Source organism: Ochotona curzoniae, unplaced genomic scaffold, assembly GCF_017591425.1.
Source record: "Ochotona curzoniae isolate NIBS_2020 unplaced genomic scaffold, NIBS_Ocur_1.0 contig_2688, whole genome shotgun sequence".
NCBI lineage: Eukaryota > Metazoa > Chordata > Mammalia > Lagomorpha > Ochotonidae > Ochotona > Ochotona curzoniae.
Window position 1 is genome coordinate 4,973,511 of NW_024465553.1, and position 121,896 is coordinate 5,095,406.

General features: G+C 54.9%; 3 protein-coding genes and 1 non-coding gene across 6 annotated transcripts; 3 read left to right on the forward strand and 1 right to left on the reverse strand.

The window, feature by feature from the left end:
* Window positions 1-4,194: 4,194 nt before the first annotated feature.
* Window positions 4,195-7,497, forward strand: LOC121153206 (T-cell leukemia/lymphoma protein 1A-like). Its single transcript, XM_040975686.1, has 4 exons — window positions 4,195-4,284; window positions 6,850-7,020; window positions 7,292-7,344; window positions 7,455-7,497. The coding sequence occupies exons 1-4, from the start codon at window positions 4,195-4,197 to the stop codon at window positions 7,495-7,497; spliced, it is 357 nt and encodes a 118-aa protein (XP_040831620.1).
* A 39,500-nt stretch (window positions 7,498-46,997) lies between these two features.
* Window positions 46,998-54,680, reverse strand: GLRX5 (glutaredoxin 5). The gene is made up of 2 exons (XM_040975106.1): window positions 54,356-54,680; window positions 46,998-47,578 (listed from the first exon to the last, which is right to left on the reverse strand). Exons 1-2 carry the CDS (start codon window positions 54,648-54,650, stop codon window positions 47,400-47,402), a joined length of 474 nt encoding a protein of 157 aa, XP_040831040.1. The 5' UTR covers window positions 54,651-54,680; the 3' UTR covers window positions 46,998-47,399.
* Window positions 54,681-55,403: 723 nt separating this feature from the next.
* LOC121153288 lies at window positions 55,404-55,676 on the forward strand. The gene has a single exon (XR_005883373.1).
* Window positions 55,677-66,632: 10,956 nt separating this feature from the next.
* Window positions 66,633-120,956, forward strand: SYNE3 (spectrin repeat containing nuclear envelope family member 3). Of its 3 annotated transcripts, XM_040975107.1 has the most exons (18): window positions 66,633-66,709; window positions 92,328-92,476; window positions 94,192-94,364; window positions 95,301-95,610; window positions 100,930-101,091; window positions 101,838-102,191; window positions 103,905-104,041; window positions 104,171-104,345; window positions 104,991-105,173; window positions 106,175-106,318; window positions 107,232-107,366; window positions 108,056-108,202; window positions 108,528-108,700; window positions 109,072-109,201; window positions 109,614-109,775; window positions 112,243-112,392; window positions 113,173-113,214; window positions 116,804-120,956. In XM_040975107.1, exons 2-18 carry the CDS (start codon window positions 92,342-92,344, stop codon window positions 117,002-117,004), a joined length of 2,913 nt encoding a protein of 970 aa, XP_040831041.1. In that variant the 5' UTR covers window positions 66,633-66,709; window positions 92,328-92,341; the 3' UTR covers window positions 117,005-120,956. The 3 variants fall into 3 exon arrangements, with proteins under 3 accessions (XP_040831041.1, XP_040831042.1, XP_040831043.1); XM_040975108.1 differs by lacking the exon at window positions 66,633-66,709 and having other exon boundaries at window positions 92,257-92,476; window positions 113,176-113,214; XM_040975109.1 differs by lacking the exons at window positions 66,633-66,709; window positions 94,192-94,364 and having other exon boundaries at window positions 92,421-92,476; window positions 113,176-113,214.
* Window positions 120,957-121,896: the final 940 nt, after the last annotated feature.

Sequence of the window (121,896 nt, forward strand, 5' to 3'; positions counted from 1 at the left end):
AAGGCCAACACAAAGCTCCAACAGCATCCCTTTATGCCAGAAAGCACCATTTAAAAATACATGATGCACAGCAGGGCAGTTAAAGGCCTTAGATGCCCACATCCCCAGTCAGAGCAGGACCCAGCTCCAGGTGTGTGATACCACCCAGGCAAGACCTAGACAGCGCTCCCAGCTCCTGGCAACAGCTTGGTGCAGCTCCAGCTGGTGGAAGCATTTGCAGTGAATGAGGGTCTCCCCTCTCTCTCTCTCTCTCTGCCTTTCAGATACAGTAAATAATTTTTTTAAAAAAAATTACCACTCACAAAGCATTAAAACTATATTTAGAAATGCCCTAAATAAAATGTGTAATGCTTTCATGATACTATAAAATGTTATAAAAAAAAATATGAGATTTCCTCCAAGTATATAAATTCAATGAAATGAAGGGAAAAAAAATCCCAAACGAACCGGGAAGAATTCCAGGGATGCCAAAGTTCAGGAACAGCTAAAATAATTGTGAAAAAAGAACAAAAAGGGAACCTATCCACTAAGTACTTCAAATTCTTCATTTTATTTTTAAAGTGTGGTTTTACCAAAGGAACAGACAAGTGAACCAGAATAGAGCCCGGATCGCTTCTACATAATCATCCGTTACGTAATAGTAATGGTATGAGAACTCTGGTACAGAAAGGCAGACAATCAACAGTGGGAGACTGACATTTAACAAAATTAACATACAGCCAGACTGCTACCAAATATATAGGTAGCACATTCATGCACATTACATAGTACACGTTTATTAGCTGGAATTCCATATTTAAAAGCCCTTAAAATTGAAAAGCTAGGTCAAGAGAGATTTTTAAGTGGTACGAAGGCCTATGGAAAGCCTTATCTGCTTATGCTACAGTGTGCTGATTATGAAAATAAAAAGATCTAAGAAACATCTGGAGGGGGTGTCAGAAATGAATGCAACGACATGAAAAATCAGACCTGAGGACGAACAAGAAGAGCCACGCTCAACCACAGCACCAGGGAACACTGCAGGGCCCGGGTGGCCAGTCGTCCCAGGGCATGTCGCAGGCCGGCCAGGGCCACTCCAACCTGGCTCACGGCGACGTTCTCCGCACAGGTGTGCCGCCTGCAGCTCGCTCCGCAGCCTGCCAACCACCCGGTACACACTGCGTACCCGTCAGACTGCCTTGTTTTCGCACTCAGGTTTGCGGGGTAGGCTAAGGGCCTTTGCCACTCAGAACCAAAGTTCACAGACCGTCAGCACTGCCTTAACCCCACAGCTTGTGCAGAGTGCTTCACCCCAGCCCTGCAAGCCACAATCTGCATCTTAGCGAGATCCCGCTGTGTGCCCCGAGAAGCAGTAAAACTAAGAGGAAGCTCCGGCCAGCCTCAAGAGTGATGTGGCAGCTCTACAGTGGGCAAAGCTGCGATTCTGGATTCTATTTGGATTATCCTGGTCCCAGGTTCTCCGCTAACACAGAGCTGCCATTCCATCCCCTATGAGTAAAACCTGTAACACCCTTTTTTACCCTGAGTTCATCTGATCAGCAGTCCTAATTATCCGAAATATATCCCAGACCTAGAAATTAGAAAAAGATAAAATGAAAATAAAACAAAACACAACAAAACACTCCAGGCTCGAGCACAGATGTCGGAGTAGCTGAGGATCAGGGCTTCAGAGTGTTAGAATCCTAATAAATGTGGCGTTACGGTCCCATGCCCACGCAAGACTGGACTCAGCAAACGCAACGAAGGCCAAAGGGAAAGAAAGACAACACAGAGTTGGGGTCGAGCTTACAACGAGGATTGATGGTAGAAGGAACAGTTTTGACATTTTCATGGTTATTTAGTTTTGCACATCTGTTGACACCTCAAAACCAGTCATTCCAATCTTAGAGACGTGATAGTCAACCTTATTAGACTCCCACCTGGGGAGTCCATTTGGCAACGGAAAAAAAACAACTCAGAAGCCCTCGCCTGATTGTTTTGGGATGGGATCCAGGTTCGGCAGTAGATTAAAGCTTACCAGGAGATGGTTAGTGGTTTGGGGGTGTCAGTGGAGGGCCCAGAGGCCCGGGTACCGGGAGAACCCCAATTATGAAAACAAAAAGATCTAAGAAATATCTAGGTGGGCAGAAACTAACACAACATGAAAAATGCAAACACCTGAGAGTGAACAGGAGCCCGCCAGCCACAGCACCGCGAACATCGCGAGGCCCAGGCTGAAGCAATTACTGCATCATTAGCAAGAGTTCCTTGGGGTGCCTTTGGTCACTAGGACTTCTTGCAAAGAAAAAAACCACTTTGTACATTTGAAGCCATTTTGACAGAAAGTATAGCCACCCAGACTGTCCAAACAAAAGACTCAGAAAAGGACAGAAAATCCTCAGGTCGGGCTGGCTGGCGTCAGAGCTCCCAGGATGGGCCTGTCCCACGCTGGGGAGGCCGGCCTGTGTCTAAGGCCACACAATAGCTGTCGTTCCCCTGTCCTGAAGCTTCAGTGAAGAAAGTGCAAGCCCTCCCGGCAACACTGCCCAAAGAGGCACTTGGGTATCCTTAACTCATTTTCATTTGTTGGAACTCCCTTCCCAAATAATTCTCTAATGCCGCAGAATGGCGTGCATTCTCTTGCTCAATCCCAAGAAGCCCTCATGCAAAATCCATCCTGTCAAAAGCACCAAAGTGCTAACAGGAGCTCTGTTCCCAAAACATTTAAACTTACCAGCAACGGAGACCCGTGCATGGTTTGTTTCTTCCTGCTTACAAGAGCAGAGGGAGCACAGACGCAACTGGCAAACTCCACAGTGGCCATTCTGGGACCTGAAGTCATCACCGCGGCTGGGTCCCTGGCGACACTGGCTCCTGGGTGCCCCCTCTCCCTTGCCCCAAGAGCCATGCCCACAGCAGTGTTCAAGTGGGACTTATTCATCACGTCTGACCTCAAAGCTTTGGCGCAGCCAGAGACTTTCCCAACAGGGCTTATTACCAAGGTTTTCATCTTGCTGTGGGGGCTGCTCGGGTTGTCAAAATCAGCCTGAAGGCCTCAAGTTTGGATATTAAAGAGCAACACACTGGGGACTGCGCTAGAGTTTGCTGGGCTCGTGCCCACTCTGCCATCTACGTCACCGCCAGGAGAAACAGAACCGCTGCCTTCCACCTGCCCACGGATCCGGTAGCATCACCCTCACCGGTCACTCATGACACTCTAAAGACGTGATACTGGTCGTCTTAACGCTCAGCCAGGAGAGGGGATAAAAAGTGGGGCACCGAGTACCAGGGATGGTTGGCAGGGTTGAGCAACAAACCCGGAGCTAGTTCCATATGTTTTCTTTCTGCTTTAATTGCCTTAATGGGCATTCGTTACCAGCAAATACAGTCGAACTGTTCTCCTTGTTTGCTGTAATTTACAGAGCGCCCGTTTGGATGGTATCAGCTGAGGCCTGTGATGCGGGGGTGGAGGCAGGGGCTGGTTTTCAAGAACTCATTTTAAATGATGCTTTTACTGATGAGGCCAAGGCAAAAGGGGGTAAGACACCCATGTTTCTTCATCACGTTTCGCAACAGCTATTAGATGACCACAGCTCCATGCCAGCCATGGAAAATCGAGTCTTCCATGTGTGACGTCCATGGCGCGCTCTCCACGCTGAAGCCGCTGCTGAAGGCCTGGGGCACCCAAGGCCGGGCTCGTGGGGTGGGTTTCTTCAGACCGGGAGCAGGGGTGCCTGGCGTCCACCGTGAGCTCCCAGCAAAGGCCCGGGGCCCAGCCCTGGACTCACAGGCTGCACCCACACAGGACAGCTGAATTCAGAGGCCAAGGGCGAAGAGGAGGCCAGCACGACCCAACAGGGGGCCAAGGTACCTCTCCACCACCAAGCACCAGGCAGGACGACCTGGCGCGGCCTTCCAGGTGCTCCTGAACACTGCCGGATGCCCAGGCCGAGGAGCACCCTAGGGCCCTCTGCGCTCCGCCCCTTCCGGCCTCAAGCCCGCCTCAGCCTACCGCACGCCCCGCCCCGCCTCTCTCTCCGCCCCTTCCTGCCCCACACCCCGCCCCGTCCTGCCCTGTCGCTAGGGGGCGCCACGCCCCGCCTAGATATAAAGCCTCGGCGCTCTGCGCGTCAGCAAGTGTCCTGGTGCAGCGTCCAGGAGCTCCTTAGCTTGTACGGAGGTGCAATGGCCCAAAGCCAGGCCTCAGGGATTAAGATGTCCGTGCACCCCGACCGCCTGTGGATCTGGGACAACCACACGTACTTGGACGAGAACAGGCGCACCTGGATACCCATCATCATTAAGGTACGGCAGCAGCGTATCGCCCTCTCGGGGTTGGGGAGGCCCGTTAGGGTGAGGCTGAGGCTTCCCCATTCCCCAGGACAACCCGAGATGAAACGGCTCCGGGCTGGGCTGTCGGGGTGCACAGGTGTCCTCCAGGCCAGGAAGAGGGTGGGTGAAGGCGCTGGGTGTTCCTCAGGCACCAGATGCCGGTCCAGGGGCCAGTAGCCTCCTGGGCTCCGTAAGACCCTGGAACCGGCATGTTAAGAGGAACCCCAGGCGGTTTATGATGTTTTGTAGGCGGAACCCATTGCCCTGCATGTGGGGCATGTCACACCCGATCTATTGGTCTGTTCATCACTTGGTGAGGTGTAGCCAGCAGTGCCTTCTGACCTCCTGAGTTTACTCAAATCAAGGACAAAAAACAAAGTTGTAACTTTCTATCCATAATCTGATTCAAGTATCCAAGGGAAGTTTAACAGAGCTATGTTAGAACAATTAATAGCACACAGCCCGGCATCTCCTTTAAATACGAAGTGCGTGGAGAATCTCAGGGTTGGAATTTTAGACTTCGAATTACCATCTCAACTTGCATTTTTTCCTTTGACATTTAAATGTTTCCAATCCATAAGTCAGTTATTTGGAGGAAATGTAGGTGAATATTTCTTTTTTGTCTCTAGTTGTGAAATACCCTCTCAGTAAAAACCCAAAAGAGGTTTTTTTGTTTTTGTTTTTTTTACAGAATTGGTGTGATAAATGCTGCTCACAAAATAACTGGCACATATGTGAGCGCATCCCTCCTATACACGACAGCACTGCAGCTCTTAACACAGATTCATTTAGAAAAGGAGGTCCAGAGGAGCCCAAGGTGGTGACAGGAAACGGAAGACTACTCTGATAACACGGTCGCTTCCGTGCCCACTCCTGGCGATTTCCACGGAGTTCTTGTGAGATAGTGAGTCCCCACTGACTGTGTAGAGTATTTGGACAAGCTGCTTCCTCTGTGGAGAAATATGCACAGGACAAACACGAATGTCCATGCTTAGTGTGTAATGCCAAGTGTGGTCCTAGGCCATGGCCATTTGCAGCCAAGGGATGGCACCCTCAGTGCCCGGGAGGTGGGTGATGAGGTCACATGCAGGTGCTGTCCTGCAGGAGGCAGGTAGAAGTGATGCTGGGGAGGGGGTGTGGGACAGGAACCTCGCCCCCCACACCCACCCCCAGCCTGGAGTGGGACAGGGGCCTCCCCCCACGCCCACCCCCAGCCTGGAGTGGGACAGGGGCCACCCCCATGCCCACCCCCAGCCTGGAGTGGGACAGGGGCCACCCCCCACGCCCACCCCCAGCCTGGAGTGGGACAAGGGCCTCCCCCCATGCCCACCCCCAGCCTGGAGTGGCCTATCCACTTTGCTCTTTGTTCCCCTTGTATTTTGTGGATCTCTTTGCTTAGGGCAGAGCAGCGACTATCACAGGGTTAGATTTCCTTGAATTTGTGAATGGAGGTTCTTTTCAGTGCTTGATGTAATTGGTGTGTTCCAGCTCTGTCTTAATGGATGTAGGGAGCACACCCGTTTGATGTGCCGCTTTATAGAGCTGGCGGGGGAGGGGGCTGGCAGGCAGAGGAGATAACAGGCCTCTGATGGTAGGCCCAGAAGTAGCGAGGAGCCTGAAGGGCTGGCCCCAGGCGGAGGGCGCTGGCCCTGAGGGGAGGATGCTGGCACAGCAGGGGGAACAGTGAAGCAGGGCCTAGCTCAGGCCTGTGTGAACTGCTGTAATCACTGCCTGTGGTCAGACAGCAGCTCCGGAGCCTGCTGCCGTGGCCCCACTGCCAGGTCACGTAGAACTATTCACAATGCCCTATCACCAGATTCAGGCCCAGAGACCATTTTGTGTGAAAGAGGAGATGTAGCAACATTCTTTTCCCTTAAAAATGCTTATTTTTATTGATAAGTCAGTTACAGAGAGAAGGAGAGACAGAGAGAATGATCTACCTGCTGATTTGCTCCCCAAGCAACTGTATTGGCCAGAGCTGAGCCGATCCGAAGCCAGGAGCCAAGAGCTTCTTTTGGTCTCCCAAATGGGTACAGGGTCACAAGACTTTGGGCTGTCCTCAACTGCTTTCCCAGGCCACAGCAGGGAGCTGGATGGGAAGTGAAGCATCCAGGACATGAACCAGCGCCGATATGGGATCCCATAGGAAGTGAGGCAAGGACTTTGGCCACTAGGCTATGGTGCCAGGCCTGGCAACATTTTCTAAAGCAAAGAAAAGCCTATGTCAGCTGGAGGCAACACCAGACCTCACTGTTGGCAAGTTCAAGGGCCCCAGGGCCCACCCCAGGACTTAGAAGCTTGGGGGAAGGGAGGGGAGGGAGAGGGTGCTTTTCCAGGCCCCATGGATGCTTAGACCTGAGCTGGCCCAGCCAGATTCCCGGAGAGCAGAGAGTGGGACCCAAGATCTGCACTTCAGGAGACAGTGGTCACTGGCATCTCACACCTGAGTGCCTGCCGGGCAGGGCTGGGCCTGTGGGCACCGGTGGAGGGGCCCTGGCCGGTGGACACAGTAGACATGCCCTGATCTTTTTTCTGCAGACAGAGGGCAAACGCCAGGTGGTCATGCGCCAGGAAGACATGGCCCTGGGGGAAGCCATGACACCGTCCCAGCTGACCAATTTTGAGCTGCCGCTCCTGTGGCAGCGCTACCCCAGGAACAGATACCGAACATCAGACACCAGTTTCTGGCGCATAGTGCATCATACCAAGGCAAGCAGAGCCCCTGCCCCACGCCATTGGGATATTGGGGTAACCTGCATTCCTCGCCCATCCCCACCCCACTCCATCTGGCTGCTCTCTCTACTCCCAGCTGCAAAGCAAGGGGAAAATTAAGGCCAGACGGGAATCCCTCTGGCGTGGGCAGTCATGAGCTGGTGGGAGGAGGGACAGCCTGCTGGGACCTCCCCTGCTGTTCCGGGCGAGCGGATGGAAGCAGCATCCGTGGGGCTGTGGTCTCAAGCTGCTCCCCTCTCTCCCTCAGATCTGTGACAGGGAGGACATGCTTCTTGAACAGTTGCCGGATCCGGACTCTTGGTAAGCTCCCTGACTGCCACCACCAGGGGGTCTGCAGGATGGGAGGGAGGCTGGCAGGCAGAGGAGACAACAGGGTCTCCCCTTGGCCATAGCTGCTGCCATCTGCGCAGTTCCTTGCAGGCCACCGTGGCACTGCCATTCACTGTCCCTTAAGCGGTCAGTGCTACTCCCTGGCAGTAGCTTCCGTGACTCAAGCACAAGTTGAGGAAGGATAATGATGTACCTGGACTTCAAATCCCCATCTTCTGCACGCCAGGCCCCAGCCTTGGGGGCCAGCGCTGACCTGCACCTGCACCCCACACTCCCGTGTCCTTACACACTCCCCACCCCATCCCCCGCCACCACCACCCTTTGACTGTCCCTCTTCCTTTCTGGCTGCCTGCCGTGTTTGCCTTCGTCCCTGTTTGCTATCCCTACGTGTCCTCCACCAGAAAGAGCCCACCCCAGGGCTGCCGGACCTGCCTGCAGCCTTTGGCGCCCCTCCGTCCTCAACACTGCCGCCTGCTGCGTGGTTTCCTCGGGATGCTGCAGCTCTCCCTGCGCCTTGGATTTTCTCCGCTAGTGGGTGGCTTTTGGCATCCCTCCCTCCGCCCCTCCAAGTGACTGGTGTTCATGCCACAGCTCCTGTCCCGGTCCCTTCATTCCGAGCACATCGGAGGACGGGGCCTAGCCATGAGCCTGGGCCAAGCCTCCGAGGCCCTGGGCCTGCTCTTACAAGGTGCTGAGGCTACCAGGACAGATGTGGCCTGCCCCCCCCCCACAATCCCTCAGGCTGCCCTTCCCTCCCCCGCCCCCATAGCAGGGACAGAGGTGGGGGTCTTTCCTCTGAGTGTTTATGCAATTGTATATATAATATGAGCATTTTGTAATATTGATTAAATTAAATGTAAGGCTATTCATTGAACCTTGTGCCAGTTCAGCTTCTTTCTCTGACCCACATTCCAGTGGAGAGGATTAAGAATAGGCAGACAACCAAACAAGAGTTGAAAAGGCATGGATATTTCTGGATTTAATGTATTTTGCTTGCTTTGAAGAGAAACTCAAATACATATAGCATATAATCAACACTCAAAACTGTTTCTTAAGACCTCATCTGAGGACCATTGTAGCAAGTGACCTTAAAAGGTCTTTGTCAGCCACTCTCAGTGCTAAAGGTGCCTTCGGTACAGCCTTGTGCCCCTCGCCTGCAGATGGCCCAGCCTCTGCCCCCTTGACCCCACAGAGGCCCAGCCTCTGCCCCCTCCACCCCACAGCGGCCCAGCCTCTGCCCCCTCCACCCCACAGCGGCCCAGCCTCTGCCCCCTCCAACCCACAGCGGCCCAGCCTCTCCACCCCACAGCAGCCCAGCCTCTGCCCTCTCCACCCCACAGCGGCCCAGCCTCTACCCCCTCCAACCCACAGAGGCACAGCCTCTGCCCCCTCCACCCCACAGCGGCCCAGCCTCTATGCTCACTGGTTTTGTCCATGCACTGGCAATTGCTTGCTTCATTCACATCGCAGCCCGAGTCCCACATGCCTTTCCCCAAAAAGCTGACCACTGAAGTCCACACAGCCTCCCTGCCCACCTCCTGGGATCTGCAGCCACAGCCAGCTCTGACCTGGATCCTGCCCCCTGCTTTGATTCTACCCAGGACCTTCAATATTGCCAGGGCATGCCTTGCAGAGCAGGGGCCGTGCTGGGATGAATCCTGGTCTTATGACTTGCACCTGACTGTGAGGAGTGAGGCTGCTTTGAGGGGTAAGTGCAGTGTTCCACGTAGCTCAGAGGACAGCTGTGTCCAAGCAATACTTCTCTCATGTGATGTCTGACCGCACACTTCTTCCCTGGCACTAGAGCTCTCAGAAGCAGGGGTACCACCCACACCAGGGTTTGGATCTCAGCATTTTAGCCCTGGCACTTTGCACAGTGCTTGGCGGAATATGAGTCTGGGCTGTAGGAGCAATTACTGCTACAAGTCACCTTGTCAGGAAGCAGGCGTTGGGCAGGACCAGAGACAGGAAGGCAACCTTGGCTGGGGAGTCAGAGACATTGGTTAAGAGCTAACAGAGCCTTGTAAAGTGTTGCCAGAAGGATCTGTAGGGTGGTGGGCGGGTGGGGGGCCTTCCAGGCAGGGCGTAGAAGGTTCCGTCCCCTCTCAGCTGTTTCGGAGGCTCCTCGCACTCAGGCACAAGTTGCAAGACCAGCGAGCATGGGAGCATGGACACTTGCGGTGCCTACGTTCAGTTCTGTTGGGTGACCATCCAGAAGTGAGATGGCTGCATCACATCAAGTTCTACTTTCTAGTTCTTGGAGGAATGGCCTGCTGACCTCCACAATGGTTGCCCCATTTTGTATTCCCATCAAAGGGGCCAATTCCTCCACATTCACCCTCTTGCTATCACTGAGGATATTAGCTTCATAAAGTATCTGCAATCAGGGAAGGAGGTTCCCTTTGATGCTCGGCTTGGTGTTTGTTGTGAAGGGAAGCTGGATTTTGCCACATGATAAAGCATTTGAGATACAGCTTAATGTGACTGAGAAAATGAATTTTAAATGTTATTTAAGGGCAATTAATGACTGGTGACCAACCTGCTGCGTGGCATACCTCTTTTGGTTTACTACTGCAGACAAAATTGAAATGACCCATATTTACTTCCTCGACCTCCCAGACAGCGCCGCACGGGCAGCCCCCAAGCTCGTCCCACATCCTCACACCCTCCTATTTTTGATAGCTAAATTACATCATCATGATCCCAGTTTACAATTAGCATTTTTTTACCCTTGTGTCTTTTATTTAATCTTTTTAAAATCATGTTTTGGTAGGGGAAGAGTGGTATTTTATCACATAGATTTTGTATATTCTTAGCCTCTCTTGCATATCCAGCACTTTTTCTTGAATCCACCACTTTTCCTCCTGATCCTTTTGTCTGCTTTTCCATTGTTCTACCTTACTCCATTTCTCTCTGCTATCCTACTTGCCCTGCTGAGTTCAATTATGAGCACTGAGGCTGGAAAACAAGGCCACCACATCTGGCCGGAACCTCATTGTGTATTTAATGTCTACTTTGTTATTGTCACCGTATTTTGCTTACAAGACAATTTACAGTGAGAAAATGCCTTTAGTTACATTAGTTCTAAAAGATCCTAGCCCATTTAACTTAAACCTCCAGCCATTGAGTGAATCCTAGGTCCAAAATAATTTAGAAATTTAAGTGGGAAATAGTCCATAAAAGTGCTCTCACCAGTACTTTATTATAATGACCACTTACTGTTTTGAATTGAAAAATGTCAACAATCTTTCAAACCATTTTTAAAATATGAGAGGGTTCTTTGAACTTCTTACACACTCCAACTTGGACGCTGAGCCAGTGATGATTTACCCAGATGTGCCGATCACTGGGGGCTCAGGACTTGGAGGCCCCAAAGGCTGAACTCCAGGGCACTTGGCAGGTGCTGGTCTGACCTGACACTGCTGTCCTCCAACATCGACCTCAGCAGCCCCCTACCTAGGACAGCAAGAGGCCACATTCCCTCTCCACCTACTGTCTCGGGTGTAGGAGTTAAGCCTTTGTGTGTTCGGTTTCCTCTGACCCTCCAACTCTAGAGTGAGTCATTTTAGGAGTACACACACACAGTCTTACATAAGGGCAATGGACTGTCATGAACTGTTGGTCCTTCACCTGCTGCACCTGTCTGCTGAACCATAACAGCCTTCTAGACGCAGCTGAGCACCCCACCCTCCCTCCGTGTCACCCTTCACATTCCTCTAAGGGTTTTAGTGGGGATCCGCAGCTAGGTCCTGATTAGTAGGGCTTATGATGAATTTTTCCTTGTTTCACATTCCTCCCCATGCCACACTAGGAGCCACAGGACCACAGATGGCAGGCGTCTAGGCACATCACGAGTCAGGTTGGAGGGTTTGGTGAGATCTGTGGGTTAGCATTCCAACCACAGCTTAAAGCGGAATAGAAGGCACTCTAGATAGACTCAAAGTTTAGTGTCCAGCATGTGGCATAACATGTACAACCACTGCCTGTGACCATGGAATCCCATACAAGTTTGAGTCCCAGCTGCTTCACTTCCGTCCATCTCCTGACTAACGGTCTGGGAAGGCCATGGAGAAACGGCCTGAGTGCTTGAGCCCCAGCACCCCATGTGAGACCCAGCTGAAGCTCCAAGCTCCTGGCTTCAGCCTGGCCAAGCCCTGGCTGTTGCAGTCATTCAGTCATTCAGGCAGTGATTCAAAAGAAGGAAGATCTCTTTCTCTAACTCTGCCTTTCAAATAAGTAAATCTTTTTTTTTTTAAAGGTTTATTTTTTATTAAAAAGTCAGATATACAGAGAGGAGGAGAGACAGAGGGGAAGATCTTCCATCCGATGACTCACTCCCCAAGTGAGCCGCAACGGCTGGTGCTATGCCGATCCGAAGCTGGGAACCAGGAACCTCTTCCAGGTCTCCCACGTGGGTGCAGGGTCCCAAAGCTTTGGGCCATCCTCGACTGCTTTCCCAGGTCACTAGCAGGGAGCTGATGGGAAGTGGAGCTGCCGGGATTAGAACCAGCATCCATATGGGATCCCAGCACGTTCAAGGCGAGAACTTTAGCTGCTAGGCCACACCGCCGGGCCCTCAAGTAAGTAAACCTTTCAAAAAGAAAGAAGGAAAGAAAGAAAAAGCCCCAGTCATGGTAACAGCATCACCCAGTAAAATCCTCAGCAGAATCTCTCCGGGCCCTTCTCTGCCTCACACAGCCAGTCCCTGCTTGGCACAGCATCTGGCTTCTCTGTCTGGGGTCTAGTTTTTAATTCAATACCACGTCAATGTGATAAATAAAAGACCATTCCCCAAATAATAAGTCATCTCTCCTAAGGAGGCAGAGCTGCTGCGGGCAGTTATGGGTTAGTTTTTCCTTCTCTTCCTGCCTCTTTCTCTCCTTTCTGCCTAGCATGCCTGCTGGGTGAGTGCTTGAGCTGAGAAGAAAGCGGGGAGGAAGGAGGAAGAGGTTTGTAGGAATCATACCTGCTCAGGGACACGTTCCAGAAAGGGCTGTGAATTGGGTCAGCTACGGAAAGGTCATTGATAACCTCCAGAAGTGGCCAAGTCCAGAGCACAGAGCTCTGCCTGGTGCGGACCTAGGGCAATGCTGCCAGGCAACAAGCAAGGGGCTCCCTAAGACCACAGCCCCCAGGAAGGCCTGATTATAAGGATGCTGCTTTTGCAGTGTCATGGAAGTGCTCCGTCTTGCACAGCTGGTTAGTAGCTGCACTCCAGGGCCTGCACTCAGGCACTTGCTGTGTTGTAGGGACCAAAACAGCATGTCATGCATGCGTGGAATCCGGCAAGAGGCTTCTTTGGAGCTGTGTGCAGAGGGTTCCACGTGGCACAGTCTCAGCTTCCTCACTTGTGATAAAACGGGTGTGTCACAACCGCTCTCAAAATGTTGCTTTGAATAGCAAGTCAACTCAGAGATGCAACATGCCAGTGCATGGTAGACGCAATTAATATTTTTCCTTCGTGATAATTGTATCATTAACAGCATTAAAAGGGGAAAAAAAACATTTCTATAATTATTTTACTTTGTAAGAAAAAGCTCATGGCAAAGCACTGACTGTCCAACTACTTTCAGTGTCCATGGTTTTAATAATGTGACTTAAGCAGGGGGAAAAGACGACTGTTGGCCTTCAGCTAAAGAGATCAAGAACAGGACAAGTTGTCATATTTTTTTAAAAAAATCAAACAATTGGCTTTAAATTTAAGGAGCTCACCTTAAAAAACATGGCATATAATCACAAATAATTAGGTCAATTTTCGCCCCAAGTTACAACTGCCTTTTTTCAGCCTTCTACTTTCACCAGAGACTGTTTCACAGGGGTGACAAGCACCCCAACCCACAGAGGCTTCAGGCTACCTATAAATGAGTTTTTCCAGGTGCTAATGCCACAGGAGGAAAGGCGAATCCTGAAGTCAGCAGAGTTGTAAGCCTTAGAGCCACTTAGCATTCAGACCTCCGAATATATGAGGGAAATAATAAAATGCACACGAGAGAGCTGCAGAACATTCACAGAAAAATAAAAGCCAAGCTGATTCTGGAGCGGATGATTTTGAAATCCATGCATAATTTTTGCATAATGCACCTTTTACGTGAACTTTTGAAGCCTCCTCATGCTGTGCATTTTTCGCCTCACGTTTCCAGATAATCCTTTCCCCGAAGTTGGAGATTTGTAAATACCATATCCTGGATTTCATTATTTCCAGTTCCTAGCATTTTAAAAATGTGCCCACAGACTTCCACTGCAGCAGTCAAGGTCTGCCTGCTGGTTGGCAGCAGCAGGTGGAAGGTGTGGTGCTGTAGGGGTTGCGGTGATGCTGGGGTCCCAGCCCTAACTACCCACCCATGAGTTGCAGAAGCCAGTCAAGCCAGCTTCCCTCTGCACCTCCACAGTGCCCTCTGTCAAGAAAGAGACTTGGTCTGCAAAGCAACTCGAGGGGACTGGTTGCAGCGATGGGTAATTAACACAGATCATCCGTAGTAAGTTCACAATGAGTGTTAAATAAAACATGTAGGACACCATTGGTAGGACTGAACTTCTGCACAAGGCCCAAGCCAAGTTCCCGAACATGTCAGTGTTAGCTGGCTGGATGAGAAAATCCTTTTTGCATGAGCTTTACCCAAAAAATAACTTGGAAAGACCGGCAGCTCCTTGTTCTCCATCTCTGCCCTGTCTCTCCTGCACAGTTCTTCGGAACACACACACTCTGTTTTATAAAACAAGATGTAGCTTGAATCTAGATCACAAACAAAAGACACTTTGGATCTTTGAACTCACTTGGTTGGAATTCTGGCTTTTGACAGGACTATTCTTGTCAGCCCCAGAAAGAAACACAAGAATTTACTTGCCCAGAGTTAGTAAATGATGTGGTCCAGACAGTGCCAAAACATCCTATTCTTTTTAATGTGTTTCTTATTCTGTTTTTCTACTTCCCAAACACCTGCAACAGCCACAACAGGGACAGGGTACAGACAGGACCAGGGACTTCCACCCCAGTCTCCCACATGGCAGCAAGGACCCAGCACTGGAGGCACCATCTGCTGCCTTCCGGAGTGGACATGCTAGGAGGCCGGGTCAGGAGCTGGAGCTTGGACCAGGCACTTTGACATGGGATGTGATGGAGTCACTGTGCCCAACACCCACCCCGGAATTGATCTTACTTCTGACCTCTAGTCATTTACTCAGCTTACTGTGGGGGCCCACGTGGACAGCCACACCCAAGGAGTGGGGAGCTATGTGAAGAAACAAGGACCAGTGAAGAGCAGAGGTCTCCGCCATCACACCAGCTCTACAGCTGCTCCTTGTGCTTAGTAGTCCTGAGGCCGCCACCTGAGAATCAGCTGCTCCGCGACGTCCTCCTATAGGAGAGGGTGCAGCCGTCAGCGGCTTCCGGAAACACTCAGCCCTCCAGGGCCAAGTGGCCGGTGGAACCCAGGCATCCGGCATCCACCACCTCACCCCGCATGTGCCCCCGGTGTTTGCCATCCCACACGTGCACAACCGCACCCACTAGAGATGGAGGTTCTAAGAACCCTGAGGAAGGATCGGAACAAGAGGAAGCTTAAGACGAAGACTCCGGGCACAGGACAGGCGCAGAAGGCGACCCTTGGCAGTCATTCACCCAGTCCACTCGCACCTGGAGCCCCCACACACTTGCCTGGCTATGGGTCACGATCTCCCAGAGCCTGGAATCCGTGGCTTGGTACCTTCTCCCTGGGCAGAGCTCCAACGTGGGGGGAAGGCAGAAGGAAGATGACTGGCTGAGGGACATGGCCTTGTGTGAATGCACTGACATCTGCCACAGGTGGATCAGGACGCTGTGCTCACGCTGCAGGGACCAGAGAGGAGAACACAACGGGGTCAAGGCCCCCCGGGCATCCTGGGGACCCCAGCTGAGATGCTGGGTCACAAGGGCCAGAGGTCAGCTTTCAGAACCCCTGCCCATGGGCCTTGAGGCCATCTCCTAGTGGGCTGGTGTGGCCCTGGAATAAAGGATGTCCCTCGCTCACTGCCTCCACCCCCACAGCAGACTACTCCACTCAGGCCTCCCCTTGAACTTGTGTCCTGCCCAAGCCCAGCAAACCCTCCCCCATGCTTCCAGCTGGTCATCAGCCACAGGTGGGCACTGCTTGCCCTTTGGGGCTCAATCTTCCCCATTTCCAGAGTTTTCTACACCTTCCTGCACCCAGGATCTGGGAGTGATGGCTTCCCTCCACAACACGTGGCAGTTTTTATTGTGACCTTCGCATAAACACAAGAAAATAAACACAATTTGTTCAAACCAAAACAGTAGAAAGGAGAAGGTGCCATGAAATTATTACCAAAGCTGCTTGTTCACACAGCCCAATGCCAAGTCCCCTACAGAGGTTCCTATCACCATGCATGTCTGGGGGCTGTGGTGCAGGGAGCTAAGCCACTGCCTGGGACACGGGTACCCATCTGAGCAGCAGTTCAAGTCCTGACTGCTCCCTGCTAATGCACCTGGGAGAGCAGCAGCCAGCCCACGTGCTTGCGCTCCTGCACCACCAGGGGAGGCTTAGGATGACGTCCCACGCTGCTGACCTCCTGCCGCCTCAGTCGCAGCCACTGCAGACATTGGTGCGTGTACACACACACATATTCATATATAAAGGCAAAATTACAAGGTGAGAAGGGCAGAGAAATTTTCTCACTCACCCAAAAGGCTGCGGATGGCTAGAGCTGGGCCGATCCAAACCTACAAGCGTCATCCAAGTATCCCACGTGGGTGCAGGGGTTCAAGCACTTGAGCCACCTTCTGCTGCCTCACCAGGCACATTATTCCGGAGCTGGATTGAAATGGATCAGCCAGGACCTGAACTGCCACCCACATGGGATGCTGGCGCTGCAGACATAGGGTTAACTTACTACGCCACAGCACTGGCTCCTTACAAAAATAGATCTTCCAAGAAAAAGTGTGCTTTTCTTGGAGATACAAATCTTCAGAAGTTAGAGGCCACTGCCCCTTTACCTGCCACACAGGTGTGTGTACTTCTTTTCAGGGTGTTTTCCGAAGTGTGCTGTGGACTTCTTTTGTAAGCGGGGAGGTTTTATGTTATAGGGCAACCATCTTGTCTCACCTTGGCTTTCTGACTTCAGATCAAGGATCAGCCAACCCAGGGTCACGGACCTATCCTGGCTCCCTTGTGGCTGTGAATAAACTTCCTGCTCACTCCCTAATCTGCCGTCTGCTCTTGGCCAAGTAACTGCAAGAGGCCCCGGCCCTTAAGGCGGCAGACGTCTGTGAGCGCCTTAACGGAAATGGTTTGCTGATCCCAGCAGATCATATGCATTCCCTCCCTGACACTGCAAGTGAAAATACTGATCTACTTGAAAATAAAAGAATTACTATAGGGGTCAGAGCGTAAGCAAAAGCCTTCACGTTCAATGCCAGCATCCCATATGGCATCGGTTTGAGTCCCAGCTGCTCCACTTCCCATCCAGCTCCCTGCTCATGTCCTGAGAAATCAATGGAGGACGGCCCAGAGCCTTGGGACCCGGCACCATGTGGGAGGCCTGGAAGAGGCTCCTGGCTCCTGAGCTCGGGTCTGCTCAGCTCCGGCCAACACAGCCAACTGAGCAATGAACCAGTAGATGGAAAATCTCTCTGTCTCTCCTCCTCTGTATAACCCTACCTTTCAAATAAACATAAATCTTAAAAAATAATAATAATCAATAACTGCTTTAAGTGGGGGATTGAGAATGAGGAGTCAGCATCCAGGTCCCCATCTGCCACACACGACTGTTACCTGAAGAATCCATTCCATTCCCATTTAATACTGTCCACATCCTTTTTAGCCTTGTAAGTCTGGTTCAGGGAATATTAAGTAGATTCACCTGTTAAGCCACCAGCGCGATTTAATCCCACAACTGCTTTCTCAAACTCTCCCAAACTTTTAAATTTGTACAGGCAGAGAGAGAGAGAATCTCCCACCCATTGGTTCTACCCCCAAATGCCCACAAGAACCACACTGGGCAGGTGGGAGCTAGGAGCTGAACTCTGAATCCGCTGGGAACTGGAAACACGTGAGCCATCGTCTCCTCCCCCAAGGGTCTGTGTTAGCAGGGAGTGGAGCGTGGACGCAGGACTCAACCAAGGCACTCCAGTAGGGAATGTGGGCGTCCCAACTGGCATCTCACGTACCAGGTCAAACGCCCGCCTTCTGCACCTGCCTTAACACAACTCCTGTCCCCTGCCCAGCCTCCGGCAGCCCCCATCAGTCCCATCGCAGGGAACTGGCTCTTCTGTCATGGGCATATCCCAGTATGAGGCTTCACCTTGTGTCAGAACCTGCTTCCCAAGGTGGGGTCCTGCTTGGCAGCTATCTGACCCCACCCAGCAGTGGACACTGGAGTTCCCTCCACTTTTGGTTATTGTGAATAACTGCTGCGAGCAGTTAAATTCTTCTGCAGTGAGATGGTTGGCTCACTTATAACTCCATCTTTCATCCTTATTGATTCCGCATCCCATACAGGCACCAGTTCTGGTCCCGGTTGTTCCACTTTCAATCCAGGTCCATGCTGGTGGCCTGGGAAAGCAGTAGAGGATGGCCCAAAGCCTTGGGATTTTGTGTCTACTTGGCAGACGCAGAAGAGGCTCTTGGCTTTGGAACAGTTTAGCTCTGGCTGTTGTGGCTATTTGGAGAGTGAACCAGTGGATGGAAAATCTGTCTCTCCTATGACTTTCAATTACAATAAACTTTAAAAAACATACACCAACCCGCCAAGGCAGGCTGTGAGCTAAGCCCTCAGCGCTCCCACCTGGGTGCTCATTGCTGTCAGCTGCAGGCCTTCTGCCCGTCCACGCCCCAGGGATCAGCTGGCGGAGGTGGGATGCCAGACTGGAAATCTGAGGCCCTTCACCTGGCCACCTGTGGCTCACAACCCAGCTCCTTCCCCAGCTGGAAAACTCCTCCTCATCCTGCAAGGCCCAGCCTAGCCGCTGTTCCTCCTGGGGAGCCTTCCCGGCTTGCAGCCGAGTGAGGCATGCACCTGAGCTCCCCCAGCCCGGCCTCACCACCTGGAGCATGGGTAAGCGTGTGCCCAGGTTCCTCGGGCGAGGGCCCGCCTGACCATGGACCGCACACACACCCTGCCCTGCCGTGCTCCACCCTCACACCCAGCCCTGGGTGAGGCGGTCATAGAGCAGCCCTCCCACGGCCTCCCCTGGCGCCGCAGGACTCACAGTGCTGACCCTGGGGTCTCTGCTCTGGGCTCGCTGGGAGGGGCTTAGCCGCACCCCCACGGTCACCCAGGTCCTCCCCTCCTGGTCCTCGTAAATGCCAGGGTACACGGACCTCAAGTAGGTGGGAGGTGGCCTGAGATACTGATCTGCTTCGGACGCCATCGCACCGGCACACTGTGTCATCCACTGGAGGCAAACACGGAAAATGGCGCCTCCCAGACCCACGTGGTCTAAAAAGAGCGGGAATGGGGCTGGACCAGCAGGGGGCGGAGCCTGAGGGGCTGGACCAGCAGGGGACGTAGTGTGGGGGCAAGCCTGAGGGGTGAGTCAGCAGGGGCGGGGTTGAGGGCGGAGCCTGATGGGTGAGTCAGCAAGGGGTGGAGTGTGTGGGTGGAGCCTGAGGGGCTGGGCCAGCATTAGTGTGGGAGCAGAGCCTGAGGGCCAGCCAGGGCAGAGTCGGTGAGAGGGACAGAGTCCATGGGAAGGGGCAGACCCCGGATGCATTTGGCCAAGTGGAATCCGGAGAAGATCCTAGGGGCTGAGGTAGGGGAGCTGGGGTCCCACTGCGGAGAGGGAGGCTCTAGACCAACTTTTTTGACAGCACAGGTTCTCAGGGTATAAGCTGTCCAGGTTTCACCCCAGAGCCCCTGCACTCACTGGGATGATGGTGATCCCAGGACCAACACTCAACCTCCCTTTCGCTTGTCCCTTCACAGTGTCGTCTTTGGGGACTCCTGCGTCTTTGCTGCAGGCCAGTTCACTTGCACACCCTTGCAGGTTTGCCAGAGGGTCTGCTTATACGGCCTGTTTTTGCTCTTGATTTTCAGGTAAGTGGCATTTTCTCTCAGGGTAATTGTTAAAGAAAATACCAAATATTGTGCACAAAAGCTTAATGAGGACCAGGAATGTCGTCTCCCCACCCCCACCCTTTAGAGTTAACTCTTTCCTGCTGTTAGGGAGGTAGAGTGAGGTGCTGAGACCCTTCATTCCAGCACAAACACAGTTAACATTAGGCTGCAGTTCTGAGAAGAATAAGCCTTTTCTATGCCTCTGATCTTCCCACCCAGCCAGGGCTCCGGGTCCTGCTCTGTGGAATGAAGAGTCTGGACCAGGTGCTCCTAGGCCCCCTGCCCTCCCAGTCTAGGTGCCTGTCTGACCAGCAGCTTCGCCAGCCAAAGTCCGCGGGGCTCTACCAGGGTGGGGACACAGCAGGTGCTGGAGTCCTCTGCCCTCGAGTGGGGATGGCTCTCCGACAAGAGCCCACTGGGAATGCTGTGTTGCTTGTTTGGAGGTTTGGGCTTCGCTAGTGAACAACCATCCCTGAACTGCCCTGGTGGAGGGAGGGCTGGCCACGTGTCTGCAATCCCTGAAGTCTCCACACGTGTGCAGAGAAGTCTCAGCTGTGTTCTCCGGAAAATGCAGCCCCAGGGAGCTGATGGTCATCCCCTGCCAGAGTGGTACCAGGGCGCCACCCCCTGTTGAGCAGCTGTCTGCTTACATGATCACAGAAAACGCCCCTCAGGTTCAAGGTCTTCTGTTGGCTGTTTGCAACGCTCAGAGTGCAGGGCTTCAGAATCCCTCACAGGTATCAGTGGACATCTGCTTCAGTGTCAGGTGTGACCCATGCCCAGAGTTATCTGATGTCCTGGTGGTGTGGGGTAGGGGAGGATGGCGACCCTGCCCCGCTCACCTCCCCGTAGCCTCTGCTCCCCAGAACTCAGCACCTTTGCTCCTCCTTGCTCCCGGAGCTCCCAGATACCTTGGAAAATATCTTGTTTCTTCCTATCCTGACGTTCCACAGCTTGCCAGTAGCACTGACCTGTTGCAAACTGCTCCATTGCACCCTGAGGGAGGGTAACTTTATGGTGAAGATGGTTTAACTTATTCTTTGTGTGTCAGGAAGTGACCCAATGTGTATAGGTGTGTGTGTGAGAGAGAGAGAGAGAGAGAAACAGAAAGAGAGCGAGGTAGCAGGCAGGTGTGACCTGGAGGAAGGCAGGTATGGCGATAAGGGTCCACGGGGATGGCTTGTGGGGACAGGGGGGCTGTTCTTCCAGCACCACTGACAGAAGGAGGGGTGCTGTGAGGGTTCATGATGGGGGAGAGACAGGAATAGAAGGTTCCTTTCCTCTGCCTTTGGCTACAAAAATAGCTTAGACCAAACCCTGGGAAGCAAATATAGAAAAATATTCAGAGATCGCAGAAAACAGATATGACCTGGGGCAGAGACAACCTTCCTAAAGCTGATGTATAATTTTTTGGTAACTTCTTGGGGCGATACATTAAGTAATTAATAACAGCAATAACTGGAGAGAGAAAATACAACCCGCACAGGGCAATGTGGGAGCTTCTAGAATATGCAGAGAACTCTCAAAAACCAGAAAGCCAAAAGAACAACTGTTTAGGAAATAGGGACAGGCCAGAGTCAATTAGCCACTCAGCTACTGCGCCAGGCCCTGATCTTGGACTGCTAAGGATGTGGCAAAGTATTTTCAGCTAAAATAATTCGCCTTGCACATGCTGGGATCCCATATGAACCCACCCTCTCCAACAGAGTCTGCTTTGAGCCTGGGCGAGCCCTCCTTGCTTCCCCCATGCCATCTCCACGTGTCCCCTGTTTGAAGCAGGTGCAGGCGTTAGTCAGGTGTGTCCTGCCATCTTACCAGTTCGGCTGAGAGTGGATCGGAGAGGTTAGAAGGATGGCATTCAGTCTCTTGGCCCAGGTGAACCTGACTGCTTCATGTCCTCGCTGGCAAGAACTGGCAGCCTGCCAGTTCTTTTATTAATAGATCTATAAGTTGGCATTTCTCCCAAGGACAGACAGTTCCCTCCAACAGAAGAAAGTAAAAACTCAGATGGAGGAAATAACACTTTGACTGTTAGCAGACGGCCCATCCTGCAGAGAGGCCAACAGGTGTCATGAGGTGTCCCCTAGACAGTGCCAACTTGGGTCTCCATTGTTTGGGGAGGGGCTTTGGTTTCTTCCCTGCTGTTCTGGAAAGGGGGCGAAGTGGGATGTGGGGGGAGAGCTGGGTTCATCCTTTGTGCTGGGCTTTGCTGGAGGATGACTCAGGGTTAAATTCATTTAGTCCAAACACTCATTCATGAGTCCCATCAAAATGGGGAGAGAAGATTCCTTCCTCCCGCACGATCATAGCACTCTCCACTCACAAAGGGGTTAGGAGACCAGGAACACACACTGACCGACAACGGCAGGGACTCTTGTCCCTCCTTCCATCAGAATAAGTATCTCTCCTTTTAACGTTTGCTTTAATTGAAAGGCAGACAGAGAGAGCAAGGGGGCAAAAGAGAGAGATCGTTCATTCACTGGTTCATTCCCCAAATGTCTACACCAGCAAGGGCTGGGCCAGGTCAAGGTCAGGAGAACAGAACTGAGTGCTTGAGCGCTCACCTTCCAGAATGTACACCAGCAGGAAGCCGAACTGAAAATGGAGCAGCCAGGTCGCAGACCGGAGACTGCAATATGAAATGTGGGCATCTCAAGCAATGGCTTAACCTGTTGAGCCACAACTCCTGTCCCATCTCCCACCTGTTTGTTCAGACTTCTGTTATAATGTTGGTCTCACTTGGACTTGACTTACGCATGTGGATTTATATTGTAGGTGCTGCTGAAGGCTTTTTATCTTTGTCTCCATTGAGCTCTGGTTTCTAGAAAACATAAAAAGCTTAAGGAATTTGATCTCAGACAGCCCTGAACCACCTAGTTCCAGCACTCACTCATGTTCTTGAGCTGCTTAGTCCTCCCCTGTAACATGAAGGTGGTATCGGCTCATCCGGTTTTTATAAACAACTGCGTTAACCTTTGCAATGCCCCAGCACATGGTACAACCTAAACCCAGAGTCACTTATTACCTTGGGACAGAGACCAGTTCTTAGTCACCCGTGTATCCACAGCATCAGACCTGCCCTAGAAACATCAGAAGGGCCCAGAGAATTCTTGTTGGATGCAAACATCCTTTAGTCTAATTGTTTCCTGGTTCTGAACATGAGCCCTAGAGGGTTTGTTGGAGACATGGTTCCCTCAGAAACTCCCTTCTTGCCAGCTCCACATTAAAAAATAAATAGATGAATCTCGGAAGTAAGCATGCGCCGCTGAGGGCCAGGCCGAGGATGTTGAAGGTACAGTTGGACGGAGAGGTCGGAGGGTCAGAGAGACAAGTTATCTTCCGGGGCAGCTGGTCTCCAGGGCCCTTGTAGTTACCATGTCTTCTTTGGAAGCTCTGCTTGGCTTTAGATAGCCACTTCCTGCCAGCGGCAGAGCCGCTGCTGAGGCCACCCTCGTGTACCTGGGGCTTTTCCTGCCTGTCCGGCCTTTCCCTTCGCATGTACTCACACATTGCTTTGCCTACGCTTCCCTCCTCTCTCTCTCTCTCTCTCTCTCTCTCCCTCTCTCCCTCTCTGGCTCTCTGGCTCTTTGGGCTGTGACTTTAAATGGCTCTTCATTGAGTCCAAAAGAAGAAAGCAATTGTCTTTAAGTGGGTCATTCCCTGGAGCATGGTGGCGATCTTGCCAGGATAAAGAATTAGGTCTTTGCAAAGGGCAAGGCGTGCAAGGCCAGGCTGCCGAGTGTCGTGAGCTTCCCCAGACAGCACTGTGGCTTTGGAGATGAAGACCCTGTGTTCTGAAAGCAGCCCAGGCTTAGCCAAGAGCATGGAGGGAGCTGGGGAGTGAGCCGGGATCGGAACTCCGATGTGTCTGATTCCCAAGCCCCCACTCCCTTCTGCCATGCCACAGGTCCCTGTGGATGCTGCGAGCCACTGGCTGCTTACTGAATGCAAGCTGGTAAGCATGAGCTGGGCACAGATGCCCCAGAAACTCAGCAAACCTCCCAAGTTACGTGATTATTTACTTAATCATATAATGCATGCAGGGCATGGGAGCTCAGCCCCAAGCTTCACTATCAAAAAGAGCATCTTATTTAGACTCAAACTCTGTAAAATTCACCATAAGAGATGCACTGGGGAATGAAACTCTGATGCCCCAAACTAAGGATAGGAGAGAATGCCCCAAACTCAAGGCTGTGGCATCTCAGGCCTCAGGGATGCCAGCTGACACACCTGGCTTTCTGGGAGAGGCCATCTCTCCCTCCCCTTGGTTCATTCAGCCCTTGGGAGAACCTTTGTCATGGTGAAGGTCAACAGAGCACTGGGTTAAGGACAGACTGTGGAGCCATATTCCTAGGTGCCTGGCCCAGGCGCATAAAGTTCAGCCATCGCAGCCTCCCTGCGGCATGCCGCCCAGCCAGACCTTCCAGCCTTCTCACCTCTTATCAGCTTTCCTTTGCGTCGCACAGCTCGACTCGGGGGGCTCACCTTTCAGCATGAGAAGGTTGGAGATGTTGGGTGGACTGAAGCTAACCATCAGTCATCTCCTGAGAAGTTTTCCTCCGAGACGTGCGACAACCAGGGTGTACTCCTCCCCCGCAGCCCAGCACCATTTACCTTCGGTATCAGGAAGCCGGAGCAGCCAATGATTGATGAGCCCGAGCCGTCAGCATACACACAGCCCAAGAGGCAATAGCTCAACACTCATCTGTCTGTCCACTCATCAGGAGTCCCTAGCATCCAGGAGAGGGGCCCGTGGGGATTCCTGGGGCAGGCCCGCTGCCCATCAGGCCTCTGAGAAAGGCTGGGAGAAGCAAACCCTCACCGCTGATGGTCCATATCAGTGCCTGGGTTTGAGTGCTGCCTGTTCTCCATTCCAGCTTACTACTGGCTGCCCTTTGGGAGGCAGCTTGTCACAGCGCTGCCATGGTCCTGGGGGCCCTGGTCCAGGCAGCATGTCACAGCGCCGCCATGGTCCTGGGGGCCCTGGTCCAGGCAGCATGTCACAGCGCCGCCATGGTCCTGGGGGCCCTGGTCCAGGCAGCATGTCACAGTGCTGCCATGGTCCTGGGGGCCCTGGTCCAGGCAGCATGTCACAGCGCCGCCATGGTCCTGGGGGGCCCTGGTCCAGGCAGCATGTCACAGCGCCGCCATGGTCCTGGGGGCCCTGGTCCAGGCAGCATGTCACAGCGCCGCCATGGTCCTGGGGGCCCTGGTCCAGGCAGCATGTCACAGCGCCGCCATGGTCCTGGGGGCCCTGGTCCTCCCAGGCCTGTGGTAGATCTGGACGAATTTCTAACTCCTGTCTTCAGCCTGGCCCAGTCCTGCATGTTGCAGGTGTTTGGGAATGAACCAGTAGATTGGAGACCTCTCTCTGTGTCTCACCATATCTACCTTCCAAATAAATTAATTTTTTAAAAATAGGGAAAAAATAAAATATAAACCTTATATTTCATGTCGATTTTGTGACGCACACGACCGCCTGAAGTCGTGACACACCAAGCTTTGGCAACGGGAGCGTCTGCCCCTCTGCTCAGTTAAGAGGTCAGCGCTCAGGGTTTTCCTCAGGTTTATTTGGCTTTCTCCATGCCCCTCTTTCTTGAAAAGCATCCGCCAGCACTGTGGATCACCCCATGTATCGTCTGGCTTGAAGGAGCAGCTGCCTCATCGGTGCTCCTGATCAGAGCGATTTGAAACGAGCCTACACTGATGAAAAGCACCCTGGACAATTTCGGGGACTAAAACTCAACCCAAACACAGAGGCAGCATTGTTCCTGTTGTCACTGTCTTTGAATACTCATGGATCAGCTGTTCTCAGGCCAGGCAGTCAGAGTCACCCCTGTGCCAAGAGACTCAAGAGACTCCTTGCTGGCTCTCCTTCCCACCTTCTATCACCTGCATTTCATGTTTTTGCTTCAGTAGGTACTTGTCGGGCCCCTGTTTCATGCTGGATCTGCCAGGCCCAGCATTTGTGGTTGTGCTCACCAAGGCGGGCAGCAAACAGCGATCGTATCCACAGGTGCAGCTGTTGATGGCTCTAAGCCTTTTGTGAACACAGAAGCTTGGAGAGTGATGGGGGCAGCAGACCATGCAGCTCAGGAAGACTTTTTGTAAGAGGCGACATCAGAGAGGCGAGGCCCAGGGAAGGAGCTGACAATGTGATGGAAGAGCATGGAATGCATGTTCTCAAGGACAGAGCAGCGAGACAAAGATGAAGTGTTTGAAGAACGGAAATGCTGGAATGCAGAGGGGAGAGAGCAGTGGCCAAGAAGAAGAGATGGACACGGGGCCTCACAGGCCAAGGCCACATGTGGAACACCAAGGAAACACCCAGGCCAGATGCAGATTAAATACACCCTGGCTGGCATCCTGGGGAAGCAGCTGGAGCAGCATCTGAGGCGATCGGTGAGGTGCGGGCTGCTTCCCAACAAGAAGAGGTGCAGGGGACTGGGAGAAGCGGAGAGAGGCAGGGAGAGGGGCCAGGCCAGGGAGAAGGGGTGAGGACCGCGTGCACCTTGGAGGCACAGCTTCCGGGACTGGCCATGTGAAGAGGAATCTCTGGCCAGTCAGTATGGGCGCTGCCAGCCTTCCTGGCCGTCAGGACACCAAGCCTGATTTCTGCTTCCTCCCAGGGCAGGCACCCAGAGTTCCTGCTCTGACCAACTCTGAGAAGGAAAGGAAAATTATGCAAAAGAAGTGTGTGGCTGGATTCATCAGTGGCCACCACTCTTGGCCTGCAAGCGTGTGTCTGAGATAGGAGCCTGCTGTGTCTGTGGGAAGCCTGGGAAGCGATAATTCATGCAGATGGAGACCTCTGACTTGCCTCTCCTTGACAGCTCACATCTCCAGGAGCCTTTGCCATGTGCGTACTCAGAAGAGACAGAAGCTAATAGTTTCCATCTGTGGTCTCGGGGATACTAAAAGGCATCTCCTGATTGCATAATGAGCTTCCAGGCTTTGGCAGGTCTTGGCGTTCCAGGACATGGGAAGGAGAGGTGAGGGAACGGTGATACAGATTCCAAGTTATGTCAGCATCAGGGGCACACAGGCAGGGAGCCAACCTAGCTCCTGAGATGATGGGGCTCCAAGGCGGGGTGGGGGGAGGGTTTTGCAGAAGCATCCATCAACACCTGGGTCCTGCACCCCGAGTCAGGGCCTGTCATTTCTCTCATCTGCTCATTCAGCCACAGGGAGCCAGGCCCTTCAGAGGTTCCACTCCTAATACTGGCATGGCCGAGTGGGAAAAGGGACTGAAAAAAAACAAAAAAAAAAAAAAAAAAGAAAGAAAGAAAAAACAAAAGCAGTGCAGGGCCGGGCCATGCCGTGCCACTGGAGGGAGAACCTTGCTTGAGGCCTTGCCAAAGGCCTCACCGTTGGTGCCGTCTACAGTAAAGTGATGAAGGACGCAGACATCGAACTCCCATGCACACCCGCCCAGTCCCCACTGCTGGGCTACCTGGTGCGTCTCACGTCACACGCACAAAGCTCACTTGTGGGCTTGCTGATCATAGTCACCTCAGCCATGAGATGCAGGAGGTGCCCCAGCAGGAGCCTTCCCCAAAGGCATTCCTCCCACTTGTTCTTTCTCCATTACGACTGCATGCTTTGGCCGTTTGCAACAGTCCCCCCTCTCTAAGGCAGTGTTTCCCATAGCAACACTGGCAGGAATTACCTGGGTGCCATCAAAACGCAGGGTCCCACCTGGCAGATCCCAGGGCCTGAGACACTGCATTTCTTCCTTTTTTTTTTTTAAAAGATTTATTTATTTTTATTGGAAAGACAGATCAGATATAGGGAGAGGAGAGACAGAAAGATCTTCCATCCTCTGGCTCACTCTCCAAATGGCTGCAACAGCCAGAGCTGAGCCAATCCAAAGCCAGGAGCCAGAAGCTTATTCAGGATACCCGAAGCAGGTGCAGGGTCCCAAGGCTCTGGGCCATCCTTGACTGCTTTTCCAGGCCACACACAGGGAGCTGCATGGGAACTGGTGCCCATATGGGATTCTGGCACTTGCAAGTGAGGATTGAGCTCCTGAGCCATCATGCCAGGCCAAGACCCTGCATTTCTGACTCCCCAGAGACACCAACGAGGCCAACTGAGGGTGACACTGAGCAGTGAGAGTCATGGGTTATGATTTGGCCATGGCTTGAAGTCACCTGTAAATTCATTTTTTTAAATTTTATTTTTTAAATAATGATTACATGGTTGATCAGGATGGGAAGGATCAAGGTTTAGGGAAAATTGGGTGAACTCATTGCTTCCAAATTTGCTATTTCTTGTTGTTTCTGGGGGACAGGGAGAGACAAAGGGGGAAACCACTCATGACTTTCCACATGTCTCAGTACCCAGGGATGAGGAACCGCCACCTCATGCCAACCCAGAGTCTCACCGGGGACATATTCCGAGGGTTCTGTCCAAGTGGTTCGGATAGTTCTGAAATGCTGTCAATTTCACCGACCCAAGGAGGATGCAGCCCTCCTAATGTCCATCGGCTCCATTCACCTAGATTTTTTTGCTGTCATCATTTGTTTGGGGATCACCTCAAACTTAAAAAAAAACACAAAAACTCAACACCCAAGTCACACCCAGACCAAGAAAATCAGAGTTTCCAAGGATAAGTTCAGAACCCCAGGATGCTGTGACGGTTCAGAGTGGTGCCAGTCAGAAACAGATCTGAGCCCCATATGGCAAACGATGACAGTATTTCAGAAGTAGCGAAAGCAGGTGAGCAAAACCCTCACAGTGTGTGCCACGTTGGGACCCTGGGTTATATCGGGGTGGCAGTTCCCATCCCCAGGCACTGGGGCAGTGGCGAGGCTGGGTGTGGCTTCTCTTCCCTTTCCCCAGAAACAGCAAGAAGAAATAGAAAATCTGGAACCAAGGATCACACCCACTTTTCCCTGGCCCTCGATCCTTCCCATCCTGATCGACTACGTAAACATCATCAGGGATCAGGCTCCTGAGTGACAGCCCAGTGGCTGCAGAGGAAGCCGAGTGCCCCACACATCGTCAAGCAGAAAAGGCAAGGCCAGCACAGCTGTGGTTGTGGCCCTACCCGGAAGTGAACATGCTTACTCTGCATGTGGTCTCCATGCAGGGCAGTGCTGCGGTCTCCGGAATGCCTCTCCTGCGAGCTTGAGGGGTCTGTTGTCGTCCTTCGAAGGCCCTTGGCATGAGAATGCATCTGATGGCACGTGTGTCCTGTGCCAGCGGGAAGCCACGGTTGGCACTGGTGAGCGACTCTATCCCCACACTGACCTCTCACATTCACTTCAGTCAACTTGACCCTCAGGAGGAGATTGCGGATGCCAACAGCAGTAGGAACAGGGCTGCTGCATCTTCTCCGGGTCGGTAATTGCTTTGCAAACAAGAAGATGACTTTGAACAAGGGTAGAATAACAATTTGTCACCACCTTGGGAAGTAGCAAACAGACAGCTTTCAAGCCCAGCTGCCAAGGCCTCTGGGTTTTTCTTTGCTTGTTCCTCTTAGCTAAAGCTTTTAATTTCAGAATGGTTTTAAAAACACAAAGCAAAATGATCCCATCACGGAGCTTTCTTACCTGCCAGTTGGATGCCCACTCACTCTCTCCATAGGACCTTGAGAAGTCGCTCACTGTTATTGAAAAACAGATGTGCCTCAAACATTTTTGCATATTCTGTGTTGTTGGGGACTTCATTCTGTGCCTTCTAATTTATTTTATCTCAAACATTTCTTGGGAAGACACAAGGACATTTAAACTAGGACTCAACAAATTTAGCTCCACTTAAGCCTTAACTCCTGAAGGAATTCAATTAATTTAGAACTCTACTCTTTAAGCTCTGGTCTGGGACAGGGCCGCCAAAGCAATCCCTACTTTTGTTGATGTAGTCATACTGTTAATTATTATTTATATACTATTAATAATTATTTATTTATATTACTGTTAATTATTATTTATTTACATACTGCTAATTATTATTTACACTGGGGTTATGATGAGTTGTTTGTTCACAAAGTTAAAAGTCCAAAGAAGAATAAAACTTGTATTTCAAATAAAATCTGTAGGGCACACACACACAAATGAAACCATGACCTGTAGAGGGCTAGCTGACTGCCAGTAAGCACTAGGAGAGCCAGCCAGCTGTTCCCACCAACAGGCAGCTAACACTACAAGCTTTGTCTCCCGAGCTAGCAAAGTGAGAATGCTCCACTTCTGATCCAGCTCCCAGCCAATGGCCTGAGAGATCCTTGGGCCCCCACATCTGCACGGAAGATCTAGAAGAAGCTCCAGGCTCCTGGATTCTCACTCTCACCATATTTCCAGTTCCAGCCATTGAAGGAGTAAACCAGAAGATGGCAGACCCCCTCTCCAAAAACAGTAAGCATTTTTCACCATAATCTACTGTGAAGTTACTCATATCAAGTAAGGTATGGATTTTCACTGTTTACCTTTGTTCTTCTGTTTTCTTGACTGAGTTTCCATTTTTTCCTTCCAAAATGTTACATGCCACCTTAAAGAATTTTTAAATACCACAGATGTAGCAGGCTAAGCGTCTGTAAGTGGTGCCAGCATTACAAATGAGCATCAGTTTGTGTCCTAGATGCTTCCCATCCAGCTCCCAGCTTACGGCCTGTAAAGGCGGTAGACGATGGCTCAGGTCCTTGGGACCCAGACCCTGTGGCAGCCCTGGAAAAAGCTCCTGGCTCCCAGTTTTGGATCAGCTCAGCTCTGGCCATTGCAGCCAATTGGGGAGTGAACCAGTGTGGGGAGGGAAGACCTCTCTCTCTCTCTCTCTCTCTTTCTTTCTCTGTAAAGTCTTTGTCAATAAGCTAAATAAGTCCTTTAAAAAAAATAAATTAAAAGTTTGTCAGAAAACAATAGGCAGACATTTCAGGAAATCTGAGCGGGACAGCCAGTGAGGTGGGGAGCTGGGCGCTCCAGGCTCAACGTCTCCCCAGCTCACGCCCTGCTCCCTTCCACCTCATCTCTGCACAGAAGTCCAAGTGAGCTTAGGAAAAGCCCAGTGAGCCCTTGCTGGACTCCTGGACATGTGCTGATAAGAGCCCAAGGGTGACCCTGGCCAGTTTCTCTGGGGAGATTTGAGCTGGGGCTCAGTCCCTGGGTCCATACTGTGTTTCTGTAACACACACTTACGGGTCGGTGCGCGGGGCCTACCTCTCTGCCCCTGCAGGGGCTGCTCTGTGGGAAAAGAGGGAGATACAGAAAAAAAAAATACTACTGCCATGTGCCAGGTGCCGTGTGCCATCCAAGCCTTTTAAAAAATGTACATGGCCTGGTTCTCTATTTGGACGGGCAGAGAGTCTGATACACACAGGTTGCCGTGTGCTGGTTCACTTGCCAGGTGTCTGCAATGGCTAGGGCGGGCCAGGGAGCTGGACGTCCAAGCCACGTGTGCCAAGCGGGTGACAGGACCGAGCACTCGCGCCGTCTCCTGCTGCTTTCTGGAATGTGTGTTAGCAGAAGCAGAGCTGGGTCTCAAGCAGGCACACCAGTGAGGATGGCACGTGGGCCTCTTAGCTGCTGAACCCCAACAGCTGCCCCGTTGCCCAAACCCTGCCTTGCTTCGTTGTGACAGCAGTTCTGCAAGGGGAGGAGCTATCCCCCAGTTGATAAATGAGAGAGGCTGAGGAAGGTCAATTTGCCTGCCCGTGTTGCCCAGGTCGGGTGTCTGACACGCCCATGGGTCAGGGAGAAGGCTGGGCGGTCCTGCCTTGGGTTTGCAAGGGGCAGTCCATTCTTCAGCGGATACGACTTGAAGGCAGGATGTGCTTGTGGCCACACTGCCCGGGGTCACAGCCAATTAACCAATAGCTTTGAAATCAAATTAAAAACTCAGATTTCCAGCCCTGAAGTCTACAATATTTCTGTTTCACAGACTCACCCAGTGGGTTTTAAGATCGAAGCACCCTGGGTCCAGTGCGGTAGCCTAGTGGCTAAAGTTCTCGCCTTGCATGTTCTGGGATCTCTTGTGGGTGCCAGTTCATATCCTGACTGCTCCACTTCCCATCCAGCTCCCTGCTTATGCTTTGGGAAAGTAGTAAAAGATGGCCCAAAGCCTTGGGACCTTGCCCCTGCGTGCAAAACTCAGAAGCTCCTGGCTTCTGGCTTCAGATTGGCTCATCTCTGGCCATTGCGGCCACTTGGGGAGTAAACCAGCAAATGAAAGAGCTTCTCTCTGTCTCTCCTTCTCTCTGCAAATCTGACTTTCCAATTAAAAAAATAAGCATTTATTTTTTAAAAATCCAAGCGCCTGAGCCTGCCACTAGGCCACAGCATGGACCCCGGATTCCCTGCAGTGCTAAAGGGGTCTGAGAATGGCTTGTAAGCTGAGGCTGCCCCTGCTCTTGCATGAAGCGACAACACGGGTTGTCTCTGCTGCCATCAGAAGCCTGAGCCACAAGTTATGGATGCCTGTAATAAAACATGGGAACCCTAATGCTGTTACAAGACCTCTCACACATGGCCACTATCGGCCAAAAGCAAGCAGCTTTTTGGGTGGGGAGGAGCTGGGAGTTCCCGTTCGGCAGCAGTTGTCTCAGGAACAGGGCCTGACAAGGGCCTCCCCCAGCTCGCCCTGCCAGCTGAGCAAAGCTCCATCCTCACTTCCAAGTCAGCGCTCATCACCTCTGAGGTTTTCCTTAATGCAAGGAGAGGCAGGGAGGAGAGCAAAGGATTCCTAACTATTCCTCTAGGAAGGCTTTGGCTGTTTTTAAGATGCTGCACTGATGAGAGAACCCAGCAGTGTGTTTCCATGGGAACTAATGGGAGACAGGGAATGCCTGATCTAGGAATAGAGAGCTGGGGGGAGCAAGTGGCAGAGTTTCCATCTCAGCAGCAAGGCCCCCACCTCGACTACTGCCTGGATCTCAGAAGAGTCCAGAGGGGCTAAGCACCAAGCCCACGAGCTTCTCCTCTGCCCTGGACAACCGTCCTGGAAGAGAAAGCCTCAGCAGAAAAGAGGTTTGGGTTTCTGGCATCGACCCAGGATCTGCCCCCGCACCTGTCCCAGGCAGGCTCAGACCTACTTAGAGTCCCAGGGAAGAATCACATCTTTGGGAACTGGGGACACAGCCATGGCAAACAACAGGATGGCTCTGCACATAATGAAAAAGTGTCACCCCAGGACCCGGCAGCTCTGCTCTGAGCCACTACCCAGAATGACAGCAAGTGGGGGCTGGCACAGATGTTTGCACACGCACATCCACAGCAGCATCATTCACAACAGGTAATGCCCACAGAGGGGCCTGCAGGCAAACAGAATGCGGTGTGCACATGCTATGCAAATGGTTCTGAGAAAACCGTTCAGAACTGGGTCAGACAGTCCTCTTATTGCTGCCATGGTCCCAGCGAACCCAGGAGCTGCCCCGTCCACTGTCTCATGCCCAGCACCCAGCACAGCAAGCCAGAGGTACTTGATGAAGGAGTGGGCTCTGCTGTGAGGTAAGCCTTGCTCCACAGTCCTGCCTGCAGGCAGCACCCAGTGCTCACAGCCCCCAGGGGCAGAGCAGCCTCTGCGGCCTCTCCTGCGCTGCTGGTCCTGCGGGCCAGTACAGGTCCCAGGTGTAGCTGTGTGGAGACCCCAATTTGCCTGGATGCCTCCCAGACCTGCCTTCTAGCACCTGCCTCCCTTCTCTGGCCCTCCCATTTCTATTTGCTCCTTTAGTCCTCTGCTTCCTGGCCATCTCTAACTCCTACTTTCAAATAAATAGTTAAACACACACGCGCGCAAGAGTACAAAAAGAACTCCATTTATCTCACCCACCTTCCTCCACACCTCAGCCCTCCCTACCCTAATCAGAAGACTGCATGGATATGCATCCCGCTCAACTATGCAATCAATATTAAAAATAAAATGTAGTCATCCAGCGAGAGAGAGAGAGAGAGAACACAGGATGTCCACCTGGGCAGGACCCTCTGAAAACTTCCCTCATCTCTACACTGCTTAGAACACCTAATACGAAGCATTGCAAGCGTTCAGCACCGCAAGATGGAGAGCTCCCCCTGCCCGCAAACGGAGGGTGGGGGCCACGGGAGAAGGATGTGTCCGCTTTCTCTGGGAAGGAGCCGCAGACCTCACACGGGCAGGAAGGGCAGGGTGGGGTGCGTGATCCCACAGCCCATCGCCCTGGAGCGCTCTGCTGGGCGTCAGCGGGGAAGAATGTCCAACCTTGCAGGCCACAGGGTCAACGCGGCACCAGGAAGGAGCTGCCCGGTTTGGAGCCACCCGGTAAGATGCTCTGGAGGTCCCCGTGAGGCTGTTCAAGTGGATCTACACCGCTGAGAGGAAGAGGCGAGCTGGAGAACCCACAGGAAGAGGGAGGAGAAAATTCACATTTGGGATCAAGATATTTTCCCAAGTCACACAACCTAGCAAGGCTGACACTCCTTTTTCGTATCAACTGTGGGCTTTGCAAGCTGGGACACTGCAGGGTGTGGCGGGGGTGAAGGGAGAGCGGAGGGGGCGGGGATGGTCATTATTTGCACCACAATAACATTTGAAAGGAAAACTGGAGTCAGAGCAGTAAAAACCAATCAGCAAACTCCCAAGAGGCCGCCCTGCCAAAGGCCTGAAAGCTCCCGTGTGGAAGACCCAGGCTGGGCCACTCCTGGGGCAGCGCCGGGACTGGGTCCGGGAGCCTGACCTGCTGGAGGCTTTGTTTCAGTTCCAAGTTTTTCCTGTGGAAGTTCATTCTTTGTGAGGATTCTCCAAATATGAAGAGAGTTTGGGGGAACCTAGATTAAAATGTTAATTACTCCTTGGTAATTAAATTAAAGGTAATGGTCAGAAAACAAAAGCTTTCTCCCCAAAATACATTTTCCTTATTGCTTTGCCACTGATTCTTAAAGCTAAAGCAATATCCACTCCAGAAGGATATCTCTGGCCGGGCAGCAGCTGCCTGCTCTTCTTCCTTTATAAAAAGAATCATGGTAGCCACAAAAAAAAGTGGGAGTGGGGAATAATACTATTAATGCTTTGGATGATGCCCATGCAATGGCACACTTGTCTAATCCTTTGCCTGCAAGTATTGGCATTCCATATAGGCACTGGTTCATGTTCTGGCTGCTCCACTTCTGATCCAGCTCCCTGCTAACAGCCTGGGAAAGCAGCAGGGGATGGCCCAAACCCTTGGACCTCTGCACCCATGTGGGAGACCTGGAAGAAGCTCCTGGCTCCTGGTTTGGGATTGGCTCAGCTCTGACTATTGTGGCCATCTGGGCAGTAAACTAGCTGATGCAAGATCTTTCTGTCTCTCCTCTTAGTAAATCTGCCTTTTCAATAAAGGTAGGTAATATACTTACTACAAGTTTTTGCTCAGCGAGAGCCTAACTGGCACTGCATTGGCCTCTTGTATTTCACATCTCTCACGTCGTCCTCAAACAGCCTTGCGAAGTAGGAGCCCCCGCCGGCTGTGCTTTACCAGGGAGGAAACCAAGACTCTGAGAAGTGTGGGCACTTGCCCTAGTCACACTGGCCAGCTGGGGCTGCATGGGGCTCCAAGACCGGCCTCAGCATTCCATTCCTAACCATCACACCCCCTGCCTCATTTGTAAAAGTCTCAGTTTGCACCATGCCTCAGAGCACAGACCAGCAGATGGCCAGCACTGGTCCTCCACATGTTTTCTAATGAAGACACTTGCCCAAAGTTGCACAGCCTCCTCTGTCGGCCCTAACCATCTTGGTTAAGCTGCTGGCCACACACAATGCCCAAGGAAGACCATAGAACCCACTCTTAGGCTGCCCTGCTCTCCAGCCTGGTCAAGCAACTCATGCGCCATCTCTGTCTCAGAGTTCTGCATCCCCTGTGTCTTCGAGGGCCTCCTGTGTTGGGTGGGAGACAGCCCCCTGGCCCCGCCTCCACCTGCCCCCAGTCAAGCTTTACTATCTAGGGATAAGGAAGTGCAATGCCCCGGGTCAACTAAATATCTAAGTGTTGAGAGCCTCAAACTCAGAAAAGAGTGACAAGAAATTTATATGTGTCCACTAGCTGTAACACAAGATTGATCTCATTGGTCATTCAGGGTAGTGTTCATTAGAATTAATGCATCTCTAATATATATGTATATACAAATGTAAAGAACAGGTTAGGTTCTCCCTCTGCAAGAGTCACTTGTATGCAGGATGACTGAAGAGGGATCACAGACAAGCACACTGGATGACTCAGAAGTAACTTTAGAAGTAAAATGGGCACTGGGCAGGTGTTGGTCATTCAGACGGGGAGGGTAAGTTTAGGAGCCCCGCTGTCCGACCATGTGCTTCACCCCAGCGTGCTGTCCTGCCAGAAAATTGTGAGGAGCATTGAGCTGAAGTGTTATCCTCACACAAAAATGGCCAAGCGCAGAAACACACGTGTGAACACTTGATTTGGCCATTCCACAGTGCAGTGCCTATGCATTCTAAGACACTGTACTGTGCACCATAAATTCATATAGTTTTTATCTGTTGATTTTAAAACTTCAAATAACTGTCTTAAGGCTTTTCAAAATTTTATGGACCAGAGAAACTTTTGTTTGTGCAATGATCGTGCATTTACACATATTTCCTTGGAGGATTTTTTAGGGGCACACCAAGGCCATGGGAAATCTCAAACGGGTTTGACGATCCTGGCATCCTGCATCTCAGCTGACAGGTAAGAGACGGACGCCAAGTGAAGACGGGAACTTGGCCCTCATTTCCTTCTAGACAAACAGCAGCCATGGGGACCCCGTCCATGGAAGACCCCATGCTGCCCCTGGCAGGCTTGGAGGACCAAGTGTCCAGAGACTGTGCACAGTGTGTGTGTATGCAGAGAACAAGTCTGAGGGCTGCCAATCAGGGTAACACTGCTCCCCGTGGAGTCACACTCAATTCTGTTCAGGGCAAGGGAAGGTGGGTGTGCTCAGGCCAGCCTTCCCTTTTTCTGTCCTATTTCTTGGGGACCCCAGGGACTACAGGAAATGTGCATTTGGGGGGTGCCCCTTCCTGGGTGTGAAGTCTTCAGGTAGGAGCTCCCCTGCAGGAAAGTCAGTAAGACTAGATGTGTCCCAAGGCCTTGGTGGGATTGCTGCTGAAGGGTCCACCGGCTTCTCTGGCAGAGCAGGTGACCCCCGACACACACACCCCATCCTTGGGATGGGCCATTGTGGGTGAGCCTGCCCCCCAACACTGAGCTCAGCATGGGATCTACCTGGGCCACCGGGACATGGGGGCAAATGTTGACTGCAGGCAGGGACCCCAGAAGACACCGCAGTCTTCACTTGCCCCTCACACATTCTTCCACCCGCCACTGGACAGGGACTGGCCCCTTGGCTCTACCCTCTGGGCCATATGCAGAGCACAGAGGCACAGTGTGGTGTTGAGCCCTACCTATGGTTTGAGGTAGAGTCACCCCCGTTGATGCAGATGAGGAGTGACCCGCTGAGATTTGGAGGAGGGGTGATGGTTGGGGCCAGGAAGCTCTGACGCATACACACACCACCATCAGTGATGACAGGCGACACTGCGGTCTCCATGTGCTGGACTCAAGCAGCATCCCAGCAGCCCTCACACAATGCCATATCACCTGTGCTTGGGGGACTGGACAGGACCATCTTCAAACCAGCTGCACACACTGTGGAGTGATTGTATCAGGGAGCTCCAGATAGCCCATAGAAACACAACTACAGCGTCTGCCAAGGGCCCCTGGGGAGGGAATTCAGACCATTCTGCCACTTTGTTGGGCCATCTGAAGGACCAGTCAGCACCACGGTATTGGAGAGCATTTTCAGAGCATCTTCTGGAATATTCATTTCCTGCCATGATTGCTGCTCCTGGGCTTGGAGGCGGCTGTACTACAATTCCATTTTCATTCGTCCGGTTTGCCCTCTTGGCGAGGAACCTCGTCCAGCACCTCGCTCTGAGCCCGAAGAATGGGTTACAGGAAGTTCTGTGGCTTTGACAGAGCCATACAAGTGTACAAGTTACCTCTCTGAAGCCCAGCACACTTGCCTTTTCTTATGTGCTGCCATGCGTGGAGGTTCAGCCCTGAGTTTGCAATTGGACCTACCTCTTGCCAGCTCTGCGACCTTGGGCAGGGGCCAGACCTCTGGGCAGCCATTTCCTCTTGTAAAAATAGAACAGTCTTAACTTGTAGGGCCATGCTAAGGCTTAAAGCACGAGGACCCTTAACAAACTGGTCCTCCTTCCACGGGCAGCACCACTGCCTTCTTCCTTTCATAAATGATATTTACAAGTTTCATCTGACACCAGAAGTCCGTTTGTTCAGCCAGTAGCTGCTCCAGCTGATTCTACCACGAGTGTCCCACCTCTGCCCCATGTTGGGTGGACCACCCATGGGTGCACTCTGAGCTAAGAGGTGTGGCCCCTCTTGACACGCCTTGGCCCGACGCACAGGCTTCTTGCCCCAGGGCTGGATGCTGCATGGCCGCTGATGGTGTAGGAAGAGCTCAGGTTGGATTTGTGTCATCATCCAGCAACCCTCAGAGGTCACAGGGGCGGGTTTTCACCTCCATCTCAGAGGCACTCACAGAGGCTACTGCCCAGTGGGCTCAGCCTCAACCTGGGGTCGCCCGACACGCGTTCCAGCTCTGAGAGGTGGGCAGGGCTCAGAGGAGGACCTGTTTGCCCACTCCACCTCCAGGGCAGGGGACGGGACATTCCCAGAACATTAGCCCCACAGGGCAGTGGGAAGCACATCCACCTGGGTACCCATGGGAACCTGTCCATCTCAGACCCACTGTGCCAAGGAGGGCAGGGAGAGCCTTGAGCCTGGCCACCACCTGAGGAATGCCTCTGAACCAGCTTAACTCTGCCCTCTGCAGGCACCAGGCCCTGACACAGCTGGCATTGCCCAACACCCTCTCTCTGTCCAGGTCCAACAGCGCCTGGACAGTGTCACCTGGACGTTACAGATGCAGGAAGCGGGGCCGCCGGGATTAGAACCGGCACCCACATGGGATCCTGGGCGTGCAAGGTGAGGACCTTAACCACTGCACCACCGCGCCGGGCCCACCCTCCACGTGTTCTAATGTAGGACCGGCACAGAGCAGCCACCAGCTCAGCTCTCTGCTGCCCCCTACTGTCGTCTGGCCATAACCACGCCCTCCCTCTGGAACCTCAACTTTCTCAAGACCCCTAGCATACGGGTAGCAAAATATTCTGCAGAACATACGCTGTTTCCACCATTCACAGCCTCAACAACAAAAAAGGCATAAGTCAGCAGTATATGACACAGTGAAAGTGCCACGTCAAATGCCCATTCACCACGGCCAGTGGCCTGGGTGCGATCTCTGCTCCACCTCCCATCCCTGCTTCCTGCTGGTCTGCACCCTGGGACAGCAGCGACAGCTCGAATGGGTGGGACCCCGCCACCTACACAGGAGGCCTGGGTTTAGCTCCTGGACAGTCTCTCTGTCTTTCTCCGCTTCTGCTTTCTTTTCGGAGGGGGCACAGTGGCTCGAGGTCCTGCGAAGGGATTTGGGAACCAAGGAGGCTCAGAGGCCCTCCCGCTCTGGCATCTACTGTCACACACCCTTCCTCTTCTCAGTGAGCCTCCATCCCTTAAGGCTCCTCCCTAAGCCATTAACAGGGAAACACCTTAAGTGAGCGCTTCTACTCCTTGCCTCACGTTCTCTTCTTGACCCACTCTGCTTGATTTCTGCTCCCCTGTCCCTCAACACCCTTTCCATGAGACCTTCTCTGGCCTCTGGCTGAATGGGCACCCCTGCCGTCATCTTACTCTATCACCCAGCAGGGTTCACGTGCGACCTTCCTGGTAGCACACGCTCTCTTAGAGCCACTTTTCCTACCCCTGCATTGCCTGCACCTTCCCCTCTCCTCGGTCTGGCCGCCTTCCTCATTCAGAAATCTTGTCCTTCGTTGGAGAGGCTCAGCAGGTGGGGACTGACAGCTCAGGTTCAACGGCAGGCCCTGGCTCCTGCCCACCTCCTTGCTGGGCAGTGCCCTGCAGGTGCTCGGGGCTGCCCTTGGCTCCTGCCCACCTCCTTGCTGGGGATGCAACCTTAGCTCCTTTCTCTGAGCTTCAGTTCTTCTGACTGCATGGTGACCAGGGAGCCATGTGACCTGCTCTGACCGTGCAGCTTCTGCCACCTCCACACGCCACCCCCTCCTGGGTAATTACCAGGGAGTCCCCACCGGCCGCAGCCAGAGCCACGCACTGCCGTAGCTGGGACTTAATGAAGCAGAGCACCACCAGGCTATGAAAATGTCATTAGGCAGCCCTCCAGCCACGGGTTAACCAGGGAAGTGGTGAGAGCACACATTAGGGGAATAATCGGCTGATAATTGCCACAGAAATGAAGGGGCTGCTGGGAAGGCTGACAAAGCTGCGGCGCCCTCCTCCTGGGCTGCCCGCCCGCCCGCCAGAAGTGGGACGCACGCGGTGAGAATCGTTGCTCTGACATGGACTGCAAAAAGGGTAAGAAGAGATGAATCACTAACTAGGAATAATTTAAAAAAAAAAAAAAAAACAGATTTCCACACCGCCCCCACCTCAATGCAAAGTGAGCCAAAACAGCATCCCAGCCGACACACGCTAATCCATCCGGCAAATACTTCTAAGGACGATAATTCCAGGAGGGAGACGTCACTGTGAAATGAGCAGCTGCCCTCATGCCGGTGGGGAGATCGGGTGCGCGGGTAGCGTTCTGCGTGCTCTCGGAGTCCCCTGTAGTCCTCCCCACCTCACCGCTGCAGGGGTCCTAAGAGCACAGTTGGCCTGGGCTCGGGAGAGGCGAGCATCCCAGGACTCAGCGGCTCCACCTGCTGCTAGCTCACGGTCCTGCCGATCGGCAGTGCAGCCTCCGTGGCTTGGCTGCTGGCGGCCGGACCACCCAGGGAATGATGGGGGGTCGAGAAGTGCTTCTCACACCTGCCACCACTGCAGCACCCCGAAGTTTGCTTCCACATTCCCCCGTTGGTCACGTTGCTCAACTGATGGCTCCCTGGAACCCGGACGCCAGCACAGGTCACCGTTCTTGGACACACAGAGCTCCTCTAATGGCCAAGTCCAGCCAGAGGACTCCCCAGCTGTTTTGCAACACACCCTTCAGCTGGGTGGTGATGAGCAACCCTGGCTCCCACCTGCCTTCTCTCTCGCCTTCTCGGGGCAGCTGGGCCAGGCTTCTCCTGCACCTGCTGTTTTCCCTCACATTGGTGTCTGCCTTTAAAAACAAACAAAAACCTGCACACATTTCATTCTGTCTTGACCAGGCTTGGCACAACCTTCTGGCCAGTGAGCTCCCTGTCTGACCCTTCTCAAGTCCAGTGCCCTGTATTCCCTTCGGCCACGCCCAGAATTGAGGCCAAGGAAGCAAGCTTGAGGGAAGCAGAGATGCAGGCAAGGGGTCCCCAGGGCCGCGCTTGCAAGCAGCCCACTCCAGCACAGTGGTGAGGTGCCATTCATTCACATGCCCACAGAAGCCAGGCACCAGCCATGATGCCAGGAATTCCATCGTGTTCCAAACTGCCAAGCTCAGGGCTGCCCCCGGTTTGCTGCCCACCTCGTGCTGGGCTGTGCCCTGCAGGTACTCAGGGCTGCCCCTGGCTACTGCCCACTTCATTGCTGGGCAGTGCCCTGCAGGTGCTCAGGGCTGCCCCCAGCTCTGTGCTCTCCTAAAAGCTATGTTCTCTGGAGAGGCGGGCACCCGAAGACAAGCAAAGACAAAGGGAGCAGGCAGTAAGATGAGCACGGAGGCGAGAGCTGGGACATCGTGATGAGGTGAGCCAAGATGCCCAGCAGGCTCACCCAGCCGCCAGGTGCACACACAGGCGCAACCTGAAAACCGCTGTTCGTCCTCACGCCCGGGTCACTGGGCTCAGAGCCTGACCCCGGGCATAAATCTTTTAAAAATAAACAAAAGAAAAAGTAAAACAAATATCTAAAACAAACAAATCATCATGTGTGGCAGGAAGAATGATTCCCCGCGAAGAGCTGCAACTGCTCGTCTCTGAAGGGGTAAGCATGCACCTTGCATGGCAAAGGAGACTTTGCAGATGAATTAAACTCAGGACCCTGCATGGGGAGACGACACTGGAGGGTCTGGGTGGGCCCAGGCGGGTCACGGAACTGCTCACAAGAGGTCGCTCCACCCACCCACACCCTGGAGACCAAGGATGGCCCTTGGGAGCTCCACTTGGCCTCTGCAACATGCTGGAGAAGCTAAAACTCCGAGTTTCCCTGTGCCCCAGCTGCCCCAGCCCCCACTATATCTCCTGTACCCTCTGCAGGAGGGCTCCAGTCCACAGCACCCTGTCAGCTCGCCCTGTGCCAACCCCACCTCCCAACCTGGCACCCAGGGCGAAGCATTAGAACTAGCTTCTGGCTGTTGGTCTTTGCGAGGCTTCCCGACATGCCCGCCTCCTCCCTGCAGGCCCCCTGAGAAGCTGGGCACGCTTTTCTCTTTGACTCCCTTCCCCAGACCTCTTGATTCCACTCACAGTGGCCAGGCCCAGCAGGTCCCCCAGAACCACCAGGCCTTGCCCTTGACCTGCTCGTCAAGGAGCCGTCTCTCCAAACCACACACCATCCCGCAGCTTTCAACCCAGGCCTTGCACGCCCTCTTCCCCTGGGGCACTAAGCCTTCCAGCTCCCCTGCAGGAGGCACCCCCAGGAAACCAGGTGGAGGGAAGCCAGCCGGAAATCATAGTGCTTCGGACTGGATGCATCCCAAGTTTATCCTGGCACGAGGGTGAGGTCTCGTGGAGGGCATGGGTCTGGCTGAGCATTTGCAAACCCATGGTTTCTGCCAAGAAGTAGCATGTGGGAGCAGAGCACCCAGCTGGACTCTGGTCCAAGCCGTGCAGCTGCCCTGAAGGTGGCCTTGGACTTGGGAAAACACCACTGTCGAGGCTTTCAACTCTGGGCCAGTGGATCTCTGGTCAAAAACTGAATTCCATGACCTCCGCCTTTCTGATGGAAATGCCTAAGTGGAAGCAACATTGCGTTTGTCAGGGGGAGGGTGTCTTAATGTGCTGCCAAGCTGGTTCCCTTGGCGAATGTGGACTACAGGTCGCCTCCCCTGACCAACAGGAGGAGTGGTGTCCCTCGCCCCAGGCAACAGTGAAAAGCGGAAAACCAACTGGGGTGATAGACGCAAGGGCGAGGTCCACAGGGTCAGAGAACGCAGGGCTAGCCCGGGGCAAGTCGGGGAGTGTGCCGACCCGGTAGGCAAGGACCAACCAGGACTCAGCCTTGTGCACACAGCTCCCCTGAGCTGCCTCGGCCAGTCCCGCCTCCGTGTGTCCTGCCCACGCTCCTGACCACCCTCCAGGAGGTCATGAATTGGAGGAGCCCACGGCTTTGCACGGCTGCGGGAGAAGGTGACTGCAGCAAGGGGCTTCTGCTGTGCAGGTGCGAGAACCGAGGGCTTGCTCAGGGAAACAGCGCCACCTGCTGATCCCCGTGCAGAACCACGCTCTCTGCAACCACAAGAACAAAAGCCTGGGGAAACCAGCCTTGGGCAGGGCGGTGAGAGGGAAAAAAAACAAGTACTTGTTCAGGATACACTACCCAAGTGTTGAGCGTGCGATCCAATAGCAGACACAGTGCCCGCCCTCCTGGGAGCTGCATCACAGACATGTACACACGCATGTGAACACACGTACATGGTCAGACAAGCATCGCGGGAAGCCCTTGCTTTGGACAGAATTTGTGGGAAATCAGGAGAGGCAGATGACAGCCAGCAGATGAAAGATCTGACTCGCCTCTCTGTAATTCTTTCAAATAAATTTTTAAAAATCTTAAAAAGGGGGTGGGGGAGGGCTGCATCATGGAGCCTGTGATTAAACACGGGCAGGAAAGAAGAGGGAAGCCAGGCAGGCTGCTGTGTTTAGGAAAAGTTCCCACGGAGGTGGTCAGACTCAAGAGGGCTCAGTGTCTGATGACTTCAAGCAAAGCAGGCAGTGGGCTCCGATGGCTGCGCCCCAGGCTGTGACCGGGCACCAGCTGCACTCACGAGCCCTGCGTGAGAAGGCTGCGTAGGACTCTGCACATCCTTGGAGATTCCTGTGCACTCTGGCCTTGGAGGAGCCCAGCTCTGATACTGATGGTGCGGAGGGAGAGCTGGAGGGTGGGCAGGGCGAGGAGAAGCGGTGCACACAGCAGCCCCAGGCCTGGCCTCACTCCAGCTCTGCAGCCACAGAAGCCCTTGTCTCAGGCAGGGGACATCTCCCCTGGAGCCGACCAAAGCCCGGTATTTCCTTTGAAATGGGTGCAGGGCGCCCAGCCGCTCCCAGCGCATTGAGCCTTCCTGCCCCCTCCCAAATGCCTTGCTCAAATGATGGCTTCTTGGCTTCTGGAAGAAAAGGGGCTGGTTCCTTTAGAGAGACCAAAGCACTGGACTGCTAGAGGCAGGCAGGGGAGAGACCAAGAGTGGTCCTCAGGCGAATCCAGCTCTTGGGCATGGTGTCTACCCACCTGCTGGGCTCCCAGCACACGGAATGACACATGCCTGAGACCCAGCAGAAGGCAAGCCCCCAGTGGGCTCCCCATCCTTCCACAGGCTCCTTTCTGTTGCTTTTAAAACCACACAGGGCTAAGTGTCCCCCAGACACAGCGAGAGGGACCCCAAGCAGTAAGCAAAAACAAACAGGCAAGGTGGGCAGATGTCCCTGCTCACTCCTCAGCCTCGGGATATTTGTCTTCTGGTTTACTCACCAAACAGCTGGGCCAGGCCAAAAGCATGAGCTTGTTCTGGGTCTCCCACGTGGGCGGCAGGGGCCAAAGCACTTTGGGCCATCTTCCACTGCCTGATTCCGGTGCAATAGCAGGGAGCTGGATCAGAAACGGGACAGCCAGGACACGAATCAGCACTCAAAGAGGATGCCAGCACAGCAAGTGGCACTTTTGCCTGCTATGCCACATGACACCAGCCCCAAGTTTAAGCTTTCATAAGAGCTAATCTTGCAGTGCGACCCTGCCCCTAGTAAACACCTGTTCCTCCCAGGGACTCACAGAGTCCTACCCACTGATCCACATCCCAGATGCCCGCAGCCACATCGGGGCTACCACGTGGGGGCAGGGACCGAATCCCTGAGCCCTAACCACAGCTCCCGGTGCGCATGAGCAGGCAGCCGAAGCCGCAGAGCCAGGCAGTCCAACACGGGACACAGGCACCCACATCAGGGGCGCTGCCCGGCTGCACCCCACTCCAAAGCACCGCCTCTTGTGCCCAGTAACAAGGGATCTGGACTCTGAAGACATAATTCATCTCCAAACCTCTGAGGAAGCTGGGTAAAGACCACTCAGTGACTCGCTCAAGCCGGCTGCTGGGGCCGCTGTGGTTGCAGGAATGTGCCCACAGTACCAGATTGTACCAACAAGCCCCTTTTTGGAGCCGAGAGTTGTGATGTGGCAGGATGAGCCACTATTTGGGATGCCCACATGTCATACGAGAGGGTCGGTTCAAGTCCTGGCTACCCTGCTCCTGGTCCCTGCTCATCGGCCTGGCTGGCAGTGGACAGCTCATGCTTTAAATCACTGCCACTCATGTCTTGGTTTCAGCCATTTAGGGAGCAAACCAGCTCCCTAATAATGACCAGGGACATCAGCAGAGGATGGGCCAGAAGCTTGGGCCCCTGCCACCCTTGGGGAAGACCCAAGAAGCTCCTGGCTCCTGGCTCTGGACTGGCCCAGCTTCAGCCTCTGCAGCCATTCTGCTTCTATCCCTGTAACCTGCCTTGCAAATAAAAATTAATACTTGTTTTAAAGTTACCTTTTGTCCTAAAATATCTCCAAAACTCAGAGCTTAAATGAAGTGTGACATTCATATAGTTACCACTATAGGACACAGACAACACACCTGAAACCATAAGCAGTTTAGGGGTGTGATGACACACGGCTCCTGGCGCAGGCACGTGGACAGTGGCCCCACGGCGTCTTGCAGAGGCGACAGCGTGGGCTGGGCACCCGCACAGGGAACGGAGCTTCTCTGCTGTCACCTCCCAGACCGTCCTAATTAATCAGATAATCATCAGACGGCATCTTCAATTTTCCACTTGGTAAAGACTGGGTAAACATACAGAAGAAAAAAACCACATCAATTAACTTTTGGAAAGATCGTTTACACTTCGCCCAGAGCTCAGGGACTGCTCGGTCCCCGGTCTCCGAGTCCTCTGGCGACTTGATCGGCTCTCACGCCGATTCACAAGCTTTGCAGCTGCACTGTGACCTTGGCAGTGCCCTCCTCGTGGTCCTCGGCCATCCTAGGGATGTGCGGCACACCGAGGCCCCACTCAGCGGTCTTCAGCGGCACCCCCAGGGAATGACAGTTAAGCTGTTACAGGGACAAATTAAAGACGCAGCCGTGTGGAAAGCACCACACCACTCAGCAGGTGCAAAGGCAGGGAGGGCCCTGTGCTGACCCGGATGTGTGGCTCACGGCCCGGAGCTCGGCCAGGGCAACATGAAGGCACTTCTTCAGACTTTCCAGGGACCAGGGCACAACCCTGGCACGCCACACTCAGCAGCCTTCCTTTTCCGCTGTGATGCTTCCCCAAGGATGCGCTCTAGCCTCCTGCAAGGTTCTCCACGAGTCCTTAGCTCACAGCCCGCACGGATGGCCGCAGTGAGGCCCAGCTCAGGCCCCTCACCGTGCTGAGAAGTCAGCAGTGCTTGGCTGCCCTTCAGCCTCATGGACTCTCGCAGGGAGGCAGGGCTGGGGTGCCAGCTTTGCTTGCCCTGCTTCTGGGAGTCCCAGACCCCAGGGGGCAAAGTGCGGTGACTGGTGAGGACCTGGAGATCCTGTGGAGCAGCCATCCACCGGTGCTCGGCACAGCAGCAGGGAGCGCTTTTAGACTCTTCCCCTCAGAAGCCTTGCCCTGCATCCACATGGGAGACCCAGAAGAGGCTCTGGGCGCCTGGCTTCAGATCAGCTCAGCTCCAGCCATTGCGACCGCTCAGGATATGAATCAATGGATGAAGATCTTTCTGTCTCCTTCTCTCTGTATATCTGACTTTCCAATGAAAAATAAACTCTTTAAAACAAATAAAAAATAAAGTGAAAATGTTTAAAAAAGCTCCTAATCTCTGGTTTATTCCTCCAATGCCAGCTACAGCCATCCTGGCGGGAGCTGGGAGCCGGGTCCAGCTCTCCCATGTGGGCCCCCACCTGCTGCCTCCAGGGGCTGGAAGCTAGATTTGGGGGCCCAGTTGGAGCCCAGGGACTCTGAAACAGGACACGCACCTAAACACTAGGCCACAACGCTCACTCCCCAAACTTGCATTTTCATCCGATAAATAAAAACTGCACCTGCTTAAGAACTCCCGTTGGATGTGTTGGTCCAGAAAGGCCCCATTCTCTAGGAAACAAAATCCCCAGTCCTCCCACAGCTCCAGGCTGACCATGTGCCCTATCTCTCTGCAGCACAGCCGGCCACACACGGGCCGAGAGGATAGCAAGGGCTGTCCCCGCCACTGCCCACCTCCAGCTGGACAGCACCCTGGCGAGGTGGGCAGAGCTCAGAGCGATTCTTAGAAGAGGGGACTTGCTCTCCATCCCTCACCCCAAAACGCTGCAGATACCACAAACCCATGGAGCTAAGCTCGTCTAGGTTAACAACACAAGCACACACACAGGACACCAGGGCCAGCAGTTTATTTTAAAATACAACACCCCAGTCATTTTTTTCCCATCATCTTCCCTGACAGAAGGTACCAAAGGACAGGGGGTATTAACTTTGCAGATGGAAACGCTGCAGAGGAGTCACAAACAACAATGATCAAACCCTGCTGGTTGGCTGCTAGGCCAGGTGAGGGCCAAGTGCCGAGCTGAGAACAGACCCTGCTGACGGCAAGCTGGCGGGCCGGCCTGAATGACAGCCCAGAGGCTGTAGCTCAGTTCACATCACAATACTTTGGGCACAAACACCAGACCAACTGAAGCCACCTGGCTGCTGTGAGCCGAAGAGGAGGCTCGAGCAGAGGCCCCGGCGGCGAGGGCTCCCCGGGCAGCGGGTCCCTGGTAGTGGCAGCCGCCTGACTCTCACTTGGAGTCTTGATCTTTGTTTTCATCTAAGAGGGCGGAGCGGATCCCCAGCTTTTTCAGTTCTTCCACCAGGTCTCCATTCTGGTGCATCTGCAGGAGAATGTCACAGCCCCCCACAAACTCGCCGTTGAGGTACACTTGGGGGATGGTGGGCCAGTTGGAGTAGTCTTTGATGCCTGCAGGGAAAGAACACGTGACTGTTACTGACATGTTCACATGCGAACACCACCACACGTCATCCACTTGGCAGAAAACGCCATGTCCCTTGCCCACGTCCCCGGCTGGGACAGCAGCAAGCCTGTCAGTGTCAGGGTGAACTCCAGAGAACCTAGCGCTTGAGCTGCCATTGCAAGCTGCAAGACCTCAGGCACCTGGGGACCTCACCCCCCACTTTCCACCCTTGGCTCATGAGGCCGTTCTGAGAATCCAGTAAGGAAGTTTCCCAGTAAAATACAGGACACGCTGCTGACACTGGATCCACAGCAGGGAACAATGTCGGTTAGCCCAAGCCCAGAGGAACGCGCAAAGCTACTACCCCCCACGGAGCTGCCACCGTGTCCAGAGAAATGTCACTGCTTCATTTCCAAGGGGACCATGAACAGTGACCCACCTGGTAGCCCACGGCCCATGTGGCTTCATGCCCTGCCCCGGCCTTGTCTCCCTGGGCCGCTGACCGGCTCGCAGTGCCCATAAAGGTGCCACTCACCTGGAGAAGCCCCGTCTGTGACTGCAGCCCTAGGCTCTTCCTCCACGGCAAGGACAGGCTCAGCACAGAAGCCTGGGTGCCTAACAAAGGGCTGACCCAACCCTGCAAGATCACGGCCTGAGCCTGGCCAGGGTGCCTGCTGAGGGGGACGGCTCTCAGCACAGGGGACCCAACCCGCATGCGCAATGTCACACTCTACACACCCCGGGAGAGTGGCCTGTGTGACAGCGCGGCCGTGCACCTGCTGTACCAGCTCGGGCACGGGGAGGTCAGGGATTGCTAAGCACTCGTAGGAGAGGAGGACGGCTTCAATGAAAGACACAGAGATTACTCTCCTAACAGCCCCTTGACCAGTGTGTCCACTCCGCGTCAGTCCTTGCAAAGATGTAGTCAGGGTTAGCTGGGTCAGCTCAGCTCCAGTTGTGTGGGCACTTGGGCAGTGAGCCAGTGGCTGGAAGATCTTTCTATCTCTCCTTATCTCTCTAAATCTGATCTGCCTTTCCAATAAAAATGAATCCTAAAAAAAGGAAGCAGTCATCCAATCAAAGGTCAGTGTTGCCCACGTTACCGCAGAGGTCCCCGGGGTGACACACGCCCTGCACGGATCACATGGTGACATGCTCATGTTTACACAGATATTTTTAACTGGCCAAGGTGAGCTCATAAACAAACAAAACAGTGGTGATTTTGATGCAAACTGAAAATATAGAATTTGCCCCCACACCTCTCACTTACTATCAAGTATTTATTTCCAAATAAAACTACCAGCGTGACTTGTATCACAAGTGAACATTCCCACGATGGGGTGTATTTGCTCTTCAAAGTTAGTGCTGCCCTCAGAAACAGTGAGTCGGCTGCGCCAGCCTTATCGGCACTCTGCAGCCCTGGTCCAGCCCCTGCCACACGCGCCCACCGGGTCCGGGGCTGTGCAGGCCAGGGCGCGTGTGCGTCTGTGAGTCGGTGGCTTCGCAGTGTGCCTGTGTGCGGGTCGGGGTTTCAGCTGGAACCTCACCATCTGAGGGAGCTCAGTCACAACCCTCGCTCCTTCCTGAGAACTGAGGACCGGGTCCCTAAGGCGCCAGCAGATGACACCCCCGTCCCCAGGTGCAGAAGTGGTCGGAAGCAAGGGACAGTCCCCTTCCCCTCCTCCCCTGAGGACACAGGAGGAAATAAGCACTGACACACCTCTGTCCCACCCACCCGTCCTCACCCTAATCACAGGCCCACATGGCACGTGTCCCTCTCAACTATGTAAACAATATTAAAAAGAAAAACTACAGGCTTTAAGACATTTCAAAATACACATAAACTTTGTTCAACACTGTTCCCCCAAGGGAGCCTTCTATGTGCACGTTACACCTGGTGTTTTCCAAGCAGTGACACTGCGTGAGGCTTTCTGTGACAATAATGTTTTCCCGACGTATTTCATTGTGTCTACAATTCAGAAACACACCCCAAAAGAACACAGACTTGCTGCGTGGGTCAGGCACACGGTAGAGCAGTTGAAACTCCACATGAGACACCTGCACCCCCCACGGCAGTGCCTGGGTGTTCGCCCTGGCTCCGCTCCATGCCAGCTAGTGGCTAACCTGCACCCCAGGGTGCAGCAGATGCTCCGGCCCCTGCAAGAACCCTCAACCGCCTTCCCAGCTCCTGGCTTCGGTCCCGCCAGCCCTGGCTGCAGGGGACCTTTGGCAGTGAGCCAGTGCATGGAGGATCTCTCACTGCATCTTTCTCTCCGTCTTTCAAATATATAAAATACATAAAAAGTGGTAAACAAATCAGTTGATGCCTAGGGACCACCACCAAAATGACACGTTTAATCTTCAAAGGTTAAACAAATTTTTTCAAATTCAAACCTTTACTGATTAAAACAACAGATCCGCCAATCACTTTCAGGATGGCAGTCAGCACCGGAGGCATGTTCCAATTCACACAGCTTCACACCGAGACCGTGGAGGAGGCGAGGGAGTGAAGCCACCACGCTGCTCGTGGCGGGCTACCAGAACAGCGTCCTCAGACCACACGGGATTCTGGAGAGCGCGCAACACTCAACCGCACGGCCCTGTCCGAACACGGTTCCCTCCTCCACTCCACTCACCTCATCAGCACATTCCGGAAGTCAGTGTGACACTGGAACCAAGGTGCCCACTGACCGACCGGGCTCACAGTGGGCAAGTGCCCCCTGCTTCTTCGCATTTCCAGTAACGTGTCCAGCAACTGGTGCCCAGGGCGCTGGCACACTTCTGCAGAAAGCTGCATTTACTGTGCTAACTCACAAACTTCACCAGAACAGCTCAGAATCTGGCGGGGGTGGGGAGCAATGGTCTCAGACAAGGAAGGAACAATCCAGAACAGACTGTACTGCTGATCCCGTTATAGGACAGAGAGGATTCAATGCGGAGAGAAAGGGTTCCTGCTGTTATGTAACTATAAGAGTAGCACAGAGGTCGTGTTGCAAAATCAGTTTACTCACATGCACTGCTCCACCACTGAAAGCCAACATGGCCAGCGTGCTGAGCCAGGAAAGCAGAGGGGCAAACAGCTCGAGCACCCGCAGCCAGGACTTGCTCACGGACCTTCCAGACAGGGCCCTGTAGGACTCTGGACTTTGCTCCTGGCCGGGACCTGAGCTCTCGCAGTGCAGTGAGCAGGGCTGACTCCTCTGGGGGAGGCTCCCCTCGGGAGCTTCCAACCACAACCTCCAGGAAGCCCCAACCCTCCCTGACAGCAAGGCCGGCTCGGGCCTGTGGTAGCCAGGTCTGCTACCCTCACCAAGGAAGAGCAAAACGTGCTGGCCGAGGGCTCCCCAGGCCCAACTGCTGGCTGTGTATCCAGCCTCGATCACCGATGCACCTTGCAGCCTCTGCTTTCCTGTCTGTAAAATGGGAGTGGCGCTCTGTGTCTTGCATTTTGTTTCTTTTAAGACCTTGTTTATTTGAAAGGCAGAGCCATGGGGAGCCAGCGGGAGAGACTGGGTTCTTCCACATGCTGGTCATTCCCCACGGGGCCGCAACAGGCGGGGCTGGGCCGGGAACCTCCTCTGGGTCTCCACCTACTGCTAGCATTCTTTGGGAGATTAGAGGAACTCTAGCCCGTGCCCAGCCCAGCACCCAGTGTCCACTGCAGTGCGGGCCTTCTCTTCAGGCCACTCACCTCTACTGTAGCCTCACCTGAGAAGCCGAAGTAAAACAGGGAATGCAAGCAAACTACGAATATGCCCTCCCTCACTGAGCTAAGGGCTGCTCGACCAGGGTCCTACACAACTAAACTTACTTAATCTTCACAAAAACCCTACAAAGTAGGTATGGCCGGTGAGAACCTCAGAGCTGTTAAGCCACCTACCCCAAGTCCTGGTGTCAGCCTGTGATGGAGCCAGGTGTCACCCCACGGCCCTCCCGCCTCAGGCCTCAGCCCAAGGGGCCGTGTGCACTACATCCATGCTTGCAGTGGATGGGTGGGCTGCACACTCGCCTCCCAGCTTGCTTTATGACTAAATGTATTTCTGAAAGGCAGAGTCATACAGGTGGGTATCCCACTCGTGGTTCACGCCCTCAGCTACGGCTGGGCCTGGCCGAAACCAGGAGCGTGGAACTCCATCCCAGTCTCCCACTGCTTTCCCAGGCTCATTCGTGGGGAGTTGGATAGGAAGTCGACGGTGGCAAACTGGTGCTAACTTGCGATGCCAGGGCCACGCGCGGCAGACTAACGTGCTATGCTACAATTCGGCTTTACCTGAGCATGTTTCTGCATTCTAGCACACGACTACACCAGCTGTGTATCTATCCAGCTGTGACCAACAGTCCTGGAGTTGCCCTGGTCAGGCCTGCCCCCTTCAGCAGTCCTGTCGGCATACCCTGACACCAAAGGGGATAGCAAACTGTGCTGGCCGGTCACAGCGAGTCTACTTCCTGGTTCTGCAGATGAAGTTTTATTGTAAGACAGCCACCCTCATTCACTCATGGTCCCTACCTGTCCACACCTGCAGCCCAAAGGGTCTCTGCTGCTTCTCGGGGGGCCAGCCCCGGCCCTCCACTCTGCCCACCTTCGACTGGCCTGCTGCTGGCACTGACTGCTGGTTTCACACGTGCACCTGCCACACGTGACACCCACACCACTTGGTACCCAGCCTCTGGTGTGGCCCATGTGGCAGGTGTTTCATTCAATGAGAGGAAACAGAGAAGCTGGGCGTATCCTCAGTGCTCAGCAAACATCCCACGAGTGGATAACAGCCACGTATCCCTGAGATATCTGAGTCTCCACTCCATCACATTCCTCCTAACCGTTCATCCACCCATCGCCTCCCCAACATGACGGGGACGCCTGCCAGAGAACAGGCGTGTGCTGGTCCCAAGGTGATAAACACACTCAACCACAACACCACCGGGAGGGAGCTCAGTGGCCGGAGAGCCTGAAGCAGATTCCTAGTTTCTAAATGTCTCTTTACATCTATTTCAGAAGCAAAGCAGCAGAGTGAAGTGAGAGAGAAGGAGAAGGTTCCTCACGCCCCAGCCACCTGCAACAGTCAGGCCTGGCCAGGCTGAAGCGGGGAGCCTGGAACTCCATCGGTCTCCAGGCGCATCAGCAGGGAGCTGCATCTGAAGCCAAGTAGCCAGGACTCAGAACAGTACCCTGATGAGAGAGGCAGGTGTCCCAGGTAGCTGCATGACCCCCTGTGCCACCACCTCGCCCTGGGCTCCGCGAGATTCCAGGGCTGAAGTTCCCTGTTCTCTGATCAAGGGCAGAAGTCAGACCTACAACAAAGACGGAGCACAGGTGCCAGGCATAAACCTTCCACACTTCTGCCTCTGCCATCCGTCGGGTACCCAGGATCCAGCTGCATCCAACAGAACATCAGCCCACAAACCAAACACCCTCCCCGCTTTACACTAAGATGTCAACCACACAACTTGTCAGCACCCGACAGGGCCCAGCTGGACGGCTGCAGAGTGATCACTCCCCTCTTATCGTGCGAGCAGAGCTGCCTGGGAATGAAGACAGGGCCCCCGGCACCCGATAAAGGCCCAGGGCTTGGCACCCGCTGCACCCAGGTTGGGCAGGAAGGCAGAAGGGCCGCCAGCATCCACGCACACTATGTCCACAGTGTCGGCCCTCTCCAGCAGCGCAGAGGGCAACAAGGGTTCCGTGAGGATCGGCCAGCGTGGGGCAAGAGGGATGCTGCACCTTCAGCAGGTGCTCCTAACACAACAGCCCACTGACTGGGCCTTCCTGGACCGCTTTGCTTCTTTTCCTCACAAAAACTGCCAAGCTGAGTTCCGTCAAGCGACCTAAGGCTGTACGGCTGAGTGTCCCCACAGGACAGGAGGGCACTGCAGCCTGCCCACTGCCCACACACCAGTCCGTGTCGGCACCCTGAAGAACGGCGGGCCATCCCCACACGGGACCTGCACAAGCACACCCGGAGAGGCAGGGCCTTGGTCACGCAGTCCCCAGTCAACATGGCAGGGTCCCCTGGAACACGCTCTGGGAGGGACAGCCTCTCCACTTCCCCACCCGCCCTTGGCCTCCGTAAAAGGGAAATGTCCCCCAAAGTGGTGGACACAAAGGTGGGCATAGGAGATGCTACGGGGGTGGGAGAGCTAAGCCACCAGTCCAGCTCCCAGCAGTGCCGCCTGGGAAGCCGGTGGAAGCTCGGCCCTGGTACCGACCCAAGTGGGAGAGGGAGTTTGTTTCTCCTGGCTGCCCTGGCTGCTGCAGCCATGTGGGCGAGTGAACCCACAAGTGGGAGATGGACCTGTCAAAGAACTAAGTGTGCCTTCAGAAAACTCTAACGGGGCCATCAGCTCGGACACACACATACTCTCTCTCTCTCTCTCTCTCTCTCTCTCTCTCTGCCTGGGGACTCCACGTTTCCGCACCTCCCTCTTCGGGAAGCCTTCCCAAGTCCCCAAGGCTGCCCTCTCTACTCGAGCGCCGAAGACTAAATCCGCCACCTCGACCCCAGCGCCCGAGCCCACCCGGACCCCCTGATGCCCGCGACGAGGGTGGCCAGACTCCTCGCCCGCTCCCTGCACACTGAGTGACCCCTGGACAGCCCTGCGGGGCGGACCGCTGCTATCAAACCCAGCCCGTGACAGCTCGCCCAGAAACGCCCAATTCCTCCCCTCGGAGCGGGGCGGGCCCCGGAACGGAACCTCCCGGTGCCCAAGGCCCCCAGGCCCCTCGCGCCCGCACCCTGGGCCTCCCGCAGCTCCACGCGCCCCGGCCGGCAGCCCGCGGCTCTGACCTTGCCGGAGGGCCGGGTCGTCCAGCACGTTGTAGGCCGCGTAGTCACGGACGCCGTGCAGCCGCAGGATCTGCACCACGGCGTTGCTGAAGCCGCACTGGGGCTGCTCGGGCGTCCCCTTGAGGAAGACCACCACCTTGTCCTTCTTAACCATCGCGTCCAGGTGCTCCGTCGAGCCGCCACCGCCGCCCGCGCCCGAGCCCGCCGTCCGCACGCCCGGGCTCCACAGGCCTCGGCCCGCGCCGCGCCCCCAGCGCAGCAGGGCCGCCGCCGCCCGGCCCAGGGACCCGCTCATTCCGGCCGCTCCAAGGCCCGGGACCTCAGAGAGCCGCGCCGAGTGTCCCCCGACAACCCGCGGCCGTCCCGCCCCCCGGGCGTGCTCATTGGGCTGGCCCCGACTGCTCTCTGTCATTGGACAGTACTGGCCCGCAATCACTTGATTCTACCAATCATAGAGAAGGGAGGTGGTCCTTTGGCCTGACTGGCATGTTGCCGTCTTGCGATTGGCCTGCGACACCCTCTTTGCCATTTGATTGGAGAGAGTACGTGTCCATTAAGGACCACGCTGCCCGGCAACAGAAGCCAAGCGAAGGGGCCGACTTCCTTCCTCCTAGAAATGGGCGGGCCCAGCTGGGACAGGCGCTGAGCGGACTGTCTTCGGTCCCACGGAATGCCGGGAGAGGGTCACACTGGCAGATGAAAGTTCTGCTTCCGGGTCGGCAGTCATTGGGGTGCGCGGCGAGGGTGTTCCGGAAGGTGCTGCGGTTAGACCCGCCCGGCGTCTTCCTCCCGCTCTGTTTCCAGGAGCGCCCTGGGGATTTCTGGAGGGCCGCGTCGCGGGGAGCCGGGTCCGGCGGGGCCCTGATGGCCGGGCCTGCCGGGGTTCCGGGCCCTCAGGACTGAGGTGGTCCCCTAGCCAGTGTAAGGACGGGGTGCTTACACAGGGTGGCCTAGTGGGTGCTGGGGCTCGTGGGAGGACGGGGTCCACCCGTGGCCGGCCGGATGCTGGGCTGGTGGAGGACGGGGTTCCTGGCGGTGGTCATCCCTACATCTGCAGTCCTGGCCCAGCGCCGGGTCGGACGTGCCCCAGCGCCTACCGGACTTGCAGGAACAGTAGGTGCGGAGGAAGCCGAGGCATGGCCGCCCCCAGGGCCGGTGGCTCCATGTGCAATGTTCCTCGGACAGACCCCGCTGTGGCCACGGGGATGGCGGCCCGGACCCTGCCGTCATCCATCCGCCAGTAGCCAGAGCAGCTCTGCAGTTCAGATATTGTTCGGCAGACCAAGTGGTTTCTGTTGGACACTTCAGTACTGCGACATGTGACGTGGGGTTTTTTTGGTCAGTCTTGAAGAAAAAAGTTCCCAGTGTGGTTGTGCCTCGGGAGTATCTTAGGGTTGTGCTCGTGTTTGAAAATGTGATAATCCAGCACGAGAATCCGCACCGGCCTAGAGGACTTCCCTGCCCCAGCAGTGTGGGGGTGCCTGCAGGTTGTCACAGTGACGGGGTTCTTAGAGGAGTCTTCCTGTTTTCCAGAGTTGGGGAGCCCAGTGGAGTCGGCGGCTCTGGCATCTGAACCCGCGACTGCACTGTGAGCTCAGAGGTGGATCCTCGGGTTTGGTGCTGCAGCACCTGTCGGACCCTCCCAGAAATGCCCCCTGCCTCTGTGATCGGAAGACTTTGGTTTGTTTTCATCATAAAGGCGAGCGCTGTGTTTCTCCCCCACCTGTGCCCTTGCACTGCTCAGCTGTTGCCCGGGAGGGTGGAGACCCAGTCCTACCTGGTGGCTGATGTCACCTTCCGGAGCACTGTGGTCTTTTAGGGTTGTTGGCTGCTTTGTGATGTCACGATCACAGCTGTTTAATGAAGGATGAGGAGTAATTACCCCCCCCCAAAAAAAAAGAAAGCCTGTGATTTCCAAAATTAGAGTGGGGATGCTGTGTGTGATAAGGGCACCAAGGAAATGCTAAGGATGTGGGAAAGCACTTGTTGGTGCTCTTTCGCACTGCTGACAGGGCTGCCTTACAGAAGAACGAACGAAAATAAGACTTGGGTCTGGCACAGTGACTCAGTGGCTCGTCCTCCCCCTTCCAGTACTGGCATCCCATATGGGCGCCGGTTCGTGTCCCAGCTGCTCCACTTCCCATCCAGCTCCCTGCTTGTGGCCTGGGAAAGCAGTAGAGGGTGACCCAGAGCCTTGGGACCCTGCACCTCGTGGGAGACCTGAAGGAGCTCCTGGTTCCTGACTTGGGATCGGCTCAGCTCCGGCAGTTGTGGCCACCTGGGGAGTGAATCAGTGGACGGAAGATCTTTCTTGCTAACTTTCTGTGTGAATTTGTATTTCCACTAAAAATAAATCTTTTTTTATTGGAAAGACAAAGTTAGAGGGAGAGGAGGGAGAGATTGTCCATTTGCTGTCTCACTGCCCTGATGGCCGCAGCAGTCGGGGCCAGGCCAGGCTGGAGCCAGGAGCTTCGTCGGGGCCCCCACGTGGGTGCAGGGATTCGAGCACCCGGGCCAGCTTCTGGTGCTTTCCAGGGCACAGTAAAGGAGTAGCCAGGACTTGAACTGAGAAAGTAAACACTTTTAAATATTAAAATACTTAATTGTTTAGTATTAAAATGGTAATTACAAAAATTGTACCAAAAATGTTGTTTGAGAATTGGTTTCCCCCACAGACTCACTTTTTAATGAATGATTAACATTTTACATTTGTTTGTTTTATAGATGGTTCTGTAACTCGGATGATAACATCGCAGCTAGACAAGGAGCCTGCGCCTGTGTGTGTGTGTGTGTGTGTGTGTGTGTGTGTGTGTGTGTGTGCTGGGAGAGTTTCCTGCTGTGGAATATTCTAGCTCCCCTGTCACTGGGTCTGCAGCCAGAACACAGGGCGTTTGTTGGCTTCCACGTGGTGCGGTGCATCACGCAGGCCGTGACGACTCCGTGGTGTGTCGAGCTTTACTTGGTGCCACCAACATGTCACACCTTCACAGTTAACCTGTCCCATTGGTGCCACGTCAACAGTCCTGCCAGGAAAAAAAGGGAAATTCACCCGGCGTGAGGGGCCAGGGCTCTAGTTAGCAGGAGCATGAGACATGGACTAGTAACGGTCATTTTGCTGTGCAGGAGAAAATGGCTTTTTTTAAATGACACCCTTCCCCAAATAAAAATACTTCATTTGTTACTTTGAAACTTCATACTCCTTGAAAATGTGGCCTAGTGAGAAAACGTGTATCAGTTTCAAAGAATTTTGATACACCTTTTTAAATCAGTTACATTCCCTTAAAATCAGGGAAGGAGAGCCCTTGTGTCCCTTCACCTCCCTGGAGAACAAGTGACCAAGCCGCTGCTGCCCCATGGCTGCCTGGACAGGGCACGTTCCACCCTCTCCCTGTAGGCACTTACTGCTTGTATTGCAAACAGAACCCTGGCCAACTAAATCAATCTATTCGCAAGTTCTTTTATAAAATAAGTTACTGTCTTACCCAGCAAGGCCGGTAGGGGGTGCTAGACTGTTCCCCTTGGAAGCCAGGGCATCCCAGAGCAGAGAGGCTGTCCTGTAATTCCCACCTGCGTGCCCAGTGCTGGCAGATGCCCTCTGCTCACGCCAGGACTGTCATTTAGGGCGTGGCAGCCTGGCATGGTTTTGTGGATTACAGCAAAACAGATTAGAAGTAGTATATTGAGTAGACTAACAGACTGGTCTGCAAAAGAGAGAACCAAAAATTCTGGAATTTCTTGGAGACGACAGCATTGTGGGAGCAGATGATAAGAGACGGAGGGGCGTGGGAATCCTGGTGCAGTGCTGCCCCCACATCCCCGCTGGAGCCCCCCAATCTGAAACAGTATGAACCCCAACATGGTGCCACATGTAGAAACTCCCACGCCTGCCCTCCTGTGAGGGGCTGCTGTCAGCGCGGGCCCTGTGGAAATACTCCACGGACTGACCTGTGGGTGCCTGCATGTGACATACACGCAGTCTGTTTAGTTCTGCCCATAGGCTGCCACATTAAACACAGATATTCCCAAATCTGGAATACCACTGGTCCGGTTCTGGATACGGGACACTCGGTCTACTTTCAAGTCACCAGGAAGGAGGATTTTAGTCCACAGGCTCTGACAAATCATTTAAACATGCATGCTTAAGATCACCAATAAAAACTACACACACACACACAGTGTGAAGGGGTTGCGTTAACAAACTGCAGAGAAAGTCTACCCGTTAAGCCAAGTCATTTTGTGTTTTTAATATTTATTTGAAAACAGATTCTGAATCTAGCGGTCCACCACCCAAATGTCTACACCAGCCCGAGCTGGGCCACACAAAGAAAGGAGCCGAGATTCAGCCCGCGGCGCCCACTATGAGCTGTGCCCTGTGTCCCCTGAGGGTGTGCTACAGCACAAGGCTGGGGCAGAAGAGCCAGAATTGCATCGAGGCACCGCCATGGGGGTATGAACGTCCCTCGTGGCTCCTTGAACCAGCGCCAAATATGTGTACTGGGTCTCATATCCAGGAGTCTTGGGGCTGATCCTGGCACTTTGTTTTTCTAATACATAATTCTTAAATAAACAACATGTGATACGGTGAGCCACTCAGGACAGGGGCTCTGCAAATCCTGGATGGTGTGAAACTCCGTGTTACCCACAGATGTCACAGCAGGTGAAGGAACACCCACAAGCTCCGTGCCAGGCTGGGTCCAGTGTAGAGCAAGGGCGCCCCATGTCCCAAGGACCTCCTGGCTTTGCAATGGGCACTGATGCACGAATCAGTTTCACAAAAGATGTGTGGGATGGGCGGTGCCTCTGGATGAGAGACGGTTTCAGAAGGAGCACAAGTGCAGAGTTCTTGAGTGATGGGGGCAGGTGGGAGAAGGATGGGTTGGAGGTGGCTGGAGATAAGGCGTTTGGGCACTGGAGGGAGGATGGGCCGCACTGGGAGACCAGCTGGGAGGGGCTGGGGGCCCCAGGCCGTGGCGACATCATGCAGAGGTAGCGATGGCAGGGCCTTGGGGGAGTGTGGACGGGAATGCAGTGATGAGCTCCGTCAGAGCAGAACTGAGAGGCCAGGGGAGAACTCAGCCTCTGGGTCAGGTCACCAGGTCACCACGGCTGCTGACTGAGCCAGCAGGCGTTCCTGGTCATGCATCGACCCCAGGGGCTCCAGGACAGGAGGCCACTGGGCCGGTTGATTTGTCAAGCGTCTGCTGGCCACTACACATCACTGCATGGGAGTCTGTCTTCAGCAGTCCCTGTCATTTGTCACCTGATCACATCGGATCTGGCTAACTGACCAAATTCCATCAGTGATACAAACATGCTGCCCCTTAGGCTGGTGACAACATGGACTGCAGGGTCCTCAGAGCTGCCAACGGCACCGCAGTCACCACGGTGTGCAGGCCGCTCACCCCCTTCCTTCCCCCAGAGTCACTGCCATCTGCTGCGTTCAGCTCCTTCACAAGCTACGGTCACTGCAGCTGGTCACCGCACCTGAGAGACAGAAAGCAGTATTTGTTCTGTGTGTGGAGCCAGCAGATTGCAGTAAGACCCTGTGGGTCTGTGGAGCCGGGCACCTGCAGCGGCCCAGCCTGTGTTAGGGAAGCGTACTGCCCTCACCAAGGGCTGACCTTGGCCCTGACCATGAAGCCACAGGATCATCCCAGTGACTGGGTTCCTGCCCACCTACATGGGAAGCCTGGATTGAGTTCCCAAGACCCTGGCTGTTAAGGGCATTAGGGGGAGTGAACTTGCTCTCCCTCTGTCCACAACAGAACTCCCACAGACACATGCACCCACTTGCTGTTTACAGGTCCTTTTATCGGGGACTTCAGAGGGCGCCGGCTCATCTCAGGATAGCCCATGGTGGCAGAGACCCCTGCCCGGGCTCCACTGCCCCAACCTGGCTGCCAAAGCCATTCCTCTGAGTGTCTGCTGGGGGTGGGGGAGGGTGGCCTCTGCCCACTTCCCGGGCATTCTGTCTCCCATGGGCTTCTCATGTCATCACACACAGAACAGCAGATTTCAAAATCATGTCTCCAGGGAGCACAAAAACCAATGGTTTCCCTCCTGCGGGGAGGAGTCCTTGTTACCTACAGCCACTTCCTGGCTTGGTCTTAGACTGTTGCTGAGAATGGAAGCTCCCGTCAGGGCTCCCCTGGGCACGGAACCTGGCGCGCCCTCTCCGGGAGCCTCCCCACAGCTCTACGGAGCAGGCGCGGGCCCACTTGCCAGATGTGCAGGAGAGGCGGAGTGCTGGCTCACCCGCGCTCCGCCCAGAGAGACGCCCCACCAGCGGGCGTGGATCCAGCCAATCTTGTGGCTCCGCCAACCACCCCGGGGTTGGAAACTGACATGATGAATGCTTCATTCAACTCTCCAAACAAAAACAAACGGGGCGGTGAGCCAGTGCACAGTAGGCTGTTGTTGAGGGCCGAGTCCTGACGCTGGAAGGGCGAGTGGCAGTCCCTGCAGCCCCCAGAGCGGGCTCGCACGCTGCGGTCAGCAGCCCAGGAAGTAGCAGAGGGCGATGTGACTTTCCTGGTATGTGGCAATTCGGAGAAAGAACACAAAACCACATTCATTATCTGAAACGGGTGCAGCCGGCTCTGTGTGTTCCACGGTATGAAGCTGGAAACTGGTGTTTTTCTTGCTGCCTGTGCGAATAGTTAACATAGCTGGAGGCTCCCGCCCTGCGTGCATGCACACATATGTGTAAACTCTACACACACACTCAGGACAGCCTCCCAGCCTCGCAGCAGACACATCACACACACAGTCCCCCCGCTACCAACGCTGCTGCTGCTGCTTTCTTTGCAAGGTGCTTGAGCACTTCATCCATGACCTTGACCCTGAAGGGGCTCACATACATCTCCAGTTCAACAGAGCTCTGAAAGGTAATCTGGAGTGGGGGAAGGGCATGGTAAGCCAAGCCTTTGGTGCTGGCATCCCATATGGGTGCTGGTTTGTGTCCTGGCTGTTCCATTCCCCATCCAGCTCCCTGCTTAGGGCCTGGGAAAGCCACAGAGCAGGGTATTAAGTTCTTGGACTCCTGAACCCCCATAGGAGACAAAAGTTCCTGTCTCCTGACTTGAGATCAACTCAGCTCTGGCCATTGCAGTCACCTTGGCATGAACTGGTTGATGGAAGAGCTCTCTGTCTCTAACTCTGCCTTTCGATAAATAATAAATCCTTATCACATATATAACACATATATATGTTAAGGATTTATTTTTAATATACACACATATATATATAAAACCTAGGAAACATACTGCAATTTAATCCTAACTGGAAAATTGCCACCAGACACAGACCCGGAGGGATTATGACGTGGGAAGATGATGGCTGTGTAGTGATACCCAAGCTGTCACACTGTTCCCTCATGGGTCCGTGGGTTGATAATGGTAGCTACTGTGACAGGTGGTAACGAGGGTGACATGAGTAAATAGGGTGCTTAGTAATCCCTTAGTACATGGTAATTATACAAACTTTTTGAATAAAATTCTACAAAGAAACAAAACAAAAAAACAAAATATAGTCAGAGTCCTCTGAGGGCCAAGGTGCAGCTCACACCCCTTACCCAGGTGCCTCCCCAACACACCCCCCAGCGCTGAGTCCACGCTCGCCAACCCCTAGGCCCCGTTGAGCATGGACACGGGCCATGTGGCCCAGCCCTGAGGGACATGGTCTATCTTCCCCAGTAGACCAGCCTCTTGTCGGCTTTGGTTGAATTTCTGGAGCCTGGGGTCTGGTCCTGGGCAGGCCTGTTAGCCGCCCTGGGAGGTATCTCCAAGGATAAGCAGGGTTCCCGTGCGTGGGATTACCTGTGGGGACGTTATACATACATGCTTTAGAACGCAAGCACCTCTGTCCGCCAAGTGTTACAGCAGCTGTACTCGGGAAGGGCCAGCCCGAAGCCCTGGCTGTCCTGGGCCACTGGTGGCTGCTCAGACAAATGGGATCACCCTGGCTCAGCGCTCTACCCAGGGGGGTCAGGGAGTGAGCCCCGCCTTATCGGCAGCCTGCTTGGCACAGACCGAGCCAAAAGGTGCCGCACATCCCGCGGGATTGCGTTTATTGTACATTCTGGCAAGGGCAAAAGTAGGGATAGGAAAGCAGATTAGGAGTTGCCAGGATTGAAGAGGGCGTGGGGTCACACGCAGGGACCCTCCTGTGATGGGGAGGCCTGGGGCGTGGGGTCACACGCAGGGACCCTCCTGTGATGGGGAGGCCTGGGGCGTGGGGTCACACGCAGGGACCCTCCTGTGATGGGGAGGTCTGGTGCAGCTGTCAGTGTCTTGCTTGTGATATTCCACAACTGGCTTGCAAGGTGCTGCTGTGCATTTAGGGGTGGGAATGGGGGGACGTGAATCAAGGATACAATGACCCCCATGCATCATTTCTTGGATGTGTGTATGAATTTACAATTATTATCTTAGACCAAAATGTTTAGCTGAAGAAAGAAACAAGTCAGGTCTGGCACTGTGGCACAGTGGGTTAAGCCACTGACTGCAGTGCTGGTCCCATTTGGGTACTGCTCCACGTGCTGGCTGCTGCAGTTCCAATCCAGCTGCCCACAAATGCACCTGGGAAAGCAGAAGATGCAAGTGCCTGCACCTCATTACCCATCTAGGAGACCCAGATGGAGCTCCAGCTTCCGGGTTCGGTCTGGTCCAGCCCTGGTCATTGTAGCCATTTGGGGAATGAACCAGCAGATGAAAGACCTCTGTATCTCCCTCTATCACTGTGACTTTCAAAACAGTAATTTAAAATGAAAGTTTATCGATTGCACTTTGACATTTTGCTTACTTAATGCTTAACTTCCTGCTGATGACAGTGCTTGGTGGTGGTCAGTGACGCTATTGTCTGATATTATCAAGACTCACTGTCTTTTAAGTTGTAGGAATTATTGGGAGATGATCTTGTCCAATTATCTCCTCCCACAGTTTGGACGTGCCCCACCTCAGGTAGCTGGTTAGCAGTGCCAACTGCCTCATCTGCCGAGTCGTGTCCATGCTTCCCACACTTTCCTAAAAGCACCACGCCGCAGTGTGCCCAGAGGAGCAGTCTGCAGGGCTCTGGGCTGGGGTGGTTCTGCTGGCTGGATGGTATTGTAGGGCAACAGCTGCCCACGAGGAAGATGACCACCCTGAGAAGCTCGCAAAGCCAGGAGGACCCACAGAACAGGGCCCAGGGTGGAGAGGGGGCTGCCACACGGAGGTGGAGAACTGCCAAATGGAAAGCAACTCAAGGTACAAAAGCGGTGTCTGGGCCAGGAACCAACTCCCCATGCCACACCACACACTCAGCACACACCGCCAGTCCCCACAAAGGGGAACCCTGGGCAGAGGCTCTCCAACACGCCCACTTGCCTCAGTTTACCTTTTCATACAAGGGGATCTGTGTTCACCAGAAAACAAATATCCCAGCTTCTCATGCTTTGGTAGAGACCAAACACATAAACAACATGTCAGGGGTGGGGCGGGCTGGGGAAGGAATCGCTCACAAAAGGAGAATGGCACAGATGCAGCTGAAGCTGGCCTGCCAGCTGCAGATGGCACGCACACCAAAGCACTGCCCCAGGCGTGTGTTAGACCAGCTCCTGCCTTCCCACCACCAGGGGTGGCAGACATGCTTGCTGGCTGCAGCAAAGCACCCTGGGGGAAAAGGACTGGAAAAACTTGGCTTTTGAGGGGGAAATGTGCTGTACGCTGAGCAAACAGCCCCACTGCCAAGTGAGTCAGACTCTCCGAGTAAGCGGGCATCGCTTCTCGCTTCTCGTGGTTCCCTCTCTGCTTCTGACAGGGAGGCCCCGGGCGGGGCTTCCTGCACTCAGTTCCAGAAGCCACGGAGCGGGTTCTGGCGCCAGGCCTCTGCCTGAGGTCTCCTTGCATATGAACCTTTCTCAGAGCAGCTCGGAGGGAGGAAATGTGGGCACTGTACCAGCCTGCACATAGGCGCATGCAACTTTGACATCAATCAAAATAAGGTGAGGACTCTGGTGGGATGCTTATTAAGAGTTCATGTTGATAAGAATGATAAGCTACTAGTATCTACTTGCCGCTTTGCAGTTTGTAAAACGTTTTCATCCACACACATTTCTCCCAAGATCTTCTTGCTATGCCCGCCAAACAGAAGGCTAATATTTGCAAAGGTTATACGGCTTGCTAAGGTTTACTCCTGGGAAATACACAGCAAATCTGGGCCTGGGGTTCGAGTTGTCTCCTTGAGCCCTCCCCTCCCGCCCCCCTGCCTGCTCAGTGTGGGTCTCTGCTGTGACAGCAGGGGGGAGCAGCGGGTCTTCCGTCCTGGGCACAGAGTCGTTCTGTGAGCTCCAGGGAGGCGGCAGCCTCATTCTTTTCCGTAGTCCCAGAAGTTATCACATAGTAGGTGCTCAGCACGTGTTTGGCAGAAGCCCCACTAGCTGTGTGCCCAAAATCATGGTGATTGCCCCCTGCCGAGAGCCATGACATGACAGGTTGTGTAAGCCGGGTGCTCTCAACGCCAGGCAAGGACCCACATGAGAGAGCTTCCTATTATTAGATCCGCAACTCGGAAGAGGAAATCACACATGAATAACCAGCTAAGAGGTGCTCATAGGGGTAAGTGGGCGCCACGGGCCCAAGCTGCTCGCTGCCTGTGTCCTCATGCCAGTCACCTGACCCCTTTGTGCCTTGGTTTCCCTAACAAGACACATTCATTAAAGCTTTCCTAATGACACGCAAGGTCTTTGAGGAGTGTTAACAAGGCGACACACCTGAGAGCATTCTGGAACGTACAGAGCGCGTTATCCCAGCCATGACTCTCATAACGATGGCTAATTACTGCCTGCACCTCAGGCATCACTGCCAGAGCCTCCCAGCCGGCAGCCTCTCTGATGATGGCAGGCTGCTCATGGGACACCTAGGACCTGTCACGCGCCAGGGTGCGTGAGGCCCTTCATCCACATCCCCAGGAACACAGAGGACCACAAAGGGGCTCTAAACGAGGGGGCGTGGCTGCCACTCTGTATTCTAACTTGAGCTAGGCTAATCTGTCTTCTTTGTGGGATAACACATTGCCTGGCTCCTTCAGTGCACCCCTCTGCCTGCAAGGCCCAGTTTGACAAGCTCATCTCTGAGGACGCTGACTTTTACACTGGTTTAGTCAACCAACTCCTGCCAGACCGGCTGGGAAAGCCAAGACCAAAACAGCCCCTGGAAGCAGTGGGCTGGGGCTAGTTACTTCACCCCTGCGGCCCCCTGCTCTCTGTGCCATGCCTGACCTGGGAAGCCTGCAGTTATAGCCTTAGGAGCTAGGGCATCCTCGTCCAGAATAGGTGGAGCCAATCATGCAAATTCACAGTTCCTGGGAAGAGATAAGAGCTGGGGAACTGAGGACCGGACCGTGCAAAGTGCAGCTGGGAGTGTTGGAAGGCTGGTGACCCCCAGAGCCGGGCAGGAGGGAGGAGAGAGGTGGAGTTGGGAAGGCCAGCAGTCCTGAGACAGTGGGAGGCCACCAGCAGCAGGTGTGTGGAGTAAGCCGGCCTGGGGCTACTGCAGGTGCAAAGGCACTGGGGCAGGTTAGGCTCCCACCTGGTCAGGCCAGGTTAAAGGGCTGCAGGCGTTGGGAACAGCCAGCCAGTGGAGAGGGGCAGATCATTGTGAGCTGGGGGAGGGGGGCGAGAGGCACACTCTGCGTGCCTTCGCTGGGGGAGGTTCAACCCAGGGTGAGATTCCCATTGCTTTGGTCTCTGGGAGCCCGGGCCGGGAGGGGATCACTAGGATGTCTCCACCTCGCATCAGGCTGGCAGGGGATGTCTCTTCCTTCTCCATTTGCTTTTGATGTTAGCCAAAAGGCGGAGAAGTGGTACTTCCTTCTCCCTTTTCGCGCCTCCAGGCGTGGTACCCCTGCCTGTGCTCCAACTCCAGCGCTCGGGGGCGGCAGCTGCGCCCAGCAGGACCTGCTCCACGTTTGGAACGCACAGGGAGTTCCCCCACCCCACCAGCCCGCCCCGTGTCCAACTAGCTCCTGGGGAAAGGTGGCCACGCGCCATCCCCGCCATCCCCCGAGGATGAGACCCGGCGGGACCGGGGAGTGCTCTCGGGCCGGCAGGGGCCGTGTTCTCCGGGTCCCAGCGGGGGATGTGCCTGGGTCATTGGACCTCGGGGCGGCTCAGGACTCCGGCAGAGCGCGCGCGGGGCAGGGCGCATCGTCCAGCCGCGCGGCAGTGGCGGGTCCCGACGAGGCGGAGGCGGCAGCGGGTGTACCGGCCCCGCCCCGACCCCGCCCCGCCCCGGAGCCGCCCGGGACTCGGGGACGAGGGCGGGCGGCTCGGCCCCAGCTGCCCGCGGCGCCGCGTTCCTGCTCGCTCCTGGCCGGGTAAGTGGTGCGGCGCGGGGAGGCCCAGCCTGGGGCGGCAGGGTCGGGAATCACTCAGCCCCTGGTCGGGACACTGCCCCGGGATCGCGATCTCCCAAAGTCAAGGGTAGCCAGGGTGACGCGCGCGCGCATGCCGGGAGCGGCGTGACAGCTGCGGGCGGGCGCCTCTTTCAGTTTAAACCCGGCCGCTCCCTGCAGGCTGCGAAGTGCCCAGGCTTCTCTCCTCCCCAGGAGATTCTAATCCAGAGGAAGGACCTTGGGCAGTGGGTCTGGCCTGCCCGCTGAGCTCCGGGATGAGAGGACCCGGACTCCCCCAGCTCGGCAGCGCGCGGGGCAGGGAAAGTCCCCGAGTTGTTCGGCGGTGGTGAGGGGGCTGTTTTGCTGTGCAGCCTGGGGTCAGCGGCTCTGCCTCTCTGGGCCTCATTGCCACAACTCCACGGGAGCCCGGGGAGAAGCCAGAGGTGGCTTTCCTCCGGGAATCCCCCCCGCCACAGGAGACCTGAGGGTGTGGCTCTGTGGTCACCCAGGAGCAGGGGCCCACGTGGCCCAATTGGGCTCTGCTTCCACAGTAACACTGGCCTGGAGGTACCATTACTTTGTCACTGTGGCGGGAAGCGCTGGCCCAGTTCTGCACTGGGACCCTTGCCCCATGTCCTGGGCTCTTGCTTCCTCTCTGGAAAGGGGACACGGTCCTCCCCCCACCCCCGCCTTTAGGGTGGAGTCCCCTGATGTGTCCAGTGAAGATAGAAGGAAACCTTAGGGGAGTGGGCGTGTCACCAAATCCCTGCCTTCTGACCTTGCTGGGACCGCCTTCTTGGTCCGCTGCTGGGAGAGCAGACTGGACTGGTTTGCCCAGAGAGGCACAGCCACCAACAGAGCCCAGCTCTCAAGCTGCAGCCGGGACAGCCAACTACCCCTAGGGCTCAGGAGCAGGGAGGGGGAGCGGCTGCCGCCTTTGCTCTCCAACGCGTGTGGGTCTGCACATTCCTCAGGCAGGGCAGCGTTGTGCTGCTGGCGAACGGCCGCAGCTGTGCCAAGCCCGTGGCCCTGGCGTTGTTTTTAGACAGAGAGGCCCCTCTGGGGATTGCTGAATGGGAACGGGGCTTGGAAATCTTATTCCTGGAACCCACGTCTTGTTAGGGGGCGTGGTTCCTGAAGACCTGGAGGGGAGGGACAGAAGATCCAGCTTTTCTCCTGCTTGAGGGGCAGGTGGGCATCTTCCAGGTGAGGGGTGTAGGCTCCTTCACTCCCCAGCTGCCCTGGCACCTGACTGTGTCTGGGCGACCCCTATGTCCCCAGAGGTAAAGATGCCTGGAGCAGGGGCTACTCAGGCATTCTGTGTGGTAGCTCCAAGAATGCAACTGGCATGTGTGTGCAGTACACCCAAAAACCCTGGCACCTCTGAGAGCCTATGGGGCAGTTGGGCTACCTGTGCCACCCAGGTGTTAGCAGTGAGCAGGCAGATTAGCTGGGTCACATCCTGCTCTGGGCCTGGTCCAGCTGTGTAATGGAAGGGAAGTCGGTTCACCTTTTGGGAGCCTCGGGGAGGAGGGCAGGGTAACTAGAGCACCCACACCATGGGTGCTGTGGGTCTCAGGTGACATACCATAGGAGCAGTGCTCTGGGTGGCACCAGACATACCGCCGATGTCACAGTTTGGGGTGAGAAGGCCTAGCTGGGTCCCTTTTCTGCCCTGTCCCTTGCTGCCGTGATTTTCCCATGGTTGTCCAGTGGTGGGTGGGCTTGGATCATTTCCCTTGGGGCCTTTTGGTACTGACACCTGCTCCTTGTCCCAGGGCAGGAGAGCCTAGTGGCCGGTCTGGGATATGTGTGTGTGTTTGTGTGTTGGGGTAGGAAGGGCAGTGTCTAAGGAAATATTCTCCATCTTTCACCTGCTGTGGCTAGCAGCAGACAGGGCACCATTGTTGCTCAACTTACCAATACATGGGCTGTTATCTTGGGCCTGGATGTGCTGGAGCCAAGATTGGGACTTGGGGCTTTCAACTTGCTGCTCAGTCTGTGTGAGGGCAATGGTGTTCAGGAGCCACTTGCTCATCACTAAGTCCCTGGTACTGGCTAGGGAAAAGAAGAGCTCTGACTGGGAATACCTGGAAGCAGCCCAGCTGGGCCACCAGGAGAGGAAGGAGTGCAGGCAGGGAAGGGGTGTGACAATGGCCCTCGCTACACCCCACCAGGAGATGTGGTGCCACCCCTGCATGGAGCAGGTCGGGGCTGAGCCCTGGAGGCTGGGGCATCACTTGTGTCATCATCACCACCCTCCTCCCGACAGGCCGGGCAGGGTGGGGCACACCGGGCAGGAGGGAAGGGGTTGTGATCACCCTCCTCCTCCTGCTTGCAGTTGCAGGGATGGATGTAGCTGTGTCTCCTGCCTCCAGCTCCTTGTTTACCACGCCTGGTACAGCTGAAGTACCTCCAAGGGCTCCGGGGAGGGAGGCCAAGGGGCTCGTGCTGCCCACCCACAGCGGGGTGCTTAATGGCCCTCGGCACAGCCCCTTAAATAAAGGGACCAGGAGGAGGGTTGGGGCAGGGAGAGTGGGAGAGGGCACAGTTTTATTGGAAGCCTCTTGGAGGAAATTTAAATACGTGTGCATTTCACACATGCCTCACTACATGGGCTGTTTCACACACAGAAGCAGGTTTTTAAAAGAAAGGGCCAAGAGGGTGAGAGTGCCCGATCACGGACAGGGTGAGGGATCCAGACGAGAGGCCGGCCCACTCTGAGCGGGAGCCAGCATGCTGTTTCTGTGTGCCGGCCAAGGGATGCTGATGTTAGCTATTTCTGTGCTTTACCATTTACAATTAGGACATACACACATCTACCTGTGCATAAAGTCTGCTGAAAGTTAGTGGAAAATTCAAAGTTTTTTTTACCATTTTATTTGAAAGGCATTCAGTGTGTGTATGTGTGGGGCGGGTCCTCTTTTCTGATTCACTCCCCAAAGGGCCACACAGGACGAGCCAGGACCTCGACCCAGAGCCTCCCTTGCGGTGACAGGAGCCCAGGTCCTGAGCCATCAGCTGCTGTCATCCTGGGTGCACATTTGAAGGGAGCTGGGGCTGTGGGGAGCAGCCAGAGCTCAGGCCAGGCGCTCCGATTTGGGGATGCAAGATCCTACGCAGCATCCTAGCCACTGAGCCATATACTCACCCCAAGATTCCAAGATCCCCCCTCTTTTTTGCAGCAGCAGCAGCAGAACAGTTTTAACTTTTAATTCCATATCCCACAAACTTATGAAGTACCCTTTTCATACATGTAACACTTCTGTTATATATACTTAAAATATAATTGCAGTACAAATAATACTAACAGATAATATGAGCATTCTCAAGCTACAGCTTAGAAAATCAGCCTGTAGCCTTGGATTTAAGTGTTAGCCTGCTTGAATTTAGAAAAATAAAACACCTGGGTTGGCATTGTGGTGCAGTGGGCTAAGCAACCGTTTGAGACACCAACATCACAGATGGGTGGCAGTTCAAGTCCTGGCTGCTCCACTTTTGATCCAGCTCCCTGCTAATGTGCCTGGGAGGTACGAGAAGATGGCCCAGTCCTTGGGCCCCTGCACCCATGGAGGAGAGCGGGATGCAGTTCAGGTTCCCGCCTTCAGTGTGGACAGCTCCAGCCACTGAAGCCTTTTGGGGAGTGATCAGCAGATGGGAGATTGCTTTCTTTGTCACTCTGCCTTTCCAATAAACCTTAAAAAAAAAAAAAAAAGACATTCTGACACATGACTTCCTTTTGTCAGTATACATAATATTTCCCTTCACAACTCATTAAGAAAATTACATTAACACTCTATCATCCCAGATTACCAACACGATTTTCTTCTGAGTCATAAAACCCTGAAATGCTTGAGCTGGGAGGAACCTCAGGCGCCCTACGCCAATCTGCTGTTAAATAACTGGGAAAAGTGCCCTGGCCAGGTCTCCGTTGGACATACAGGTGGCAAAGATGGTTTGCTGTGGGCTGCCACACCTGTGTGAATGCCATGGGGACACTGCCTGCCCATCAGTGTGGCTCCTGCGACTTCCTGCTTCAGCCAGCCAGGGAGCTGGACGGAGGCACACGGGAGAGGAAGCCGACTCGGCCGTTTCCATGTTTAAAAGAAGAGAGCTACAGCATGGCTCTCTTGGCAGCTGCATACCCTGCTGGATTTGACATGCAAGGATTTTATATGCTGGATTTTCTAACCCCCAGGAAGCATGCAGCTGGCTGCTTCTCCGCCAAGTCCTCGCAGCGCTGGGCTTGCCCCTCGGACTTCCTGAGTGGTCTGCTTGAGAGTCACCGCCCGCACTTTAGTGCCCGTTCCCCTTTTTGCAGTTGGAGAGCTGGATTCGCAGCGGTCAGACACCTTGCTTAAGTCACACAGCAGGGGTGAGTTTCATTAGAGAACGCGAGATGCTTCTGTTTCCTGGGTGCTGTATCAGGAGTGCATTTCTCACTGTTTAGATGGCCCGGCCGGGGCGGGCCCAGGGAGACAGCCCTTCAAGAACAACATCAGCCATCAGGTTTGGCCGGGACTCCATCAGGCTTCCTCCCGCCTACCATGGTGTGTCCTGGCTTTGGAATGCGGCAATGAGGCCCAGATGGGGCACTTCTCCCTGTTTCATCCTGGTGCCTTGTTACACCCTTTGATTCCTGGCTGCCTCCTCTCTGGCCATGGTGCTAAAGGCATTCTTTCAGATTTCCCTCTGCTCTGGCACCTGTCACAGCCGGCTGGGTTCGGAAGGACAGGTGTCCAGGGTGCTGGCTGCAGGTGGTGGTCTTCCTGCTGTGCAGCGCTTGTGTGTGGGTGTCGGTGCCCATCTGGGCAGTATGTGAGGACCTGATGAAGAAGACCCTTTCTTGCAGATTGGCAGCACTGGGAGACTGGGGGTGGGGATGGCCCTGCCTGAATACCCCTGGTCCAGAGTGCTGTGTGGACTTGGGTCTATTTTCTTTTTTTTTTTTTTAAAGATTTATTTTATTTTTATTGGAAAGGCGGATATACAGAGAGGAAGATCTTCTGTCCGATGACTCACTCCCCAAGTGAGCGCAACGGCCGATGCTATGCCGATCCGAAGCCAGGAGCCTCTTCCGGGTCTCCCACACGGGTGTAGGGTCCTAAAGCCTTGGGCCGTCCTCGACTGCTTTCCCAGGCCACAGGCAGGGAGCTGGATGGGAAGCGGGGCCGCCGGGATTAGAACCGGCACCCATATGGGATCCCGGGCGTGCAAGGCGAGGACCTTAACCACTGCGCCACCATGCCGGGCCCATTGGGTCTATTTTCATATCCATAGTGCAATATGAATGGAAATCAAAGCATGAAATTTATTGCTGTTTCGTCTGTGCCTTATGCGTGTAGCCGAAAGGTAATTCCATACACTGGTTCTGCCTGTGACATGAGGGCAGCTTGGGACTTTTCACTTGTGGAGTCAGGTGGCTGCTCAACAGGGTTCAGATTTGGGGGCATTTTATATTGGGGATTAGGGGTGCTCAGATCGCAGCAGTACCAGGAAGTAAGTGCAAATGGCTTGGAGCTTTGGGCTCTCTCTAGCCTAGAGCCTGCAACTTTGTATATGGAAAAGGCAAGTCTTGCAGGTGTCTGAGAGGGAGGGGGTTCTCCAAGGCTCCCCCCTGCAGACTCTCCCTAACACCCATCTCACTGGTGTTGGAGTGCAGCTCTGGATAGCTGTAGGCTGGGAGTGGGCAGACCCACTTTGTCTCAGGAGCATGGGTGGGCCGCTGTGGCTGCTCGCGTTGTAATTAAGCTGAGTTCTCTTTGGGATGTGGAAAGGGCTGAGCCCCTCCCGAGCGACATTTGCTGAATAGTACAGCATCTGACTCACTCGGAGCCTCTTTCCTTTCTGATGGGAGGAGCTGTGTTTTACTTGAACCAGGGCAGTCTCAGTTTCCTTTTTGTTTTTTTCAGATTTGTTCATTTTTATTTGAAAGACAGAGTTCCACAGAGAGAGACACAGAGAAATCTTGTATCCGCTGGTTCATTCTCCAAATGGCCACAATGGGCAGAGCTGAGTTGATCTGAAACAAGGAGCCAGGAGCTTCCCCCACCACCGTGGTATTATCCCATGTGGGTGCAGGGGCCCAAGCACTTGGGCTATCTTTCACTGTGTTCCCAGGCCATTAGTAGAAAGCTGAGTTGCAAGTGGAGCAACTGGGCCTCTAATTGGTACCATATGGGGTGCTGGCTTGCTAAGCCACAACACTGACCTCAATTTTCTGCTTTTCAAAATGAGAGACTGAGGGACTGGTGTCATGGCTCGGCAGGTTTAGCCACCATTTGCTGCAACACTGGCATTCCATATGGATACTGGTTTGTGTCCTGGCTGTTCTACTTCTGATCCAGTTCCCTGCTCATCAGCTTGGAAAGGCAGCAGAGGATGGCCCACGTGCTTGGGCCCCTGCAGCCACGTGGGAGACTCAGATGGAATTCCAGATTCCTGGTTTTGGCCTGGCCCAGCCCCAACCATTGTGACCATCAGGGAGAGAACCGGAAGCTGGAAAATCTCTGTAACTCTGCCTTTCAAACAAGTAAATCTGAAAAAAAATTATATTGAACTTGGAGACCCTCAAGAGCACAGATGCTCCTTGTGTGAGGACCCCTGAGCGGCAGTTTGAGGAGCCAAGTGTGGCTGCTGCTGTCTGCTGTCTGTCCCAGGATGGCCAGACTGCCCAACGGGTGCTTCTCCCTTCTGGCCTCAGGACAAAGTCTCCAGTCTCTTGCCTGCCTGTCAGGTTGTCTGGAATGGGTCCCATGGACCCCCAGATTCTTTCTGCTCCTGCTGACCTCTGGGCCTGAGCACCAGCTGTTACTCTACCCAGCTGCCCTCCCTGACCTTCCCACTTGCACCTCTTCTGGGAAGCCACTCGTGGGCACCTCTGTCTTCCTATCCCAATGCACTTTGCACTGATGCTTAATGAGCAGTTTTCAAGTCTGGTTCCCCACTGGACTGTGACCGTCATTTTATTTAAAACTCAAGAGCTGTCATCCACTGGTTCACCATCCCTCCCTACTCCACATCATACCACATGTCTGTGTCAGCCAGAGCAGGACCAGGCTAAAGCCAGAGGCCAGGAACTTGGTGTGGGGCTCCCATGGACGTAAGCCAGCACCTGCTGTCTCCCAGGGTGCTGGACTGGAATGTTGGATCAGAAGCAGGGTGGCCAGGACTCGAACAGGGCACTTCAATATGGGATGTGGTCAGTTGTTGCCCAGACACCTGTGCCCGGCTTCAGACATTACTACAGGATCTTAGAACTTTGCGGAAATGGATGCTTGCAGTGGCAGCTGCTGAACGAAGCCAGCAGGTCAGGTCCCGAGAGGAGCGTTTCCAGGGCACCGAAGAAACAGTGGGTTTTGGAGTGGTGGCCATGGGAGCGAGTGCTCTGTGTCATCTTCCCTCATGGCCCTGTGGAGGAGCTTCTGCGGGGACTTTTGTCTGTTCCCAGAGCCATCATGGCTGCCTGTACATGCTGTCAGCTCCTGTACACACAGGGCCTTGGGCTAGGACCTCTCGGGGTACCACATCCGTGGTTGTTCAAGTCTCAAGGGGCACAGAACCTGTGTATGTGCACAGGACTTGGTCCATCCCCTGGATACTTTGTATCACGTCAGGGTGATGTTTATTACCTAACACCACCTGCATGCCATTACTCTGTTGTTTAGAGACTGGGAAGAAAGGAGTGTTCCCTAGTCACGGCTTGAATTTCCAAATAGTTTCAATCCATGGTTGGGTGAATCCTTGGATGTAGAAGCCATGGATATGGAGGCCCTATTGTACTTATGGAATGAGTGAACGATAAAGTGAGAATGTGGGTTCACTGATGGATCCCTTGCGCATGTCCTGGTAACAGCCAGTATCCGTCGGATTCCACCCACTGTCGTATGTTCTCTCTTTCCTCACAGCAGCTCTGTGACGCACACTCTGACATCATCCACACTTGCCAGAGAGGATGCCTGCATGTCACCTGCCCGTAGCTGGTAGCAGTGGAGTGGAGGTTGAGCTCAGGTTACCTGGTCCTGGAGCAGGTGCCTGCATGGGGAGGTTCAGACCTAGGGCTCAGCCGCCAGCTGAGCAGGCTGTTCTTCAGAGGAAATCCTTTTGGTGAGAACAGCATCACATGGTTCAGCAATGCCAACAGATTTCCAGGGCCAGGGCCCAACCCAGAACACTCCACCCTGCCGCCACCGACCACACCCTTTTCTCCCAGGCCCAAGTCTCCGTCTGCTGCTTGCTCACAAGCTGTGGGGAGCTTGGTGACCGCAAGCTGGCCGCTGTGGGCTGCACGAGAGGCAGCTGGGCGACTGGCCAAGTTCACCTCTGCTGTTGATCCTGCACCAGGAACCAGCACACTCACTTTTCCTGGCTTGCTTATTTGTGCTGGCTTCAAACTCAATTTTGCTCAGAAATCATTGAATTTTGTTCTGTTTAAGGTCTGCCCTGTGGCTTCCTTGGCCCCACTTCCTTCTCTGTGGAATAGGGCTGGCCAGGCACTGCTTGGCATGGTGTTAGCTTGTTGACTTGCTCCTTTGAGGGAGGGAGAGGATGGCCCTGCGAGTTCCTATATTTGTCTCCTACAGGAAGCAGCGGGTTAGTCATGCCACTCCTGGCTGGGGAGCCAAGGAGGCCCAAGTTGGCGGCTGGGATCTGGGTCCTTCCGCCCTGGAAAGCATGTGTCTTGGGCAACCGTATTCCTTCAGCGTGTTGACATTGACCTTGATGGACATGGAATAGAAGGACATCAGGGTTGGGTCCCTGCCCCTGCAGAAGGCATCTAGTGGATGAGAGGGGTGCTGTCAGTACGTTCTACCCTAGGGGACAGTGACTCGAGCATGGGGTGCAGGAGAAGCTGTGTAGGCTTTCCGGGAGGGGCAGCAGGGCTGTCTGATTTTCCCACGGTATAGTCTCTCTGGGCCTCAACACTCTTGTCTGTAAAGTGGGAGCACCTGTGTTACACTTGGCACCTTGCTGGGTCTGTGTGAGGCGCACACCTGCACAGGTGAGGGGCCTCCCACACTCTTAGCAGGCCCAGTTAAGCAATACATCACCGGTGTGATCTTCCTATGCATAGGACCATTCCATTTTGTACTGTAACAAAGTCTCTCTGCTCCTGGACGCAAGAGGGACTCAGACAGTCCAGGCTGGCATCTGTTTCTACCACCTGCCTGTGATCCCAGGGCACCACACACCCTCCTTGGGCTTGGCTGACTCACCTGTCCAGTGGGCTGGCCCTCTGCTCTGCAGAGCTGCTGTGGGGGTTGGATGAAAGGTCAGAAGGGCACCACCCTGCAGTCACTCCAAGCACGCCCAGCTGGGAAGGTAGCTGATACTGTGTGTCACTTAGAGGACTGGAATGTCACCTGCCTCCTGCCCCCGTACCTGCAGCAGGTAGAATCTACCTGTGAGTCAGCCCTTGGCTCATGGGTTCTCAAAGCCTGAGCCCTGGTAGGTGGGTCTGGGAGACTGCTGACTCTGTAACCCAGCCATACCTTTGTATACATAGGGAGATGGTGTCCCCTGGGAGAGAGGACATATGGGGTGCAGACCGCGTAGCTGTGTCTTTGTGCACACACAGGGTCCCAGCCATGCCTAGTGGCCAAGGCACTGTTTTCTAGAATTGGCAATGTGAGTTGGGGTTGAGGGTGTCACAGCCACCACACTAGGTCTTTCATCTTGTTTCTCTGGAGTCCTCTGCCACATAGTACGGAGGAGGTTGGCTGGGGGCTATTCGGGACTGAGTGAAACAAACCCTGGACACAGAATGACCGTGGTGCCTCTCCATCTCCCTCCCTGTCTTCCCTTTCCCTTTAATCTTTATCCCTGCTTAACGTTACCTGGACTCCCTTTTGGCCCCAGAGAACTAGAAATCTTGAAGTGGGACAATTTACCTATTTCTTTGAGGGGCAGAGGAACACATACACAGAGCTATGAGATGCAGGTCTCCCACATGGCCGGCGGGAACCCCGTTACCTACACCGTCTTCTGCTGCCCTCCCAGGCAGAACGCTGAATTGGAGGCAGCACTCCTCTGGGGGTGGGCGTGTCCACCCTGCAGTGCTGTGACACCTGCCCCAACTTGCTACCTTTAACCTTTAGCCTACGTGGTGGGTCACACCATGGCGTCCCCAGGGAGTCCTGGAGGGGGTGGGGAGGAGGTTCCAGCCCTTAACAGTGCTGGGAGACCTTGGGATAATGGCAGACACATCCTAAACAACTGTAAGGAAAATTCCAGAATGAACTGTTTCCCCCTCCTGCCCCCACGCAACACTTACTTATTTTAAAAGTCAGAATGACATGGAAAGCCATGGAAAGAGCTTCAGTCTGCTGGTCACTCCCCTGATGACCGCAGTGGCCAGGGCTGGGTGAGGCTGAAGCCAGGAGCTTCATCCGGGTCTCCTATGTGGATGGCAGAGGCCCAAACACTCGGGCCCTCTCCCACGGCTTTTCCCTGGCCATTATCAGGGGGAACTGGGCTGGAAGTGAAGTAGGCAGGACAGCCCATGTGGGATCTTGGCAGTATAGGGCAGCTCTTGGCCCACCATGTCACAGCACCGGTCCCCAGAAGGGAATTCTGTTGAATGCGTGGCTCTCAGCATTTGGGTATTTTGCCCCTCAGCTCCCTGGGAGATCAGGGGACAGCAACAGGATCTGCTCAAGGGCTGGAAAGGAACCTTCTAGGCCCCAGAGCAGCAGGAATGCTGTGCTGATAGGCAGAGGGTGGGGGAGCTGATAAGTATGATGGTTTAGGGAGCTTATGCAAAAAGGTTTTCTTCACAAAGCAGCAGAGTAGAGATATTCTTGGCTTTCTGTTGTATCCACTGAGTGAATGAATAGATGATGGTTGTTGCTAATAGAACTGTATTTCGAGACAACTGGAATTTGAATTTCACGTAATTTTTTTTATGTCACAAAATAATCATTGTGATGTTTTTGAAATTGTGGAGAACTGTCCAGAAACAGGGAGGGGCGGGTTCACAGCCCGGACCCGGTCCTAGCAGGAGCCCTCCCCGCCGTGGAGGGTGGACTTGCAGGGCAGACATGGGTCCCTGAATGTGCAGTGTTAGTTCTGCCACTCTTGGCCTTGGGCTGCATCTGCTGGTGCCTCACATTCATGAATCCGTGCGACTCCCCAGCCAGCATCGGAGCACGGTGGGTACCAGCTGGGGAACCGCCTCTGAGCTGAGCACTTCCACCTGTGAAGAGGCCATCCCTGTGCGACACGATGCTCCCTGGGGGACCTGCACCAGCCTGCTCCTGGCTCCCCCTTGCGCTTTAGCCTCTATGAAGCGTCCTGAGGGATGTGTCCAGCTGCACACTGACAGCCTTGCCCATTAGGGGAGGCATTGTATCATCGAGGCTGGGAAGGAGCTTGTCCAAGGTCACGGGCTCATTAACTTGCAGTGCACAGGTCAACAGCCAGCTTTTCCCGCCCCAGGATGCCCTTGCAGGGCAGCTCCAGGGAGACTAGTTCTAGCTTATCTGGGAACTTGCTGATGGGATTAATTTAATCATTAGCAGCTTTTCCTTCATAGCCGGGAATCCTAAAACTCCTCCTTGTCATACTTCAGACTCTTGGGGGGAGCCAGAGCATTGGGGTTACCTCACTGGCTTGTGGTAGCACAGCTGGGCAGAAAACCTTGTTAATCTGCAAGCAGCTCTTGGGAGGACTGGTGGAGGAATCTTCTAGAAGATTCTGAAAACTTGGATTTGGGGGTTGCTGCTTGTGAATAATGGACTCCCCTGAGTTTTGCAAGACGAAAACTGCAGGTGAGTTCCTGACTGGGACTTCTGGATTTTTCTTTATAGTTGCTTAGGGTGCGTCTGCCGTTAGACAGGTCTGCTGGCTGCTGTAGCCCAGCTCGGCCTGTTTTGTCTGCAGTGATCACTGTCAATGCACGGAGGCAGGGGAGGAAGCCTGTCCTTGGCTGGCACAGGCCCAGGGAGATAAGGCTCCGCCAGCTGTGGGGAATCAGAGAAGCCCTGACAGCTGCCACAATGAGCTGGCCTGAGCCAGGGTCCTCTGCCCTTGCTGTCTGCCTCTGCTGGCCGTGATGAGAGAAGGGAACCTACGCCTGTGTCCACTGTCAGGGCCCCAGAGGAAGAATGCTCTGGCTCTGGGCACACGAGCTGTGAGTGCCAAGAGACTGGGTAGTGTGGGCATTTTGTGAGGGGCTTTGGTGGGGATGTGAAGGTGGAACTAGGTATAACCAACTGTCCCTGGTGAGCTTGGGCTCAAGGCTAGCCCCAGGGCTTGGGACTTTGGGGACTAAAAGCTGGAATGTGTCCGGCAGTCTGGGACGAATGGTCATTGTGGCTGGAGTGGAGTGGTGGGTGTGGACAGCGTCAGGTTCCTCGCTCCCCTGAGCCTCCTCTCTTAGACTTGCTGCCCCTCCTTGGTGCTCCCAGAGGCTCAGAGCTGTCCCCTCAGCACTGCCCTTGTCCTCGGGCCACCCCTGCCAGTTGGGGGCCAGGGGGTTGGTGGATGTTGTCAGATACAGGAGTGAGACTGGGGTGTTTCCACCTCCACACTGGGAGAGACCCCGCTGGGCTGCAGAGTCCTGCCGTGCAAGCCTTTGCCTCCATGGCCACCAGCCTCAAGGGCCACCTCCTCTGGGGCTCCTCCCTGGCCGCCTCTCCCCTGCAGGGTTTCTCCAACTTCGCACTTTCTCTGCTGTCCCAGCACCTGCAGGATATCTAAGGTTTCTGGAAGGGACAAATGAAGCAGAAATTTAGGCACTGACTCCTTGCTGAGGGGCACCTGTGTGCACTGGCCTAGGCAGTGGGGCAAGAGCAATGGAGGAGGCTGGCAAAATGTTGCTAATGGAACTTACATTCTAGAAGCATCTAGATGCAACAAACACACAGAAATATAAGCGAAAACATATCAGGAGGTCAAAAGTGCCCAAAGAAGAAGCGAGCCACCACTGAAACCCCTGCCAATTGCTTGCCAGGGCGTGAGGGTAAGTCCCTGAGGCCCAGCACCACTCATTCTCTAGGGGCTACAAGAGGCTGTGGTCCCCTGGATGGTGGTCACTGCTGAGTGTGGCCCACTCCCAACCTTTGTCGTGCAGGCATGTGGGCTGTGAGTCCTTTCAGTGTCTGAGAGGAGGGGTGGATGGGTTTCGTGTCCCATGTGTGAAGTCCACGGGCAGGGTCCCTCCTGCTGGCTGGAGCAAGAACAGGGTCCCCGTGTGGACTCCCCCTCCTCACTGTGGCAGCTGCAGGCAGGGACCCTGGGCTCCGCTGAGGGGGCTGCTGAGGCCCTTGCAGGGGCAGCCAAGGCCTCCCCGAGCACTCCCTCCTTGGGTCTGGCCGCAGCTGCCAGGAAGCCAGCGGATCAAGGGGATAATGAGGCCGAGAGGTGCTGGGTCAGCTCCCAGGCGCAGCACACACAGTGAGTATTGTCCTCTGGCTCCGACCGTGAGCTCAGGCCCCTGCCTGGAGAGAGGTTGGCAGCCTCCTACTGCCAAGTCTGGCCAAGTGTACATGGCCTTGCTACCCTGGGGGCCTGGAGGGTGCCTGCTACGCTATGTGAGCTGGGAGCAGGTAGTTGCGGTACTGAGGTCTGGGGGTTCAGAGGGTGCCTCTGAAGGGAACCCCTTCATGTGCTGACCTGCAGGGAGCAGAGGAACCATAGCCTGTCCCTGGGCTGGTTGCCCCTGGCATCACATAGACACACTATAACCCGGGCGTCTCCAAGCCCTGGCAGGAACAGGCTTGTACTAATTATATTCTGCATAGTCTCTTAACAACTGACCTCGCACTCCAAGGAGATGGCCTCAGGCCTGCTCCGAAGGTCCTGGTGGCAGGCCCGGCCTAGTGACTCCATGGACACCAGCGAAGTGGGGACTGTGCAAACCCTTGCAGGCTCCGCTAAGGGACTACTGGGGAGAACTGGGCAGTAGGCTTGCCTGCTGTGTGACCTTGGCTTGGGCAAGTCACTTAACCATCTAAACATAACCTTGACTTCTTTATCGACAAACAAGTTAATCATTCCTGACATGGACAAACACCTAACAGTACCTGATCCCTAGTAAGTACCTAGCAATATTAGTTTCAAGTTCTCTACCCCTTGGGGAAAAAATCCTGGAAGGCTTTCCGGAGGCAGCGATGCCAGAGCTGATAGGTAAATGAAGCCAGGCAGAGAAGGGCTGAGAAAGCGGCAGGAGCAGATGCTGAAGGGGGATGCCCAGGTGGGCAGGGAGTGAGCAGGGTGTGGGCAGGGAGTGAGCAGGGTGTGGGCAGTGAGTGCCTGCTGCAAGCCAAAGAAGGACTTGGTCCTGGTAGGCATCTTGTGATGGACAGCCTAAGTCAAGCCCTTGGCCTGGGGCTCCAGGAGGCTTCTTTCTGCTGAGAGAAGACTTGTGTCCCTGTTCTTTCTCCCCCGCCCCTGCCTCCTGCAAAATTGGCAGGTATCCTGGGAAATGCTGGGTGTGGGCTTGGTTCCACCCTTGGGGGCCCTTGACTGAGGGTTGTGGAGCTGTTACTGCCTGTCCAGGGGCCGCAGCACCTTGTTAGGGAAGGCCCGCGGTGACATCTGTGAACTGGTGGATTCCAGAACGTTCCATGTTGAGAAGCATCCTGTGATAGAGAATGGGTGAGGGAACCTGCAGGTGTTTAAGATGCTCTGGACTCCCAGGAAGAGAGACAGAGCCGCTGGGGCTCGGGGTTTTGTTCGTCTCTCTGAGCTTCGGCACCGACCACAGCCTGGTGTGGGTGGTGCAGTGGATGCGTCATCCAACGCATTCAGGGTCAGCCAAGCTGCAGAGAGAGGGGTAGTTGCTCTGATGTGGTTCCCAGTGGGAGGAAGGGCTGGGCCTGTCCTTCCTCGCTCTGCCCAATCACTGTGTTCTTTGTGGGTGCACCCTTCACCTTGACCTGCCCATCCAGCTGAGGGGTGAGTGGTGTAAGAGGCCCTAGGAGAGAGAGCCCGCTGGGCTTTGGTTGGCCATTGGTTCCTGGAACACCAAGCCAGGTCCCTGCACCTGGGGTCGGTGTCCCTGTGTGGGCTGCTCAGTCTGACTCATCTGGAGCTGTTCTCTGGGGAATCCCCGCCAGGCCCAGCCATATGCTGGGTACAGGGCTGCAGGGGGACTGGTAGTAGATCCTGAGCCGCTGGGCTTAGCCCTCCACTCTGTCCAGCTCTACAGTCAGTGGGTGTGCATGGGAAATCCTGTTCTGACTCAAAGAGGAACCCCTCTTTTTTGATTGTCTTGACTCACTTCCTCATCTCACTGACCATTTTTGCAGCAAACAGTACTGGACTTGTTCCCGTCTCCCTGCCTCAGAAGCCATCTTGATGGGGCAGAGCCTCAGTTTTCCCAACTGTGAAATGGCATGGTTTAGCCCTGCCTTGGTGCTCAGCAGGGGCTCTCAGTGTGTTAGAGGCTATGGCACCATTTGCCATGCTGGCTTCACTTGTGCAAATGCAGGCTGGCTTGACTGGTGTGTGTGACATTTTACCCAACCCACAGAACCTGCCTTTGGCATCAAGACTCACCTGACACCCATCCATGGCAATGGTGGGGTTGCAGATGAGCCTGTGGGTTGGGGACGGGAGGCCCCATCACCTGTGAACAGTGTGTGGCTGGGAGTTGTCCTTGCAGGGGGCTGTGAGGACAGACGTGGGGTGCCAAGGATGGGAGGAGGCTTGTTGGATGCTTGCTTGTTCTGTTCATTCTAGAGAAGAGATCACCCTTGAATTCTCAGCCCGGTGTGTGAAGAACAGGCTTATACTAAGGATACCTTAGTGTGTGGACATGACCTTGAGGTGTGAATCATTAGGGCTGCTTCCCTATGCCTTTCTCACACACACAGGCTGACTTCCAACTTCCTACCTGCCACTCCCTTGCTCTCAAACCCTCCCTGACTCCCTCTCACCCCCAGTCTGCACCCCTGTGCTGGTCAGACCCTGCCCAGACCTGCCTCTGCAGCGCTGTGTCTGTCCCCTGTCTCCCTCTGTTAACGACTCCTAGGCCCACTCTGCAGCCTGCCCAGGGCCTGGTCCTTGTGTGCCTAGTAGGTCATGCTGTTCCACCCACTCACTGTGCCCTTCCCCTTGTCTGTCCTTCCCGGCCCAGCCAGGTGTTCTCTTTCTGGGTCCCTTAACCACACTTCTGGGTGCCACTCCGTCTAACACCCACAACACTCACATCTGGAAGTCAGATGGTCTTGGAATAATTTTCTGGTCTCCCACCCTCTCAGTCTGGGGCCTCGGGCAGGCCATTCTCCAGCCTCAGTGTCGGCATCTATAAAGTGGGCATAAGTATGTCCTTTATGATTAACCCAGCAGGTGACATTGAGTTGAATCGAGCAGCCTGGGGAGGGTTTGTTCTTTGCAAGAGTTCCAGGCTCCCGGGGATGCACCCTTGGGTGGCAAACCGGCTTGACTGGCAGGTGGGAAGCTGAAAGTCGGCTGTCGTATGCTCCCACAGGCTCACTTTGGATTCCCCAGGGTCAGCCAGCTCCCCAGGAAGACTCATCCCAGATGTCACACCTCCTGCTCCAGGACGGTGCCTGGCTCATCCTGAGGGCAGTGCTACCCTCGGTGTTTCTTTGGGGACCTCAGTTTGCTGTCTGTATATTTGTGTGTTGGATGGAAGGCCTCTGTAATCTCCCTAGAAGGCTTGTAGGACCAGTTTGGGTGTAGGTGAGCTCAGGCTCTCAAATGCATTCTAGTCAAAGTGGCCAGGGCAGGTGCAGCCCTGGAGTGCAGCCAGGTCCCCCAGGCTGTGCCTCTCGGGCAACAGTCATGACTGGTACTGAGAACTTCCGGTCATGTTATTCCACCTGTGTGAGATTCCATGACCTTGTGTCTAAGTGGGAGAGGTGACACCAACCTTCCCGGGCACCCAAGGAGCACATGCATTTTAGGAACGCCTGGTACGGGAGCCCTGCTTGGTGCCAGGAGGAGCTGCTCCCCAGCCTGAGGAGTGTCCCGCATACACCCTGAACTCCCTTGACGACAGCAGCCACTGTGGGCCAGGAGCAAGTGCTGACTCCCTGAAGGCAGGAACTTCCTCCCCTCCTGAGCTATGCAGCAGCAGGTTGGTCATGCCTGGAGGAGGTAGTGAGCTGCCCGTCATCGAAGGTGTGCGAGAGCCTGGGGAACCTTGTGGTGAGTGTGACTTTAAGAAAATTCAGGGTGTTTGCACTGAGCAGCCCTCCTAGTTTTAAGAATCTGATTCTTTCACGAAAAAAAAAAAAAACTAGCTTATTTGAGATAAAACTAAAATAAGTCCTGGTCCAGTTTACTGGTTAAAGTGCACAATCCAGGGAGTCTGTTCACAGAGTGGTGCGGCCATTACCACAATCATTTTTAGGACATTTTAGTGAGAGTGAAGAAATAACTCATGAGATTTGATTTGCATGTCCCCAGTGGCTTCTCATGTGGGCCACGAGTTCGGCAGTTTGGTCCACAGCATCCCGGAAACTGGGGAGGTCTCAGCGGGGGTCCCGTGTCTCCACTCACTGCCTGAACCTTCAGCCAGCATGGGAATTGGAGCCTCACACACTGTGGTGGGAACAGAAAGCGGTACAGCCACTTGGCAAATGTGTGGCAGTGTCTTTGCTGTTATTCTTGATTTTAATTTTTGAATTTTACCGTACCATTCTGTGTAGTGTGGGATTCCCCTCCGCCCAGTTTCCTGATTTTCCCACATTGTTGCAGTGCATTTCTTCATAAGTTACAGCTCCATCGGTGTGCTCTTTCACTGGTGGCAGTGTCTTGAACACGTGCCTGTGCACCAGTGCTGGGAGGCGCTTGTGCAGCTCCTGGAAGTGAAGACATCCATGGGCAGGTATTACGGTCACCCCAAACTGCCCTTCAGTGGGTACCTGAAGGGTTGAGAGACCACGGACTGTGACGACAATAGCAAGGCATGAACCATCGAGAGGGTTGACAAGAGGGGTGACCTCCTGATGGTTCTGCAGAGAGGAAGAAAGCACAACCCGCTCCTCAAAGCATATACAAGAGTATACTGCGTGCTGCCCGTCATCCCATGTGTGTGCGAAGCTCTGATCAGTAGATGACTGTGTAGTGACAGTGGCAGATTGGCAGTCCCTGTGACGGGTTCTTGGGCAGGTCTTCCTGCAGGTGAGGGCTCTCTGACTACAGCTTAGGCCCTGACCAGCTGGAGACGCTCCCCGGAGGGAGATGCTGGGACCTCAACAGCCGCAGGGCTGGAAACTGACAGGAAATACAACCCTTCGGACTCTTGGGTGGGGCCAGCTGTCAAGCCCTGCAGGAGTTCTGAGGCTGGCTCAAGGGGCCTCACCATGGGCTTAGTTCCTGTCATTACAGGGTTTGTATATCTGTGTGTGTACGTGTGTGCGGCATGCATGTATGTATGTGGTGTGTGTATGCTGTGTGTGTGGGTGTATGTATATATGGGATGTGTGTGACATGCATGTGTGTGCCTCTTGGGACCCACCGCCAGGCCTCATGGACCCCTCTGCCTCCCCCTTCTTGCCCCGCAGGCTCTGGCTGGGCGCTTGGAGCCTGAGCCGGTCACCCCTTAGAGCCTCTTGCCTCTCCCCTCTCAACCGTCTCTATGTGACCTTAGGTTGCCAATGTAAGAGTTTTCCAGGTACACATCCTGGGCATCCTGTGGGTTGTACCTGTGGATGGAGAGTGTGGGTTAAGAGCACTTGGAAAGGCTGTTCTATGGGCAGCTGACCTGGGCAGCAGTGGGCCAGCAACTGGCTAGCCCATGCTCACTGCTGAGCCCAGCCTCTGTGATGCTGGGTAACTCCCGCTTCCTTTTGGAGCAGGTGTCTGAGCAACAGCCTCTGTCCCGCCTTGAGGTTGTGAGTGTGAAGTGGACCTCCCAGGTCCTTACCCAGTGGGTTCTCCAACCCCAGACAGTTGTCCCTTGTTATCTAAGGACCACCGATTCCCATGTCTGTGGTTCCCAGCTGATAGCAACATCCTCAGATGCCTAAGTCTCTTACAGAAAATGGTGCAGTATTTGCAATAGAACCTGTTCAGTCTTCTCCTATACTTTAAACCTGTTTCTCGAGTACATGGGATCCCTAACACAATGAAATGCCCGTTTCCCTGCAGAGGCAGTCACCCACCCCAACTATTTCCAATCCACAGTTAGCAGCCCTGGGTTCTGCAGATGTGGGAGACCCACTGTGTAGGTAGTGGACAGCAGGGGGCTAGGGCACCTCTGCCCCCGAAGCTTCCGTGTCATCTCCTAACGTGTCCCTATCTCTGGTTACCTTTAAAGACAAGCCGGCACCTGGGAGTCCTCCTTGCTCTGGATTCAGGCCCTGGAAGGGCTGATGTGGGGTTCAAGTTCAGGTGCCTGGTCCCATGGCTGGGTGTTAGTTCCTGTCTCCTGGACACACTTGCTGTCAGCCACCCCCCCTTCTGCAGGTGTCTGAGCTGTGCTCTTCATGCTAAGATAGGTCTCTCTGTGATAAGCAGCCGGAAGAGGGAGGTTCCAGGATACACGTGGAACAAGGCTTGGGATTAAAACCAGCTGTGTGTAGCTCCGTTCCTGGAATTCCATCTGTGTGTGAGAGAGCAGAGGGGAGGAGAGTGTGCGGCAGGAGTGAGTCAGGAAGAGCCCAATGAGTCACCCTTCCCTCCACTCCCCGGGGCGGGGCACGCCCTACCCTGACTCTGGTCAGTCTGTGTAGGTGGCCCCTGGGGACTGAGCTGGGTTTACTCGAGTCTGAACCTTGCTGCCTGCCTTGTTCCAGGGGAAAAAAAAAAAAAGTGCCAGTGGGTAGCTGGGATGGACAGGGCTGCTAACCCAGCACAGAACTGAGTTCGCCTGGCTACTAGGGGCTGCAGTGCTCAGTTTGTTAAGCCCCTGATTCATCACTACCTCCAGTGCCTCCTCTGCACCCACAGTCCCACCTGCCTGAAGCCATGGTACCTCCCTGCCCGGACCCTGGCCAGCTCCCCACTGCCCTCAGCATCCTGGATGGGGCTCCTTAGGGCCTGATTTGGCTCCTGTCCCCACCCCAGCTTCCCGCAGTGGTTCTCTCCTGCCCCATCTGCTTCCCAGCGCTGCACTCCTGCACGCCCTCCCCAGGTCCCTCTCATTCATCCTGCCTTCTGGGTCCAGGTGCTCCCATTCTCTGCACTCCCATCCCTACCTCAAGCCCCACTTTTGCCTCTGCTTGAGGAATCCCCCTCTGGCTGCCAACTCAACAAGAAGGGGCAGGTGGAGCTAATTTGGGTTCACTGGGAACCCAGCTCCTTCCTTCATCAGGGGATATGTCAGTTCCAAGGGAGGGTTCAAGACTGCCTTGCTCACCTGACATTCTCCTGGCAGCCTCTGTCTCTGGCTTCTAGAAAGAGACCAGTCCCTGAGGTTTCTGGGGCACTTCCACAAAGCTGTCTTCCCAGTATTCCATCACGCATGGTTTCCATTGGGCTTCTTGCGTCTCAGTCTGCAAATTACTGATTTTGCACAATTAGGGAGCAGACTCCTGCATTGTCTTGGCTATTAGAAGGCTCCCAGCAGAAGGCTTCCCTGGGGAGCATGGACAGACTGACAGAGAGAAGTCGGGGGTCCAGGAACTTGGGTTGCCAACCGGCTCCATCTTTGTTGCTTCTCCCTTGTGAGATAGGATTGTGTACAGTTAGCCTGCGGACGTAAACAAAGTCCCCTCCGGTCTTTACAGAGCCTGCAGCTTTGCATGTCTAGTTTTAGGGTGCAGGAGTTTTGAAATGCAAACTTGGACTCATCACTATTTTCAGAGTTACAGTTAGAAGACCCACGTTTGGAGCTTCAAGTCCATGTGTTAACGAAGAATGTGTGTTTGTGTGTGTGTGAGAGAGAGAGAGACTGTTGTGGGGCTTATTCTTATATAGGATTATTATATAGGATATGGGATTTCCCTACCCCCACCCCAGAAATTCCCACCCCTGATTTTCCCCATACTATTGCAATAGTATAGTCCTTCATAAGCAGTCGTAAGTTCATCATTCTGTTATTTAAATGTGCTGGTATAGACAATGTCAGACATTCCATTGTCTAGATATGTCCAACAGTTTCATTGGGAGTCCATCTTTGATTGGAAGTAGGGATGCATACTGCATTGTATCTTCACATCTGGATATGACAGTCTCTATTACGCCATCGCTATACATTCCCTTAAATGAAAAGCCACGGAACAAAGTCAACCACAGGTATGAAGTTAAAACAACAACAAAATTACAGCACCATGGAGTCAAAAAGCCACTGAATAACCAAGACATGGGTGATGAAAAGAAAACACAAAAGCCTCTTGGATAAAATGATGCCACCCTTGATCCATGAGCCAGTGATGAATTTTACAAGAGAAAAGAAACTGTGGAAGAAATGAAAATGAAAACATAAACACATGGGATGCAGCAAAAACAGGAAAGGGTTACTGATCTTACAGTTTGCATGAAGGCTACCTTATATCAGAGAGAACATATAGTGTTTGTCTTTTTTGGGATTGATTTATTTCGCTAAGCATAATGGTCTCTAGTTGGGACCATATAGTTGCAAATGATATAATTCCATTCTTTTTAACCACTGAGTAATATTCCGTGGAGTAGATGTACCACAGTTTCTTTAATCACTCCTCTTTGGATGGGCATCAGGATTGTTTCCATGTCTTTGTTATTATAGATTGTGCTGCTACAAATATAGGATTACAGATCCCCCTCTCTTCATTTCCTTTGGATATATTCTTAGGAGTGGGATAACTGGGTCTATGGCAGGTTTATTTGCAATTCTCTAAGCACTCTCCATACTGATTTCCATAGAGGTTGTTAGCCTACACTCCCACCAACTGTGAAGAAGGGTAGTTTTTCCCCACACCCATGCCTGCAGGTGTTGTTAGTAGAGTTCTGAATGAAGGCCAACTTCACTGGAGTTAGGTGGTTCCTCAATATGGTTTTCATTTGTATCTCCCTGATGGCTAGGGAGCCTGAGCATCTTTTCATATGTCTGTTAACCATTCAAATCTGTCCTTTTGAAAAATGTCTGTTCATTTCCTTCGCCCATTTCTTCACAGGTTTTTTTTTAAACTGTCCCTGGGTTTGTGAAACTCTTTGTCAATCCTATATATGTTGTTTAGTATGCAAACATTTTCTCCCATTCTGTTGGTTGCTTTTTCACTTTGTTAATGGTTCTCTTTGCTGTGCAGAAGGCTTTTAATTTGATGTATTCCCATTTGTTTATTTTGTTTTTGACCCCTTGTGCTTTTGGCTTTTTTCCAAGAACTCTTTCCCCATTCCTATATCTTAGAGAGTGTTTCCTATGTTTTCCTCTAATAGTTTGATAGTTTCTGGATGTAGATTCAGGTCCCTGATCCATTTAGAGCTGATTTTTGTGTAATGTGACAGGTGGGGCTTATTATTGTTAGAAAAACAAACAGGGAACACTCCCATCCCTTGGTACATTGCTCAAGTGCTCACGACAGCCGGGTCTGGGACAGGGCCAGAGCCAGGAGCTGAGAACACAGTTCAGGCTCCCGCCGGGGGAGTAGGGACCCGGCTGCTTGTCATAACTGCTGTTCTCCAGAATGGACCTTAGCAAGATGTTGGACTGGAGTTCACTTCCAGGAGCTCCCATCTGGGATCTGCCTGTGCCTGGGGGCTGGTGTATCAGACCAGGTATCTCTCCTCCCTCCCCCAGAGTATCCGTTTGTCTGTACCCTGCCCTGGCTTAGGGCCTGGGCTTAACCCCTGTGTCTCACTGAGTTGAAGTGCCATGATTTAGTGGGATAGGCTGAGATTTCCTGGTCTCATAACTCCACGCCCAGCCTCGGCTCTACCGGCTGCTATATCCTGTTTGCTGTGCTGGTGGCACTGCCCTGCTTCTCAATGGCCCGAGCCACCATGTCATCAGTGGGGATGATGGGAGACTCGGTCTGTCCCTCCCATTTCTTACTTTTATAAAAATGAAAAGCGCAACTGCAGGAAGGCAGCCAAGTCGTTCCCCTGGCGAGTGATTAGAGCCACTTTGTGCAGTCTCATGTGCTTTGCAAAGGAGACCTCCAAAACAGGGTGTGGCTGCAGGCAGCATGCGAGGGACAGCTCAGAGGAGAGCAGGCTGGCAGCCACCATCTCCGAGTCGGCCAGGTAGGGCCCTTCGTCCTGTTTTTCTCGGCATCTTTCCTGGGCTCGCTTCCTCTACAACCCACTCTCCCACTCAGAATGGCCAGCTGTGGACCCAGTCCAACTCCCTGATTCCTGTGGAATAACGCAGCCCTGGCTGGGGACAAAAGGCCGATGTACCACTTGGCCGAAGTGAAGGGACTTTGATTTGCTCACATTTGCCCTTTTTGGAAACTTCTCAAGGTGCCTGGGAGAAAGAAAAAGGGAGAAAAACCGTTGCACCCGCATCATGCTCAACCACATGACCCCTAAAGCCACTATGCCTCTACCCCAGGCCAGGGAGAGAGGGTCAGATGGGATGTCAAAGGGCAAGGAAGTGGCTTTGGCACCCTCTGCCCGCAGCCCTGGCTTTGGTCAGTCCTGTGGACCCTCTCATGGTGGCGTTCCCAGCTTTTGTCCCATCCTGAGCCTGGCTTTGGCTGCCATGTGTCATTGGACTCCTGTAGTTGTGAAGGGGACACCACTAAAACTGTAATTTTGCCTCACTTTTTGGCCATGTTATTTTCTGAAAATGCTCCTTCAGTGCATTCATTTTAAATAGATTTTTAAAAGATGTCTTGGGGTATTTATTTGAAAGAGAAACAGAAAAAAAGGGAGAGACACACAGAGAGATCTTCCATCTGCTGATTCACTCCCCCAAATGGCTGAAATGGCCAGGGTCGTACAGGCTGCAGCCAGGAACCTGGAGCTCCAGCCTGGCCTCCTACATGGGCGGACAGGAGGCCGAAGACCTGGGCCATCTTTTTCTACTGCCTTCTCAGGTATTAGCAGGAAGCTTCATCGCAAGTGGAGCAGCCGGGACTGGAACCAGCACTCCAAAAGGGGATGCTGGCATCTTTAGTCGCAGTTTAACGCAGTCTACCCCAACACCCACTCACCAAGCTTCTGTTTTGTTATGGATACATAGAATCAAGTAGCAAGGGGCCGCACCACGGTTCAACGGGCTAATCCTCTACCTCCAGGCACTACCATCCCATTCAGGTACCAGTTCTAGTCCTGGCTGTTCTTACCATCCATCTCCCTGTTTATAGCCTGGGAAAGCAGCAGAGAATGGTTGAAGTCCTTGGGTCCCTGCACCTGTGTGGGGGATCCTGAAGAAGCTCCTGGTTCCTGGCTTCAGATCTGGCTTAGCTCCACTCGTTGTGGCCATTTGCGGAATGAACCAGCAGATGGAATCTCTCTCTGTGTAAATCTGCCTTCAAATAAAAATAAAATAAATCTTTAAAAATATCCAACAGCAAGCGTACCATCACTTACCTAATGAGCCCTCCTTCCTGGGCACTTAGATTGCTCCTAGCTCTGTTTGGATTTGCATTTCAGACAATGCTGGGGTAACTTTTGGGTGTGCTCACCTTTGGCCGTGTTCTAGACTCACAATTCATGCCCTTGGGGACACTGGTGGAGAAGCCAGGCTGTGCCCACACAGCCAGTGCAGCTATAAATAGCTTCCCTGGTTGCTATAAGCTGACAGACAGCTCAAACTGCAATGCAGGAGGAGCTTGGCCTGGGCTTAATGGGATTTTAATCAAGTCACACAGCAAAACCTGCTGCTTGGCATCCCCAGCCCAGGGTAAGGCGAGGGGCAGTTGCACAGAAGGGCGTAGTTTGCTGGGTGACCTGTGTCAGAGGCAGGCGTCACCCATGGCAGGAGTGGCAACAGGGTTTCGTCTCAGGCCTGAGTCAGCTGATTAACACCGAGTGGTGGTTGGGTGGGAGGCACTGCTGGATCAGTCAGCTTTCTGTTTCCATAAGGAAATAGCTGAGAGAGGCTGGTTGCAAATGACAGGTGGTTTATTCAGCACACATTTTTTTTAGGTTCAAAGGTGAGGAAGTCATGCTGTGGGCTCCGACCAAGGCCCCCTGGAAGGTGTGCAGAAGGCTCGTCGGTGAACCGAGAGGCAGAAGGCCTGGGCCCATGCCCAGGCTCTTATAGCCCTTGGCTTCTGAACAGATGACTGAAGGACCTCCCACTAGACCTGCCTTCTAGAAGCTTCTCCATCTCCCAATAACACTACCCCAGGAATCAAACCTTTAACACATAGGTCCTTGGGGTCATTCAGCATCAACAACGTGGACCTCAGCCCACCAGCTGAGGACTGTCCCACACCCAGATGTTGGTCTCAAGTGGGGCTCAGGGCTGCTGTGGGCTTGGCCGATGCCAAAAGGTGTTTGTTAGGTTGAGGCCTCCTTGGCAGGTTCCCACTGGAGCTCAACTGTGGGTCTTGAGAATGCAGACCCTGTGTTTGAGATTATTTGGGGGGGGGCTGTGAGAAAAGAGGCCCGTGCCCCCAGCTCCGTGGTGAGGGGAGGCAGAGCTGTTCTCCTTTCTAACACATTGCCCTCCTGGGAGTGCCAGGACAGTGCTGGGCTGGGGATAGGCCTGTCCCAGCTGTCTGTGCTCTGCCCCATGTGTCTGCCTGGGGACCTCTCTGTGGTCTCTGCCCCCTTGCCCGTGTGTGCCTGACCTCCGGTGGTCCTTGCTCAGCCCCTGCAGGTGCCATGAGTGAAGAGGACTTCCACAGGAGCGTGGCGGATGCCCAGGAGTGGATGAAGGCTGTGCATGAGCGGCTGCACGCTAATGACAACACCCAGGGGCCCCGGGCGGCCCTGGAGGCCCGGCTGCAGGAGACGGAGGTATGCAGAGGTGGGAGAAGGTATGCTGTGGCATGGCCCCTGGGAGCAGTGTGGCCTCTTCCTCTGGTGTTCCATCTGCTAAGAGAAAAGAGTAGACTAGATGCACATTTTGCGCACTCTGATGTTCTCTTCAGATCTCCTGGGGACTTTGCTTGAGTGTGTTCTGATCAGGTAGGTCTGGGGCAGGCCTGAGGATCAGCATTCCTGACAGGTTCTGAGAGATGCCATTGCTGCTGGCGCCTGGACCACATCCTGATAAGGGACTAGTACCTGTGCTCTGGGCCTCCCCACCTGGCAAGGGTGGGAGGGCTGCTCTGCAGCTAAGGTGGCTCCTTATCTCCAGCTGGCCCAGACCTGGCTCCTGTCCCTTTTCTGTCTCTGTGGAGCTGGGATCCTTGCGGGATATGGGTAGGCCCAGGCAGGTCTGAATTTGGAGTTGGGGAAGTGACTCCTGTACTTCTCAATGCCCACCCACCTGATTTAGGGCCTCGCTCCTCCTGTGGCAAGCCTGTCCTCTCACTGGGCTCTCAGCTTGGCATCCCTGAGTGCTTTTCATTTTGTGCACCTAAGAACAAATATTTCATGCCGTTTTTTTTAAGTCACATTAAAAGTGATTTTTTCCCCCTATTTTCCATCTGCCGGTTTACTCCCCAACTGGTTGTAATGACTGGAATTGAGCCAATCCAAATCCAGGAGCCAGGAGCTTCTCCGGGTCTCCCATGTGGGTGCAGGGTCCCAAGGCTTTGGGCTATCCTTGACTGTTCTCCCAGGCCTCAAGAAGGGAGCTGGGTGGGAAGTGGAGCTGCCGGGACACAAACTGGAGCCCTTATGGGATGCCAGTAATGCAGGTAGAGGTTTAACTTATTATGCCACGGTGCTAGCCTCTATCTTATGCCAAGCTCACTTCTTGCTCTTGTTGATAGAAAACCTCCCAGGTGTTCTATGGCTGAGCCTTTTGTCTGTACTTGGGATGCCTTTGTGTTGGGGTGCAGGTGTGCCTGTCAGTCAAGTGGATCCCCAGGTTTCTCCTGACCGGACTCAGCCCTAGCTGCTCACTTCCTCCACCTATGGACCCAGACCTGAATCCTCCCTTTCTGGGGTATATCATATAGAACTTTCTAGAACTTTCTATCCTTTGCTGGGTGTGGGGTGGGAGTCTTTAGGAAGAGCTTTCCCATGATGGGGGAAAGAGTTCTGGGAGTGGATCTGGAGCAGAGTCTGAGTAGAGTGTGTGCGGGGGACCCTGCATGGCTTCTTGCCGTGGGGCTCAGGCATGTTCCATGTTCTGCATTGCAACACCAAGTTCACCCAGAGAACTCCTGCCATGTGGGGAAGAGGAGCTGCCAGGGCCCTCCCCTAGCCCGTCTGCCAACAGTGGCTGCTCCCTGGGGACTCCTCTTCCCTGGCTCAGCTAGTGCATCATCTGCAGACAGGGGGACCACGTACTAGGAGAGGTGGGGCTTGTGTGAGTGGGTCCATGGAGAAGGAGGGGACTCATCATCTGTGGAGCGCACCAGGAAGTCCTGGACTCGTTTCTTACCCTCAGGGCCCTTAGCAGGTTGCCCAGGGTCACAAGACCAGCGGGTGGGCATAGGCACTGCACCCGACCCCAGCCGCGCTGGCCTCCAAGCCCTCACTCCCTGCTCTGCCTCCCTGTCTTCGTGAGGTCATACCTGGGTGTGTTTTGTTCCCGTGCTCCTTTTGTGTCCACACAGAAAATCTGCCAGCTGGAGCCCGAGGGGCGTGTGAAGGTGGACCTGGTGCTGGGGGCGGCGGAGGCCTTGCTGGCGAGCTGCCATGAGGCCCAGAAGCCTGACATCCTAGCCCGGCTGAAGGACATCAAGGCCCAGTGGGAGGAGACGGTCACCTACATGACTCACTGCCACAGGTGAGGGGCCATTGCCGGGCACCTGGCCACAACCTTCCCTGCCTACCCCCAGGCTGGTCTCGGTCCTCTGCCCAAGGGACAACTCTCCAGTGCTGGGGTTCCTGGGAGGACCATGTTCCCCCAGGACCCAGGTCAGCCCTGACACCTCTCTCTCCTTTTGTCAGGCTCCGTGTGCTCTGAGCACTGCAGCCGGGGATCTTGGCTACACCAGGGAGCCTGGTTGGGGCTGCAGGATAGGACCCCTTGAAGGCTAGACTTTAGACAGAGAGGACAGCCAATGTCACAGGTTTGGCACGTGTCAGGAGCTGCCTCGTGCAGAACCTTCTCCATCACTGGAGAAGCAAGACCACGAGCAGAGGTGGGCACTAGGACTGTACAGAGTTTATGTCTTCCCAAGCCCTTTCACCTCAAGTCCCAGACCTGATAGTCTGATGTCGGCTGGGCATGGGGCTATGGTCATGTTACATTTCAGGTGAGGGCAAGGGCATTTATGGGCACAGTTACCCATGAGGTCATGGTGCTCCTGGAACCCAGGTACAGGTGCCTAGCCCCTGCACCCTGTGGGAGGCAACAAGCCCACAAGTCCAGTGGATCTCAGCCAACTGCGGGATCTGGTCCCAGCACTAGTTTCTCCTATTAGTTGCATTCACGTGCTAAGGGCCTGGGGCTGCTGTCTTCAGAATCCCAATGTCACAGGGCAGTGTGGGAGTTTGGGCTCTGGGTTTGGGCACTGGTGGCTAAGAGCTTGCCAGCTGTGAGCAGGCTGCTGGTTGTCAGGATGGACTTGAATCCAAACCCCACGTAGGAGCGTAGGAAGGAGAGGGTGTCCCCAGCTGCCCGGGTGACTCGGAAATGCAGAGAGGATATTGTCATGGCCGCTGTGCTGGGGAGGGGTGGAGGCCTGGGTCCTCACGGTCTCGCCGTCTCTGCCCTCAGCCGCATCGAGTGGGTGTGGCTGCACTGGAGCGAGTACCTGCTGGCCCGAGACGAGTTCTACCGCTGGTTCCACAAGCTGACCGTTACGCTCGAGCCCCCTGTGGAGCTGCAGCTGGGCCTGCAGGAGAAGCGGTGGCAGCTGAGCCATGCCCAGGTGCTGCTGCAGAACGTGGACCACCAGGCCGTGCTCCTGGAGCGGCTGCTGGAAGAAGCAGCCTCGCTGTTCCACAGGATCGGAGACCCCAGCGTGGACGAAGACGCCCAGAAGAGGATGCAGGCCGAGTACGATGCAGTGAGGACCAAGGCCCAGGTGAGCCTGGGTGGCTTCTGGCCTCTCTTAGCCCTCCCCTCCTCATGTCCAGCCACCAGCTGCCCACACTCCCTCCTCCCGTCCACCCTCCTCCACTGTTCACCCGTCTACATTCCACTGAGCTAGAACCCCTGTTCTTTACTCACCGCTGGCACCTCATCTTCCCCCGCCCTGTCTGCCCACTCTCCTATCTTCTTTGCAGCATCTGTCTGCCTCACCACCAGCCAGTCTCCTCCTCAACTAATAAACAGTGTAATCACTCCCTCCCCTGGGTGTCAGCTCGTTCACCCGCCCATCCACCCACCCACCCACCTCTGCCCGCCTAGCTCCTTACTCACTGTGTGCTCTCACCGTGCGCTGTTCTGGTCATCTCTCGGCCACCTGACAGCTCACCTGCCCATCTTCCATCTACCCATCCCATCACCCTTTTACCCCCCCCGTGCACACTGTCATGTCTGCCCCACACACCTGGTGTTTGTGGTGTCTTATACACAGGGGTGCATGTGCCCTGGCCGGCTGGCAGAGACATTGTGCGTTCTTTCCTACCCAGCCTCCCTCCCCTCTCCCCCCTTCCTCTGATCACCCCCCAGTCCCTCTGCCGGGGTGTCTTCCCTGCCTCAGTCTTGTCTTGACTCCTAAGCAGTTCAAGAGCAATTCAGAGAAACCATTGTTTCTTCTAGAAGTTCTATGCGTCTCTTTATCACATCCACTTGCTGCCATGCTAGTTCCTCCCAGATAGAATGTGGTTTGTCATTCTGAGTTTGTCTGTTGTGGTTGGGCCCTCGGCTCCAGGGACTGAAGTTCTAAGGTCCCTATTGCTGTCTGTTCTGTCTCCTGATTGGGTTGTTAGTTCCTTTAGGGGATTTGTCCCTTTTTTAAAAAAAGATTGATTTTTTAGAAAAGCAGAGTGACAGAGAGACAGGGAGAAATAGAGAGATCTTCCATCCTCTGGTTCACCACGCCAGTGGCTGGGCAGGATAATCCAGAAGCTTCATGTGATTTTCCCACATGGGCACAGGGTACAAGCACCTGGGCCAGCTTCTGGTACCTTCCCAGGCACATCAGCTGGGAACTGGGTTGGAAATGAAGCAGCTGGGACTTGAACCATCACTGATTTGCTATGTGGGTAACTCTCAGGCAGCAGCTTAACATGCTGTGCCACAATGCCGGCCCTGAGGCTTTGTGACTTTGAACTGTAAATTCATCCTGGGCTGGGCTTTCCCTGCAGGGTCCTGGCTGGGCTGGGCCCTGCCTGTGGGCTATGCATGAGCTCCAGCTTAGCTCTCCTGGCCACTAACCCTGAGAATTCCGAGTTCTGTGCCAGTGTACCCACTGGGGGAGTGCTCTGAACTTGAACCGCATGCTGAAATCACATAGTTGGTCCTGGCTCTGTGTTTCCAGTTGGTCTGTTGATGTGCAGCCTAACACAGCAGCTTCCTTCTTGTGTTTGTGGAATGTTTGTTTTCTACTTTACTCTTGAGTTTGGGGGGAGTTGAGGCGGCCACTTGAAGAGTCCTGGCTCTTCAGTGCTCTGTGTCCTCTGGGCCCAAAGTCTGACCTCCGCCCCAGCCTGAGCCCTGAGCCCTAGTCACATGTGTGCATCTAGCAGCCTGGTCTCTGTGACACCTTCACATGTGGTCCAGGGGATGACCCCTCAGCTCAGGGGATGTGGGTGCTCTCTGAAATGATGTGAATGCATTATCCCCAGCTGTTCCGGCTGGCTACAGTGGGCAGGTGTGCAGGGTTTGTAGTCGATGGGGTGCTGCAGCCAGCGTCCCCTGGCTTCTTCCTGTTTACTCATGAAGGGAATCCAAGCTCCAGAGAAACCAGAGGGAGGGAATCCCTCAGGAGCCAGACCCTCGCTTGGGAATGTGTGGGAAGGGGCCTGGAACACAGACAGCACCAGGGCTTCCCAGCTGGTGGCCTTGGTGCAGTTCACCTCACCTGTAAGCAGGCTGGAGGCTGAATGAGCCACTGTAAGCCCTTTGAAAGCCAGCAGGCATGCTCTCAATATAAAGGCTGCTGTGTACTCACAGTAGCAGTGGAAATAAATAGCAGCAACAACCGTGTGGGCACACAGCAGGTGCACAGAGCTATTTATTGAAGGAATGAAACCTCCACGCCTGAGGCAGTTTGGGGCCCCAGGGTCGGGGGGTGGGAGAGAGAACAGCAGGAGATTCCCCAGGCAGCTGCTCAGGGGCCGGAGGGCGGGGGGAGCAGGGTGGAGATGGGTCTGCTGGGTCCTTGTGGCCAGGGCGGGTGGGACGGCTTCCTTGGCAGCTTCCTTGTCCTGACTCGGTAGGCAACAGGTGCGGTAGAGCAGCTGAGACTCAAACTGGCGCCCATATGCGATGGGCTTGTGCTAAACAGAGAGCCCAGGACGTCTTGTAGAGGCAGGGGACTGGAAGTGGTTGGTTCAGGCGTGTGCATGCACACATGTATGTATTTGGAGGGCATTGCCATGGGTGCTGAGTGGCTGCAGATTCCGGCCCATTTGCAGAAATGGTCACCCCATAGAGTCTCAGTATCATTCTAGGGACTCTGTGTTCGCATGATCCGGAAAAGCAGAGCAATTACTTCTTAGCAGAGAATGCAGTGAACCCCAAACTTTTCCAAACTATACTCTCATTAGAACCTTCACCTTTTGTATATTTGTTTTGTTTGAAAAGCAGAGAGATGGAGACAGGCAAGCAAACCACCTGCTGGCTGGCAGGTCTGTGAGAGTTGGGCTCATTGGTTTTTATGCTGATGCTCCATTCTCTGGATGGCTGCATCATGTCCTCCCCATCAACACCCTGGCTCGTGGGCTGGGCCGTGGATGGTTGGTTTGTTTGGTCTGACGCAGAGGTGGAGCCCACCCATTTGTCACCCTGCACCCACAGCTCTGAGATGACCACGCCTGGCACACATCGCAGCTGGCTTCCTGCCTGGCTGGCCCGCGTGTCGCACGCCTGCTCCCTGTTGCCGGGACTTTTATTTACTCTGGACTTGGCCAGTGCCAGCACTTCATTGTTCACACACGCTGAGCCGCACCCGGGCCACACACAGGGCCCGCTTGCTCCTGGCCATGTATTTCATGGAGGGGCCTTTCCTGGGACTGAAGATTGCCTGGGGGGTAGCTTTTATTTATTTCCATTTTATAAGGTAGAAAGAGACAGAGAGAGAGGAGAGAGAGAAGAGAGAGAGAGGAGAGAGCAGAGCATTCCCACCTACTAGTTTACCTCTCAATCAGCTGTGACAGGTGGGGCTGGACCTGGCTGAAGTTGGGAGCGGGGTGCCCTATCCGGGTTTGCCCTTGTGGATGACAGGGACAGAAGCATCTGAGTAATACCTGCTGCCTCCCAGGGTGCACATCAACAAGAAGCAGACTGTGGAATCAGGCATGTGGACATGGGGTATGGGTGTGCCAAGCACCTGCTTAACCACTGGGCTGCACTTCCACCCCTTCTGGGAGGGCACTGGAAGGTGCAGCCAGCGAGGGATCCCGCTGACGCTGCAGCACCAACCTCGGGCATCGGCAGCAAACACAACGGGCTTGGTGCCTGATTGTTGGTCCACTTTTGAATTTAAGCATCACTCGAGCAGTTAAAATTTCTGAAAAATATTGACTCATTTGAAAGTGACAGAGAAGAGAGAGAGATCTTTCATCAGCTGGCCCACTCCTGCAAAGGATGCCATAGCTGGGGCTGGCCATGCCAAAACCAGGAGGCAGGTACTCCACGCAGGTCTCCCACTTGGGGGTCAGAGGCCCAAGTACTTGGGCCATTTTCCACTGCTTTCTAGTGCAATCACAGGGAGCTTAATCCGAAGCACAGACATGAACCAGGCACTCTGCTATAGCCTGCAAGTATCCCAAGCAGTGGCTTAGGCTGCAGTGCCACAGGTCCAGCCCCTGGCCCCCAGATTTCGAGTCTCTGCTAAAGGGCTTGATTCTAAGACTTGGCTTCCCCATCTCTTAAATGGGAATGTTTTCTTGTTTTGATGCTGCTGGTTCTAAAGATTTATGTTTATTATTATATATTTTTAATTCATTCACTTCTTCGAAAGGTAGAGAGATAGAGATCACCTGTTTGTCAGTTCACTGCCCAGGTGGCCACAGTGGTCATTGCTGAGCCAGGACGCAGTCCCTCTGTCCTGGTCTCCCAGGCGCGTGGCAGGGGCTCAGGTAGATGAGCCATCCTCGGCTGCCTTCCCAGGTGCGTTAGCAGGAATGCTGCACCAAAGTGGAGCAGCCAGGACTTGAACTCGGGATGCTGCTGTGAGATGCTGGTGCTGCAAGTGGTGGCTTAACTGGCTGCCACACCATGTCAACACCTGTTGCAAAGTTTACATCAAGTACTCCGCATTCCAAAGTTTGGTGGAGAGCTTCTCAAGTGAGAGGAAGGCTAGGAATAGCTGGAGAAATTTCTCAGCTCCACCTGCTCATTTCTGCCTTCCAGTTAAACTTTTCACTGAGCTTCTTGGATGGGCAAGATCCTCCTGGCCGTGGCCTTGCTCCATAGGGAAGGGCCGAGGTCAAAAAGCCATGGCCCAGGCCACCAGGTCACCACTGGTTCTGGGTTGCCTGTGAGCCAAGAGCAGTTTCTACATTTTTAAATGCATCGGAAGCGATGCAAAGCCGAGTCTCTTGTGACAGGTGAAAATGATGTCCATGCCAGGTTTCGGCATCCCTAACTCAGGTTGCCATGGATCCCAGCCATTCTGCTGTCCCTGCTTGCTCACAGCCGGAACAGCTGATGTGCATCTGAGTGGTAGTGACGGAAGCTGTTGGCTGGGCCGGGACAATCCCAGAACCAGAGCAGGGTCGTTAGCCTCCAGCCCTCATGCTTACGTCTCTTCTAGAAGGCGGTGCGAGTGACCTGAGGTCTCCCAGGTCAGTGTGTCCCTGGCTTGTTGTGGAGACCCTGCACTCCGAGACCCTGTGGCCTGGCAGAACCAGGGTGCCATGGGTCCCCTTCCCTCCCGGCTTTGAGTTTTGGTGTGTTCCCAGCAGGGCACCCTGGGCGACTTGCTTCACCTCTCTGTATCTCAGTACCCTCACTGGGGAATGATGGTGCCAGTTGATGGGATGGTCAGTGAGATCGTGCAGGGCTGGCAGGGCAGAAATCCAGCTGTGCAGCTGGCAGGGCCTGGTACTCACGTGCCTCATCCTTTATCCGCAGCAACTGGCTCCTTGCTCACGACGTAGCAGACATTCTGGATCCAGGTCCCCGGCACCTCCCCGCCCCGACCCCTCCATGCACACACAACTCTGGCTGGGTTTTCTGGCCTTGAAGGATGGAAACCTTCATGGCTGGTGAGTCTCCTCCCTCCCCACAGGACCGGGTGCACCTGCTGGCTCAGGTGGTTCAGGAGCATGAGCAGTACCAGGCAAATGTGGATGAGTTCCAGCTGTGGCTGCAGGCAGTGGTGGAGAAGGCACACAGCTGCCTGGGGCGGAACCGCAAGCTGAGCCCCACACACCGACTCTCTGCACTACAGGTGAGCTTGGCCTGGATCCCACCCAAGAAGCCCCTAGGGGTCCATGTGGGGGCAGAGCAGGGAGTGCTCCCAGAGTGAAGGCTGTGGGTGGCAGCTTTTGACTTGGACACAGGACACAGGCAAACCCATGGCACAGCGAGCAGCTGTGATCACTACAGGGATCGGCCTCCCAGTACCAAGAGGGCAGCATCCCGAGGGGGCAACTAAGCCTGCTCTGGCCTCTCTGGCTGTGGCCCTTGCTCCCTCCATCGAGTACCTAAGGGAGAGTATCCCCTGGCAGTTGAGAGTGGCCCTGGGGTGGCACCTGTGCATCCCTCTAGCAGGTTGATTTCTGTTGACCCACTTGTTTAAAAATGGATGGATGTTTAGAAAGAAAACACACATTACTGTCCTCAACAGCCAAAACAGGGCCCGTTCATGGGAGGGGACCATGCAGAGAAATACAGCGAAGCCACGCAGAGCCATGAGGTTGTATTTTGGCTCCACACCGTAGCCAGCCTGAATCTCTGCGTCTGGGATTTAGCAGGGACCAGAAAGGTGCGACAGGCAGGGAACTGCCCAGGCTGGCTTCTCCTTGATGTCATCAGTTGGCATGGAAGAAGCCGAGTAGGAGCCAGGGTTCACTTGCTGGGTGGAGGGACCCTTGATGTGACCAGATCCAGTAAAGAGGATAGGGTGGCCCCTTGGTGTGCTGTGGGCAATGCAAGGACTGCTGGACTTCTCCCATCACACCCTCCCCACCCCAGGACATCGCCCAGGATTTCCCAAGGGGAGAGGAGTCGCTGCAGCGGCTGGAGGAGCAGTCAGTGGGTGTCATCCAGAACACGTCTCCCCTGGGTGCGGAGAAGGTGGCCGCAGAACTGGAAGACATGCGCAAGGTTCTGGAGAAACTGCGGATGCTCTGGGAGGAGGAAGAGGAGCGGCTGCGGGGCCTGCTCAGGGCCGAGGGAGCCTGCGAGCAGCGAGCCCAGCAACTGGAGGCTGAGCTGGGAGAATTCCGGAAGCGCCTTCACGGGCTGGCCCAGGAGGGGCTGGAACCTGCGAACATGGCGAAGGCCGGCACGGAGGACGAGCTGGTGGCTCGCTGGAGACGCTGCACGGTAAGCCACAGACCAGCCTGGGCTCCTGCCAGCTGACTCGCTCCGGTACCTGCTCCTTGGCTGGGGCCACCAGTAGACAAGGCAGGGGTGTGTCCCTGTTTTCTGGATACAGACATGGAGAGTCCCACACTCCCAAGATCACGCAGTGAGTTGGTGGGGAAGTGAGGCTGGAGGGGCATCGGCTAGCCAGGCCTAGACCTCACAGCCCCATGGGGGATGAGGCAGGGTTTCTCTGTGACACAGATGGCTCAGCAGGGGAAGTACGGGCGTGAAGATGATGAGGATCACCCAAGCCGGGAGGGTAGGGCTGGGGACGCCAGGCAGAGGGTGCAGACCCAGAGGGGACAGTGACTGGGACAGACGCCACCCCTACACACTCCGAGAGGCCTCCTTCACTGAGAGATGCAGGGAGGGCGATCTCTCCCATCTGCTGGTTCCTTCTGCAAAAGCAAGCAGGCTGAAGCCAGGATCAGGCACTCAACCTGGGTCCCCCAGGTGGATGGCGAGGCCCCCAGTCACTCACTGCCTCCTACGCTGCACACCAGCCAGAATCTGGGACTCGAACCCAGGACCTCCTGTAATGTGGGCTCCCCTAGCAGCACCTGGCGCTGCCACCTGCTCCTACACAGAACTTTCAGAACAGGATCACCCATCTTCATTTACTGACAGTTCAGTCCCACTAGTCCGTTAGAGAAGAGGTCTGCAAAGTGCGACCCAGGGTTGCCTTCGGCTCTGCTGTGGGCTGGCTTCCCCCAGCCACACCCCTGGCCTGTGGGAGAAGCAAGGGCTGCGCCTGTAGGAGCAGGTGGCATTCAGATCCTCAGTGGGACCGGCGCCCACCATGGGATCCGCTTCCTGGAGCGTTGCTGCCCCCTAGTGACGCCCCAGTGACGGTGGTGAAGGCAATGGCCCCGGAGTGTGAAGGTGATGGGGAATGGCCCGAACCCCTCCGCTGGCCGGCGCCCCTGGCCACTGCTGGGCGGGCTCTTTTCACACCTGTTTTACCCGTGGCCAGTTCATGCACATGGAATGTCCACACAGAGGCTGTGACATAGCTAATGGACTGGACATCAGTAGCAATGGTGTGGAGAGAGCAGGGCTGGTCAGGCAGGCTCTTTCCTGCACACGGTGTGTCCCATGGGCCCGGCCTTGAACTGGGAATGTTGGCCCCAAGCTCAGCAAAGGCTGTGGGGATTATGCCAGTCAGGGTCAGCCTGCCAAGGGGCAGGGGACAGTCTAAGGGCTGGTCTCTCCCAGGAGTGTTGTGCAGGTGGTATAGGTGCCCAGGAGGCTGGCCCCAAGGTCAGGTCCTTGCTCATGGGCTGTGCGGCATGACAACCCCATGCGTGTGACCAAGGACACAGAGCCCTGGCTTCCAGGCTCCTCGCAGGGGTTCACTGTATTTCAGCCGTGGGAACGGGCAGGCTCTGGGGCTTCCACTGCAGCATTGGGGGGAGGGGAGGAGTGCTAGGGGAAGGGATGATAAAATGAAACAGCCTCAGGGAAGGTCAAGTTCTGGGTCTCAGAGCCAGTGTCACAAGAACAGGGCGTAAGTTCCAGGGGTGAGGTCCCAGTCCCCGCCTGTGGTGACAGTTCTCTGCCAGCTTGGCACATCTCCATGCACAGGCCATGCCCCCAGCCCTACACAGCCTCCTGTCCTACTGAGGAGCCTCAGTGGCCACTCATTTCCACAAATGTCATCATGTGCCACAGGCTACGCGGGCGGCCCTGGCCTCGGAGGAGCCCCGGGTGGAGCGGCTACAGGCCCAGCTGAAAGAGCTCCTGGTCTTCCCACATCACCTGCAGCCTCTCTCTGAAAGTGTTGTGGCCGCCATCCAGGACTATCAGAGGTGCCTGCAGGGTCAAGGTGGGGTGTGGGGCTGTGGCCGTGCCTGTCCCAGGGGGTGGACGGGTACTCGGGGCTGGAGCACACCTGGAGCAGGGGCCCTGAGCTGTCGTCTCCTCCGGGGTCCCTACAGCCTAAAGGCGAAGAGCGCGAGGATGCGCAATGCTGCGGGCGCACAGCTGTGGCAGCGCTTCCAGCGGCCCCTGCAGGACCTGCAGCTGTGGAGGGCCCTGGGTCAGCGGCTCCTGGAGGTCACGGCCAACCTGCCAGACCTACCCTCCATCCACACCTTCCTGCCCCAAATCGAGGTACGCAGGGGCCTGCCGGGGGCGGGCGCTCTGGGGAGCCCGCGGGATATCTGAGCTCTGGGCCTCATGCCTGGGAGTCCTGAGCACACAGGCAGTGTCCCTGTGGCACAGGCCGGCCTCAGCCCCGGGGTAGTGGCGAGGAGCCTGGTGTGACCCCAGGCTGTGTCCTGGCTCTGTCCGGGGCTGCAGTTCATTACCTGAGTCAGAGGTCTCTAGCTTCCCCTTCTGTCCCGTGCCCTAGCTCGGTGTCTTAAGTGTGGGCTTCCGGGAGCATCATCGGGGATGAAGCAAGAACTCTGCCTGGGTGAACCTCTAGCCTCCCCAGACCCTCAGGGAGAGAAGCAAGAAGAGCTGGCCACAGACACAGCTCACCAGAGCCCGGCCCTTGGCGAGGCTTGTGGAGTTGCAGGGCTTCGGGCGTAATAAGAGTATGTGGGGATGGGAGCGTGGTCCCAGGCTTCCTGAAAGAACCAGTGGCCTGGGCTGTGTGGAAGACAGCTCCCTCCCCGACGTGTTCCCGCAAGCGCCAGTGCTGCAGGTGCAGCTCACTGGGCAGCAGCTCCCAGGAGCCGCATCCGACTAAGACCCGAGGGCTTCCCTGCCTCGCTGGGCTCTGTGGCTGACACGCAGGCCTCTCTCTCATAGGCAGCCCTGGTGGAAAGCTCCCGCCTGAAGGAGCAGCTGACCGTGCTGCAGCTCAAGAAAGACCTACTGGGCAGCATCTTTGACAGGGACAGAGCAGCGGCCCTCCTGGAGGAGGCGGCGAGTTTGGTGAGGGACAGGGACTTGCTGCATAACAGCCTCCTGCAGAGGAAGAGCAAGCTGCAGGTGAGCCCCGCCAGGTGTGTGCCTGCCAGGTGTGTGCCTGCCAGGTGTGTGTGCCCACTAGGTGTGTGTGCCCACCAGGTGTGTGTGCCTACCAGGTGTGTATGCCTACCAGGTGTATGCCTGTCAGACGTGTGCCTGGTGTGGGAGACCTGGGGTCACTTCCTGGGGTTCGAAGTCCTGTGTCCCATAGTCACATGCTCACTGCATCAACTGGCTAGGAGTCTCACACAGTCCCTCTAGCACTTCCCAGCCACCTGACCGTCCCCTCACAGCCCTCTACGCCCTGTCTACACTGCAGTCCATCAGAACCGCCTTCCGCGGGCAGCCAACTGGAGGTTGGGTGGAACAGATTCGTAAGAGCATGGGCATCTGGAGGCTACTGGTGTCAGCAGCTGCAATCACCCTCCAAAACGACCACGGTGAATGCCCAGGGCACAGCGAGCTGGGCACACTGCTCCTGAGTGTCCAATGATGATGACAGGCAGGGCTGTGACCTCTGACTCTGAGCCAGACACTTGCTAACAGCCTCTGGTCCGTGGTCCTTGGAGTCACAACATGATGGGGAGGGACCTGTTGTTGTCCCTATTTACAGATGACAAAATGAGCAAATGGCTTGAGGCCTGGAGGTGGTCAGGCCAGGACTCAGCCCACACGCTCCCAGCTCTGCTCCCCGCATCAGCAAGGCCAGGCAGGCTTCTTGGCATGGGGTCAAGAAAGGAAGCTGCGGTTCGGGAGTCAGCTGTGTTCCAACAGAACTTGGTTCAGGCCAGCAGACTCTGTGGGGTGTGGTGGGGAGTGGGCAGGTTCTTGAGCACGCTCTGGTGATCTGAGGAGAGGCTCTCAGCCCTGTCAGGCCTTCGGAAGGCTGCTGGGAGACGGCGGTGCTGGAGTGCACGCAAGCTGGCCAGCACTGAGAGCAGCATGGTTGCATGCGTCAGGCTTCACACTTGCGTGACTGCTGGGGAGCGTCCGCCTGCAGCTTCACTCTGCTCTGTCTGCAGAGCTTGCTGGCCCAGCACCAGGACTTCGGGGCCGCACTCGAACCCCTGCAGAGGAAGCTGCTGGACTTGCAGGTCCAGCTCCTTGCTGAGAAGGGGCTGCAGCGGGACCTTCCTGAGAAGCAGGCACAGCTCTCGAGGTTGCAGGTAAGGGGTCTGTGGGGCCCCAGCGCCCCTGCCCAAGCGCTCAGCCATGCCAGAACAGCCCCCTGCTCCAGCAGAAGACGCAGGGCTGGCAACTGGCTTGAACTAGAGGGTTAGAGACACGTGCTGCATACCTCACCAGCCTCTGCCCTTTTCACTAATGGTTCCTGGTCTCAAGGCTGTTGGCACCTCCCACCGACAAGTTAAAATAAAAAAAGATTATGTATTTGAAAGGCAGAGCTCAGAGAGAGAGAGAAATACCTGCCTTGCGCTGGTTCACTCCCAAATGGCTGTAAGGCCAGGGCTGGGCCAGGCTGAAGCCGAGCTGGGAATCTCCCATGTGGGTGGCAGGATTCCAAGAACCTTGGGCATCTTTCACTGCTTCCCCAACCATATTAACTGGGAGCCGAATTGAAAGTGGAGTAGCTGGGACTTGAACCAGTGCCCACTGGAGATGCCAGCATCACAGGCAATGGCTTAACATGCGGTACCACACGCTGGCCCCCCAAAGTGCTGACTCTTGAGTGCAAGAATCTTGTATTTGCATCCTGTTTTCATTTTTAAAATTTCTCTTTAAAAAATTATCCTGTTGCTAAGTCTTGCTAATGAATGCAGAGGCCTTCAATTAAATAAGTCGATGTTGAGATTAAGAAGGCTTTCACACGCACACAGCTGGGAGACAGCTCACCGGTGACTGTCACTGGATGAGGAGCTACATGGGCTGTCAACTTGTGTGTGATGCATTTCGGTCTGATTCTTTAGATCTTGCCAGCTCTGGCAGTGGCCCCATCTGACTGGCCATGTGGAGTGGCCGCCTCTCCGGCACCCCTCCAACCTAGAGCTGTCTAACCGCTCGGCCTCCAGCATGGAGGGGACGGTGTACCCTGCCCCACCCCATTTCCTCTCCTTACCACAGGGGCTGCAGGAGGAAGGACTGGAGCTGGGGGCGCAGGTGGAGGCTTTGAAGTCACTGGTACAGGAGAATTCCAGCCACCAGCATAGATGGGGCCAGCTCTCCTCTGACTGCCAGGCCCTGCAGCGGGCCCTGGAGGTAAGGGGCAAGGGAGGCCTGGGCTGCAGCAGGGACAGGCCCCTATGTCCTGCTCACCTGGGTCTGTCCCCACTCTCCTGCTTTGTCTCCTGGTTTTCTGCCTTCTGCCCTCATTCATGCAACAAGTAGCTGAGTACTTTCTGCAGGCCAGCCAGGGAGGCAGGCCCAGTGAGTGCTTCTGGATGGGAGGTGCTGCTTCTGTTGGTGAACAATCAGTTAGCAAGCAACTGAGTGTGTATGCAATTCTGTTTTGTAACAAAGACAGTGGGGTCCCTGAGACCAGCAACGGCCTGCTTTGTATGTCCTGGCTCCCAGCGGTTCTGCAGGAGAGCGTCCTCTGCAGTGCCCCCTTGTGGCCTCTTGGGTGTCTGTGCACATCAATGCCCCCCTGAGCCCTGGGATCAAAGCTGGAGGACCCATCTGCAAAATGAGGTCCAGCTGGCCCCCCTCTGACTCCGACGGAGCGCTGATGTGCCTACGCAATAAGCCCAAGGAGTGCTGGCTTCAGTCAGCCCAGTGTTCCTGCAAGCAAATACCACCAGGGCAGCTAAACGTTATTGTTCACTAAGAGGTCTTTGCAGGGCAGGCACCTTGCAGGGTGCTGCTGGGTGGGGACCACTGGGTCCAGGCAGGCCTTCGGGGGGGGTCTCTGCCTCTGCCGGTGCTCAGGGTACCCTGGGCCACCACAGGACCTCGTGGATGACCGTCGGCAGAGCGTGCGGGAGCACTTCACCTTCAGCCAAGAGCTGCTGGAGCTGCGGCAGGGGATCGCCGTGCTCACGGAGAAGCTGGAGGCGCACCTGGGAGACAGCGCGTCCCAACAGGCCGAGGTGGAGGTGAGAGCGCGGGGCCTGTGTGGTTCCACACAAAACCCCGAGGGCAGATGACCTGTGTGAAGCAGAGAGCTGAGGGGTTAGCCCAAGATCTGGAGCTCCAGGGACGGCAGCACTCCCAGTGGCCCAGGGTGTCCTGCTCAGCCCGCCTCTTGGCGTTGCCACAGCGGGGACCATGCTTCCTGCACATAAGCTCTTGGGAGTGAACTTTGTGCCAGCTCTGGCAGCTGGAGGCGCCGCCCCTGCATCCCACCGAACGGTCAGTGGGCAGCAGAGAGCCCTGCCCGCAGCCTCACCGCACCCGTGCATCTGTCCGCATGTCCCTCAGAGGCTGCTGGAAGACTTCCCAGAGAAGGAGGCCCAGCTGCTGCTCACCGAAGCACATGGCCGCCTGGTGCTAGAGAAGTCTTCTCAGGAGGGGGCCAGGGGAATCCAGGAGCAGCTGAGGGAGCTGACGGAGTCCTGGCAGGCCCTGCAGCTGCTGAAGGAGCGACTGCTGAGGTGAGAACCACCTCATTCTATGCCCCCTAGACCTCCCCAGCGGGGATGAGTTCCTGGTGCTCATAGGATCGGAGCCAGGGGTTGGTCTGTTGCCCCAGGTGTTTGGGCCCAGCTGGGGACAGGAAGAGGAGAACCAGGAATACCGTTGGTGGGGCAGTCAGCCTATAGCCTGTAACGGCTTGTGCCTCAGTGTCCACATCTGCGGCAATGGGTGTGTGCACCTTCTTGACCGAGGAACGTAGGTATTAAGTCACAGACTGGGCAGGCGGATGCCTCGACGGGCAGGTGCTGACCTGGGAGTGGTAGTGGCAGCCAGAAGTCTCCTTCCTACCTCTGTGCCCCATGGGATCTTGACCCGGTTGTCTCCCCAGCTTCATCAGGGACCAACAGCTGCAGAGGACGGATGTGGATTCAGGGAAGGGAATGTTTTTCACCAACAACATCCCCAAGCCTGGGGTTCTCATCGACCCTGCGGATCCTCTTCCCAGGCATCGGCGGAGGGTGAGTCTGGCAGGTTCCGGGGCTACACGTGGGTGCAGGCTCGGGTGCAGGTGCCCAGCCTGAGGCCCCCGGGCGGCATTCGGGTGGGGTAGGTGCCCTCAGACAGGACTGCGTAGTAGGCACATCACTGTGGTCAGAGACCTGAAGGCGGACAAGCTGGATGGAGGCAGCATATACAGAGCCACTGCGCTGAGGGCTGGCGGCGGCTTCCTGAGGGGTGCCAGGGGCTGAGAGAGAGGAAGGCTTTGGCCCCTGACTGTACATGCCACACTGTATGGAGCCTGGTTCCTCAACTCTCCCTCCTTGGCCCACCATCCAGGCATCTTGTCTGGGTCAAGACCTTCTGAGAACCCCCAGGACATGTGGCCAGTGGCTTTTTTTTTTTGCCTCTGATGCTTGGGCACTCCTGCAGGCGCACCTGCTCGTGGAGGAAGGGGGCAGCCAGGAGGAGCCATCACGGCTCCTGAGGGACTTCAAGCAGTGGCTGCAGTTGGAAAACACCAAGCTGGTTCAGATCATCGCGGCAAGAGCCAGCACCGCTGAGGACCTGGCGGCACGGGAGGCGAAGCTGCAGGTTGGTCCTCCAGACAGGTGTGCGCCCAAGTGGCAGGCTTCGCACCTGAGGGTGTGTTGGCTCTCGGGGTGCTCTCCCAGCAGCTGAGCACACACACACAGCTCGTGCACCGTCTCTCCTCACCTGGCTATCAACGCTGGCTTTTCTACTTTGTGGTTAGAATCTTTTAAAATCCTTTAAATGGATTTGGGAAGCAGAGCTAATGAGGTTGAGATCTTTTGTCTGCTGGTTCACTCCCACAGCAGCCAGGAAGGACTGGGCCAGGCTGAAGACAGGAGCCCAGAAGCCAATCTGGAATCCCTACATGGGCGGTAGGGAGCCAAGTTCTTGAGCCTGTACCTGCAGGAAGCTGGGTCACAGGGGGAGCCTGGACTTGAAACAGGTGCTTGGACATAGGTGGTAGGCGTGTCGAGCAGCGGCTTAATCATTTTTTAGCTCATACCCACTCCAGCTCAAATAGCTGAGAAGAACTTTGCAGGTATCCTTTCATGAATTCAACTTGCTTTTTTATTTCCCACCATTGGTCATTTTACTGCAGTTCCAGGTAACTATTACGTTGTAACAAACCATAGCTGAGTTTGCAGCTCAGAGCTTGGCCAGAGCTCTGCTAGGCGCTTCTTGTGGTGTTCTCTGGGCTTCCTCATTTGTCCTCCATCCACCGTAGGTCATCTGGGTGGCTGTGCTGCTGACAACTGGCGAGCTGGGGAGGTGAGGATGACACTCATCCCACATCCTCCTATGGGCCAGCCCAGGATGCTCAGAGCAGAGGGAGGTCCAGGTCTGGGGTTATGGGAACAACCTCCCAGCTGCTCTCCTCCCATCCAGGTCATGACTGCAGCCAGAATGACGCTGCAGAGTCCTAGCTACGACCCTACTCTTTCCCCTACTAGTGAAGACCTCTCACTGTTAACACACAAGGCCTTTCTCACCCAGACTAGCCTGCCCTCTTTTTGTCCTTATTTTTTGAAGATGTATTTACTTGTATTGAAAAGACAGATATACAAAGAGAGGGAGAGAGAGAGATCTTCCATTCACTGGTTCACTCCCCACGTGGTCACAACAAGTGGAGCTGAGCTGGATCTGAAACCAGCAGCCTGGAGCTTCCTCCAGGTTTTCCACATGGGTGCAGGTGCCCAAGGGCTAGGGTCATCCTCTGCTGCCCTCCCAGACCATAAGCATGGAGCTGGATCAGAACTGGAGTAGCCAGCACTGGAACTGGTGCCCACAAGGGATGCTGGTACTATAGGCAGAGGATTAGCCTGCTGAGCCACTGCTCTGGCCCCTGTCCTCATTTTTGTTTGTAGTTTTGCTATGGTGTATTAGAGACTGGAGTTTCAAAACTCAATTTGGGGTTCATTTGAACTCATGGCTTTGCAGTTAGGGTCTTCCTGGAAAATTCTCTAATGTTCCTCTTACAACGCTGCGTCTTCCCAGCTGGCTCTCTCCCCTCTCTTCATGATGTCTCTCTCCTGTGTGCTTCGCTGCGTCCTCGCTCCTCCTGTATGTCTTCTATCCTTTTGCCTCTTCCAGGTGGCCTCTGGTGACTTTTTCCAATCTGTCTCCCAGTTTACTCGTGTGTCTCATTTGCTGTTCCACCTGTCTGTTGAGGTCACAGCTTTCCTTGTTTATTAGTTGCAGAGTTTGTTTGGATCTAAGCATCGTGCTGTGTCATGGTTCATAGCTTCCAGAGCCTCACTGGCATTTCTAAACCCGTCTCAGCTCTGTGAGCACGGCCGACGTGCCCGTGGGCCGAGGATGTGCAGTAATCCCGACCTCTCAACGCATTCCAGGAGTGCTGGTTCTGCCTCTTCTTGTTGTCCTCTGTGTGTGGCTTGTTGCTGCGTTCTAGAAAATGTCAAAGTCACGTGCTAATCAGAGGCATCTTTTTGTGACCACCAGGGAAGTGGGGTGTTCTCCCGTGGGACCAGTCAACCCAAGTTCAAGCCTTGGAGACCCTTGGGCAGCCGAGATGACTAGAGCTGGGCTGCGGGATCCTCCAAGGTCTAGATTGACTCCTGTCTCACCTTTCCCCTGAGGTGCCGCCTGTGGGAACTCCAGCCCAAGGGGGGATGCTTTGTCCCCCTTGTCCTTGGCAGGACCAGCGCCACTGTGTCTGCCCAGACCTGTGGGGCTGCCAGCAGCACAGCAGTTCCAGAAGGGTGGCTGCCCACAGGGCTGACCCCTCTGGCTCTCATCCTGCCTGGCCGGTGTGATGGCCTAGCGGGCCTTGCAGCAGCAGTCCGACAGCCCCTTTTGTGCAGGGGGAAGCCACACTGTAACACTTTGCAGAGAGCACCACCGGGCTTTGGTGTGCACCTGCACAGATGAGAGAGTTACTTTCCAGATTCCAGCTGCCTCCTCCCCACGCACCTGTGTCGGGTATGATGGGACTGGCCTACACACCGCAGTTGGATGAGGCCGCCTGGACTGACGCTGCCTTCTCCCTACCCCCTCATCCCACCTCCAGGAGCTGGAGGCACGGGTGCCAGAAGGTCAGCATCTCTTTGAGTCCCTCCTTCATCTTGGACCCACACGGGAGACCTCGGAGGAATTGGAGGATGTGCGCTACCGATGGATGCTATACAAGTCCAAGCTCAGAGATTCCAGCCACCTGCTGGTAGGTACCAGGGTCCCTGGCCTGGGGCAAGTGAGCATGATCAGCCTGCCACCGCCCTGAGAGTTCGTGTGCTGTTCCTACAGCCATGCGCTGCTGACATTGCTGACCTCCATGCCAAAGAGCTTGCATGGCAGTCTGTGGCAAAGCTGGTGTAGACACATCCTTCCGTGGGGGCTCTGGGTCCATGGACATTAGGAGCTTGGGATGTAGCCCTGCTGCCTCCCATCCAGGCCCTGCGGCTTTGAGCAAGCACCCGCAGTTAGGGGGCCTGTGGTTCCTACATGAAAGTGATAATGACCATAAAGATAATAGCAACGGCTAGCTTCATGATAATAATTAGCTTCTCAGGGCAGTGTCTGTGAAGGATCCACTGCTGTTACTCTTGTGCACCAAAGAGGAAGCTTGGGCCTCCAGGGGGCCCTCTGAAGACCTGGGACCACCGAGCTCTGCCGCTCCCGGCTCCCTCAGCCCTGTCCCAGCCCGTGCCGGCCGCTAGGTGTCAGCCCAGCCCCAGCCAGGCCCTGGCCAAGCCCCCAGCCGGCCTGGGCCAGACCTGCCCAGACAAAATCCCAGCTGGGCCTGAAGTGTGTTAAAAAGCTCATTAAACTGAATCACCTGCTGGCTCAGGCTGTCCAGAAGACCGGGGCCTCTCAGGAAATGCCCCCGGCCCCTCCCCTGCCCCGGGCCAAGCACAAGTTCCATTACAGGCCCTGCTGGGACTTGAGTCTCACTCACTTAACTGAGGTTTCCCCCTCCCCTTCCTCCCCTTCCCTAAAATAGCAGACGCTGACTTCTCCGGGGGAGCTGCCTGGACGCCAGAAGGTACGGGCCGCCATCTGCCCTGCACAGCGGGAGTAAGAGGGCAAGGGTTGGTGAGCCTGTGGTGCTGGGGCAGAACTCCTGGGCCTCTGGAAAGTTCCATGATGTCTTAGCAGCAGTGGTGGGAAATCAGCTCTGTGCTGGGCATCCCCCTGGCGGTGGAATTGAGGGGGAGCTCGGAGAGGCTGACTGGGGCACGAGGCAGGTGGCATGTGATGGAGAAGGGATCCTGCCATGGTCAGCCTGAATCTGGGCACTCTGGAAAGGCAGGGGAGAGGAGGTGAGGACTCACACTTATGCCAAGCCGAGGCCAAGTGGCTATGCTGGTGACTGATGGGGGGACTGAGGGGCTCGGTGGGTGTAGTCAGGGGTCCCGCCACTGCTTGTTAAACCATGCTCAGAGCCACTCCTGTGGGTTTGTAGCAGGCCAGCAGACACAGGGAGATGATGGGGACTAAGAATGGGGGGTCACCACAGATGCCCCATGGTGAACGACCAGGAACTGTGCTGGGGCACAGTCAGGACATCTGTGTCCCCTCCTGCACCATGGCTGTCTGCTCTACGTGGCAGGAGACAGGAATGGCAGTGTTCAAATGACCCACAAGGCTTCCCCCGAGGGTCCCCCACTTCCAGAAAAGCCCCCTGCAGAATCGTGTTATCAGTGTCATCCCCATTTCCAGCAGGTGCCTGGGTTGGGCCCATGGTGACCCGAGGAGGCTCCAACAGGCCACATCTCCACTGTGCAGTGGCTCTGTGCTCTGCCCTGCACATGCAGTGTGGTGGGGCCTCAGGGATGGGGTGGGGCAGTCATGAGTCCAGCTCTGGGTCCAGTACCCACCGGCTTTGCGGTCCTGGGTGAGCTTTCTGCCCCTTGAGGGCTCATGTACCCCATCTGTAGCATGGGGCTCTCTGTTTGCTTGTTCATTTTCACCTTCTTGAAAGCCAAAGAGAGACAGAGATTAGGGGTCTTGAGGCCCGAGGTCTCTTCTCCAGGGCTCCCAGATGTCGGGTGGCGGTGGCACAATTTCCTGGGACTTTAAAGCAGGAGGGCTTTTAGTTGCAGTAACATCTGTTTGGGCCATGCTGGAAGCACCTGGATGTGTAAAGATTTGAATTTGATGCTGCCCTGCTTTTTAAGCTAACGGGTCTCAGCCTATTTGGCCTAAGGAACCCTGGGGACAGCGTGAGCTCACCCGCAGGGCAAGTGCAAACACAGGTCCCTGGGGCCCACCCCAGACACTCTGGTTCTTTAGGACTGGCGCAGCCCAGGAATCTGCATTTCTGACAAGACGTTTGTTGACTGGGGCACACGCTTTGAAAACCACTGCTTCAGGATGAACCCCTGTGGCCCAGGGGATGAAGTGGCCATGTGTCACGCGGGCCTACCACACCAGATCACTGGTTCAAGCCCTGGCTGTTCCATTTTTGCTCTCTGCTAATGCTCTGTGAAAAGCAGCAGGAGGTAGCCTAGGTGCTTGGCCCCCTGCCGCCCCATGGGACACTTGGCTTTGGCTCTCGCTACTGTACTCATTTGGGAAGTGAACCAGCAGATGGAAAAATCTGTCTCTCTTTCATTATGTCTTTCAAATCAATATGTGCATCTTTAAAGGGACAGAGAACACAGCTGCTCCATGCAGAATCCTCCCTGGCATTTGGCCCGCCTGTGAGTTTTGGCTGTTGGGTTGTACGCATGTGCCTGGATGCCCATGTACACATGCGTCTGCTGGCCTGATGGGCAGAGCTCTCCTGCCAGCTTCGAAACAGCCCATCCATTGTTTTTTCCTCCAAAGGAAAAAAACAAACTTGTCCCCCTGCTACCCTGCGCCCCCAGCTGGTTCTTTATGAGCAGTTGCTTTCCCACACATCACTTCTGCTCCTGGGAAGCGGCTGCAGCCTGCTTGTTTGTGCAAACAGACTCAGTTGGTCTAGATTGCCGGCAGGTGCCTGCACACCCCAGGGCCGCTCAGTTCTCCAGAGGAGTGTGCCTGCAGCACTCAGGTGCGTGAAATGTTGCTTCCAGCACACGTGGGACTGAGTGGGGCACTCCCTGCCCCTCCATAGGAATGCCACAGCCCTGCCCTACAGACTTTCAGTTAGCTTGGCAGATACTTCTGATTGGGTACAGTTTGCTCAGGCCTGGAGCAGACACCTCCCTCGCATTGGGAGCACATACAACGGGACTTCAAAATTTGTGGAAAATGGAATTAAAAGATAGGGTTCGCTGGCGTTGTGGCGCAGCAAGTTAAGCCTCTACACCTAGGGGAGCCTGGAGTTTCCCCTTGGTTGGTTATCGGCCTGGCCCTGTACTCTGGCCTCAAGAAGAATGTTATCATATTCCCCGTGAAGAGGACTCTCCCAGAGCCAGAGCCCAGCCAGTGCCCCCCAAGCAGACACGGGGTGCTCTGAGAATGCGCCGTGGCAGGCAGGGAAGGCCCCTGCAGGAAGCAGCTCAGGAGCTGGGTAGAATGAGCAGGAAGACTGGAGAAGGGAGAATCCAGTATTTCAGGCTAAGCGACGGCAAGGGGCTGTGAAGGCCTTCTTGAAAGCTGCCAGCAGATGGCGCTGAAGGAGGGCAGGGCTTCCTGGCCTCCCCAGTCGCTTGGACGGTGGTGTCTATCCCTGGTGGCAGGGAAGCCAGGGAAGGGGGTCGTCCGGGCTGCCTGCCTGTCTGTCCCCGCAGCCAGCAGCTGGAGGGGAAAGGAACTGCACCTTCATCCAGCACCCACTACACAGGGGGCTGTGCCTTCATTTAGCATCCACTGGATGCAATGAGCATTGCACACACCTCCAGGGTCCCTGTAACCCTGACAGCAGGTTCCCTTCTCCCGCCATGCCCCGGCAGATGAAGGGACTCAGACTTGGAGAGGGTAAGTGACCTTCACAACCAGAAAGTGGTAGAGCCAGGTCAGACCCCAGGACTCCAAAGCTTTGCTTTCTCCCATGTCCCTGTCATCAGTGGCAGAGGAGCAGGCTTCACCAACACCATCATTAACATCATCACCACCAGCACCATCACCTAACCTGCCATTGCTGTCCCCCTCACCTTCATCACCACTACCACCACCATCATGTTCACTGTCACACCTCCACTACCACCATCACCATCATCACCTCTCTACCACTGCCATCATCTGCACCTTCATCACCACCATCATCACCATCACCACCTACATTACCATCAGTGCCCCCTCACCTTCATCACCACCATCATCACCATCACCACCTACATTACCATCAGTGCCCCCTCACCTTCATCACCACCATCATCACCATCACCACTGCCTTCTGCAGCGTGACCACCATTAGCACCAGCACCTCTACCATGACCATCCCTGTCGCCACCACTGTCTCACTGCCTCCACCTTGGAGAGCCCCCTCCCCCACATACCATCCTCACCATTGTCATCCCCGTCGTACTACCACCATGTCATTGTCATCAGCCCTCGTTGCTGCCCGCCAAGACCTCTGTTCCAGGCAAAACTGCCATGCACCCTCTCAAGTCGAGAAAATGGAGGACACTTCTGGCATGCCCAGCCCCCGCTCCCCCTCAGCATCCTTGAGCCCACTCACACGTCCTGGGTTTGTCCTGCAGACTCGGCGGCGGCGAGGCCTTGGCCAACTCTTCTGGAAGGCGTGCTGCACAGCGCTCCCACTGCAGCTGCTGCTGCTGCTGCTCCTGTTGCTGCTGTTCCTGCTGCCCGTCGGGGACGAGGCCCGCAGCTGCACGCTGGCCAACAACCTTGCTCGCTCTTTCACACTCATGCTGCGCCACCATGGCCCCCCGCCCACCTAGCCGGCTAGCCACACGGACCTCGGAGCAGTCCCAGAGCCACCTATGGGCACGCCAGCGGGGAACCTGGTCCCAGCCTGGACAGCTGCAGCACCGCCTAAGCACACATACTGTGTCAGTGTTCCCAGCACCAGCTTACCTTGGATGCAGCGTGGTCTGCATCTGTGTGTACTAACGTGCGTGTGACTCAGCGATCCCGTGCGGCTCCCTGCAGACGCTCCATCTGATGTCCTGTGGTCGTCTGTTAGCAGCTGGGGGGATTCCCAGCAAGGAGCCTTTGTAGCATCTGTGCCTTCATTTGCAGGCAGCACCGGAACCTGGAATGATGACTGGTCCCCTCTCATGGCAGACTCTTTTCCAGAAGCGCATGGACAGGCCTCAGTGCCAGCACAGGAGCACAGCCTGGGCTCTCGTGGCCTGCCCCATGACTGCTGCTTTATGCACAGTGAGAATGCTTGCGCCCCTCTACTTCTGAATTCCAGGCTGTGGGTTGCAAGGAGAAATGGCAACGGCCAGAGGCAGGCCTGGCGACAGCTGTGAGACGTGAGGCGTGACGAGGACAGGGGGCAAGGGGACATGGGCAGGAAGCACTGGACAGGTCAGCTGGTGATGTCAGGTGCAGGAGCCAGAGTCCCAGCCCCAGGGCTTGGGGGCTTTCAGCAGCATGGACCAGGGTGGGTAACCTGGGGCGGGTGGCAGCTCTCCAGCGGGTAGTCAGACTGGGCTGCCTGTGTTTTGTTTGGGGAGGGGATGGCAAGGAGACAGATTTTATTATCAAGATCTGCCAGCTGCCCGAGGTACACTCTGCATAGCATCCCACAGCCCCAGAGGTGGCCGGGCCCCTGCCCTCCTGACCTCAGGCTCCCCAGGAACCCTGAAAGGCCGGGGCCACCTCCACGGGGGTACAGAAACCCACTAAGCAAGCACACTCTTCCCCAGCAAGTTTGGGAAGCAAACTACAGATTCTGTCCTGCAAGCAGCCACGTGGCTGGCTAATGAAGGCCTGAGTGGACCCCAGCCTTGGGCCCGCATCTCCAAGCTTGTTGAGGTCAGAGCCTCTTTCTGCTCTCCCATGTCACAGAGGCCCAGGAGAGGGCTGGGTGTTTCCCTCTGGCCACCCAGTGAGAGGCTCACCATGGCAACCCCCTGCCCCCAACACGAGCAACTTCAGGAAGAAAAGCCGTTCCACGTGGATGCAGCTGTGTCATGTGGATGGCTGGAGGGCAGGCAGAAGATGCAGGGTGTGGACGGTGTGGACGGGAAGGTCTGCACGTGCTGTAGGCTTTGATCCCAGTGTCAAGTCCACTTGTTTGCCTATCTATTTTTTTATGAGAAAATCTCTATTTTCATAACTTTCCTATAAATGCAGCTGTAGCATGGCCCAGGAGTCCAATTACTAGTGCTTTCCACATATAACCTTTGCTGACGCCAAGTGTGGACAATGATGGTTTTGTGGTTTGGCTGTCCAGTCTGTCGTGTCGCTGGGCAGCCTGCCTGTGTGTATGTGTGGCTCCTGTGTTTCCAGAGTGGGACGGTCTTGTAGCACTAAGGATGTGTGGGAGGGGGAGTGAGAAAGACCTGTTGATGCACAGGTGGCTCAGATGGACGCTGTCCCCTCCCTGCGACCTGACCCACACTCCCCGCCCTTCCTTACTCTGCCCTGAGTGCAGATAGGTGCACAGGTTGGCAGGGGTTGATGTGGAAGACAGAGGGCACGTGGGGGTGCAAGGTCTGGAGCCTCCTGGACGTGCCATACTGAATGGGTGAGCCAGGAACAGATGCATTTGTGTGGCTCTCACTGGGTGGCCCCTGGGTGAGCCTGTTGCAAGCCCACCCTACCCTATAGGCTTGCCTAGTGCTAGGTGCTCACTGGAGGCAGCTGGCTGCAAGGAAGTGCAATTTGAAACCAAATTCATGCAGCCCTAGGGTCCAGACTTGGAGGCAAGGGCTTGAGAGGGATCCTACTGCTCATCATGCAGTTTTGCTAGATCTGCCTAGATTTCCTTCCTGGAAATGGTGACTCCTGGGCCCAGCAAGCTGAACTAGCAGGCTGATCCCTGCCCGGCACCGCCGGGGAGATGAGCATTTGTGTTAGGAGGGAAACACGTTGAGGGCCCACGCCATGACTCTGACTCCTAGATGTGTGTGCAGTGGAGCTGCAACCTTGTGTCCAGCTGAAGCCAGAGCACAGCAGAGGTTGGCATCTGCTTAAAGCAGAGCTGGGTGGTCCGACATCCTTCCGGGGACCTTTTCCTTGACCTCGTCTGCTTTGCTTTACAGGCCATAGGCCCTGGTCCCTGCAGGTGCTCAGCAAGTAGACTTTCCAAAGAGGAGGTGAGAGCTGCTCATTTTATGACCAAGCCCACGCCTCTGCTGCTGAGAGCCGGCAAGTCCAGGACAGAGTGCCGGGGACAAGAGCAGGTGCTGACCGTCTGCCTGGCTCTGCCCAAAAATGCAGGGACACTTGGAGCATGGCATCTGCATTGTGAGGTGGCTCCTGCCGTGGCAGAGGCTCTGCGTGTTCCTGAAGTGTGGCTGGGGAGGAAGACGTGGCCAGCAGGGATGTGGTGTGTGTGGTAGTGCAGGTACACTCGTGTGTGTGTGTGTGTGGATGTAAGTGGAAATGTGTGTAGGAATGAGAGCCCTGCCCTCCAATTCAAACCCATAATCCCTGTTTATTATCAACCTGGACAGGTCTGTGAGTTTCCTGTCTTCTCTCCTATGGGAGAACTCAGAAGCAGGGGCGCTTGAGCCCCAGCGCCGGCCTGAAGGTATCTGGCGACCTCTTCCTACCCTTGCTGTGTCCCATGCTTGCTGTGTCTTCCATACCTGAGTCCCAGTATCCCCAGTCTGACACTCCCATTTGTTCATGTGGCTGGAAGAGAGCGAACCACGCAGTGCGAGCCAGGAGATGGGGTGTGTGTGCCTGCGTGTAGAGGCTGTGTGAGTGGTATTTGGTGGTAAACGCCAACTGACTTCCTTGTGTAAACTGCACTGTGTTGTATGCAAGAGGGACCACATCCGTTTTCGTTGTGTTATTTGTGATGGCAAAATAGGTGTCTGCAAGAAGCTAAACTTCCTGGGAAGGCAAGCGGTGTCAAAGCCAAATGACTGTCTTGGACTTTGTGTGTGTCCTCGTGGTTTAGACCGAACCCAGCGGGAGTCGTGTGCCTGTGAGGAAACTGGCTGCCACTCGGCGCCAGATCTTATGGGCACGCCGCGTGCTCATCGCTTGCCGTGTGTTCAGCCATGTTCTTGGAGATGGGTTGACTATTCTTGTTTTATATTTGTTTTTTAAATAATGTATATGCTTTATGTTTGGAAATAAAAAAAAGTAATCTCTATTTTGGACTATGAAGCAGCATGTGGCTTGCAAGTTCTTTTTCTAAAGCAAGAGTTTCCATCTGAAGAGGTGACAGGGAGGAAGATGCCCTGGGCTCCTGGCTGATGACTTCCGGGTAGGATCAGTGCCGCGTTGAGGCAGAGGTAGAACTTGGGGTGATAGCAACACTCAGCTCCAGCTAGAGCACCGAAGGTCCCAGGAACATCCTGTGAAACAGCGTCCTAGTCGCAGAAAGGCTGGAAAATTCTGACATCCGCTCTCCACAGGGGACAGAGCCCTGAGTGTGTGCAAGGTCTAGCAAGGGACGAGGAGGTCACGGAAGCCACTCGGCCATGGGCTGAAGCCCCGTGTGCCAGTGTGGTTAGGAGGCACTCAAGCGTGGGGAGAGGAAGACGAGGCAGACATGAGGGGGCAGTGCCCTCAGGTTCACAGGAAGATCTAAGACCTGAGAAAGAGAGAATCCATCCGCTGGTTCACTCCTCAGCTGACCGCAACACAGGCTGGACCCAGGCAGAAGCCAGGACTCTAGAACTCAGTCCAGTGCACCCACATGGGGGACGGGGACCCAAGCCCTGAGTCATCACTGTCACCTCCCGGAGTCCACAGTAGCAGGAAGCTGGAGGTGGAAGCTGCAGGCAGGACGCCAGCCCAGTGCTCTGATGCCACACACGAGTGTCTCAACTGTGGGGCCACCTTGCAGGGAGCCAGAGAAAAGCGGAGCCCTCAATACTGCATGTTCTAAAGCTTTTTTGGGAATCTGATGGCTGCAGGTGCAGGAGGAGGAAGACTGGATTTATTTTAGATCCGACACATCACTCCAGTCTCAGCCCGGAACTGGAAAGGGCCGACGAGCAGGGATCCAGCTGGTGAGCCTAGGCTAACATTCCTTACCTTGTTAGGACTGAAACAGAGCCTGTGTCAGCTTGCAAGTTGGAAAGGGTATAAAACCCTCCGCCTGGCTTTGTTCCTTTGTAATTCCTCAGGTCTTTCTCCTTTTTCCTGCTGCATGGGATGAAGGCATGGAGCAGATCTCAAAGCCTCTGTGCACTGCTGTTTTTTGTTTGTTTGTTTTTACAATCTGCTGATGTTTTCGTGGGTGGTGGGCAAATCTAACAGAATCATTTTTTAAAAATGCCCACGTGCGCAGCTCAGTTGGGTACCCTTCCCAGTACCGTTATGCCCCAAAGGGGTGTTTTCTAGAATCAGCCATGTAACCTTTGCCTGTGATTTAGTCCCGTGTTCAGATAAAGTCTGAGCCAGAGTACTGCCCTGCAGCTACGGTGAGGATTCTGAGTCTTTGCATGGCCTTGCAGGTGTTCTGGGCACACTTGTTGAGAGATGGTTCTAGAACCAGTCAGGGTTCAGTTGCAAACAACAGAGTCTGTCCTTCTTAGCTTGACGAGAAACAGATGTATACCAGGGAATGCAGAGGCTCACACAATGACTGCAGGTGAAAATTCAGCAGTCGCAACGCGTTGGGCACTTCTCCAGGATCTCAGTTGATTGCTTTTTAAAAGTTTTTTTTTTATTTGAAAGGCAGAATTACAGAGAG

Bases quoted from the DNA above. Each gene is read 5' to 3' on its own strand.
- LOC121153206 (XM_040975686.1), top strand. From the start codon at position 4,195: ATGTCCGTGCACCCCGACCGCCTGTGGATCTGGGACAACCACACGTAC. The intron at 7,021-7,291 runs GCAAGCAGAGCC...TCTCTCCCTCAG, and splicing joins GCATAGTGCATCATACCAAG to ATCTGTGACAGGGAGGACAT. The intron at 7,345-7,454 runs GTAAGCTCCCTG...CCATCTGCGCAG, and splicing joins TTGCCGGATCCGGACTCTTG to TTCCTTGCAGGCCACCGTGG.
- GLRX5 (XM_040975106.1), bottom strand. From the start codon at position 54,650: ATGAGCGGGTCCCTGGGCCGGGCGGCGGCGGCCCTGCTGCGCTGGGGG. The intron at 47,579-54,355 runs GTCAGAGCCGCG...CTTTCCCTGCAG, and splicing joins CGACCCGGCCCTCCGGCAAG to GCATCAAAGACTACTCCAAC.
- SYNE3 (XM_040975107.1), top strand. From the start codon at position 92,342: ATGAGTGAAGAGGACTTCCACAGGAGCGTGGCGGATGCCCAGGAGTGG. The intron at 92,477-94,191 runs GTATGCAGAGGT...GTGTCCACACAG, and splicing joins CCCGGCTGCAGGAGACGGAG to AAAATCTGCCAGCTGGAGCC. The intron at 112,393-113,172 runs GTAGGTACCAGG...TCCCTAAAATAG, and splicing joins GAGATTCCAGCCACCTGCTG to CAGACGCTGACTTCTCCGGG.